The sequence below is a fragment of the Suillus paluster genome (assembly GCF_016628075.1).
Source record: "Suillus paluster strain FC165 chromosome Unknown EDB91scaffold_69, whole genome shotgun sequence".
In the NCBI taxonomy this organism is placed as follows: Eukaryota; Fungi; Basidiomycota; class Agaricomycetes; order Boletales; family Suillaceae; genus Suillus; species Suillus paluster.
The window spans coordinates 1-131,848 of NW_024537629.1; the positions used below are offsets into that span (position 1 = coordinate 1).

Genomic DNA, 131,848 nt, shown 5'->3' on the forward strand with positions numbered 1-131,848 from the left:
ACTTAAGCGCTCGGTGGCACCGGTGATGTTGGACATGATTGGATATTTGGAATATGATGATTGGCGAATGGGAATTTATATTGTTTGCTGTAATCGGAACATACCGAAGTGAATGGCGGATCATGCCAAAATTGTGATTTGCAGATTTCCATTGTGCATTAGCCCGATATGGAAATTTATTGCATGTGTGACATAATCAGCCACCACATTAGTTCACGTTGGACTTGTATTTCTTCATCATCGCAGTTCATTGCCACCCCTCATCTTAACACCATTACCACCATTATCACCATGACCGCCATAGTTAACTGGGCCGCTAACAAAGCCAATGCTGGTTTCCTCAATGCAGCCAACAAGGTTGAACATCTTCTGGGGCAGGCTCTCCAATTGAAGCCTGCCGATCCCAAACACATCGCAATTGCGATGGAGATGGCCGCATCTCTTGTAAGTCTTGTTACTTTTAAGTTTCAAATTCTCTAATCTTCGTAGAGTTTTACCTTCAGCAGCTACACCTATTCGGCAACCTCTGTGCCACCCATGGTGCTCTCTGCTGCCGCAGAGATTCATGAGCACCTGGACAACTCCTCCTGCAATGTTGTCAGTGCCCCGGTCTGGTCCAACATTCGCCCAGACGATCCGCGGAGCCAGCATAGCCCGCTTTACCCCCTCACTCTTGCCTATGGCAAACCCCCACCACCCACCAATCCTCCTGTTGCCGGTCCATCTGGATCCAACACTGCAGTCACCCAGGATGCCAATGTCCTTGCAGGCAAGGGCAAAGGCAAGGCAAGGGAAGATCCTGAGGCTGAACCAACAGAACAGCGCGGCCGCGGTATGGAACACAAGCGACTCCGGTGCATGAGTGGCCCCCGCAGTCAGAGTCGCGCGCCAAAGGCAAAACGGCCACGTGCCACCTCCAAGGCCATGATCACCAGCGAGGACGAACAGGAGTTGGACATGGTCGACATTCCCCAACAGCAACCGGCACCAGAGGCCAGGAAGAAGGTAAGTATTCCTTGTTGACTTTGTATATGTGATTTAACCTCCCTGGCAGGCATCCTTGCCCACCAGACTTCCTCCCGCCCTCAAGAAGACCCGGTCGCAAAGCAAGTCGTTCACTGTCACCAGCAACAATGAGGAGGATGCCGAGCCGACGCCCAAACCTCCACCGAAGAAGAAGAAGACGTATGTGGAGATTGATGATGAGATGACGGCGAACATTGGCCCAGTGCCAAAGATGGGCATGCCATATGTTCAGGTTCCGGTAAGTGTTTCCTCCCATCTGGCATTCACCTTCTAATGATATGAAATGTAGCCTGCACCATCAGCTATCGCTGGCAATGACACCGCCGATCCCAACACATGGTCGCCAGGTTGCGGCCCCTGCGTCCTCTGAGGGCTTATATGCCTCCAAGGCTACAACAACTCCGGTGTGGCACTGACCATATGTGAAGCCTGCCACTGCCTCAAGCATAAGTGCAGTGGTAATGGTTCCGCCGTTCCTACCACCAAAGCAAAGAAACTGGCGGTGACCACAACTCGGCGGGGGCGTTCAAAATCTCGCCGCCGAGCATCACTGGTGCATGTCTCTCCAGAGACAGGTGAGTACTCAGTTTTATTTTTATTTTTATCTAAAACTAGATGATTCAGCCACTCCAGCAGCAGCATCTACATCTGGTGCACCTGCACCGGTTGTTGCTACCACCGCCGCTCCCGCTCCCACTCCTGCTTCCGCTCCCATTCCCATTCCCATTCCTACTCCCACTCCCACCACCACACCCATCACCGCTCCTGCCACTGCTGCCGCCCCCACTGCCGCCTCCACTCCTGATGGGCCAGCAGATGCATCTGTTATTGCCCTGAAGGAGCAAATCGAGGCGTTACAATCCACTGTCGCCTCATTGGAGGCAAAGGCCAGCATCAGGGAGAAGCATCTCCTGGAAGCCAATCAGAGATTGGCCGACCAGGAGGCAACTTCAAAACTCCTTGCCGAGCAATTCGAAGAACTTCGCTGGCAGTTGCTCCCTCCCCCAGTCCCTGCATCTCCTGTCGCAGCATGCCTGCCAGTTATTATCGGCAACCTCAGCGGCAACAACAAGAATATTGGCGCAGCAGAAGATGGAGCTGAGCCCATGTCTGGAGCTATTGCCGAGGCTGAAGAAGTAGCTGAGTCCACGTCCGGTGTTGTTGCCCAACCCCATTTCCCAGTGTACTGCCGCTGATACATATCGATCCAGCCAATGCAAACAGACCATCACCGGCAATCATTCCCGATATCTATATGAGCATCTTAATTCCTGGAATACAATCGCCGATGGTAATGGACCATTTGCCAGACCTCATACCTGACATCCATTCCCCGATACTACTTTCCAGCATCCCCTCGCCGAAGCTAATGGGCCGCATTCCAAATGCCCATTTTTTTCGCTGACCCCATTTCCCGGCGTGCTGCTGCTGATACTTATGGACCATGGGCCCACCCGACGGTCATGAGGACTCAATTATGTAGGCCCACCCCTCAATACACATACATTAATTCTGATACCCATGGGCCCACTCCAAAGCATCGAGCACATTCTACTATGGGCCCAGCCCTAACAGTCGGTGGTACTTATGGACCGTGGGCCCACCTGAGGGTGATGAGGACTCAATATTGTAGGCCCACCCCTCAATACACATCTATTAATTCTGACACCCATGGGCCCACTCCAAAGCATCAAGCCCATTCTACTGTGGGCCCACCCCTAACGGTTGGTAACAATGCAACCGTGGGCCCACCCATCAACATCGGATGACAATCTAATGTGGGCCCATGGTGGGCTGGCCCTACACCTATGGAGAAATGTCAACTTGGGCTGGCCGAGTCTATAGGGTCAAGTCACTGAAGGGGCTCCCTGTGCATCCACCAGGTACATAGTCCAGAATTATTGTTGGATGGTGTATTTTCATCCAATTTCGAAACTTCGCTGAGCAGTGCACTGACCACAGGTCTATCTGCCAGATTGCTTTTTGTGAGGGAGGCAGGCCAAGGGCAACCTTCTCTTGCTTGAAGTAGGGTGCGATAATATTGTTCACAAGTGACTCCATGGTCTCGTGAGTTGACCAGTAAGTGTCGGTCTTCGAGAATTCGAAACAAAACCCTTCACTAATGCAATCATCATAGTGCGATGCTGTTGGGCGTGGACAAGATTTTGTAGTGGCACCCTCATAGACCATCTGTAGTGGTAGCATCTTCCCTGAGCATGCAATAGACACAACGGCTGTGAAGGCACATTTTTCGTCCTCACCAATGGTTGACACCTGCATAGCACCACGTTTCGTCCATGTTAAGCTAGATCCCTGTGCGTAGATGACTTGAGTTTGGTCTGTGTTCACATAAAGTGAGGCTGGTATGTCTTCCTCTTTGATTGCATATGCAATATGAAACAACACTTTTTCACACAGGTCTTCCCAATGATCTGGCAATTTATGAGCTGCGCGCATGGACTTCCGCTCTGACCAGTTGAGTGTTGTATGTAGCCACTGTCGGATGAATGAATCTGAACATCGGAATTCAGAGCCGTCGGCTGCCTTGATGTCGAAGATTTTTGGTGCGAGCTGCATGATCAGGGCAACAACAATTCCCCTGATGGTAACAAGGGTCAGTGGGACTGATGCATCTCGCAGTTGATTAAGGTGGGTGATGATGGCCTTCTCAACTGTTGGAAACTGTGTCTGTGAATAATCAGACACAGCAATGTTAATTATAATTGGAAGAGACATACAAAGATTCCTTTCCGGCCGCCTTTGTTACCCTGACCTTGATTGTGCCCATATTCAGCCATTTTCACAGCTTGTTCTGACCATTTTGGCTCATCACCACTTCAGTTGATCCAGCCATTGACAGTGGAATGAGCAAGGCCTGCAAAGCTTTGTGGGTCTTGTCTCTTAAGTAGAGCAATAATCTTGGTCAAGCTCATCTTCCACCCTACCCCAGGATGTTTTGCAGCATTGACAATCTGTGACCACAAGAAGGGTGTGTGCCAATTATGGTACACAGCATCCTTTGGTTCATTTTTCTTCTTTCATCCTTGTAGGTGGGTTTTCTTTCATTGTTGACGCTCCTGTTCTCATGCAGCACGATATGGCCGACTAAGCTCCGCTATAGATGATTTTGACCATTTTCGTGGGCTGTTATCCTCAAGATGGACCATTGTGCGCTCATGACACAGTAAAGTGAGTCCTATGTGAGTCTATGTGAGCTATGTTATCATACCTTCAAATTCAGTTTTGTCCCTCCAGGAGATCTCTCCCCACGAGCCTTCTGTGCCTCGTAAATTACTTGGCAATGCTTTTGTTGCCGTAAGTTGTTGTTCTTTCTCGTTTCAAGCCTGCGATGCTGAGTTTTAAGGCTAGCCATTGCCTCAGCTTCTTGTCTCCCCTCCTCCAACATCAAATCCACTTTCTTCATCTGATGGCAAAGTTCCTCAGGTGTGCATTTTGTGAGAAACCTCATTAACCCTCGTGGTCGTCCCTCTGCCTGTTTACAGGAGTGCAATATGGATTGCAGAATCTTGATGGATCTTCTGTGGCTTGTTTTGGTCTGGGCTTGGATGCAGAGTCAAAGGAGCCCTCATATGAGAGGTTCATTTCATGGACTTGATTGGCATGCTCAAAGTTAATGGTTGTTGAAGGAGATCATCATTGGAGTCTGAGTCAAAGGAGCTCTTCTCTTTGGTAGTTTCATCCTCTTTGCTGGTAGCTTCTTCTGATGATGTGAATGAAGGTAGTGATTCCATATCAAAATTCTTTGGCATTGCAAAGGTAAAGTTGTAGCCAGGTTTGATGTTGAAGCTCTACACAACATAGATTTAGCTCAACAATCAGAAATCAAGGGCTTGTAGAATGATCTGACCTGGTTGAGGTGTCGTCTTCCGACCTTGAGTAAGATTTTTAGCCTCTCATCATCCACCTTTTTCATGTCCATTAGTGGATATTCACTTGGCAAGAAGAAGTGTGCAAGTGCATTAACAGACAGGAGCCCACATGAGAATGAGTCCACTTGGTGGACTATCTCTAGACTCCTGACGGTAAAGTGATGTCCAGTATGATGATTAGACCACCACTGAAGGACATCAATTGGCATCAGTAAAACCACCAATTCCTTTTCTAGCCTTATGTTCCTTAATGTGCTTTCAAATTTTGTCACGACGAGTCTAAACCAGCTTACTCCTTGCTTTTTGTACTTTATTTCCTTACTACTGAAAGCAAATCAAGACAAACAAGTGAAAATCGACTGACAATCAAATTTAGAATAATAAGTAGTACAGTGTAAATATAATTTAAGAGTCTATGACGCAATTTCAAAGGAGTGATGGTCGGCGTATTTGTTGATGTAGAATCTGCAGAAGGAATCATATGTCTGATAATGCTGGAGGTTGGGGGAAATGAATCAACTGCTGTAGACGGGAATAAGGTGAGCAGTGCGGTATATTGAGTCAACATGAATGATGGCAATATGGGGAGCATTGTTGGCATGGTGAGCGGGCTGCACCATCCACATACCGGTGTCGTCGTCAGGCAACTCTCCAAGAGTATTGAACCACCACACAATTGCACATGGATATGTTTCAGTCCTGTAAGTGAAAGAGAAAAATGTCAGTACTCGAGCGACATCCATCCCCCTCATTCCCTCAAGGTCCGGATTTGTGTTGACAAAGATGCAGTCATAGCGCGGGTGCTCCTTCCTCCATGCTGGACATGCACGGATGTGCTCGCGGTGCATGCCGCCGATGCCACTGAGATTGCTGGGGGCAACAAACCTCGAACATGCTGAATTAAAAACATTAATTCTTTCGTCATATTGTGGACAATTCACAGGAGGAATGTGCAATGGATCACAGGGGTCGTTCGGATTGAGTTGCACAAAAAGGAAGCGGCACACCATGTTCGGGAGCTGGGGAATCGACAGTTCCAACGCTAATGCAGACACCGTGCGGGTGCGGTTGCGTTCTAGTGCACGATGTGACATTTGTTAGCAAAGATAAACAAGGGTTATAATGAGAGAACTTATGAGGCGTCTTCACCAATTCCACGTGTGCTTGGATAATGGTCGGGCCAGTGTCTATTTCAACATCCCCGACATCCTCATCCTCCTGCACATTCACCTCAGGCTCGGCGTCCTCTCGCAAAGGATTTCCAGGCTCATCATTTGCAATTCAGATCAGTTCTGTTGTAGAGTTAGTTGTAGCACATTGAATGTAGTAGTTTTAGACTCACCTAATGCGTTAATAGCTGCTGAAAGGCACGTCCTGTCAAGCATCCCACGGGTTGTAAAGTCAGTTTGTGCTGCTGCTAGTTTGTCCAGGTGCTGGTTAGTGACCAGCATCTGACTGAGTGCCTTATATTGACTTGAGTGCCACCACGGTTCTTTAATGGCTTTGATGTGTTTTGATTCGGTAATTGAGGAACACAGACCATTAAAAGCACCAAAAAGGTGTATGAGGTGAATATAGTGTTGAAGGGAGTGTTGACAGGGGAGCAAGAACATTTCAATGACTTCGGTAGTCTTGAAAATTTCTCAGTACTGGTGGAAACGGTCAAGAGTGTCTTGGATTTCATCAATGTTATGACCAATGTTCACCAATAATGATGAAGGTGAGCACACAACCACTAGGACTCAGTCAGAGAGGATAACGAACAAGATGGTATTGAGCGTGAACGTCTAAGGAGTACTTACGCTAACTAACCTACTTATATACATAACATTGAATAGGAGTCTGAAAGAAATCAGCCAATGAGAAAAGAATCGTACGATACTGCGGATGACTAAGTATGACATCATGATATATAAGCGAATGAGTAATACGGCAACTAAGTAGAAAACCAAGCTCCGACTGGTTCTTCTTTGGGAAGCAAGATTGTTCTAGCCCATGGAGTAGGAGAGCCAATCAGAGAAACCACGGGTGAGATGTGAAGAGGTGAAGGTGTGACAGGGTGAGAAGTCATGTGACCGATTTGGGTATTGGAAGTAGCCGAAGGAAAACCGAGAAATGAAAAATGGTTCGTATTTGGGATTCGTGACATTACCCCCTTTCTAGGATGAGCGTCCTCGTGAATGTAAGATGGTCGTATATTTTTCTGTCTCCATTTGAGGAAATCAGGGGTTGTCAGAATTGAAGCGGAGATCTGTGCCGATTTAACCGCATTAGGGGTTTCTGCATAAAAGTCGGCTACTATGAGCGGCGCATTCTTCACATCTTCCTCTGACTGCCATGTTGCTTCTTCTACTGCATATCCTTTCCATTTTACTAAATACTGCAACTTGCGTCTGTATAGGCGGCTTTGCAATATTTGCTCTGCTTCATATTCTGGGACTTGGTCAACAATCTCCGGAGGCGGACGTGTTTGTGGCGGGCGGTCAACAAGTTGTGAGGTTTGATGCGGGGTGAGTAGCGATACGTGGAAGACAGGATGAACGCGATATTTACTAGGGAGCTTTAACTTGTAGTTTAGCTCGCCAGTCTTCTCTTCGATTTCAAATGGTCCCAGATGGCAGTTGGACAACTTTTGGCTCGGACGGCATTGTTTGATATTTGTCATGTCTAACCATACCTTGTCGCCTGGTTTGAATTGTGGTGCGTCTTTTACCTTCTGGTCATAAAAGCGCTTCATTTGATCATTCGCTATTTCTAGCATCGCCTTCATCTCTTCTTGTGCCTCCTTCATCTCAGCTAGTCTCTGATCGGCTTGGGGAATTGTATTGGAAGAATTAGGGGAAATTGTGAATTCAGGATAATAGCCGTAGACACATTTGAATGGGGAATGTCCAGTGACTGTTACAGAATTATTATGCGTGAATTCAGCAATTGGAAGCCAAGAAACCCAATCATTCTGACAGTAGGATGTGAAGAGTCGTAGGTACTGTTTGACTTCTTGATTGACTCGTTCCGTTTGTCTGTTGGTCTGTGGGTGATATGCTGTTGACATGGACCACTGGGTTCCTGGTCATTTCGAGACTTCCTGCATGAACTTGGACACAAACTGTGTTCCCCTATCCGAGATCACCTTCTTCGGTGTTCCGTGTAACTTCCATATTTGATTGAGAAATAAGTCCGCGACTCCCTTAGAATCAACATCTTTGGTGGTTGGAGCAAGATGTGCTTGCTTTGTGAAATGATCAATGACTACCAAAATACTGTCTTTGCCCTGGGAGATGGGTAGATTGGTGATGAGGTCGCAGCTAATGGTTTGCCATGGCCCTTCTGGAACCTCGTTTGGCTTCAATGGTCCGTGGGGTTTTGATGGTAGCACCTTCGTTTGCTTGCATCGATCACATCCATCTACATAGTCATTGACCCACTTCTGCATCTGAGGCCACCAATAGTTTCGCGAGACAAGTTCAAGAGTCTTGGCACGTCCCATGTGTCCTGCTGCAGGCGAGTTGTGGAAGATCTCTAGCACTGAGCGACGAATTTCCTTATTATTGGGAACGTAGACCAATCCTCTCAACAGAATAAGTCCATCCTCTGTATTCCACTCTTCCAATCCTTTTCTCAACTGTACGGGGCCTTCTTCAGAGTTTTGATAGCATTTCGGACTTCCGGATCTAAATCGGTACAGTTTCTGATACACTTCAACAGCGAATGCTCTCCTTCTATCAGAATCTGACCTCTTTTTGCGACTTTGATATGAAAAAACTCGGGTTTCAGAAGCACGCGATCGGAATTGTCGTTTTCTACCCCCCCTCTGTGGTCTGGCCTCCTGGACAGAGCGTCGGCAGTGTCATTAACCTTTCCCGGTTTGTGTTGCAGAGTGAAATTGTACTCTGCAAGGAACAAGGACCACCTTGCCTGTCTACAAGTTAACTTCTGGCTTGTCATGAAGTACTCAAGGTTTTTATGGTCCATCCAGATCTCTACCGGATGAGGTGTGCCCTGCACATAATGTCTCCACTCCTCCAATGCGCGGATGATGGCTAAAAGTTCTTTGTCGTGAATGTCGTAATTATGCTCTGCATCCTGCATTGTTTTGCTAAAAAAGGCCACTGGGTGCCATAGTCCATCTTCTTCCAACTGAGAAAGTACACCACCAGTAGCGTAGTCAGATGCGTCACTTTCTATCCTTTGTTTTTTATTCGCATCTGGCATGACTAGCACTGGCGCGGAAGTGAAACTGTCCTTCAGAGCTTTGAAAGCCTTCTCTTGTTTGTCCGTCCATTCCCATGGTACATCCTTTCTGATGAGTTCATTCATGGGTCTGGCAATGTTTGAGAAACCGAGAATGAATTGACGATAAAAGTTCGCAAATCCCATGAATCATTGAATGTCCCCGACACAGGTAGGAGTGGGCCATTCCTGAACTCCTTTAACCTTGACCAGATCCATAGAGATGTGTCCATCTTTGACGATCAAACCAAGAAACTCCACTTCCTTCTTCTCAAAAGAACACTTTTCCGGTTTGAGATAGAGATCATTGTCCTGTAGTCTCTGTAGTACCTCGCGCACTACCTTCCGATGTTTCTCTACATCACCATTGGTGAAAACCAAGATGTCATCAATGTAGACTACAACGACCTTTCCTTCCTTAAGATCTTGGAAGATCTGGTCCATCATAGTTTGGAAGGTAGCTGGGGAGTTCATCATGCCGAAGTACATTACGACTGGTTCATGATGTCCGAAAGGAGTTTTGAAGGCAGCCATCCATTGGTCTCCTTCTCTCATTCTGATATTATTATAGCCCCATCGAACGTCCATTTTCGAAAAAACCTTTGCACCAGAGAGTCGATCAATAAGGTCCTGAGAGCGAGGGAGAGGGTATGCATTTCGGATGGTTTTCTCATTCAACCTCCGATAGTCCATGACAGGTCCAAGCTTTCCATCCTTCTTAGCAACAAAGAAGAAAGGAGCTGCTACTGGAGATTCGCTATCTCTCAGTTGTCCCAAGTCATATTCCTGCTTCAACCACTTCTCACATGCGTCATTTTCAGCGGGGGACAGAGGATATGCCTTTGCATTGGGAGGAAGATCATTAGGGTCCTTGAGGTCTACCTTGTGATCCCACTTCTTAGACTCGGGGAATCGAGTAGACTCTTCTTCGGAAGAAGACCTTAAGATAATCATGGAGCCAGTCCGGCACCATTTCTTCTACGGGCTTCTTTTCCTTCTTCTTCTCCTCCTGCTGCGCCAACTCTGATGCCACCGAACTCTTGTACCTGATCCACACATTCTGTGATGAATCCTCATCCTCGACTTCCTCGATCTGCACCTTCTGACCAACAGTAGTAGCAAGGTCCAATTGTTCTTCATCCTCAAGCCTGACAGGTATAGTACCCACATGTCCGTACATTTTAGAGCTGAGGCTGTTAGACTGAACCCAATGATGGATAGAGGCTTCCTCGATATCCTCATCTTCGTCATCTTCTGCCGGTATCAAATTGGGCAACACCGAAAGGATCGAAGAGTTCATAGCTTTTCTCTTCTTCGCCTTAGTCTTTTTGACCTTGACCTTGGCTTCTTGACATTTAACCAGGCAACGGTCTAATGCCACCTTCCCTGCATTCTAATTGATACTGGGATTGTGAAATTGTAGCCAATCTATTCCAATGATAACATCATCGGATCCTAGGTCTGTGACCAGAAAGGCTACTTCTTCCTCATGATCCCCTATCATAAGCTTCAAATCTGCATAATGTGTAATTGGTCCAGCGGAATTGTCTGTTTCATCAATATTATGGATTGACATTGCTCTCAGCAACTGTTTGGTTTGAACTTGATTTTTTTCTATGAATTTTTTGCTGAGGAAAAGGTTCGTTGCTCCACAATCCACTAGAGCATTGACAGCTGCTTTTTTGTGTTTCCCTTCCAACGTAACTGGCAAGTAGAAATGGTCTTGTTTATTCCCAGAACAAACTTCTGATACTTCTGCAAACATAATTGCCGAGTCACCGAGAATGGAAAAACGATTTCTCTGATCTAAGTCTGCAGTTGACTTTGATCTCCCTAAAAACCCTTTTGTTCCTCTTTCTTCGCTGGATTATACATGGTGGAGAGGCAGATGCACTCGTTCACGATGCGGTTAATATCTTTCAGGGTGAGTGCTTTCACTGCTGGAACTTCTTCGGTTTTACTGGCACGGACAGCTGGTCCTTTGCCCTTTGGGTCAAGTGGCTTTCCCGTGCAGTTACGGGCCATATGCCCTTCTTCTCTGCAGTGATAGCAAATGAACTTTGCTCCCTGTTGTCCTTGAGGCCGGGGTCTGCCTCCTGCTCTGGTTGCATCTACGTCCATGGCATTTCCTCCCTGTGACGTGGTCTTGGGTGCTCCAGCTGGTGCGGGTGGAACAGCGGAGCCTCGCCAAGGTTGTCATGGAGTGAAGTTCATCTTCCTCTCGTCATCAAGCTCCTCGAGGTTCTGCCCGACTAGGAGCGCCTCCCTGATCAATCCTTCCAGGGTATCTTTCCTGTTAGGGTGGATATTGGCCAGGTAGTTTTTGACTCGCTGGTCCAATCCATGACGGAGTTTGCGCATTAACTCGTAGTGGGAGAAATGACAGAAGGCAAGCTTCTGACGGAAGAGGGAGATATACTCTCCGACGGTACGATTGCCTTGTCAGAGAGCTTCCAACTCTCTTGCTGCCTTCTCCTCCTTGTTGACGACGGTCCACATGACCTTCATGTCCTTGACAATGTTGTCGTAGGACCTGGGATGGCCGCTGAGCGCCATGGGGGTGACACTCTCTGCCCACTTGGCTGCAGCTCCTCGGCAGAAGGAAACGAGACATGTGCACTTCTGCTGCTCTGTTGCTCCAGGGTAACCTGTAAAATAGATTGCGAGCTGGGTGAGGAAGGTGTTGATGTCAATGGAGTTCTTATCCCCTGTGAAGTCCATCGGTTTCGCCATCTTGATATCAGAGCCTGAAGTCCCAGATGTAGCACCTGGGATCTTCGTTGTAGGCAAGTTCTGCAAAACTGTGATGTGGCTCTCTGTGACCGTCAACGAGTTCTCCAAATCCCTTGTCCTGATCTTCAGGTAGTTGATCTCGTCGTTCGCGTGTACCAGACCTGCTTGCAGCTCGTCGATCTCCTTCTGTAGACTGTCTATGAACTGCCTGGTTTACCTTCTTTCTTGTTTGACGACGACTTGGATTGCATCCGAAATGCTCTTGTGGGTGATGGTAGTCTCCCCGGGCCCTAAGATGCCGAAGGGTACAGAAGGGCCTGCGGTTGGGGTGGTGGATGGTTCTGCAGATCCCAATGGGTGGTGCCACGCCAACGGTGTTGGAGAGTGGATGGTCGCTCTGTCTGGAGCATCTACTGGCGGCACGACTGCCTGTGCCATTGCTACTTCCGTATCTTCTGAAGTGACGATCCCATGCTCTTCTAGATTCTCGGACATGGAAGAAGGAGCAATTGGAATCCAAACAGGAAACATTGCTGTGGAGTGCGAGGGCTCTAGCCGCGACTAGGCGAGATCTGTATGGCGGAGCCGTGATAACAAGGGTGCGAATACAGCGCATGTAGCGGTTCGTCAACCTAAAATAACTCGAGAGGAGTTCGCGAAAGATGCGGTGAACTTTCGGTCTACTTTTAGCACCCTAGGTTCCTATCGTAAGGTATTTAGACAGTGAGAGGACTGTCGCGAGTGCCGTTCTGTTACGTAGAAAGCAGATATTGTAGCGTACAGTTGGCAGGGTTTGGGGCCTAACTGTAGACGTGTGGAAACAGGACCTAAAGTCACTGATCCTTATGAACTGGCGGCTCGTAGTAAGACGAGGGCCTGGTTCACTTCTACTAAAGACTAACGTAAAGAGATTGAGATACTGAAACGCGTCGAGGAAATGATGATTGAACAAAAAACGTAATCCGCGAGAATATTCTCAAGCAGAATAGCATGGTGAAGTTCGTTGAGAATGTTGACGTCCAAGACAAAGTTCGAGTCGGAGTGGTAAGATAGACTTAACCTAATGTTATGACCAACGTTCACCAATAATGATGAAGGTGAGTTCACAACCACTAGGACTTGGTCAAAGATGATGAGGAACAGGATAGTATTGAGCGTGAACGTCTAAGTCACTACAACAGTAGGAAACGAAGAGGTTAAGTCTAAGGAGTACTTACACTAACTAACCTACTTATATACATAACATTGAATAGGAGTCTGAAAGAAATCAGCCAATGAGAAAAGAGTCGTACGATACTGCAGATGACTAAGTATGACATCATGATATATAAGCGAATGAGTAAGATGGTTACTAAATAGAAACCCAAGATCCGACCGGTTCTTCTTTAGGAAGCGAGATTGTTCTAGCCCGTGGAGTAGGGGAGCCAATCGGCGAAGCAATGGGTGATATGTGATGAGGAGTCACGTGACCAGCTCAGGTACTGGAAGTAGCCAAAGGAAAACTGAGAAATGAAAAATGGTTCGTATTTGGGATTCGTGACAGCTGCCAGTTCATAAGGATCAGTGACACTTAGGTCCTGTTTCCGCACGTCTGCAGTTAGGCCCAAAACCCTGCCAACTGTACACTACATATCTGCTTTCTATGTAACAGAACGGCACTTGCGACTGTCCTCTCACAGTCTAAATACTTTATGATAGGAACCTAGGGTGCTAAAAGTAGACCCAAAAGTTCACCGCATCTTTCGCGAACTCCTCTCGAGTTCTACATAGGTTGATGAACCGCTACACGCGCTGCATTCGCACCTTTGTCATCATTGCCCCGCCATACAGATCCCGCCTAGTCGAGGCTAGGGCTTTCGCGCTGCACAACAATGTTTCCTGTCTGGATTCCCATTGTTCCTTCTTCCATGTCAGAGAATCTAGGAGAAACCGGGATTGTCGCTTCAGAGGATATAGAAGTGACAATGGCTCCAGCAGTGATACAGCCAGTAGCCACTCCATCAAGGAGTGTAATTCACTCACCCCAGCTGCAAGGATGGCTCCCGCCATTCCCATCTGTAGAACAATCCACCACCCCAACCGAAGGCCCTTCTGTACCGCATGCCATCTCCAGGCCTGGGTCAACTACCATCACCCACAAGGGCATTTCGGATGCAATCAATGCTGTCATCACAGAAGAAAGGGTTTACACCAGACAGTTGATAGATCGCATGCAGGAGCAGATCAACACTCTCAATGACGGCTTAGTAACAGCCAACGACAAGAACACAGACCTGAGGATCAGGGTAACATTCCTGGAGAACTCCCTGGGAATCACAGAGGACAACATCACGGCTTTGCAGAACTCATCTACAACGAAGATCCCAGGCTCTACATCTGGGACTTCAGGCTCTGATATCAAAATGTCGAAACCAATGGACTTCATGGGCGAGAAGAACTCCATTGATGTCGACACCTTCCTCACCCAGCTCACCATCTACTTCACTGGTTACCCTGGAGTGACAGAACAGCAGAAATGCACCTGTCTTGTTTCCTTTTGCCGGGGCACTGCAGCCAAGTGGGCAGAAAGCATTACCCCCATGGCACTCAGCGGCAAGCCCGGGTCCTATGCTAGCATCGTCAGCAACATGAAGGTCATGTGGACTGTCGTCAACAAAGAGGAGAAGGCAGCAAGAGAGTTGGAAGCTCTCTGACAAGGCAATCGTACAGTCGGGGAGTATATCTCCATTTTCTGTCAGAAGCTCGCCTTCTGCCACTTCTCTGATTACAAGTTAATGTGCAAACTCCACTCTGGATTGGACCAATGAGTTAAAAACTACTTGGCCAATATCCACCCTAACAGGAAAGACACCCTGGAGGGATTGATCAGGGAGGCGCTCCTAGTCGGGCAGAACCTCAAGGAACTTGACGACGAGAGGAAAATGAACTTCACTCCACGACGACCTTGGCAAGGTGCTGCTGTACCACCCGCACCAGCTGGAGCACCCAAGACCACGTCGCAGGGAGGAAACACCATGGATGTTGATGCAACCAGGACAGGTGGTAGACCCCGACCTCAAGGACAACTGGGAGGTGTTTTCAAGTGCTACCGCTGTGGAGAAGACGGGCATATGGCTCGTAACTGCACAGGAAAGCCCCTTGACAAAGGCAAAGGACCAGCTGTCCGCGCCGGCAAGGTGGAAGAAGTTCCAGCAGTGAAGGCACTCACAGTGGAAGATATTAACCGCATCGTTAACAAGAGGATCTGCCTCTCCAGTATGTATAACCCAGCGAAGAAAGAGGAACAAAAGGGTTTTTAGGAGGATCAAAGTTGACTGTGAACTTAGATCAGAATAATTGTTTTTCCATTCTCTGTGACTCGGCAATTATGTTCACAGAAGTATCAGAAGTTTGTTCCGGGAATAAACGAGACCATTTCTACTTGCCAGTTACGTTGGAAGGGAAACACAAAAAAGCAGCCGTCAATGCTCTAGTAGACTGCGGAGCGACAAATCTCTTCATTAGTGAAAAGTTTGTCAAGAAAAATCAAGTCCAAACCAAGCAGTTGTTGCGAGCAATGTTGATTCATAATATAGATGAAACAGACAATTCCACCAGACCAATTACAAGTTATGCAGATTTGAAGCTCACAATAGGGGATCATGAGGAAGAAGTGGCCTTTCTGATCACAGATCTAGGAACCGATGATGTCATCATTGGAATAGATTGGCTACGATACCACAACCCTAGTATCAATTGGAATGCAGGAAAGGTGGCATTAGACCGTTGCCCAGTTAAATGTCAAGAAGCCAAGGTCAAGGACAAAAAGACTAAGGCAAAGGAGCGAAGAGCCATGAACTCTTCAATCCTTTCGGTGTTGCCCAAGTTGATACCGGCAGAAGATGACGAAGATGAGGATATTGAGGAAGCCTCTATCCATCATCAGAGCTCGTCTAAACCTCTTGAGAGTTCCATTGCTGCCAGACTTGAGGAAGAAGAACAATCGGACCTTGCTACTACTGTTGGACACAGAGCTACCAAGAATGTGCCTACAATCGAGAAGGTTGAGGATGAAGATTCATCACAGAACGTGTGGATCAGGTACAAGAGCTCTGTAGCATCAGAGTTAGCGCAGCAGGAGGAGAAGAAGAAGAAGAAGAAGAAGAAGAAGAAGAAGGAAAAGAAGCCTGTAGAGGAAATGGTGCCAGACTGGCTCCATGACTATCTTAAGGTCTTCTCTGAAGAAGAGTCTACTCAATTCCCCGAGTCTAAGAAGTGGGATCATAAAGTAGATCTCAAGGATCCTAATGACCTTCCTCCCAATGCGAAAGCATATCCCCTGTCCCCTGCTGAAAATGACACATGTGAGAAGTGGTTGAAGCAGGAATACGATTTGGGACGACTGAGAGATTCTGAATCTCCAGTAGCAGCTCCTTTCTTCTTTGTTGCTAAGAAGGACGGAAAGCTTGGACCTGTCATGGACTATCGGAGGTTGAATGAGAAAACCATCCGAAATGCATACCCTCTCCCTCATTCTCAAGATCTCATCGATCGTCTCTCCGGTGCAAAACTCTTTTCGAAAATGGACATTTGATGGGGTTATAATAATATTAGAATGAAAGAAGGAGACCAGTGGAAGGCCGCCTTCAAAACTCCTTTTGGACATCATGAACCAGTCGTAATGTACTTTGGCATGATGAACTCCCCAGCTACTTTCCAAACTATGATGGACCAAATCTTCCAAGATCTTAAGGAAGGAAAGGTCATTGTAGTCTACATTGACGACATCTTGGTATTCACCAACAGTGATGTAGAGAAACATCGGAAGGTGGTACGTGAGGTACTACAAAGGTTGCAGGACAATGACCTTTATCTCAAACCGGAGAAGTGTTCCTTTGAGAAGAAAGAAGTGGAGTTTCTCGGTTTGATCATCAAAGATGGACACATCTCTATGGATCCAGTCAAGATTAAATGAGTTCAGGAATGACCCACTCCTACCTGTGTCAAAGATATCCAAAGATTCATGGGATTTGCGAACTTTTATCGTCAATTCATTCTTGGTTTCTCGAACATTGCCAGACCCATGAATGAGCTTATCAGGAAGAATGTACCATGGGAATGGATGGACAAGCAGGAGAAGGCTTTTAGAACCCTCAAAGACAATTTTACGTCTGCACCCATACTAGTCATGCCAGATGCAAATAAGAAACAGAAGATCGAGAGCAATGCATCTGACTATGCCACTGGTGGTGTACTTTCTCAGTTGGAAGAAGACGGACTATGGCACCCAGTGGCCTTTTTTAGCAAATCAATGCAGGATGCAGAGCGTAATTACGACATTCACAACAAAGAACTTTTAGCTATCATCTGTGCATTGGAGGAGTGGAGGCATTATGTGCATGGCACACCTCATCCGGTAGAGATCTGGATGGACCATAAAAACCTCGAGTACTTCATGACAAGCCAGAAGCTAACTCGTAGACAGGCGAGATGGTCCTTGTTCCATGCAGAGTACAACTTCACTCCGCAACACAAACCAGGAAAGGTTAATGACACTGCTGATGCTCTGTCCAGGAGGCCAGACCACAGAGGGGGGGTAGAAAATGACAATTCCGATCACGTGCTTTTGAAACCTGAGTTTTTCCATATCAAAGCTGCAAAAAGAGGTCAGATTCTGATAGAAGGAGAGCATTCGCTGTTGAAGTGTATCAGACACTGCACCGATTTGGATCCGGAAATCTGAAATGCTATCGAAACTCTGAAGAAGGCCCCTGTGCAGTTGAGAAACTCTGAAGAAGGCCCCGTACAGTTGAGAAAAGGATTGGAAGAGTGGAATACAGAGGATGGACTTATTCTGTTGAGAGGATTGGTCTACGTTCCCAATAATAAGGAAATTCGTCGCTCAGTGCTAGAGATCTTCCACAACTCGCCTGCAGCAGGACACATGGGACGTGCCAAGACTCTTGAACTTGTCTCGCGAAACTATTGGTGGCCTCAGATGCAGAAGTGGGTCAATGACTATGTAGATGGATGTGATCGATGCAAGCAAACGAAGGTGCTACCATCAAAACCCCACGGACCATTGAAGCCAAACGAGGTTCCAGAAGGGCCATGGCAAACCATTAGCTGCGACCTCATCACCAATCTACCCATCTCCCAGGGCAAAGACAGTATTTTGGTAGTCGTTGATCATTTCACAAAGCAAGCACATCTTGCTCCAACCACCAAAGATGTTGATTCTAAGGGAGTCGCGGACTTATTTCTCAATCAAATATGGAAGTTACACGGAACACCAAAGAAGGTGATCTCGGATAGGGGAACACAGTTTGTGTCCAAGTTCATGCAGGAAGTCTTGAAATGACTAGGAACCAAGTGGTCCATGTCAACAGCATATCACCCACAGACTGACAGACAGACGGAACGAGTCAATCAAGAAGTCGAACAGTACCTCCGACTCTTCACATCCTACCATCAGAATGATTGGGTTTCTTGGCTTCCAATTGCTGAATTCACGCATAACAACTCAGTAACTGTCACTGGACATTCCCCATTCAAATGTGTCTACAGATATAATCCCGAGTTTACGATTTCCCCTAATTCTTCCAACACGATTCCCCATGCCGACCAGAGAGTAGCTGAGATGAGGGAGGCACAAGAAGAGACGAAGGCAATGCTGGAAATAGCGAACGATCGAATGAAGCGCTTTTATGATCATAAGGTAAAGGACGCACCAGAATTCAAACCAGGCGACAAGGTATGGTTAGATGCGACAAACATCAAACAACGCTGTCCGAGCCAAAAATTGTCCGACCGCCGTCTGGGACCATTCAAAATTGAAGAGAAGACTGGTGAGCTAAACTACAAGTTGAAACTCCCTGTTAAATATCGCATCCACCCAGTTTTCCATGTGTCCTTACTCACCCCACATCAAACCTCTCGACTCGTTGATCGCCCACCTCTAACGCGTCCGCCGCCGAAGATTGTTGACCAAGTCCCAGAATATGAAGCAGAGCAAATATTGCAAAGCCGCCTATACAGGCGCAAGTTGCAGTATTTAGTAAAATGGAAAGGATATGCAGAATCAGATGCAACATGGCAGTCAGAAGAAGATGTGAAGAATGCGCCACTCATTGTAGCCAATTTTTATGCAGAAAACCCCAATGCGGTTAAATCAGCGCGGATCTCTACTTCAATTCTGACTACCCCTGATTTCCTCGAATGGAGACAAAAAAATATACGACCATCTTACATTCGCAAGGACGCTCATCCTAGAAAGGGGGTAATGTCACGAATCCCAAATATGAACCATTTTTCATTTCTCAGTTTTCCTTCAGCTACTTCCAGTACCTGAGCCGGTCACGTGACTCCTCATCATATATCACCCATTGCTTCGCCGATTGGCTCCCCTACTTCACGGGCTAGAACAATCTCGCTTCCTAAAGAAGAACCGGTCGGATCTTGGGTTTCTATTTAGTAACCATCTTACTCATTTGCTTATATATCATGATGTCATACTTAGTCATCCGCAGTATCGTACGACTCTTTTCTCATTGGCTGATTTCTTTCAGACTCCTATTCAATGTTATGTATAAAAGTAGGTTAGTTAGTGTAAGTACTCCTTAGACTTAACCTCTTCGTTTCCTACTGTTGTAGTGACTTAGATGTTCACACTCAATACTATCCTGTTCCTCATCATCTTTGACCAAATCCTAGTGGTTGTGAACTTGCCTTCATCATTATTGGTGAACATTGGTCATAACAGCGGCTCATAGTAAGACGAGGGCCTGGTTCACTTCTACTAAAGAGTAACATAAAGAGATTGATATAGCAAAACGCGTCGGGGAATGATGATTGATTTTAAACATAATTCGCGAGATAAATCTCAGCAGAATAGCACAGTGAAGTTTATCGAGAACGGCGACGTCCAAGATAAAGTTTGAGTCGGAGTGGTAAGAAGACTTAACCTAATGTTATGACCAACGTTCACCAATAATGATGAAGGCGAGCACACAACCACTAGGACTCAGTCAGAGAGGATAACAAACAAGATGGTATTGAGCGTGAACGTCTAAGTCACTACAACAGTAGGAAATGAAGAGGTTAAGTCCAAGGAGTACTTACACTAACTAACCTACTTATATACATAACATTGAATAGGAGTCTGAAAGAAATCAGCCAATGAGAAAAGAATCGTACGATACTGTGGATGACTAAGTATGACATCATGATATTTGAGCGAATGAGTAATATGGTTACTAAATAGAAAACCAAGCTCCGACTGGTTCTTCTTTGGGAAGCAAGATTGTTCTAGCCCATGGAGTAGGAGAGCCAATCGGAGAAACCATGGGTGAGATGTGAAGAGGTGAAGGTGTGACAGGGTGAGAAGTCATGTGACCGATTTGGGTATTGGAAGTAGCCAAAGGAAAACCAAGAAGTGAAAAATGGTTCATATTTGGGATTCGTGACAATCAAGCGTCTTCTCCGTGATAATGTTTTGGCGGACGAGGTAGCAAAACTCAAGGAAAGTGCGGAATGTTCGAACTACCTCTATGGGGACATGTCCCTCAATAGCAGGTAAATATACCTAAAATATCTACTGTAAAATAATAAATTTAAAATAGAAACAAACGCCACGGCTTACCTTCATTAATGCCTTGGAATTGTCGCCTGTCCACTGCTTGAATCCGTGTCCTTGAGGGAAGCGTCAAAGTCCAGCAAATGATGGGGTGGCCACAATTCTAAATCAAAGTTAGATAGTGGTATGTAATATTTATGTGAATCTCATACCTTCTATCAATGTCGTCCATGATACACTTGGCCGCCGTTTTTCCATGTGTCTGATCCAAGTACTTCTTGACCCAATCTACAATATGATCTTTGAATGTACCTTTTATCAACTGGTGCAAAAGGTCAGGGGCGATGAGCTCGTGAATGTCCGTTCGAGGGAAATTGTTTGTGAATGGCTAAAAGGTATCGTTAGTATATTAAAATGAATTATAAAGTTTGAACTTATGATGAGATCACCAACAATGCCATACTCATCCCATAAGTCACCAAGGGTTGCTTCTTCGACGAGTGCTTCTGTGTGTTCACAGCAGCGCTCACTGGCTGGTTTATCTAAATTGGTGCATGGTCCTAGACATCTGTTCAATCATTAGCATAGGTAATCAGTTGAGAGGTGTCATAACACCTACCTAGCACACCAGCCTCGAACAATACAGGCTCACAATACCTGTTCCTCGTAATCAGCAATGTAAGGTCCTAGACCATAGATGACACGCCGGAAATGACCATCACCGAAGCGCACAACTTCAGGCTTTGTCATGCCAGGCCAAAGCCTCTCAAGAATTCTGGTGAGGGACGACTGGAATAATTGGCGGTGAAACTTGCGGAACTTCAGATCAGAAGCATGTTCTTTTGTTGCTGTTGAAAGGATTAGTTAGCGATATGGAAGAAAGACACAAAAATAAGGATAGCGGGAAGAACAAGGTGAGAACGCGGTTTTATAGGACAAAGTTTAAGAAGAAACTAATGAGGTGTGGTGTGTTGATGAGGTGAGAACGCAGTTCTACAAGACAAAGTTTAAGAAGAAACTAATGAGGTGTGGCGTGTTGATGAGGTGAGAATGCAGTTCTACAGGACAAAGTTTAAGAAGAAACTGATGAGGTGTAGTAATCAAACGTACTTTTAGGTATAGCGAGAAATCCAACAATAGCGAGTGCCTCATGGTGTGCACACCGGACATTGTTGTGAACATTGCCTATTGAGGCGTAGAGAGGGTAATACTCATTATTTCCAGTTGCAACGGACACCATGGTTTTGTCACTGCCCAGGAAAACTGGCACAAATGTTGATCCATGTGTCTGTGGGTCAGTTGCAATTAAATCCTGAAGAATTTGTCAGAGGTTGTTCTGAGATAAACAGTAGTACAGTGGCTCAAAAAACTGTCCGCATGTTTTCACATTTTTCACTATCTATGATATTGTGTGAGAATGTACAAACACATCAAGGACATGCTGGTACCATATTGTAGTACTACTTCAGGGCTTCCAATTGAGCCCTATGGCGTGGGAATTGGTCGAGATATGGTGGAGATATGAGGCTTACAAAATGATGACTCATGCGGACAGTTTTTTGACTCAAGTATTTTACAGTGATAATCAGGTATTCTAGTACATTGTGTGACCTCCCTTGGCTTTAATTACTGCCTCTATCCTTCTAGGCATACTCTCAATCAATTTCTGGCAATATTCTGCTGTAATCCTTGCCCATTCCACTGCTACTCTCTCCCATAGCTCCTATACTCCTTTAGGGGGGGGGTTTCATAGGCTTGAAGCATCTTCTTGAGTATTCCCCAGAGATGTTCAATGACATTGACATCAGGGGACTGTGCTGGTCAGTCAAGAACATTGATATTATGTTCTTTAAACCATTGTCTGGCTCTCCTAGATGTGTGCTTGGGATCATTATCCTGTTGGAAAATGATGTCTTCTTCATCAATCCCTGAGTCAGCTATGCTAGGCAGCAAGTGGTCATTTAGAATGTTCACATACTGCTCAGCATCCATCCTCCCCTCAACTTCAGTGGGCATACCCACACCATTCCATCTCATACAGCCCCATACCATTAGAGAACCTCCTCCAAATCTGACATCCTCACTAACCTCTCTGTCTGTTAAAAAATCTCTCTTCTTTTTCCATACATATACCTTCCCATCTGACCCAATCCTATTGATTTTGGTCTCATCTGAACATATAACATGCTTCCAGTCCTCTACAGTCCAGTTTTGATGGGCCAAGCCAAAGGTAGTCTTTTCAGCCTATGTTTAATAGAGATAAGAGGCATTTCTTCTTTGTTACTGCCTTGAGATGAGCTGCCTTGAGAACATTCCTCACAGTTTGTGAAGAGACAGTGGTGGTGATGGTGGAATTGGTATAATGGGTGGCTTGGAGGGCATTATTAGCCTTTCCTGTAGTGATATGTTGGATGATAGCCCCCTTATTAGCAGAGGTGGACATCCTCCACAAGAGTTTTCCTTGTCCAGGTGGCTTTCTTTGATACACTTGGCTGCAGTAGACTTGCATACTTCAGTTCTAGAGGAAATTTGATGAGCAGAGAGGCCAGCATAGGACAAAGAGAAGATATTATCCCTTTGAGTAGAGGAGACGGCTTTCATGGTAATTATGACCATGACACATGAGACATTCTGGTTTATATAGTTAGATATAGTTTTAAGAGTATGCCTAGAAGGATAGAGGCAGTAATTAAAGCCAAGGGAGGTCACACAATGTACTAGAATACCTGATTATCACTGTAAAATACTTGAGTCAAAAAACTGTCCGCATGAGTCATCATTTTGTAAGCCTCATATCTCCACCATATCTCGACCAATTCCCACGCCATAGGGCTCAATTGGAAGCCCTGACGTAGTACTACAATATGGTACCAGCATGTCCTTGATGTGTTTGTATATTCTCACACAATATCATAGATAGTGAAAAATGTGAAAACATGTGGACAGTTTTTTGAGCCACTGTACCTATGGCTTGATTCCAGGCCCAATCACCAGACATAAAGTCCTTCCATTGGCAGACATCGCCATCAGTTGAAAACTTGCGATATGGGCGGTAATCAAACTCTTGTATGTAGTCGGGGTTCCCAAGCATGTTCCAAACAATCTGATGCAGGTCTCGGTACCAAACATCAAATGTTTGATCCATCCAGGATGGTGCAATGTCCGGTTGTGCACCAGTGTATTGCACAGAAAAAGACTGCCATTTCACATTGCCAACTGGAATGTTGTCAATGGTCTTGTAGAGATTGTGATAGTCAGCAAACAGAGGTCTATCATTGTGCTTGGTGAGAGTTGATGCCCACAGATCAAGCAATCTGTTAATTTGAGTTGCTGGCATCTGATTTTCGATGAAAAAGAACTCAGCTGTCTTGAATTCAGTGCGATTACAGAATGGGGTATAGTCATTGGGAGTTTTTTCAGACAGAGGCTCCGGCACACTTCCAGGTGGAAGGAATGTACCATGTGCATCACAAGGACGAGCTAGAAATTTTAAATAAATGAATGTAGTGCAAGCAAAGCGGAACATAATTACCATCAAGTGCCTTATGAAAGTTTCGATACATGGGGTCTCCCGGACCCCAAAACTCAGTGTCGACATTGGGAGGTGGTGGCAGGTGATGGGTCTTGTCTTCGATGTATTGATCTTGATGCTCAGGCTCTTGATAATGGCCTGCCGGCACAATGTGATTTTCAGGAGCCGGGTCTTCAGCAATATTGCGAGGTAAATTTAGAATTATAGGGTGGGCTGAGTTCCAATGTTTTGTGTGTCCTGCGTGAGTTTTGAAAAAACACCAACAACTTCCATGCCTGCAAGGTAATTGCAGAGTGTTGTGTTCTCACCAAGAGTCTTGGTTCCTCAGGATGATCTGAGGCATCAAAGGCAAAGGAAATATAAAAAAGATAGCGGTGCGATAGACAAGAATTCATAGTAAAAAGCGAGCCTGGCGCCGCCATCCGAAAACACATTGGTTGTGTTTGGAGTCAGGGTGAGGACCGTGAGGTACTTCAGAAAATTTCAATGTGAAATCCCTAGTCCCTGCTCATTCCCAACAACCACCAGCCCTACCCTCTTCCCTATCAGCCATGTCTGCAGAACCCACTGCTCTGCGTCGCACTCATCCATCTAACGCCAACAAACATCCTGGTGAGATCGTCCTTCAAGCAAAAGGTCATCAACGTACCGCAGAGGAGATGGCTGTTGCCAAAGCCACAGAAGCCGAAAAGGCTACAGCCACTCAGGTAGGCATCCAGCGCTTGGCTAGGATAGAGCTTGACATGGAGGAGAAACAGGCTGGCACACTGACCAAGAAGGCCAAACCAGTGCGCCCTCCTCCAAAAGGAAAGGCTAAGGGTAATAAGGCTATCTCTGAAAAAGAGAAAAGCCTTCCAGCAGTTGCCAATGGCAAGGCTCAGAATGCAGCATTGGAGAATAACGCTGATATTGAAGGTCTCAACAATGGTCCTGATAAGAGGAAGAAGAAGAAGGGGATCAGAGGATCCATCAATCACGCACCATGATGGCGGCAGTGATAACAAGGGGCCAACACATGCTGATAAGGGCAGTGAGAACACACTTGCATGAGTCTCTCACAGCTTCTGGTCATACTCTTACTGACAGAATCAACACTTTTCTTCCTAAATCTAACTTCTGACTGCACTGGCAGAAACCCTAACTTCACACTCAGCGGGAAGATCCAGAACTGGATCTCTGGTGTTGACAAACCCTTGAAGCCTCACACACCAGCAACTCAGACTTCCAACTCAGTTCCCCCTTCCACTATCTTCACGCACCTCACAGAGACTTCCCAAGTCACTATCGAAAGCGCTACCTCGGCCGGGACTGGTGGGAAATCTGGTGGTGTCCTTGTTGGAGGCTTTGATGATGAAGAGCCAGAGGATGATTCTTTGGAATGCCAGGTTGCTCAATCAACGGTCAAGAAAGGCAGGGAGGCTGCGGTGATTTTTCCTTTCTTTTAAAAAATATTTTATGCTACTGATTTATGTTTACAGACTACCATCGCACTCATGCTCAATGACTCAGATGATAGTCTATACGATGATGGGCCTAGGGCTCCATTCACTCAGAGTAGCAAGGCACGGCCAGTACCTCACCTCAGGCCCATCCCCAAAAGGAAGGCAGAGGAAATCCTGGAGGTTTCGTCTGCTAGCGAATTCAAAGACATCAACGCTGCTCAAAGTGACGACAACCTACTATCGGATATCGACCATGACAACTATTTGATGGATGTTGATCCACCCCAATCAGACCTCAAGCTGACGACATCCCAACCTGTGGTCAAGCAAGGTCCTGCTGACACAGGAGTACTCATGAGAATGCTGTTGAAGCTGCAGAATGCTTGCCACACTACAAATTCGGTGAGCACTTGACCCTTTGTACGAATCCCCACTGACTCATGTATTTGTAGGTATCCGTCAAAACTGTAGACACGAATGCTCCAGCAGCCAAGAGGGTGAAGACTGAACCGATCACAGGGCCAATCAGTGTTACTCCCGCACAGGCCCAGCCTGGAGTTCAATTCGACATGCCTATGGAATCAGCAAAACCCCGAGCACAATACTGGATCACCGACCTACCTGCGCCAGTCCAGGCAGACCACCGCTGGGCCAAGAAATTCTGCCCGACCATGATCTTGTGGATGGGGAGTCTCGAAGACGACCTCATTTGGACCATCACAGATGTGAAGTTACTCAAGCACATTCAAATTATATTTGATGTGGTGTACCCAGAGCTCAGCCTTAAAGTGGCTCAGAATGGTGTTATATTCTCGCTCGTAAGTTTTTTTCCTTCTTTCACGGCTTACTTGTATTTTTGACTGCACTTTAACTAGACAATTCAACGCCTCTCTGAATGGCGTAGCACCTTCGGCTCAACAGCCATTGCACTCATCATTGATTTCTTGCTAACCAACGCAGACTGTGACTTGCAGGTTCTCTCACACCTCCTCTTGAAGGATTACGCCTTCCTCTTCGGAGACATGGACCTACGTGATCCCCTTGGAGTGTACCACTCTGCCTTCATGCTTCAACTCTTCGGAAAGGCACACCTTGCCTGCATTGGTGGCCACATCAACATCCCCACACTAAAGACTCACACCTTAGCAACCAGTGGAATGGTAGGCACCTTCTCACTTTGTGCTGCAGCTGTAAGACTTCTGTTTTTCTGCTGTGGATGACTGTTGACTTTGGCCTCTGCAGCTCGAGTGCGCCGTTGAAATGATCGCCAATGGTGATATCAAGGCTGAGGATATTTTAGCCACAACATCATCCACCAAGACCAGCATTAAGCTGCTGAAAGTCCTCAACAAGGTCACTGGAAAGGAGATGAGCATCCCCTTTCTGTTCTTGTGTGATAGGTGTGCCAAGAAGACGAAGAATTACGCCAGGTCCATCAAGAAGAAGGGAGTGGCCTTCGTAGTGTCTTTGACGGAGATCGCACGTTCAGCATGGAAGGAAAATGTCTGGCCCGCGGACTCAACTGTCACAGATGATGAGTCCAAAGATGAATGTGCCTTGCTGTGTATCTATGCACTACCTATTTTCATTTGTATTTTTATTGAATTGTGGGTGCTTTTGACAGAAATCTTCGACAACATCACATCCACGCACTGCTTTAGCTGGTAACCATTCTACTATACTCCTTTTCTCTGCTCTGAACCCCGTCCAGATTTCGCCTCAAGTGTCTTCAAGGCTGTCTTCATCACTCTTGTGCACTGCTGTCATCATTTGCGTCTTGCCACTCGTTTTTTAGCCGCATCAAGTTTTGCATTATTTCAGGTCTATAGTAGTACCTCCTCCTGCTCTCTAACTGCTTTTTACTACGCTATATTTCTGCATGTTGCCCCCTTAATTTCCACACTTTTCACTCAGACGGTCCCTTTTCATTTGCTTTTCCACTAGTTTCAGCACGCTTGTTATTAAATAAAAATTTGCTTTGCATGCTGAAAAGGAAGACAAGTGAAAGGAAAGTAGAATTCCAGACAACAAGTGGCCTTTTTCAAATGGCTATCTACTTATTTTCACTCTTGCTTTTTTGTGCTTTTTGGACGAGAAAAGTAGAATATAAGGAAGGTAAGGAACCGGGTGTTTTACTGATGTGAATGCTTTATCAGGATGTGACCCCAGAGAGTCACCGTAAAGGATCTGTGAGCTTGAAAAGTTGATGACTGTTGCCACCCAGTGATTTCCATTTATGTTGGTGACAAAACCAACACTTGACTGTCTTCTGAACCCAGAGGCAAGTGTGTGGCCTAATCCATGAGCTCGAGCAAAACAGTTTCGTCCAAGTGTGTATGCCCCGGACTCTCTCTCCTTGTATGCTGACTTTAAGTAGGCATGAAAGTACAGACTCTCGATCTCGACATTGGTATCAGGTAGATGTTGTTTGATGCCAGTTCGGAGGAGATCCAACATCTGATTCTCGTGCACATCAAATAGCCAATCATGTGTTATATATATGGTGAGATGGTGCATGGCTACCTGATTTTCGAAGCCTAGGACATTTCCTGACCAGGGTAAGCTTCCAAGCAAGTTATAAACTTGTTTGATCAGGTCATGAGTGTCCTGCCTATAGGCTGCTTTCCATGAGCAGCTCCGGCTCTCCAGGATGTGCTCTGCTTCAATCCAGTGCTGACAGCAGTTTCTTCGAAGGTGAAGGACCTCTGCCCAATAGGTAATCACCCACAATGGCAGGCAAGTTTTACTGTCTATTGGGGTATGTGGGCATTGAACTGAGACCTTTTGTTGCTCAAGGGCAGCTCGAAGGCCTTGATCAAGGAGTTTCTCAAGAAGTGAGGAAGGTGGCAGAGGTATAGATTTGATTTTGTTGAGATCTTCAACATTTGGCTGATCATGGCTGAAGTAGGCTTCCACAGAGATATTGCAGTCGATTTTTGAAATCACTGGAAGTGGGAATTTCAAGAAGGCAATGATGGATAGGGATGGATCTGGAAGGAGCTCAGTGATAGCAGTTGAAGGAAGCTGTAGTTGGTGAGGGATTTTGGTGGGGGGCATGTTGTATCTGAGTGCTACGAAATTTTCAACTTGAAGTTGATCAGACTCGGACAGTGGCAAAATTGTTGCTCATTCACAACTCGGATATTGCTCAGGCATCTCTACTTTACTTACTACATGGGTGGCAATAGAAGATGTGCTTAGAGCTGCGGAATTCATGATCTGGTAGTCAAAATTAACATGGTTGAAATTAACTTCTGCCAAAAATTTCTGCACTGTCATGTGTCACCCTCAAATGCCGAGGTGACGAAATGCACCTGGCTTTCCCAATAAGTAAGCCTTATTAAGCTTGGTGATCACGCACCTCACCAAGCCTAGTTAGGCTTGAATGTGCTAAATTCTCAACACCTTTTACTACATACTATCATTGCCTTTCAGTGCTTTCACTGCTTCGCTACGATGTTTCACTGCTTTGGCTGACTCTGTACATTCCACACTCACTGCCTACTACTTAGTAGCATACTACTGGGTGTCCTAGGAGGGTGGAAGATGCCTATAAACATTCGCATAGCAAGTTTTAAGACATACCCTTGAGTAGTGGTTGAGGTAGATTGAAAATGAGTGGTTATTTGCAGAGTTGCACTTCGGACACATATGGTAATTGGATGCACAATGCATATATACACCTCAAACCACCATTTTCCCTGCAACTCAACTACAACTCAAGGGTATGTCTTAAAACTTGCTATGCGAATGTTTATAGGCATCTTCCACCCTCCTAGGACACCTCTGGGTCAATATACATACCCCAGGGCCCCTCTAGGAGCAAGGTGAGTGATATTCCCCCTCTTCAACATTTTTCTTGATAACTCACCCTACATTTATCCACAGCCATTCCCCTTTTATATACTAATTATATAGAACCACCTTCATTATTTTATAATGTCTCAGCCCTTGGTACTCTTGCTGGACACCTCCCTTGACTTGGTGAGTCTCATAGTTCGCTTTTTTGGTGTTTTTTTTTTTGTTTCTAACTTGCCCTCCTCTCAATCCCTACACTTACAGCTATTTACAGTCACTTATATACATGTTTTGCACCATCTAGTGCACTAGTACTTCGCTCTAGATCCCCTGGTAAGTCTCCCCTTTATTTTTCATGTTTTTGTAGTCTCCCCCCCTGTGTCCCTGCTAATCAATTTATCGCCCACCACAGTATCTCATATGGCTCTAATAGAGTCATAATACACTCTCTGAACACCGCTTGAGTACCCCTTTTATTTTGGAGGGGCTATCTTAGGTTCTATAACACCTACAGTAGTCCCCCTGGTTTGGGGCGCATTTTTACTATCCTGGTGCCCCCATTCACTTTCCCCTTGCTAATATATGATTATAGGACACCTATAACTGATTCTCTTATGCACAGAACCATATAGTCCGCCTCCTGCCCTCTCCTACCCCCATTTCCCCCTTCAGAACACCTTCCCCAGCATCCAGGTGATTTTATTTCGCATTTTTTACTATATAGGGTGACACTCTGGGTCCTCTAGATGAAGGTGGAGGAGCTGTAGTACCTTAGTTTCCCTCATACATACACACACACTTATTTTATTGTTAATTAATGTTTAAAAATGCGAAATCATTGTTATTAAATGCATTATAATATAGTACAGCGAAAAAATTACAAGAAAAGGTGTTGAAATCATGTTATACTTGAGCTCACTGTTGCCCACAGCGAGCACGAAGGTTTCGGCAACGTGCAGGAATGGCCGAAAAGTGTTGCTTACCCGATTTGGTTTTACAGCTGAAAAACAAAAAACACTCAAGGCAATTGCGTGATTTAGGGCAATATTTAACGCTGGTGTTGAGAATTTAGCACATTCAAGCCTAACTAGGCTTGGTGAGGTGCGTGATCACCAAGCTTAATAAGGCTTACTTATGTCGAGAAATTTACAGTGGTGCTCAGCCAAAACACCAAGCGAGAGCACATGACCACAATCAATTCCCTTTTCAAGGTGGGATTTGCTGACCTCACTGGCACATGACCAGGTTTGTGTGACAGGCGTGAGTTTTGGTTGAAAAAAACAGAGTGTTTCAACAAATGCGCTGGCGGGACGGAACAAACACGAGTGGGGTGCGGGCATGATTAGCAATGGCAAGTGGTAAGGTAGAGTATCAGTAGTATGCTACTAAGTAGTAGGCAGTGAGTGTGGAATGTACAGAGTCAGCCAAAGCAGTGAAACATCGTAGCGAAGCAGTGAAAGCACTGAAAGGCAATGATAGTATGTAGTAAAAACAGGACCGGTATCACTTGTTGCGAGAGATACGGTCCCCTCGTGCAGCGTGTGCCTTGTTCACAGCCTTCAGAAGTTGTGTGTGCCCTAGCTCAGCCTCTGGATAGGCTGCGAGGAAGTGTGCCTCATTCGACTCGTACCTGGAGCTGAAACAGAGGGTTAGCAGTGCTGGCAGAGTAGATACCAGCGCAGGGACTTACTGATTAATGAACTCCAGCGTGATTGTTGCACATTGGTGGTACTTTGATGCGAACCGTCTATTTGCACCTTGGTACCAGTGCCTTGGCCAGTCCTTCAGTGGCATTGTCAGTCCTTGGTCTCGATCGCCAACAAGCCAGTGTTCGACAATCTCCTTCCAGGAGTTGTGCTTCGGGCTGGTGGTTCTGTTGGGATGAGAGACTGGGACCTGAGGGATCACAAGGCCAGGTGTTGGGAGTTTCTGGGTACTTGAAGCCTGAGTGATGCTGATGGGCAGCGTGGTGCAGAGTTGTTGTGACGAGGTGTGGATGGATGGCTCGGTGGTAGGGAGAGTGTGGCTGACGACGGGCCTGGGTAAAACTGGCTGTTCGGCTCTCGCACATATGTCTCTGACAGGTGGAGTTGGTGTGTGGGAGGCACACTCAGAGACGTTGGTGAAGTGGGGGCCTGAATCGAGACACTGGAGAGCGATTACTGTGGCACAGGCAGCCTGTGCTACAACACTCGTTAGGGAGCGCATGTCATTGCGAAGGGAGTTGACATCTGCTGAAACGGATGTGTGCACCATGCGAAGCTCTTCTGTCGATGCTGGTCTGGTGAGAGCATGTTTGCCAGCAAGGGAGGCATCAGCACCGTGGGAGATGGGGGCAAGGGCATCACTGTAGTCAGTCTCATATGCATGTAGTTCATCAAGGAGGTAGCGAACGAGTGTATCACGCTGAAAATAGACACAATGAGAAAAAAAATGCTGCATCAGTCAAGTGTCAGTCATAAGAACATGAGACATACCTGCTCGCCATCAGCCCATCCACCCCACCAACGAACTTTAGCAAGTGTCCACCGCTGGCCCACTGGAGCAAACATGAACCAATATTGCGCACCTCCCCGATGAAAGCAGTGAGTTGAGAAGTTACCACGGATGCCAGCGCCAGCGGTTGACTCATTGATCCATTTTTGTACGGTATCGTGAGAGATTGGCTGTCCAGGATGCACGACACCATTTGCACTCATCGCAGGAAAAATGAAGTCGTTCGGCTGGAGAGTTCACCCATAGTGAAATGATTCAAGCCACTTGATCCAAACTAACATCCAGAAGAAATTGTCGCAGGCTGGCATGTTGGGGCGTGGATAAATCTTGTAGTGATTTGCTGCCAGTGGTGAGGTCATTTAGTCATCCAGCTTCAATTTAATGTGAGCAACTCACATCTCAGATCTGCTTCCCATTGGCCCTTGTCCACCTTCTTTTGCCATCCTTTCCGGTGAGTGAGAAAGATCTCGAAGTACGATGTGCATTTACTGTTATGACCCACGTCCAACAATAATGTTGAAGGAGAGCTCACGACCACTAGGACTCGGTCAGAGATGACAATGAGTAACAGGATTGGATTGAGCGTTGAACGTCTAGGTTACTACAACAGTAGAAACAAAGAGGTTAAGTCTAAGGAGTACCTATGCTAACTAGCCTACTCTTATACATAACATTGAATAGGAGTCTGAAAGAAATCAGCCAATAAGAAAAGAGTCGTATGACTACTGCAGATGACTAAAGATGACTCATGATATATAAGCGAATGTATAAGCGAATGAGTAAGATGGCAATTAAACAGAAACCCAAGTTCCAACCAGTTCTTCTTTGGGAAGCGAGATTGTTCTAGCCCGTGGAGTAGGGGAGCCAATCGGAGAAGCAACGGGTGACCTATGACGTGGAGTCACATAACCGGCTCGGGTACTGGAAGTAGCCGAAGGAAAACCGAGAAATGAAAAATGGTTCGTTTTAGGAATTCGTGACATTACCCCCTTTCTAGGATGAGTGTCCTTGCGAATGTAAGATGGTCGTATATTTTTCTGTCTCCATTCGAGGAAGTCAGGGGTCGTTAGAATTGAAGCGGAGATTCGCGCCGATTTAACCGCATTTGGGTTTTCTGCATAAAAGTTGGCTACAATGAGTGGTGCATTCTTCACATCTTCTTCTGATTTCCATGTTGCTTCTGCTTCTGCATATCCTTTCCATTTTACTAAATACTGCAACTTGCACCTGTATAGGCGGCTTTGCAATATTTGCTCTGCTTCATATTCTGGGACTTGATCAACAATATCCGGCAGCGGACGCGTTAGAGGTGGGCGATCAACAAGTTGAGAGGTTTGACATGGGGTGAGTAACGACACATGGAAAACTGGATGAATGCGATATTTAACCGGGAGCTTCAACTTGTAGTTTAGCTCACCAGTCTTCTCTTCAATTTTGAATGGTCCCAGACGGCGGTCGGACAATTTTTGGCTCGGACGGCGTTGTTTGATGTTTGTCGCATCTAACCATACCTTGTCGCCTGGTTTGAATTCTGGTGCGTCCTTTACCTTATGATCATAAAAGCGCTTCATTCGATCGTTCGCTATTTCCAGCATTGCCTTCGTCTCTTCTTGTGCCTCCCTCATCTCAGCTACTCTCTGGTCGGCATGGGGAATCGTGTTGGAAGAATTAGGGGAAATCATAAACTCAGGATTATATCTGTAGACACATTTGAATGGGGAATGTCCAGTGATGGTTACTGAGTTGTTATGCGTGAATTCAGCAATTGGAAGCCAAGAAACCCAATCATTCTGATGGTAGGATGTGAAGAGTCAGAGGTACTGTTCGACTTCTTGATTGACTCGTTCCGTCTGTCTGTCAGTCTGTGGGTGATATGCTGTTGACATGGACCACTTGGTTCCTAGTCATTTCGAGACTTCCTGCATGAACTTGGACACAAACTGTGTTCCCCTATCTGAGATTACTTTCTTCGGCGTCCCATGTAACTTCCATACATGATTGAGGAATAAGTCCGCGACTCCCTTAGAATCAACATCCTTGGTGGTCGGAGCAAGATGTGCTTGCTTTGTGAAACGATCAACGACTACCAAAATACTGTCTTTGCCCTGGGAGATGGGTGGATCGGTGATGAGGTCACAGCTAATGGTTTGCCATGGCCCTTCTGGAACCTCGTTTGGCTTCAAAGGTCCGTGGGGTTTTGATGGTAGCACCTTCGTTTGCTTGCATCGATCACATCCATCTACGTAGTCATTGACCCATTTCTGCATCTGGGGCCACCAATAGTTCCGCGAGACAAGTTCAAGAGTCTTGGCACGTCCCATATGTCCTGCTGCAGGCGAGTCATGGAAGATCTCTAGCACTGAGTGACAAATGTCCTTATTCTTGGGAACGTAAACCAATCCTCGGAACAAAATGAGTCCATCCTCTGTGTTCCACTCTTCCAATCCTCTTCTCAACTGCACAGGGGCTTTCTTCAGAGTTTCGATAGCATTTCGGACTTCCGGATCTAAATCAGTGCAGTTTCTGATACGCTTCAACAGCGAATGCTCTCCTTCTATCAGAATCTGACCTCTTTTTGTGGCTTTGATATGAAAAAACTCAGGTTTCAAAAGCACGCGATCGGAATTGTCATTTTCTACCCCCCCTCTGTGGTCTGGCCTCCTGGACAGAGCATCAGCAGTGTCATTAACCTTTCCTGGTTTGTGTTGCGGAGTGAAGTTGTACTCTGCATGGAACAAGGACCATCTTGCCTGTCTGTGAGTTAACTTTTGGCTCGTCATGAAGTACTCGAGGTTTTTATGGTCCATCCAGATCTCTACCGGATGAGGTGCGCCCTGAACATAATGCCTCCACTCTTCCAATGCGCGGATGATGGCTAAAAGTTCTTTGTCATGAATGTCGTAATTACGCTCTGGATCTTGCATCAATTTGCTGAAAAAGGCCACCGGGTGCCAAAGTCCATCTTCTTCCAACTGAGAAAGTACACCACCAGTAGCGTAGTCAGATGCGTCGCTCTCTATCTTTTGTTTTTTATTCGCATCTGGCATGACTAGCACTGGTGCGGAAGTGAACCTGTCCTTCAGAGTTTTGAAAGCCTTCTCTTGCTTGTCCGTCCATTCCCATGGTACATCCTTTCTGATGAGTTCATTCATGGGTCTGGCAATGTTCGAGAAACCGAGAATGAATTGACGATAAAAGTTCGCAAATCCCATGAATCGCTGAATGTCTTTGACACAGGTGGGAGTGGGCCATTCCTGAACTCCTTTAACCTTGACTGGATCCATAGAGATGTGTCCATCTTTGACGATCAAACCAAGAAACTCCACTTCCTTCTTCTCAAAAGAACACTTTTCCGGTTTGAGATAGAGATCATTGTCCTGTAGTCTCTGTAGTACCTCGCGCACTACCTTCCGATGTTTCTCTACATCACCATTGGTGAAGACCAAGATGTCGTCGATGTAGACTACAACAACCTTGCCTTCCTTTAGATCTTGGAAGATTTGGTCCATCATAGTTTGGAAGGTAGCTGGGAAGTTCGTCATACCGAAGTACATTACAACTGGTTCGTGGTGTCCGAAAGGAGTTTTGAAGGCGGCCTTCCACTGGTCTCCTTCTCTCATTCTGATATTATTATAGCCCCATCGAACATCCATTTTCGAAAAGAGCTTTGCACCAGAGAGTCGATCAATAAGGTCCTGAGAGCGAGGGAGAGGGTATGCATTTCGGATGGTTTTCTCATTCAACCTCTGATAGTCCATGACAGGTCTGAGCTTTCCGTCCTTCTTAGCAACAAAGAAGAAAGGAGCTGCTACTGGGGATTCGCTATCCCTCAGTCGTCCCAAATCATATTCCTGCTTCAACCACTTCTCACATGCGTCATTTTTGGCGGGGGACAGGGGATATGCCTTCGCATTGGGGGGAAGGTCAGTAGGATCCTTGAGGTCTACCTTGTGATCCCACTTCTTAGACTCGGGGAATCAAGTAGACTCTTCTTCGGAGAAGACCTTAAGATAATCATGGAGCCAGTCCGGCACCATTTCTTCTACGGGCTTCTTTTCCTTCTTCTTCTCCTCCTGCTGCGCCAACTCTGATGCCACCGAACTCTTGTACCTGATCCACACATTCCGTGATGAATCCTCATCCTCGACTTCCTCGATCTGCACCTTCTGACCAACAGTAGTAGCAAGGTCCAATTGTTCTTCATCCTCAAGCCTGGCAGGTATGGTACCCACATGTCCTTGCATTTTAGAGCTGAGGCTGTTCGACTGAACCTGATGATGGATAGAGGCTTCCTTGATATCCTCATCTTCGTCATCTTCTGTCGGTATCAATTTAGGCAACACAGAAGGGATCAAAGAGTTCGTGGTCTTTCTCTTCTTCACCTTGGTCTTCTTGTTCTTGACCTTGGCTTCTTGACATTTAACCGGGCAACGGTCTAATGTCACCTTCCCTCTGTTCCAATCGATACTGGGATTATGGAATTGTAACCAATCTATTCCAATGATAACATCATCGGAACCTAGGTCTGTGACCAGAAAGGCTACTTCTTCCTTATGATCCCCTATGGTAAGCTTCAAGTCTGCGTAATGCGTAATTGGCCCGGTGGAATTGTCTGTTTCGTCAATGTTACGGATCGACATTGGTCGCAACAACTGCTTAATCTGAACTTGATTTTTTTCTACGAATTTTTTGCTGAGGAAAAGGTTTCTGGCTCCACAATCCACTAGAGCATTGACAGCTGCTTTTTTGTGTTTCCCTTCCAACATAACTGGCAAGTAGAAATGGTCTTGTTTATTCCCAGAACAAACTTCTGATACTTCTGCAAACATAATTGCCGAGTCACCGAGAATGGAAAAATGATTTCTCTGATCTAAGTCCGCAGTCGACTTCGATCTTCCTAAAAACCCTTCTGCTCTTCTTTCTTCGCGGGGTTATACATGGTGGAGAGGCAAATCCTCTCGTTAATGATGCGGTTAATATCTTCCAGGGTGAGTGCTTTCACCGCTGGAACTTCTTCCACCTTGCCGGTGTGGACAGCTGGTCCTTTGCCCTTGGTGTTGAGTGGCTTTCCTGTGCAATTACGGGCCATATGCCCTTCTTCTCCGCAGTGATAGCATTTGAATGGCTGCCCCTGCGCGCGGGGTCTGCCTCCTGCTCTGGTTGCATCTACATCCATCGTGTTTCCTCCCTGCGACGTGGTCTTGGGTGCTCCAGCTGGTGCAGGTGGAACAGCGGGGCCTCACCAAGGTTGTCGCTGAGAGAAACTCATCTTCCTCTCGTCGTCAAGCTCTTTGAGGTTCTGCCCGACTAAGAGCGCCTCCCTGATCAATCCCTCCAGGGTGTCCTTCCTGTTGGGGTGGATGTTAGCCAAGTAGTTTTTGACCCATTGGTCTAAACCATGGCGGAGTTTGCGCATTAATTCGTAGTCGGAGAATTGACAGAAGGCGAGCTTCTGACGGAAAAGGGAGATATATTCTCCAACTGTACGATTTCCTTGTCGGAGGGATTCCAACTCTCTTGCAGCCTTCTCTTCTTTGTTGACGACGCTCCACATGACCTTCATGTCCTTGACGATGCTGTTATAGGACCCGGGCTGACCGCTGAGTGCCATAGGGGTGATACTTTCTGCCCACTTAGCTGCGGCTCCTCGGCAGAAGGACACGAGACATGTGCATTTCTGCTGTTCGGTTGCTCCAGGGTAACCCATAAAGTAGCTTTCGAGCTGGGTAAGGAAGGTGTCAACATCAATGGAGTTTTTATCTCCTGTAAAGTCCATGGGTTTCACCATCTTCAAATCAGAGCCTGAAGTCCCAGATATGGCGCCTGGGATCTTCGTTGTAGGCGAGGTCTCCAAAAGCGTGACCCTGTCTTCCGCATTCCTCAAGGAGTCCTCCAGATCCCTCACTCTGTTCTTCAGAAAGTCGATCTCGTCGTCTGCATGCACCAGGCCTGCTTGCAGTTCGTCGACCTCCTTCTGCAGACCAGTTATGAACTGCCTGGTGTACTCTCTTTCTGTTACGACGACGGTGTTGATTGCGTGCGAAATGTCCTGATGGGTGATGGTAGTCGACCCGGGCCCGGAGATGCCGAAGGGTGCAGAAGGGCCTGCGGTTGGGGTGGTGGATGATCCTGCAGGTGCTAATGGGCCTAACGGGTTTCTCCATCCTTGCGGGGCCGGAGAGTGGATCACTCCCCTTGGTGGAGTCACTACTCTTGGTACAGCTGGGGGAGCGTCTGTCACTTCCGTATCCTCGGAAACGTGCATCCCAGGCTCTCCTAGATTCTCAGACATGGAAGAATCTACAAGAAGAATCTGAACAGGAAATAGTGTGGAGGAGTGCTTCTCTGGCCGCAACTAGGCGGGATCTGTATGGCAGAGACGTGATGACGGAGGTGCGAACACATGTAGCGATTCGTCGACCTAAAAGAACTCGAGAGGAGTTCGCAAAAGACGCGGTGAACTTTGGGTCTGCTTTCAGCACCCTAGGTTTCTATCGTAATGTATTTTTAGGGTTGTAAGACCCGCGAGTGCCATTCTATTACGTAGAAAGCAAGTATTGTAGTGTACAGTTGGCAGGGTTTTGGGCCTGACTGTAGACGTGCGGAAACAGGACCTAAAGTCACTGATCCTTATGAACTGGCGGCTCGTGTAAGACGAGGGCCTGGTCCACTTCTACTTAAAGGCTAACATAAAGAAACTGAGATACTAAAACGCGTCGGGGAAATAATGAGTTGACAAAAAACGTGATCCGCGAGAATATTCTCAAGCAGAACAGCACAGCGAAGTTCATCGAGAATGGTGACATCCAAGACAAAGTTCGAGTCAGAGTGGTAAAGTAGACTTAACCTAATGTTATGACCCACGTCCAACAATAATGTTGAAGGAGAGCTCACGACCACTAGGACTCGGTCAGAGATGACAATGAGTAACAGGATTGGATTGAGCGTTGAACGTCTAGGTTACTACAACAGTAGAAATGAAGAGGTTAAGTCTAAGGAGTACCTACGCTAACTAGCCTACTCTTATACATAACATTGAATAGGAGTCTGAAAGAAATCAGCCAATAAGAAAAGAGTCATACGACTACTGCAGATGACTAAAGATGACTCATGATATATAAGCGAATGTATAAGCGAATGAGTAAGATGGCAATTAAACAGAAACCCAAGTTCCAACCGGTTCTTCTTTGGGAAGCGAGATTGTTCTAGCCCGTGGAGTAGGGGAGCCAATTGGAGAAGCAATGGGTGACCTATGACGTGGAGTCACATGACTGGCTCGGGTACTGGAAGTAGCCGAAGGAAAACCGAGAAATGAAAAATGGTTCATTTTAGGAATTCGTGACATTTACTCAGTGTGAGTGTCTCATTTGCAAGGTACACGCCGAGCACCCCATCCAAAATAGTGGTATCAAGTGAGATATCCTTTCTTTGCAACTTTACGAGCTCAAAACACCTGCGTGCAAGTTAGATCATGCACGTGCTGCGGAAAAGCTAATCAGATCTCACCTTGTCCATAACGTCCATCCATTCGATGTGAACGTGACTTGTTCAAGATGATGAGTAAGTTTTGTCCTCATTTCCAAGTCCAGGTGCATATCCGAAGGCCGAGCACCACTCATCACCTTCTGAATCATCTGTAGTGCAATCTCGAGTGGACACACAGCCTAGTGCCATCAGAATGCCCGATCCATGTAGTCCTTTGTCATTGCCATTGAGTGAGTGCGATCTCCTCCCTCGGCACTTGCCTTATGCTTGATGGATGACAGCACGTCGTAAATGTCTGCAGAATCAGCAGGGTTTCCTTCTCAGTGCTGCTTCGCCTCATTGAAGTGCCATTTGCCACGATAGGTATCACCATCTCTAAAATGTAAGTCAGTGCTCATATGCTCTAATTCATGTATGATAATACTCATGATAGCTCCCACAGCTTCTTAAATGCCGAACGGATGCTCTTGACAGTAGTTTTGCTGAGGTTCTCATGGAACCCTTTCAGGGACATGAAGAGCGCCAGTGCTTTGTTGGAGCATCTGTTCAGGATGCTCTCAAATGCATATTTGAAGGCCAGGTCCTCATACACGTCATTGTCGGCATGTATTTTGGCAGTCGCAGGCAACAGAACAAGTGAGTTTTCATACATGTCATCCCTCCAAGTCTTGCTGACAGCAGAACAACTCAGGGTTTCGAAATGGCTTGCCAACCATTCCCATCCACGCCGAACATGCCCAGCATAGTTCGTCCTTGTGTCATTTGCCTGAAGGTGAGTTTTTATCCCATGTTCCTTACACTTTTGGACGTCTGCTAAAGCTGTCTTCGCAGCAGCTGATCTCATCTTTCGCCCAGCTTTCTTCTGAGCAGTGTCTGGCAGCTGGGGGGCTTTCGTGGAATCCTTCTTGAGTTGTGCCATACTTTGCGAACACGAACAAGTGAGTGTGGCACAAAGGTAGTTCAAAATTTCGGGACGGAGATCATTGTCAGGGGCCTCTAACTAGTTAATGACAATTTCACATTTCACATTTCACACTATTTAGATTAGGAGACGACAATTGATTGCACTAGGCACTAATATACTGCTGCACTACTTGGGGAGCCATATGATCCAGTATCATTTCCGGAAGATGCATGTATGAGGGAGAGAATTTCCCTTGAGCTGAGTTGCCTAGGGTGTTGTGTGCCAACCACCAACCATCAACTTTGATATTATAAATAGCGATATCACGCCGCAATGCCATCAATGTTCCATGAGCAATTATTTTGAACACCAGCCAGTGGTCTGTGTGGTCCACATGCTGACGGGGCAACTAAAACACGAGTTAGAGTCTATAAAAATTGAACCACATGTGCCACCTACCTTGCATATGGTGCGGAGACATGCACCCTCCCACACACTCCCACGCATCTTGTCAATGATGGCATCATCGTCCCAGCCCAGCTGCAGCCTGCAGAAGTCTGCAAGGTCTGCGAGATGTGGCTGGGAGGACGACACGTCCAGTAGCACATTCTCTGCAGCTGAAAAAGATGTTGGAGGATGGATATATTTGTTGATCACTGCACGATGTGGAAAATTGCATGGGATACAATCTGCAACGGCCTTATACCGACGCTTGAGGTCATGATAGGGGTCGTTGGTGAACATAGTGTGTAGTTCATTGACGAGGTCCTCTGCACGCTCAGAGAACTCTTCCAGCGGCATAGACAGGAATGTGCAGAGCATATTCTCGCCAATTCTGCTGCACATAGCAACCTTGTGAGCAATCTCGATTCCACAACCAGGCACTCCTCTATCATAGTCTCCGCCTGCCAGGAGGGCAATGAGCAGTTGATCTCCTCAGGTCAAGGAAGCATCATGCTCGAGACCATCCTCCGTATACACTTGAACATTGAGATAGTCCTTGTCGTTCTTTGCACTGCGACAAATCAATGGCAAAAGCATGAGAAAAACATGATGGCATACGTTCTAATTATGCACACGGCTCCGAAGATCAGAACATCACTGTCCTCGGTCATCACGGCGTTGATAACACCGTGGGTGTTCATGGCAGCCAATTCGGCTTTGGCTTCACTCGGGGCCTGGGGAGTGGTGAGACAACAGTCTCATTTGAGGTGAGCAAAACTTACCTTGGTCCACTGAAAGCCAAACAACTCCAGCATGCGCTGGAAGTCATGGGTGAGCCAGTGGGGGCTGTGTCTGATTGTTCGACCCTTGTCTGGCAGGTGGCTCAGGCTATCGAAGACAAAGACCACATGCAGGGGAAGCTTTAGTAGTGCGCCCAGCCGAAAAATCAGTCGAACCCCATATCCATAAATCCTTGTTCACTGGTGCATAGTATATTCTTCTTTGGTTTATTTGACAGATACAGTACTTTTACCTTTCAAACTCCCTATTACGTTGCCTTAAGCGGCTCGGACCGATTTACTCTCACATATCCCCATACATATCACGGACGATCGACCGCATGTCCTGCGTACATTTCTAGCGAACCACGAGGTAGCTCGGACATCCCAAGCGATGATTATCTCCATTATTTACCTAGTAGCCGATTTTTTACTTAAGGGATGTTCTCCGGGATCTTCACAGTCGCAGCATACTGCAGATCGTAAGCGCTCAGCTTTGCCTGGGCAATCTACACAAACTCAGTCCTCTCGCGATCCCAATGCTTCGAATCATTACCTGGGTTTTCAGGATGGCGCACATGGACAGCTCTCTCCCACTGTGTGCGCCATTTGTTTGGGGAGTCACACCCACAGCTTCATCGACTGCACCGCCGAGTGTCTCTGGAGCAAGTCCCACCCTGTGCTCACCAACAGAGTCAACAAACAGCTACTATTATGTTCCAACAACCAGCCACTCTGCCTCGACTGGCAGAGGAGTCGTGGATGCAGCAATCGCTCACACAATGAACGACACATTTGCACCGGTTGTCCTTCCACCACACACGGATCTCAGCATTGTTCTCAAGCACAGAAAGTTGCGGCCGATCACACCTTATAATTCTTCCTCCTGGGAACATTTGCTTCACTCTCATGATCTACTCGATCGCTACCCGGATATCCCGCTTGGTTTACGTGCAGGTTTCAATCTGCACCTGCCTTTGCTGCACTCCACTCAAACCCCACCTAATAGTACTTCAGTTCATCAATATCAGGATGTGTTCTCAGCCATTTGTCTCGCGAGCTGCAAACCGGTCAGTACATCGGTCCTTTCACTCGCCTGCAACTTGTGGACGCCCTGGGACCCTTCCAATCCTCACCCATATCAATCATTCCCAAAGCTGGCAAAGCTGGAAAATATTGTGTCATTCAAAACTTCTCTTTCCCTGATATTCTGTCCCTGGCTCATCCATTACCATCCATTAATTCCATGGTTAACTCCGATGATTTCCCGTGTACATGGGGGACATTCGACACAGTCTGTACCATCATCCGTGGTCTACCACCAGGCTCTCAAGGTGCCACACGGGACATGGCTGAAGCTTATCGCACTGTTCCGTTACACCCTTTGCAGTGGCCAGCAACAGTGGTCCGTTTGTCGGAGGATGCCTTCTGCATTGACACCTGTACCGCCTTTGGCATGGGGCCATCAGCCGGGGCTTATGGTCACGTTGCTGATGCTGGGGTCGACTTATTGCGAGCACAAGGTCTTGGACTGATTGTCAAATGGGTCGATGACCACCTGTTTTTCCGCATCCGCAAAGAGCATCTCATTACTTACAATCATCAGCGTTTGTTGGTTCATACTTGCCTGGCCCGAACAGGCCAGCTTCAGAATGGTGGTCGTCTATGGTACAAAGGTGACGAATTTAGTGACAGTTCATTTGATGAGTTTGCTGAAGACTGCGGTTTCCCGCTCCGCGACTTATCTGAATCTTCAGTTCGCTCGCATGAAAGTGATAGTGAATTCACTTTTGACTTCTGCGACATTAACCGCACGTCCTCCGATCTCGATATACCTTGGGAACCGACAAAGGACACCTTGTTCAGCTTTCAAGTTGTGTACATCGGTTTACTGTGGTGCCTCACGTCGCTCACAGTGGCGCTGGTGGAAGGAAAAAAGGAGAAGTACTCTGCCACCATCACAGCATGGTCTTTGGACGTCACCCATGTACTACTCAATGTTCAGAAGCTGCATGGGAAACTTCTTCATGCCTGCCTCGTGCTTCCCGCTGGACGAGCGTACATCACCTCACTCGAAAGTATGCTTGGAGTCTGTAGTGCGAGTCCATTCATGCCACATCACTCTGTCCGTCATCTCAACGAAGACCTCAAGTGGTGGTCTAAACAACTCTCTCTACCTTTCGTCGGTCGGTCAATCCCACACCCAGTTCAACTCGTCGATGCTCGGGCCTTCTTAGACGCCAGCACCACTGTCAGAGTTGGAATTGTTATCGATGGGCATTGGCGTGCCTGGTACCTATGGCCAGGATGGCAGACACTCAATGGAGAATGGGACATTGGCTGGGCAGAGGCCACCGGTTTCGAACTTCTCATCCATGCCCTCCTGCGGGCCTATTCCAGAAGTTCAGTCTCACTTCAGGGTCTATTGTGACAATAAGGGCGTCGTTGATGGTTGGCGCAATGGACGGAGTCGCAATAGGGCCACCAACATTGTTTTCAGAAGGGTCCAACATCTCCTCGATTCCCAAGACAATTTCTCCTCTTTCCATCTCCGCTATGTCCCCAGCCAAGACAATCCAGCAGACGGGCCTTCCAGAGGTGTCTTCCCCCCGAGGCATTTCTTGCTCCCACCCATTCCTCTCCCTGGGGATCTCGAAAAATTCCTCATCCCCGCCGTCTAACCCAGGCACTTCACAAATGGACACAGTGGCTAGTCATTTGCAAGCTTGGTTGACCGGAGAAGAAGTGAGACTTCCCGCAGTCACACTGCTCTCAGCTATGAGGCCACGCGCTGTCGGCGCTCCATGTTTTGCTAATTCCACTCCCTTACTGTTGCCCGCACCCACAGGTCCACCGCATCCATATGCCGCCAGTTTGACACCTTTGCTATCACCTCTTCGTCCGCATTGCCTAGCACGCGATCGCTTGCGATTATGGGTACCTGCAACCAAGCACTCAGGCACGGATCGTGCTGGAGCGCCAGTTCCAGTCTCCAAGGCCGACCTTGATAGAATTCTCCTCATCATCTCTCATTCTCATGCTTCCAGCACACATGAAACTTACGGATCAGGGCCCTTAGCATACCACGTATTTTGCGATACTCGGGGCATTTCTGAAGATCAGCACTGTCCAGTGCCACCCGTTCTACTTCTAGCCTTTGTTGCGGCCTGTGCAGGAGTGTATGCAGGTGCCACGCTCGAGAATTACTTTTACGCAGTTCGCGCCTGGCATCTCCTTCATGGAGCACCTTGGCTACCAAATCATGCCGAATCATCCCTCGCACTGACTGGCGCTGCAAAGTTGGCCCCTCCATCCTCCAAGCGTCCAAAGTGCACTCCTTTCACAGTGGAGCTCATCATCAAATCCGGAGTGTCCTGGATCTGTCAAAGCCGCTACACGCTGCCGTTTTCGCATGTCTGACCACTTCATTTTTTACCATTGCTTGCACAGGGGAGTTTACGGTACCTTCTCTTGTCAGCTTCCACACCGACCCCAGTGCCTACATCAAATTCCGTGACATTCATTACAACCAAGATCAGAACAGTTTCAGAGTAGTAGTCTTTGGCTTGCTGTGGACCAAGACATCCGCAACTGGGGAGGACGTTTATTGGGCCGCGCAGTCTGGACTAGTTGATCCCCAAGTAGCTCTCCAACAGCACCTCACCATTAATCAACCTCCCCCTTCTGCCGCTGTCTTCAGTTGGTGTCATGTGGGAGGTCTGCAGCCTTTGACGAAGTCCACATTTCTCACCTGTCTGCAATCCGCCAGAGATCAACTAGGGACTGGAGCGCTAAAAGGGCATGGAATTAGAATTGGTGGCACTTTGGAGTACCTTCTCCGTGGCGTACCTTTCGACAGCGACAAAATGATGGGGTGCTGGAGTAGCGATGCTTTCATACTCTATCTTTGACAACATGCTGTGGTGCTTGCACCCTATCTTCAAGATACGCCAATCTTAGAACCATTCATGTGCTATGCCATACCTCCGCCACGTTAACTTTCGGTAAGTTTTCTACATCGCCTTTCTCCTTTTGGTTGGGGGACAAGCATGTGCTTGCTGCGTTGACGGGCTCCTTAATTTTCGGGATACACAGCTCATACTTGTCCTTTCTGCTAGGTCCTTACAGTCTGTTTCAGCCTAAAACCCCTGTGGGGTTTTTACCCAAATAAGCCTTTGTTTGTTGCCGCCGTCATTATAGTATTTGTTTGTCATCGTCGTTATAGAATTTACTTTGCCTTATCTTGTGCTCGTCCCTTTGAGTCTAAGTGCATAGACGTGAATTTTTCCAGATATCCTGACTTATTGGGAAAGCCAGGTGATGAAATGGTGTAGTGTGTCACACGTCACAGGGGGTGCTGAATCGAGTGAAATACTACAGTAATCGCGACAGAATGTAGTTACAAAGCTAAACATAAGATAACGTGTTGAAGCATGATGACTTCAACTCCAGCGGAAAAGAAAAGTTTCAAAATGAAAGAATGATACAAATGAAGCACGTATGAAGTCCAGCAGACGTCCTTGCACTAAGAATCCTCTTAGTGTCAAAAGGGGTGACAGATATCATTGAAGAACTGGTACCAGCAACCTTTGTTTTCCGAATTTTCATCACCAACTACAACATGTCCCTGTTATTTTCATCTCTTGTAAGAATGAAAGCGTGTTAGAAGATAGAGCTGAACTCACCAGGGGATTGCGCAAGGCATCTGCCTCCCTGGCAGAATCCTTCCGCTGACCACACATTTACTGTTTTGAGAGGTTTCCTTCACTGTCGAGGTTAGCGGATGATGCAGGGTCATCAGGCAATGAGGTGCACGCATCGGTAGGAGGTTCATCTTGCTGCTTTCCTTTACCCTTGTCTTCTTTGCTAGTGCTGAGCGGATCATTTCCAGTGGGTTTCTTTCATCGAACACGCATTGCCCGTCCCATGTGCTTTCCTTTACTGTTGAGGCCGGCGGAGGATGCTGCATTATCGGGCAATAGCGTGTGCACGTCGGCAGGAGTATCATCTCGGTGTTTTCCTTCATCCTTCTTTGTTTGCCAGTGCCGGGCTGGTCATCCACGAATGAATGGCCCATGATGAGGTGATTGTATATGACATCCTGATTGATTTCCTCATCTTCCTTTCTTTCTTGGCATTTCCCATCCAGCATTGGTGGGTTGCCTGTGGTTGTCACAGGTGTGTTTGGGCGAGCACAACGGAAAAAGGACCTGCATTTGGGGTGCCCGGGGGGGGTGCACAATCCTAAAAAGTGTCAAAACCTGGACAAATGGGGGGAACTAGATGATTCCGGCTGGCAATATTACAAGTGCTAATCATCAGTACTGGCTATGCCACTGCATGATGAATCATGAGTTTCACCTTGACAGAATTGTTGCATGCATTATTGGGCACATCATCAGCAATGTTATTAGTACGTGGAGGCTTTGTAGTTTCTATCTATCATTGTCCTGTGAGCAAGACGAGGCAAACAGTCAAGTGTGAGAGTACTGACGTCGACGAGTTCAATTTCCTGCTGTGCATCGACATCAGTACTAGTGCCATTGCATGACGAACCACGAGATTCACATTGTAATTTTTATATGGATCATCCGAATCGCCGGTGTTACCAGGCGTAGTATCCGCCTGTGTTGGTCCTGTGAGCAAGACAAGGCAGACAGTCAAGTGTGAGAGTAACGGGCGAGTACTTTATCGATGAGGTCTCATTGGTTGACTTCCACTGGCCTGATCTGTTAAACCAAGAGGTGAGCCCCGAAAGAGTCCAGGTGTTGGGGGCCAAAACAACTAGCTAACCTTACACATTTCAAGATAGTCTCGATGGATTCTGTCGACTAAACATGTGATCAGCGCCACATCCTATAGCTAGATCATGACAACGGCCTCACCATCGTAACCACGGCGCCTCAGGATGTTGATGTCTGTGTCAAGGATGGTCACAAGCGACATCACATTGTTCTTTTTATACATAGAAAAAAGCAGACAGCACAAAGCTGCTGCAATACTAAAACTGATGAGCATGCATCTTGAGCGGAACAGAGCACCACATACTCGTAACTGTCAGCCTTCAGCTCCTTGATCCACAACACATTTACACCATCTTTGATTTGGATCTCAGCAGAGAGATCGGTGGGGTGCGCCTCCCATTCCCGAGATCCAGTTGCATGTATGAAATCCAATCTCTTCGTGACATCAAGTTTGCAACAAGCTTGTACAAAGAATTGAGTCTCATCATGCCAGTGTAGAAGGCGCATCCCCTCTCTAAAGCACTGTTCATTGAACTCGTGGAGGAAGATAGGTATCTTGTCGATGATAGAAGATCGAAGGGCCTGAGCCCTTGATGTGTGCAGCATCTCCTTGTCCGGATCTACGGTGTGTTTGATGCAAGAGCTCAAAGATTTGACACCCATATCCAAGTAGAACTCTGCTCGGGATATGTAAGACAGTTCCAGGAAGAATGGAATAACTTACTTTCTAGTAGCTCCTCCCAAGGAGCAATATAGATACAATCACCAAAAGTCAAAAGGTCTTCCATGTCATCCGCTGTAGGGAGTATCCCTACGCTAGGCTCGTATCCACCACTTTTCCAATGCATCAGGCATCCATCCGACGTCCATCTGACACCTATCCATTCCATCCGATACACATCTGCTTTTCGGATGACATGCGGATACCTTCAGATCTCCCCCTATAGCTTGTGCATCCGCCGCATCCGTCCTGTCCACATCCATTCTATCTCATTGGTACGTACTCACATGCATTTTCTTGTTACTGACAGAACACAGACATATCCTCTCACACTCCAGTATTTTTCGGATAGCTTATGGCACGGTCTAGACTCGCTACCTATATATCTATGTTCCTTGAACATACTGTACCCTATAAGCATGGAGGGTTTCGGAAAATACTTACTGGATGTAACTTCCTCCCACTTTTCCTGCACCTTACAAAAAGATCGCTTTGACTTATACCCACTATCCATCCAACCTTTAATGAACTTCCTTCGATTTTGATTTGCATCCCGTCCGATCCGCAAGTATCATCTGCTCTATCCGACGAATCTGTATGTTTCACATCCTATCCGTTTCATCCACTTTTGCGGATCTTTCATCCTATAGGGTCGCTTTAGACAGAGACTAGTATTTTCCCCAGTAGCAATCCCCTTAAGGGTCGAATGCACTTGTTCCCAAGCAAGGCAGCAGGCAGCAAAGACCCAACTGTGTAGTAGATTGACTTCACTCCGCTGCACTTGTTGTACCCACACCGCGACCAATACTTCTTCGGCCTTGCAAAGTTTAAACGTGTCTGCCTCTTGGCTACGCCCATCATTGCTCTTCCCCCATCAATATCCCAAGAAAATTTGGGCATCACGCAGTTCCCCCTCGATGTTTGAAGGAAGTGACTTATGACCCTTCGCGATCAGACGCAGCTCGGCCAAGTAGCTGCAGCATGTTAGTACTATGAATCAAGGTTCCAAAAGCGATATGCACCTCTCCTCGTCCCCAGCCATCTCACGGAACTTTTGTGGACACTTGAGGAGACCTTCAACAATGTCAATGCATCCAGGGTCTTTCTTGACACGACAATATTCCAAGAAAGCATTGGCACTGAGCCCAAAGTCAACAAACTTGAATAACCGCCGGTAGAGGTGGCCTGATGGGTATGATGTTGACTCCAGACAGCACTCGCGGGGTGGCACATGTTCATAAGAGACGCCGTTGGATTGTGGCTTCTCGTACGATACCTCTATAGGAACAATCTTGAGGTCTGCAATCTTTTCAAATGTTTCTGTTGAGAAAACTGGACATCTTATCAGCATGAATGAAAGCTCCGGTATCACAAAATTGATTGCTCACCTTTTTCAGCAAGAAACTTGAACCACTTCTTTGCTCTCTCTGGGTTACCTGGCGGCTTCGATTCAAGAACTTGAAGTAGTGTTTCAGCGGTAGGGCCTTCTTGAATCTGCAGCTTTGCAATGATCCTCTTGTCGTCCAGATGGCCAAAGCCAAAAATTGCCCAATTTGCATCCGAAAATACCTTTCAAATCATGGAATCAGCTACGCGTGCCCAGTGTCTTTATGAAACAGTGGTTAACAGACCTCATGGTGGAAGAACTGACAAGGCTGTCCATCTCTGACACCGGGGATGAATGCGTGCGAAGGGAACCTTGACGGATCGAAATGCTCTTCAAGCTCTGTTTCATATGATGGTCCACAAAGAGACGACCACGCAGCTTGTCTAGCAGAACAATTGGATTCGGATGATGTGATGGTGATGAGTTTCTCTATTGTAGGGTATTCGCGCAGCCCTTGTCTAGTGAGGAATAGTGCTTTGCGATGTTTGGTTAGTGTGACATAAAACATCAAATAGTTCACGACATACCTTCCTCACTGTTTGAATTCCAGGAGTCACATTTGACTACAGGCAATCTGAGTGCCCGGTTGATCTCTGTAGATGCAAAGATCTCTTTGATATGATGTCTTTCACCATTACTGCAAGGGAAGAATTTCATATCCATCACATGAGTCACATCTTCCTGGGGAGATGTTCTAATGTATCTCGCTAGGTCCATGACATTCCATCTATCATCACTGTTCAATCTGTGAGGGGTCTTAGCAAAGATGGTAAGGTCATATCCCTAGTGACTGACTGTGTTATGAGTGAGTCGATGTCGCACCGTTTCTGCACTCCCGAATACTGCAACACCCGCACTGTGCGGGATTCCACGAGAAGTTCTTGTTTAACGATGGGAAGGTCATGAAAAATGTCGGCATAAGGGAAGTACGTATCCCGGGGCCGCTTCATGGAAGGTACATTCGAGATAGTCATAGGTATGCAAGCAACATCCTTCAAAATCTCTCGAACTTCGGAATGACTTTCTTTGTCTTGGAGTGTGTCCCAAAGGTTACTGAGAACACTGAGGACGTGTTGCGCAAATGTTGGCGCTTTCGTGATGTCGTGTGCCGGATCTGGTGTCCCATCCATAAGGTGTCGAAGCCAATGTGCAATTGTCATCTTTTTCCATCCAAAAGTGTCTGAAATCTTCGAGAGATCCAGGCCTTGAATAAGGGCTGGGGGAATTGTGTCTTCTGGGAGAGGGTCATCTTGACAGCGAACGGCCAGCATTGGTTCATCAATAAATTTACTGATGGAGCTAAATTTGATCTCCTTCCCCTGCCAATGTGTTCTGCCTACTCTGAGGAATTTGTTGCACCACATTGTCCGCTGTTCATGCGAGATATCCAGGCTTCCAAATGAGGTGCTCCACCAACACAAGAAAGCAACCATTTTAACGTCAGGCAACGACCGAGATTTCAATTCTTTCACAATGTCTGTGAGCGTGTACGGCCCGACTCGGAGATGACCAGGAAACTCCGTGGATTTTAATAAAGGACGCAGATCCACTGGAACCACTGGGGTTCTCATGAAGAGATCAAAGTCCTTATGGGAGTGACAGATGTTTTTCGTGGGCCAAATGCCTTGATCCGAGATAAACAGGAATTCGTCTGTTTTCGAACAAACAAAGAACACATTCTTGATCATATGGGACACCTTCGGATCAGGTGTGGTAGGATGAAACATGAAGGACTTCATCGTGTACAATCCCAGCACTTCCGCATCTGTCTTGCCCAACTTCGACCACACATCGCATACTTTGCTCATCTCAGAGTCATAGACCATTCTCGCCAAAAAACCTCCAACGTAAAGGAGTTCCTCATTCCATTCTGCACGACATGGCGTCAATGGACAAACAATAGTGAATTGCGAGTCCACCACTTACTAGAAACATGAACATTGCTACGAGGTAACCAATCAGAAACATCCTCATACAGGATTGCACGATACTCACGCAAGATCAATCGAGTCTGGCTCCACAGTTGGAATGAAACGACCGGTGTGGGTACAACAAGTGCAGCGGAGTGAAGTCAATCTACTACACAGTTGGGTCTTTGCTGCCTGCTTCCTCACTTGGGAACAAGTGCATTCGACCCTTAAGGGGATTGCTACTGGGGAAACACTAGTCTCTGTCTAAAGCAACCCTATAGGATGAAGGATCCGCAAAAGCGGATGAAACGGATAGGATGCGAAACGTATGGATTCGTCGGATGGAGCGGATGGCACTTGCGGATCGGACAGGATGCGAATCAAGGTCAAAGGAAGTTCATTAAAGGTTGGATGGATAGTGGGTATAAGTCAAAGCGACCTTCTGGTAAGGTGCAGGAAAAGTGGGAGGAAGTTACATCCAGTAAGTATCTTTCGAAAACCTCCATGCTTATAGGGTACAGTATGTTCAAGGAACATAGATATATAGGTAGCGAGTCTAGACTGTGCCATAAGCTATCCGAAAAATACTGGAGTGTGAGAGGATATGTCTGTGTTCAGTCAGTAACAAGAAAATGCGTGTGAGTACGTACCAATGAGGTAGAATGGACGTGGACAGGACGGATGCGTCGGATGCGCGAGCTATAGGGGGAGATCCGAAGGTATCCGCATGTCATCCGAAAAGCGGATGGGTATCGGATGGAATGGATAGGTGTCGGATGGACGTCGGATGGATGCCTGATGCATCGGAAAAGTGGTGGATACGAGCCTAGCATAGGGATACTCCCTACAACGGCTTAACACAATCAGAGATAATTATTAAGGGAGTGCAGACCAACCTCAATATCTGCAAAAACGAAGGGCACACGTTTTTGGTTGTTGACTTTGCGTGGCAAGTAGTCATGAACAAATTTGATATGGGCATCAACATCGTGGCAAAACTCGGGACATTTGAATTGGCATTTGAGAATCTTGAGAGCGTCCTTTCCAAAGGTGCTGCGCCATTCATTCAGACGATTGGTTGCCTGTATAAGAACATTACATGCTGAGTCAATAAATAAGAAGAGTAGTGTTAATGGACTTACTAATTTTTTGATAGCGGGGTGCTCATTGATGTCCAGTGCATTATGGTGGAAAAATATGTTCCAAAGTTCTTGCAATTTCGGTGACAAATCAGGATGCTCATTCGTGCCAAAAGGGTCAGTGGTGGTACTACCAGCCCAGTCTATCACCGCACAGACCAAGCGGTTCCAAACATCACAGTCACTTTTGTCCTGCAAAGGAAGGTCTTTGAGCTTGAGCTTCTGGAGTGGCTTTTGCGGCTTTAACATTTTCACCGCTCTCACTTCTTCCTTCACAGCATCGTCTGCACCCTTTCTATTGATCTTGAGGCCCATCTATGTATCAAGTGTTTCAGTATAACGTGAAGACTCCAAGGTGAAAAAACCTACTCCTGCAGTTGTGCGATATATAGCTGACACTGATCCACTTGTCTTTGTGTCTTTGACCTTAGTGCTCTTGTGCTCTCGTGCAGCAGCCACCATCTCCTCAGGCTCATCAACATCAAACTCTCCGACCACCAGGTCACTGCTAGTCTCTGGGGTCAAAAGGCTACCAGTACGGCTTGATGCTCGTGAAGATGCTCATGAAGATGGCCGAGATCGCTCCACCTCTGGAATAAGGCTTGTCTCAACTTTGTCTGTGTCGAGTGATTTCCTGCTTGCTGATCCCTTCACTAGCAGTCCAACTGTTTTCCGCCAGTCTGGATTTAAATTACTGGCCGACTGAGTGCCCTTCGCACGCTTAGATTGCGGTACCCTGTGGAAACAATCAGCATATGTCTCGACATAAAATCTTGGCGTACCGTTCACTGGCATCGACATCTATTTCACTGTTAACATTCTCGTTCTTACGCTTTCTTGCTAAAGTGCCAGCACTTGCAACAGTCTTTCTATTAGACACCACTTCCTGCCTTAACGCCCTGTCTTTTGTCTACACCCGCAATTTGTAAACACCTTCATCAATCTAATATTGCCGTCACAAGTGACCTTATTCCCCTTTTTCTTGGGTGATTTCGCTTTATGAGACTTTCTGCGAGCTTCTGATTCTGAACCGGCACTTTGAACGCTTTGATCATCACTGGCAAACTTGGAACTAGCACTTTCAGAGTGTGCGCTCGACAATTCATACTCCAAGTTGCCATCAGTGTCTTCGTCTTCGTCTTCTTCCTCTGATGGTGATGTTAACCTTTGGATTATCTGTGTAGGGTTCGCGCTCACCCTGGATCATTTTTTTCTCGGGCATTCCTCTTGATACATTTGTGCCATAAGCATGATCCTGTCTTCTTAGTGAGTCTTCCATGGCGGCGATTTTACGTACACCTTCTTGACGAATCTCCGATGCCTTCTCTTTCATTTCGGCTTTTTTTGCTGCAGCTTTTGCGTCATCTGCCTGCTTTTGAGCCGAAGTGCGATGCAGGGGGCAGCATCCTTCAGGATCTGAGCAGGATGCCTGTTAGCATTGTTGCGCACGGGGCGAGTCATGATTGTGGTGGTGATTGCGGTTTTTCTGGCAATGTGTTTCTGAGTTTTCCGTGAAAAATTTGTTGTGGTCTGTTTCATACAAATTCAAAATGGTCTGTGCGCAGCCTTTTTAAACTTATGTTCTTCCTATTTCGTCCGCTCTGAAGACTCCCAGGAAATGCTCAATCGTCTACCATGCACGTATCCTGGCTGTCCACGCACTTTTCAGGGACAACGGGGGCGCACGAAACACATTCGCACTGTGCATGGGACCATATTGTCAGCCAACGCCGCATCAGATCAGGGATCGCCACCTGAAGAAGCGTCAGATCAGGGATCACCACCTGAAGAAGCATCAGATCAGGGATCACCACCTGAAGAATTGTTTGCCGATGACGGTTTTGAAGCAGGTTTCGCCGATTTTGAACCGATCAATCCAGAGCATCAGCCTCGCCAGCCCAATATCATCACTCACCCCCATTTACGAGGTATGTTAACTATGTTGAGACGTGCAAGTCTGACACTATAATCCAGGTGACCCTTGTGATGCCAATGGCAATTATCTACCCGCATCGGGAGAGTTTGCCATAGTCGGTGGTGAGTCCCAGTAGAAGTCAACTGTTCCCAGAATGGCTGAGATTGTGCGAGGTTGTGCGGAATTTTGAGACAAGGCTGAGATTGTGTGAGAATGGCTGGCAAAGTTAGTACTAATAATAGCACCTGTCTGAATTTGTGCGAAATCGATTATCTGCTGTTGTCGTCACTGCATGTTGCATCCAGCATGCAACAGCCTGCAATAATAGTCTGGGATTGTGCGAAATCTACTGCATCTTGCACCTTGCGTCTTGCATCCAGCACATAACAGTGTGCCGCTGCCCTACAACATTCACACCCACTACTATGCCACCAGCAAAAGAGTATCAAGTTATGCGCAAAGGCCGCCTGCAGACTGTCTCGAAAGCCCAATATTACCATTTAAAAGCACAAGACGATGGCGCAAGTACGCGAACCGCAGAGCTTCAGGCACTATTAGTCTCTCCAGCACACAACACCGCAGCTACTATCACTAGCGTTGCTCCAATTGCTTCATCAAGCGCCTCTGCTGGCACCAGTGGTACGGGTAAACTAAGAACTTATGTCTAGTATACTATTGTGCTAATTGGTGTAAAGATATGTCAGTCGAGCCAACAAGAGAGCAATCTCAGTCGATTCAAAGGGATGCTATGGGCATGGATCTTGATCAGAGCGCACCGGAAGACGAGGTAAAGTCATTTATTTCAATTACCTACCAAGCACATTTAATTTATCGAGAGTCTCCCATACAGTTATATAACAACAATGACCTCTATTGGCAGGGTGACTATGCAGATGATATTCCAGACCCTCCTGCTGGTTACGAGAACCAGCCTGCCGCACCTGCACTACCTGATCCCCTCCAACATGAAGACCCACCTATACCTCCACCAGAGCCTCACCCTGGTGATGAGGACCAGCCCGCACCTGAACCAAACCTTCCTGCTGCTCACGAGGACTGGCGCACAATAGAAGATATCGACCTTGATGAAATCCAACGTCTGGCCAATGTCGGCGGTCATGAAGACATACTACGATCCATCTCATTCATTCAAGCCCTTCGACACTCAACTTTAGATGATGACCTTTCACCATTAGATCCCGATGCCTTGGAACGTCTCCGAAACCCTCCTCAGCTTCAACTCAAAATTGAAGATCCCCATCTTCGTTTAGCTATCGACACCTACCTTGCACTGGAACACTCTGCAGTGGAGGCTTATGGTAATGTCCGCAAAGCCGTCCTGCGATGTTATCCAGATACAGCATTCCCGTCCTACTATGAAGTCAAGTGCATTGTCGCGCAGATGAGTGGGATCGAGTCTATCGTGGACGACATGTGTGTAGAGGGCTGCACAGCTTTCACGGGAGAATACGCACTCCTTGACCATTGTCCTACCTGCAATTTGCACCGCTATGATCAGATCAAGTTTGATGCCTCTAACGGCAAAGTCAAGTCACCCATCAAAGTGTTTCACACTATCCCCCTCGGTCCGCAACTCCAGACGCTCTACCGAGACCCTAGTGGAGCAGCTAACATGCGCTATCATGACGAATGCACCAGAAATATCCTCGAAAAACTTGAACTTGGCGATGGCAAGCTTTCCGCCTATGATGACATCATCACTGGTACGGAATATTTGAAAGCTGTTCACGACGGGAAAATTGAGGAGGGCGATATTGTTCTTATGTTATCCATCGATGGGGCCCAACTCTACGAGAGCAAGGAGTCGGATTGTTGGATATATATATGGATCCTCGTCAATATTTCCCCTGACCTACGCTACAAGAAGAAGTATATTCTCCCGGGCGGAATCATACCTGGTCCTAAGAAGCCAAAATTCATCGAATCATTTCTTTTTCCTGGTCTACACCATCTTGTTGGCCTGCAGAAGGAAGGGCTTCGTATATGGGATGCATCAACAGATGAAGTCTTTACCTCGAATCTTTTTTTCGCATTTGGAACCGCAGATGGCCCTGGCTTACTTTGTTTGAGCTCAATGGTTGGGCATACTGGGAAGAACGGGTGTAGAATGTATTGTGGTCTCAAAGGACGTCACAAGCACAGGCAGCCACAATATTATCCCGTACTGCTGAAGCCTCTCGACTACACTGTTTCCGGATGCGACCACGATGATATTGACATCAACAAACTGTCATTATCGCCATGCTCCGACTACATCGACAACCTTTACCGTGTCGTATCGGCTACAACCATGGCCCAGTACATTCAACAGCGTCTTGAAACAGGTATCGTCAGGCCAAGCATATTGCTTGGCCTCTTGCCCAACCGCATGTTCGGTATTCCGGAATGCTTTACCCCTGATATCATGCACTTTGAGGGTTCCAATATGGGTTCCCTCTTCACCGATTTGTGGCGTGGCATGATGAAGTGCGATGCCTCAGATGATAAGGAGTCGTGGGACTGGGCAGTGTTCCGCGACAAAGCCATTTGGACGGATCACGGTGCCACTGTAGCTGCATGTGCGCAATATCTCCCTGGCTCATTCGATCGGCCCCCTCGTAATCCCACCGAGAAGATTAATACTTACTACAAAGCCTGGGAGTTTATCCTGTGGCTGTGGGGCCTTGGTCCAGGTCTTCTCTATGGTATCTTGCCCGACAAGTACTGGCAAAATTACTGCAAGTTCGTTCGAGGTGTCCGAATCATGAGTCAGCATAGTCTTATGTTTGATGACATTCAAACAGCTCACAGGTACTTTTGCGAGTGGGAGTATGAGTTCGAGTGTATATATTATCAGCGTCGAGCTGACAGGATTCATTTTGTCCGGCCATGTGCACACCAGGGCAATCATTTAGCAGCCGAAGGCTTTTGATCTGGTCCGTCTGTGTGTTATGCACAGTGGACTATGGAACGCGTCATTGGTATGCTCAGGATGGAAATTCGGCAACCTTCCAATCCATTTTCGAATCTCACCTTCCTTGCCATTCGCCGCTGCCAGATCAATGCACTTAAAGTTATGATTCCGGACTTAGAACCACCCGACAATCCACTTCCTAGTTATTCTGTCGATCTCAGGGGTGGTTATGTTCTCCTCAGGGCTCGTGACAGATACAATTATCGTCCAGGTGAGACTGAGACACGATTGATTCATGAATTCCTTGATGGGCCCATTCCAAAGTTCAAGCGCTGGGCAAGATTGCGACTTCCCAATGGGCAGATCGCTCACTGTGCATGGAAGGAAAAACTCAAGCTTGCAGAGAATGTCCGCATGTCACGCAATGTAAAGGTGATCGTCCTCGCTCACACTATTCAGCAGAAACTAATTGTAAATTTAGGTCTCCATCAATAACAAGAGCGAAATTGCGGAAGTTTTATACTTTGCACAGCTGGCCATTATGGTCCATGCAGACGACATCAATGAGGACGACAATGACGAGGAGTTCGAGTACCTTGACAATCAAATTTACCGCTTTGTCACAGTTGCAATGGTCTCTGTCTATTCTCGCCCAGACCCAGAACTACTGCAGAAGTCAGCACAGACCGTTTGGTCGTGCACATATCATGGCAACGAGGCACTGCAGCTAGTCAGTGTGAAATCAATACATTCTGTAGTCGCTATGGTACCTCATCGTCCCCAACTCCCATCAGGATTGGTAGAGGATCGCTTTTTTCTGGTTGAGAAGCCTGGGCTTGGTTTGGTGCCTGTTGATGAGGAGATGGGAGACGACGCCGATGAGGATGAATAGATACTTCTGCTGGCCTCACCCAGCTCTTTCCCTGCAACTTCTTCTTCTTCCTTGTACACTTTCTCTGGCGAAGACGCTACCTCTACCTCTAACTCTTCGATGCATGAATCCTCTTACGAAAAATTTGTCACATCTTACAAAACACTTCATTTCCCTTCTGCGCACGCACATTTAGTAGTTCTATTGATATGTTTCAAGAACTGCATTGCAATATCAATGCTACATGACAAGAAATATACCAGTGAGAGTACAGTAAGAGTGGCGATGCAAGGGGGGAATTGAACTTGAGTCTATCTTATGCTAAGTTTTCATCAAATGCCGGATCTTCTTGTTTTTTCTGAGGCCGAACAAGTCAGCAAATGGTGGATAGGACGTAGAAAAGAATCCTGTAAATACCGCATTGTACCAGCGGGTGAATTCGGCTGGTGTTGCAGGCTCTGGAGACTCAGGTATGTCAGACTCCGGTTCAGTCTCACTGTTGTCGACCAGTGGTGCACTTGTCATAGTAGTCACGGCTTCCGCAGTGTGTTCCTTCAACAAAATGTTATATCCTGCAAAACGAACGAGTAAAACTTGGGGAAAACTTACATGGTGTCCAACAGTAATGTTTTCCTTTGATATGGCTTCAACTACTAATGCTTCAGTATTTGCAAGTTGCTGGGCAGTAGATACTTGATACTAGGATGCCACTGAATACATCTAGAAGAACTCACCACCTTCTGGGCCTCTAGCCAGCGGTTAACAATTGCCGGCTTCTGCGTTTCCGTTGACCTAGGCCGTTTCAGAGATCCTCGAAGAGCAATTTCGACAGTCTATACAGAAGAATCAGTTATTCACTTATAGAACGTGCTCTCACAGTAGTAAATATAACTAGTAAACATGCTCACAACCCATCCTGGTCGTGTTTTTTCAAAGGTAAATTTGAAGTCCTGGATGTGGGCCGGTAACTCGAGTCTGATGCTATCTGCCATAATGCCGGAGTTAAGTTAGCGATAAATAGAGTTAAGTTAACGATACCAACATCGAGGACTTGACGAAATATCCCCAGACTTCAGAACTTTCCAGCGGAGGCATAATAGCACTGCATGATCATGTGAGCGCGTTTTTGAGTGCGTTTAACATATTTCTCTTATACCACCACAACCATGTCTTATTCTTTTCCCCAGTATAATAGCTTTACACCGTCTGATGATTATGGAACACCATACCCTAATATCCCAGGTAGTTTACCTCCTCTTTGTGGCCAGCGGGATATGATGTCTCCATCCCCTGAATCAAGTGGGCTAGGGCTGTCGCATTCTCCCCCCATGGATCTTTTTCAACAGAGACCCGATAACGCGCCACAACAAGGTCTTGAGACTATGGTAAGTTGTGTCTTTGATACAAACTGGCTACTATTAACAACTAACATGCTATTATTAGGGAGCAAATGGACTTTTGAGCGCATATATGCGCCTTGAAGAGCAGGTTAAAGCCTCACTGAGTGATTTTTTTTGAAATAAATGTACTAACTTTCAGCGCATATACGCGTCTTAATGTGCAGATTAAATTCCTACAGAACGATATTTTACAGCTGCAGATGGACAAACAAATGCTGGCACGTGAGCGAGATTTACACCAGCACGTCTTTCAGTTGTATCACTGGCTTTCTCGGGTTTCTAACTATTGTTTTCATAGGGCCGCTTATAATAAGCTTGCGGAATCTCTCTCACTAACTCTAGACCCTGCCAGCCTCAGTACCCTCTCCCCTCAGAGTCTGCCTGTGATGCTAAAGGCGAAGGAAATCGCAGTCCCGTCCTACAATTGTGCTGACTTTCCCAGCGAGTTCATATGGACAAAGGAAGACTGGAAGAAGTGCCAGGAGAAACCATCGACGCAGCTTGAAAAGTTGCATCCACTGCGCTACATTGTCGACAAGAATAACAAGCCTATTCCCTTGGAGCATGTCACGACAATCCGTACCACATCCCGACGGGTGTTCGTGGACATCTGGAACATCAAGGAGGCGCCCAAAAGCTGGGGAGCTGCATCGGGGTCTGCCAGTAAGCTGTACTACCGAGAAATGGTGACATTCTTCCCTGAGCTTGGCTACTGTGACGGTAACTGGAAATGCGACGCCATCGCGACTGCTAGCTATACCTCTTGGCACAAGAATCATATCAGCCGCTTGGTTCGTGAAGGGACTTACAAGCCAACGGCAGAAGATGTCCTCGACTTCGATAATCTCGAGACGCTGGACTCTGACAATACCGATGGTGCCACTGGCAATGTGAAGCCCAAAAAACGGACCCATGACTCTGACCCACCTAGCATCGCATCAACTTCGAGCAAGAAGCGGAAGCCATCGGAAATATCAGTCCCTGAACACAAATTGCCATTGCCATCACCATCACCAACACCAATGCCAATGCCACCGCTACCAGACTCAGACGAGTCACAGCCCACTGACCTTGGCCATTCTGACAACGTGAACAAGACGTGTGCATCCAGGCCCCCCGCCAAAGTATACACCTTTCTTTGTACTGTCATGTCATCCTCAGCTCATTGTTTGTAGTTTCGTGCACGGCCACTCAAATTCGCAAACCTGCTGTAAGTCTACTTGTTACATTCCGTTATTCAAAAATACTCACCGATATTAGTACCACTCTTGAACTGACTGCTAGTGCGGATCAACTGCCCTTGATTCCACCCTCCCCCTCTGAAGATATCCTGACTCCGTCTACAGCCCCAGCGGAGGAACCAATATCCACACAGCCGACCGGTGAACACACACCTTCCATTGCACTGACCCCAGAACGCTCCCTGGATCACTCTGACATAGTACCTGACACCAATCCACCAATGGCTGTTGTCGCCGACCTGGTACCAACTAGTAGTAAGTACCACCACATAACTGGACAACGAGCTCACCTTAAATATCCTTCCAACAGCAACCACGGTACCTCTACTAGTGTTAGATGCCTCCGCTACCAGCAAACCTCATCCTAGTGCGCAAGCAAAGAAGTCAAGGAAGATGCAGATCGGGAAAGCACAGAATGGACGGTATGTCTGCGTCAGCGGTGTTCCTTTCCATTGTACATATTCACATACTCCATGACAGTAACCTATGCGCACGTGAATGGCTCGCTCGCAACAAGACTGGATCAGCAGCCGAGTTCAAGACCTACTACGATGGACTGTCGGAAGTGCAGAAAAAAGTGCGTCTTTTGTATCGTTTGTCCTCGGGTTGGACTAACATCTTTAATCAGTCATACGACGAGCTCGCTGCCAAGAAGGTATGTAGCGACTACGACTAGAACATGTTGCACCTACTGACAAGTACTCTTTCTACTAGGTTGCAGCTGGCGAATGGCTCCGTTAGCGACACCACTCTCCTTCCGACTTCTTACGACCTAGAACGAGCACGGGGTAGAACGGACGGTGGCAGGAACGAGCGCGGGCTAGAACGGACGGTGGTGGGATGCATCGAGTTTTATTATATCCGGCGTCTACCTGTAATAATGTATATACCACACAATACCAGCAGATCTGGCACAATCTAGAGTGACGCAACGAGCATTGCAGTCAAGCAATACCAGCAGATCTGGCACAATATAGGGTGACATGCAAATATTGCATCTAAACAATCTGCGACAATCACGCACAATCACACACATTTGCACATGTGCTATTAGTCTCATTTTTCTCTCGAGATTGTGTCGCTTAGTTCAGACTATTTCAAGCAACCTCAGCCATTCTGGGAACAGTCGACTTCTACTGGGGGTGAGTCTCAACCCATGTTTCACCATACTTAGTATAGAAGGGCAGCTATCTTCATTCGTCTATGGTCTGTCTAGAGGAGGCTAACTTGCGGTTAACTTCAACTTGTACGGGGAATGCCCAACGTCCCAAGGCCAAACTCTATTATATACTTGCCTGCCTGTCTGCGTCACTGATCTCTTCGTGGCGCCGGTGCCCCCAGAATCATTCTTGGAGTCAACACTGCGGCAAATCTTGCCTCGCGATTTGTGGTCAAGGGTGTGGCCTGTTCTCGTTTAAACGACATGGGACCCACCCTTTCTCCAACTACTTATCACACCCTACTTCGCTCAGACTGATCTATAATGATGAAGACTCGGTACGTGGCTCATGGGTTGAGATCGTACAAAAAGCGATGCTGTTCTGCCGAATGCCGGTCATGAAGGTGCTTCATCGACACCGATTATCGAGGTAGGTGCTGACAGCCGTCGCTCAGCTTCGTGCCCATCTCGGAGGCGTCAGAACTCGTGAAGCTACTCGGGAGGATACATGATATGGCATCCGCCGCCCAGAATGCCCAGACGGAGCTCAATACTCTAGACAATTTACGGATCGCGTATCTCCCTTCAGAATTTTGGATATTGTCATTGGGAAGATCGCGAATGTATGGGCCATTCTCCTTGATCGGAAGCGATCTGACCACTTACTTCCCTATGATAATTGTATAAGATTTTCAATGTGCGAAGTGCGATAGCTGGACGACTCACAAGAGCTCTGTCTCCGAGCAATCCCTGTGAAACGGGCGCACTCCTGAGTTTGCTGAGCGATCTCGACGATACTGTGCATAGATGCAATCTGGGCAAGAGCGCCATCTTGCATCATGTTCACCTGATTTCTTGGGAAGACAATGTATTGATTGGTCGCAATCTGTCTGAGCGAGAATAATCTACACAGGATAATTGCTGAGTAGAAGGTGAAAGCTCGGGGCGAAACCACACGTACCTCGGATGCTGCAGACAGCACAGCGCCATCTGTGCGTAAGGACGTATGCAAATGCATGAAGTCCAGCCGACACCCCCGCACTGAGAATCCTCGTACTTAGTTGTGTCCACGAGGGAAACATATTTTGTCGAGGAACTTGTAGCATGAACTCAAACCCAAGCCAAGCACAACGACACGTATATTCGACGCCACTCGTAGACGGGCTCATGATCAAGCTTCAAGCCCAAGCCTTGCGTTTGATATAGTCCTACTTACTAAGTATGAAGTAGTGCGTCACTGGGCTCGTTAAAGATGTTTTAGTCTGAGCTCTCTGAAGAGGATTCATCCTAAAATATGTCATTGGAGAGCAATATCCGTTGTTTAAAAAGCGACATACCTCACTATCCTGAATCTCCGTGCCGCACGGACACTGGGAGTTCGTCTCTATGCAATTCAGGCACAATGGGACCCCACAACCCGTACACCGCTCATCGCCCCCGCAATCCTGGCAATGAATATTTTCACAGGCTCCACAAGTTAAGTCAAAAACATATTCTGTAGCGCAGTCCGAGCAGATGCCGAGCCGGCATTTTTCGCACGTCTCCACAAGAACTACACCCTTGTTTGCCCGTGAAGATCCTTCCTCGTGCGTGGTCAGCGAAGACCCTTCCTCGCCGGACATATCTTCTTCCATGCAATCGCTGCATAGCGTCGCCTTTTGACACATGGCGCAAATGTTCATGTACTCGCACCAATAGAAGCAATAAAACGTTTGACATCTCGGACAGCGTCGGCCACTCTTCTGTTCCTTCTTCTGAGCACATACGCCACAAACCCACGTCCGTCCGCAAGGACAAGCTACATGACCGTGAATGGATTCAATGCAATGAAGACAAACGCCTTGGTCATCGTGCTCGTGAGGCTCCCAGCTGCGCTCATCACACTTCTTCCATACGGCAGTAGTGAATCTGTTGGAAAAGGAGGACACGAGATAAATCTGCGAGCATGTTCTCGGACAAATTGATGGAAGGGGAGGGGCCCACGCACTTCGTCATGAGCCTTGAGCAATAGTTGGCTTCGCAGAGTACACACTCGCTAAGTAAACCTGAGTAGTTCTCCGTGACGCAGTCCGTGCAGAACATCATTTTATCGTAGGAGCAACAGGACAACATGGGGACGAGGTCACCACCCGCACATCGAGGATTAGCACCGCAGGTGACGACAGAACAACTACTGCACGCCATCAGACGGTGCGAGCAGATTGGGCAACGAGGACGCAGGGAAATCGGGCTAGGATCTTGGCTTGTTTGTGAGCCGGGTATCAAATGACGATCGATGAGTCGCTGGTAGTAGTCCTATAAAATTTTGTCATTGAAAAGACATCATTTGGATGTGAAGTGCCTCGGATGCAAAGTTGTGCATACTTGTGCATACCTGGACATTGACCTCGGGAAGACCCATCATTGACCATCGCTTGTCAGGCCCAGCGCGAGCGAAATTCGTCCTCCTCGATGATGATGACACGTAATATGTGACGGTTTTCATGTACAGCTCAGGTATTAATATACAATAACTCGATGAAAGAATGAAAGTTGAACGATCAACCTTGGAAGGACTTGAAATGATGGTTCTATCGGCTCTGCCTAGGGGAGACGCCTACCTCAACGAACACTCACGTGTGCTGTCACGTGTTACACGATACCACCGCGACAGATCTGAACTTCGTTGAACGTTCTGAACGACCACACCAATAGGGCTGCTCAATTCTAAAAGTTCGAGTTCACTTGGATTCAAGCACCGCTAAGCGTCACCAAACCTTGTCCTAAACAGGACTTGTACCTAAACCTTACGGCGCGCAGCGCCAACACTTGGTGTATACAAGCAGTCTTAAAGCACATCCCAAACCTCACTAAACCTTGTCATTTACATTTCTAACCCTCGTCAGGCCTAACCCTGACATTCCTAAACCTTTTTCTAACTCTTTTCATAGAGTACATCATATGTAGTATGTTCGTGAATATAATATAATCATTTCTCACTCAAAAATGGGCACTTGATTGTACATTGCTACTTAACAAGGCTGAGATAAGGGTCAGGTCTGCTGAGGGTTAGGAATGACGACGTTTAGGAGTCTTGCTGAGGTTTAGGATGTACTTTCAGACTGCTTGCAGATAATTTACTACACCAAGTGTTGGCGCTACGCACCGTAAGGTTTAGGTACAAGTCCTGTTTAGGACAAGGTTTGGCGACGGTTAGTGGTGCTCGGATCCCAACTGAACGCGAACTTTTAGAATTGAGCAGCCCTAATGACCTCACACACAGACCAACTCTGTTGTTGGATGGGGCCAACGACGAGCTTGCCTGTCTTTGCGTCCCAAATGCAAATCTTGTACCCGCCTGATGTAATTCTGAATATGCAGGAATATTCACCTAGCCGTGCTTCGTCTGTGTTGGGCCCAAGTTGCAACTCGACTTCTCCGCTATTTGCATTTCGAATGAGGACATGTACAACCTTTATATGATCTGGGCAATATGTTCTCCGCTGGGTGACCACGAGAGCCACCACACCCTCTCACCCGTCCAAGCACCTTCAATTATCCTTTCATCCACGTCCCACCGCTGCACGCTTCCGTTCTCCCTCCCGCATGCAATTGTCTTACCGTCCGTTGATAACGCCAGTGCCCATATTCATCCCACTTCGCCCTTCCATGGTTCCCTGACGAGAAATCCTTTGTCGCAGTCCCACTTGCGCATCATGCCATCCAGTGAACCACTCACGATGTGGACGCTGTCGTTCAAGAAGACAAAACTCCACGTAGTTTTCTCATGTCCCTCTAATTTGTGCTTCAATGTTGGTTTTTCAGATTGCGCTGGAGTTGAAGCTTCCTCGGGGGAGAAGATTCAGGAGCCATAACTCGTTACGGTAAGGCCCCTGATAGATTTGATTGTTTGTGTATCGCATGCATGGGTGCCCGAGGGTGGTATAGGTAAATGTACAGATAGCACTCACTAAGAATAAGACAATGAATACAACAGCAGAAAGCGACAGAAAGCAACAACCAAGTACTAAGAGGGACCAATAATTACCGTCCAGAATCCCCCCTAGCAAAACAGCAAAATAATCAATAGGAAGCGCATTTGAACAACTCGCGCACAGCTGGCAAATTATGGAGCTCAGTCAAATATTTTGTCGTCAGCGCTTGAAACAAGAGTTCATGATGCTCGTCGTGGTATGGGGTGTGCACGTGTGCCATCTCGTGCGCCATGATATAGTACCTGCGGGAAATCAATAAATATTGATGATCGGGTTTGGGGCGAGTACTTGCCAATCGATGTAGGCCTTGCCAACAGCAGCATCCTTATCTAAGTATTAGGCATGCATGAGCGTTGGCAATGAAAGGATTAATCACTAAGGTCACGCACGGTTCTGTATATAGTGTTCCAGGCCGAAGAATATCTGATCATTGCGGTTAAAACCCATCAGATGTGAGTCCTCGCCATGAAAAAATACGTGACATCGGGTCTGGTTGATTCCAAAGACTTTTGCGAGGTCACTGATAATCTTCCCAAAGGCTTCGCGTTCCTTTGAGGGAACGCCCAAGGCTGTCCCCTCTAAAACAAACGCATCAGTCTGAGAGCCACAAACGAGAGGCATTTCAACTCACTTCTCTTCCAGACTTTGACCTGCCCGACGTGCTGGTCCTCTTCGTCGATTCAATCATAGGCTGCCTGACTTCAAGACGGACAACGTACCGCATTCTTCGAGGTCTGTCTCCGAAACCTTCTTTTCATCGCAGTAACCGACATTTTTCTGCTTTTTTCCTCCGCCAACTTGCTCCCTATTACTGATGTGCTTGTCGTCCTTGCCACCTTCTTCGTTCATGACATTCTTCACCTTCTCGATGGAGTTTTCTGAACATCAATGTTCAGCGCATATCTTCATCGCGGAAAATAAACTTGACCTATTTCACTGAGCTTGATCTCACCCAACTTGGGGTCTTTGCGGAGCCAATGCAGCCACTTCGTGAATTTGCTCAGGACCACCGGTTTAGAACTGGTTGGTTCCTCTCCCGGAGGGGGGGCTGGAGATTGTGCTCGAACAGGTGGCGTCCCATTGGTAATATCACCTCCTGCTTTCATTGAGCATCTCCCCTGGCATGAAAGGTAATCGTAAACCTACCATTTTCAGCCTTCTCAAGATTCTCATGATACTCCGAGAGGATTCTGTCGACTAAACATGCGATCAGCACCGCGTCCTATAGCTAGATCACGACGACAGCCCTCACCATCGTAACCACGGCGCCTCAGGACGTTGATGTCTGTGTCTAAGATAGTCATAAGCGACAGCACATCGTTCTTTTTATACGTAGAAAAAAGCAGACGGCACAAAGCTGCTGCGATACTAAAACGGATGAGCATGCATCTTGAGCGGAACAGAGCACCACATACTCATAACTGTCAGCCTTCGGCTCCTTGATCCACAGCACATTTACGCCATCTTTGATTTGGGTCTCAGCAGAGAGTTCGGTGGGGTGCGCCTCCCGTTCCCGAGATCCGGTCGCATGTACGAAATCCAATCTCTTCGTAACATCAAGTTTTCGACAAGCTCGTACAAAGAATTGAGTCTCGTCATGCCACCGTAGAAGGCGCATCCCCTTTCTAAAGCGCTGTTTGTCGAACTCGTGGAGGAAGATAGGTATCTTGTCGATGATAGAAGATCGAAGGGCCTGAGCCCTTGATGCGTGCAGCAGCTCCTTGTCCGGATCTACGGTGTATTTTATGCAAGAGCTCAACGACTTGACGTGCATTTCCGAGTAGAACTCTGCTCGGGATATGTGAGAGGGTTCCAAAAAGAATGGAAGAACTGACTTTCTAGCAGCTCCTCCTGGGGAGCGATGTAAATACAATCGCCAAAGGTGCGACGGCTTTCCATATCGTCGGCGACCAATACTTCTTCGGCCTTGCAAAGTTCAAACATGTCTGCCTCTTGGCTATACCCATCATTGCTCTTGCCTCGTCGATATCCCAAGAAAATGGAGGCATTGCGCATTTCTTCGTGGATCTTTCGAGGAAGAGACTTGTGACCTACCGCAATCAGACGCAGCTCGGTCAAGTATCTACAGCATGTTAGCACTATGAATTAAAGTTCCAAAAACGATACGTACCTTTCATGGTCCCCGGCCATCTTGAGGAATAATTTTGGACATTTCAGGAGGGCTTTGAGGACGTCAATGCATTCTGGGCGTTCCTTGACACCGCATGCTTTCAAGAAAGCGTTGGCGCTACGCCCAAAGTCGACAAACTTGAATAGCCGCTGGTAAAAATGGTCCTCAGGGTATGATTCCGACTTCAGAAAGCACTCGCGAGGCGACACATGTTCATAGGAGACGCCGTTGGATTGTGGTTGCTCGCAAGACACCTCTACAGGAACGACCTTGAGGTCTGCGATCCTTTCAAATTCTCCTGCTGAGAAAACTGAACATCTTATCAGCATAAATAAATAGCTCCAGTGTCACAAAACTGCTCGCCTCCTTTCTCAGCAAGGAACTTGAACCACTTCTCTGCAGTCTCTGGGTTCTCTGGCGGATTCGATTCAAGAACCTGGAATAGCTTTTCGGAGGTGGGGCGGTCTCGAATCTTCAGCTTTGCGATGATTTTCTTATCGAACTGTCTGGGTAGAGAACCAAAGCCAAGCAAATTCCAATTTGCATCCGAAAACACCTTTTCAATTGTGGCATCAGCTGCGCGTGTCCAGTGCCCATACGAAATCGTCAACAGACCTCGCCGTGCGGGATATGACAAGTTTTCCCGTGTCTGAGACCGGGGATGAAGGCGAACGAAGAAAACTTTGACGGGTCGAAGTGTTTTTCAAGCGTTGTGTCATAGTATGATCCGCACAGAAGCGACCACGCAGCTTGTCTAACGAAGCGATCGGACTCGGATGATGCGATAGGGATGAGTTCGTCTATTGTAGGGTAAACGCGTAACCCTTGATTCATAAGGAATAGTGCTTTGGGATGTTTGGTGAGTGGTGCATTGTACGCCAAACCAGTTCACGACGTACCTTCCTGGGTGTTTGAATCCCAGTAGTCACAGTTGACTACAGGCAATCTGAGTTGCCGGTTGGTCTCTGTGGATGCGAAGAGCTCTTTGATATGACGTCTTTCACCGTCGCTGCAAGGGAACAGATTCATATCCATCACACGAGTCACATGTTCCTGAGCAGATGTCATAAGGTATCTCGCGAGGTCCATGGCATTCCATCTATCACCATTCTGAGCCCTGTGAGGTATGTCAGAATAGAAGATAAGGTCTTATTCCTAGTGACTGACTTTGTTATGAATGTGTCGATGTCGCACCGTTTCTGTACTCCCAGATACTGCAACACCTGCTCCGTGCGGTAATCTATGAGAAGGTCTTGTCTAACGACGGGAAGGTCGCGAAAAACGTCGGCGTCAGGGAGATACGCCTCCCAGGGCCGCTTCATGGAAGGTATGTTCGAGATGGTCGTAGGTATGCAAGGAACGTCCTTCAAAATCTCCCGAACTTCGGAATGACTGTCTTCATCTAGAGTGTGCCAAAGGGCGCTGAGGACGCTGAGGACGTGTTGCGCGAAAATTGGCGCTCGCATGATATCGTGCGATGAATCTGGCGGAGTATCCGTGAGGTATCGAAGCCAGTGTGTGATTGGCATTTCTTTCCATCCAAAAGCGTCCGGAATCGTATAGGAACTGAGGCTTTGAATGAGGGCTGGGGGTATTGTATCTTCTGGGAGAGGGTCGTCGGGACGGCGAACGCCCAGCATTCGTCCATCGATAAATTTGCTGATCGAGCTGAGTCTGACTTCCTTCCCCCCTGTGCGTGTTCTGCCTGCTTTGAGCAGTTCGTCTCGACGCCTTTTCTGCTGTTCATCCAAGGGACCCTGGCATCCGAACGAGTTGGTCCACCAACGCAAGCAAGCAGCCATCTCCGTCTCAGTCAGCCACCGAGAATCAAGTTCCTTCACGACATCTTTGAAGGTGTACGGGCCGACCCGGAGATAATCAGGAAGCATCATGGGTGTTAATATGGGACGCAGTTCGACCGGCAACACTGGAGTGCTCATGAAGGGATCGAAATGATTATGGTAAAGACGGATGTCCTTTGTGTGTCGAATGCCTCGATTCGAGATAAACGGAAATTTATCTGTGTTCGAGCAAGCGAAGAATGCATCCTTGATGATACGGGACACCTTCGAATCGGGTGTGGTGGGATGAAAGATGAAGGACTTCATCGTGTACAATGCCAGCGCTTCCGCCTCTGCTTTGCTCAACTTCGACCACGCATCGCTTACTTTGTTCATCTCAGAATCATAGACCATTCTTGCCAGAAAACCCCCAAGGTAAAGGAGCTCTTCATTCCATTCTGCACGACATGGCGTCAATGGACAAGCGATAGTCTATCGGGAAGTTCACCACTTACTAGAAACATGAACATTGCTACGAGGTAACCGATCAGAAATATCCTCACACAAGGTCGCATGATACTCACACAAGATCGATCGAGCCTCGCTCCACAGTTGAAATGAAACGACCGGACATGTGGCATGCCATGCCGGTCGTTTGAGACGTGCTTTGCCCCTGTCGTGCACATAAGACAACGTGAAATAGCCAACACTATGAGGGTACTGACGATGAAAATTCGAGCGGCATGTTCTCTGTCAGAGCTGAACGTAAGAATGGGAGCTCCGGAAGAACGCCATGACCTACCCTTCCAATCGCGGACAAAGACCTTGAGGACCACGAAATATACTTCCGAACCCTGCATTATCGGCTTCATCTTGCGTCTGCTTATCGTGCTCTTCCTTGCTGAACTGTAGATGTTGAATATAAGACTATGTCGAAATCTCCAAGGCATCTTCTTACGAAAACCATCTCAAATGGAAAGCTACTGGGAGGCTTTTTCTTCGTTGCGGATTCCAACCCCTTCTTCAAACTTGATTTCGCTGCGACGGTAATATTTGCAGAGTAAATCGAACATTTTGCCGAGAATTTGGCACCAGATTTGACGCTCGGGGTGTCAGAAACAGCGCCTGCTAATTTTGGAGCTGCAATTCTTCCATTTTCTTTCGACGTCATTTTCTCCGTCGAGAAGAAGCTCTTGGATTTCGTCGGATTTCGTTCGCTTTCTTCCAGATCCGTTCGTGTGATGAGCGTTTTCGGACCTCCAACGAGTGCATCTTCAGGGAATATAACCTCAACCTCTTGGGCTGCCATGACCATCAGAGCTGCGTGGACTTGGAAAGGCGTGAGAGATACCAACAGATGAGTTTGACAGAGGCGACGGTCATGGTATCCCCCGGACTTCTTCTGACCATATGCTCTGGAATGACTATTGACTGACCCTTGTTCCGAGTTTTTGTCAAACGAGAGAGCTCAGTGTCGTCCAGCGAGATCGTAATGCATTGAATACGAGCCAGGAATGTCATGGACGTTACTAGAAATCGCGTAAGTTCAAAGATCCGCGGGATGGTCGACGTCTGCTTCAGCTCCATCTCGATCACGGTGCAATTGTTGCTGTCACGAATGATTTCCTCTTTCTTCACATAGAGCTACATGAACGTTAGAAGTGTTGAACGGGAACGTTCGTCAAAGCAATAACGTGCCTTGTCTCCTTCGTAATAGATGGATACCATTTTTCCTGCAGCATCTGGTGAGTGGCATGTGCTGGCAGGCTTGATTGAAGGACCGCGTACCATTCGACTTGACAATCGGCTTGTCGGTGACACTGAATACACTAAAGAAACCTGCACATCATTGCTCTTAAGACTCCGGATGCCTGAGGAATGGATGAATGCATACCGACTCCGAATGCACCAATCTTTCGTTCGTCCGGATTGCCTTCGGCTAGATCAAATGTTCAGCACCCAGGAGGCTGACCAATATCTTCACAAACCAATTTTCGTCAGACGCCCCCAGTCAGGGTCTTGAAACGGGGCACCGTCATTCCTCACAAGCCATTTGCAGACCTTGTTAGACCAAAACGTGAGCACTCCATAGCTAGTACTTTGCCTCATCGCACACCTTAACTGAACTGAGATCTGGCTTCGTCCCATTGCTCGCATATCTATGTGAAGCTTGAAATACAATAGTGAAGTTCTCAGCTCCAGCATCGTCCGCATTCTGTAACAGTTCTCGGAAAACTTCACTGTGATTAGTGGTACTTTCTGACCTGATGTAGTGTTCAACATACCTGTGAACTCCTCCGGGTAACGGGCGAGTACTTTATCGACGAGGTCTCGTTGATTGACTTCCACTGGCCTGATCTGTTAAACCAAAAGGTGAGCCCCGAAAGAGTCCAGGTATTGGGCGCCAAAACAACTAGCTGACCTCACACATTCCAAGACAGTCTCAAGCGATTCGTCGAAACACAATAGTAAGGACCTGAGGGAATTGAGGCTCTAAAGTAGCGGGAAGCCAAATAACGTCTCGTGGACCGTGAAAGCAGCTGGCCTCGCGTTCAACATGTGCAGCTACGTTACACAAGGGACCCACAACTTAATATGATCGTCAGGCGCTTATTGCTATATTAAATTGCTGTGCGTTTCTGTGCATTCCACAGCCTGGCAGGATCATTCTGCAACTTGCAATGCGTCAGTTGAGGGCAAGCTCACCAACACCGGATTGAACGTAATACGATTGGAGTAAGTTAACTTTTCGAGTCGCCCTCACTCGGAGGTCATGCATGTACACAGTATACGTCAAGCCCTAGCGCCAGGGGCCCGGTATCCCAGATATGCAGTACACGATAACCACGATTCTACACAGGGAACTGCAATGTATCGTTATGTATTGCCTCATGTTGAATCGAGCGCTACACAATTGTATTACATCGCTGAGGGCCTTCATGAAAGGCTGAGCGCTCGGCCACACATGTTGTCCAGCCTCTGCTGCGCTGAGTCCGTACGTCACGGTGGAGCGTTGCACGGACTTCTTCAAATCGAAGATGCGGCAAGAGTTCGAATTCGAAGGTTCAGATCCGACTTATAAGTTATGGCATGTACAGGAAGCTATAACATATGTGGCCTTCATATGATATTCCTGTACACTTACTCTACAGTTATTTATAAATCCATGGTCCTTGCCCCCCCCCCAAAAAAAAAAAATAAATACAAAGAAATGCAAATGATTAGATAGTTGAGCTCGCTGTTGCCCACAGCGAGCACGAAGGTTTTGGCAAAGTGTGGAGTGACAGCACGTCGTGGGAATGGCCGACAAGCGCTGCTTACCCGTTTCGGTTGTAGGTGTAGTCCGGTGAACTCGAGTTCCCATACAGCATGCTCAATATGAATTTCAAGACTGTGACTTCCGTGAGCTTCTGAATCACCCACGATCGAACTTCTTTGCAGTCGAGCAGGATGCCGTCACCGAGTGCAGCATCCCGGACTCCCGTTGGCACCACCTACTATTACAAGTAAGTATCTTCCGTCGTACCACGAAGACGGCGCAGTCACTACCATCAGGAGCTCGCTTGTTACTTCCAAGTTCCTACAGGCCACTCTGCATCCATGTCAGCCAATCTACAAACGTCAGGCCTAACAGTGCCTGACACTGTATGCAAAAGCGCTCGCGAGAACTTGGTTTCGTGATAGGACAAGTACTTGGCACAGCCTCTCTTTATATTCCTGAATTCTGTGCGGCGCCATTTGCAGACGAACGCGACCGCTGCGAGGTGGTCAAATGCATGGGTCCGCTCTTCAGCAGCAGCACCAAGCCATCTACCTTGATCTGACTCCTTCACCCATCCTTCTGCGAATTCCTGACAGACCAATGACACAGTAGAACAGTTTTCTTCGAGGTGTCGAAGGCGCAACACGACCTTACCTTTAAATTGTGAACTTCGCTTCAGCTGTGATTTAAAGCCTCCGCGCATCTCTAACCGCCGAGACCCCAAGCTGCGAGAACGAGTTGGAAGATGCATTCATCACTGATCAGTCCTATTTCCGCCAATTCTGGCTGTGCATGCACGCGCCTTCGAGATGGAGGTCGCAAGGCAAGTGAGGTTATCCCTTGACTACTCTTCTGGCTTAAAATACCTCGCCTTATCAGCACAGCCTACGGGGTAGTCACCCCTAGACGCAGAACACAACTTGAACACGATATAGTTGATTAGATGGTATAGATAAGACGAGGTAGATAATACAGTTCATAAAATACACCTAATGTCCCAAAGAGTCCCGTGTCTGGCAAACCAGCCAAATATCCACTATGAAGGGCACCCTGTCGCACAACTGAAAAACTCGCGGACCTCTCCCACGTCGTGCAGTTGCGGCAAGAAATGAGAGCTTAGCGCCGAGAGTAACAATTCGTGGTGTTCGTCGTGGAAAGGCGTTTTGTTATGGGCGATTTCGTGCATGATGATGTAGTACCTGCGGGAGCAACGTTGTATGAGCATATCGTGGCCAGCGATGCTCCACATTCACATACCAGTCAATATATGCCTTCCCGGGCGGTGATCCTACGTCTGTGTAACATAACATGTAAGGACTTTTGATAGGTAGCAATGAAGGTTGACCTACGTTTCGTAGTGTAGTGTGCAAGGTTCAAGAAAATGAGCCGGTTGCGATTGAACCCCATCAGGTCAGGATCCTCGGGATGCCAGAAGATGTTGAATATGGACTCAGTATTATTCAGGTCCAAAACACCGCTGAGTCCATGGACCATGGTTGCAAAGTCCGCTAATTCATTCATTGGAAGCCCCTCTTGTGTAGTGACTACGACCATGTCATTTAGTGCTGACGCCAACAACGAAGGAACTTACTTTGTTGCCAAACTTTCAAGAGACCGGCAGTGCCACCCACGTCTGGGAGTTTATTAATTATCAAGACATGGTCGACAACAAAGACCCACGTACCGACTTGTTGCAGAGTGTTGCTCTTTAGCTCAGCACAGTATTCGACGTCTTTCAGCTTCTTGCCTGCGCCGCCGTGTTCTCGATTTCTGATCTCCTGTTCTGCTGGACTCGACTCTCCGTTCTTACACTGTTCCATTATTTCGTCGATCGCACGATCTACATGAAATGAACTTGCGGGGATACTTGATGTATGATATGACACGTACCAGTTTCTGCAGCTTTGACTTTACCGGCAGTCTTGGATCCTCTCGACTGCCATCTGAAGAAGTCGAAGAATCGGGACCGGATGTGAATATTGCCACCACGATGTCGCCCGCCAGATTCCCCTGAATGCATCTTCCGTGCTTGCCTTTCGCGCTCTGGGGAGTGATGAGTTAATAGTGCTACGCATATAACTCAAATATTTATTCAATACCTTCTTCCTTCTTCTTGTCTTCAAGAATAGCGGCTTTGTGAGCTTGGTCAATCCTGTCCACTACCAGAGATGAGATAATCGTAGCAAGAAGGTCGCGAGAAATTACCATCATAGCCTCGTTTCCTCAAGATTTCCTTGTCCGTCTCCAATATGGTCATCAGACTCAGAACGTCGTGCTTCTTGTGAGTCTTGAAAAGCAGACGGCACAGTGCGACAGCGACGCTAACGAAAGTCAGTCAGTTTTATGTGGGTGAGGGAACACGAATCTCCTTACTCATACATGTCAACCAGTTCCGCTTTCTTGAGCCATAGGGTGACAGGAGCGTTCTTTTCTGTGGTGATCTCGGCGGATACGAAATATTCGTTGCTCTCTCTGTGAGGCTCGACAGAGACACGGTATTTAGAATCAAGTCTCTTGTCCACTTTGAGATCTTTGCAACCTCTCACGACAAAGGTTGATTTATGATCCCACTTTAGATGCATCGTACCGTGCTTAAGACGTTGTGCATCAAACTCGTGCATAAAAATGGGCAACTTCTCCAAAATCGCTCTTCGAACTTCCTCGCAGCGAGGCCATTTAGCTTGTTCGTTGATTGGTTTTACGTTGTATTTGATGTGATTGCTCAAATACGCAGATCCCACTTGTTCGTAGAGTTCTGTGACTGGGTTAGCGAGGTCCATATTCAAAGTAAAGAGAGCTCACTTTCGAGCAGCTCATCCTGGGGAGCCAACCAGACAAACTCTCCGAAGATCCGGCGGTTCTCCATGTCATCAGCAAGCAGGACCTCAGACGCTCGAACAAGTTGGAACTCGTCCCGGGAGACAGTAGCAGACTTCGAGGTGCGATACCCGACAAATATCGGGGCAACCTTCATCCTTTTCTTATCGTCTTCGGAAAGCCCCTCGTACCCAACCGCAAGTCCACGAAGCTCGACAAGATATCTACATTGATGATGAGCACAGCCGTGATTCTGCAGGACATTCACATACTTCTCAGGATCTGCTTCTGCACCGGCTTTTTTGAGGAAATCCTTAGGGTCCTTTATTAGAATGTTGACTATGTCCGAACAATCTGGCTTGGCTTTGACACCGCAAGCTTTCAGAAACCGATTTGCACGTTCATCAAAGTTAACGAAGGTAAATAGTCGCCGGTAAAGGTGGTCTTCTGGGTATTGGCTACCACCGATGAAGCACTCCCGAGGAGGCACCAAGCGAATGACAGGCTCGACGGAATCCAATTCGCCTTGAGATGTGGGTTCCTCGACGGGGACGATAGGAATCTTGGCAATCTCCTGAAGATCCCCAGGAGAGAGGACTGCACGAATAGCGCACGATTTAGAGATAGGAGATAGCCAACGGAGTAGTGTGTCTAACCTTGCTTGGTTGCCAGAAAGGCGAACCATTTCGCCGCTAAGTTGACATTACTGGGCGGTCTTTCTCTGAAAACCCCGATCACTTGTTTTGCCGATGGCGCTTCCCGCATCCTGAGTCTGCCGATGACCTTCCTGTCGATGGAATGATGGACTTTCTGGAACCCCATCATTGCCCATGAAGGATCAGAATAAACCTTGATGATCGTTGTCCACTTCAGCTAAAAAATTCCCGATGAAATAGCAACAAGACTTGACCTCTTCGTAAGTGCCAACACATTCCTGACCATCTTTGAGAGCTGGGATAAACGGCATGTTATCGTATTGCGAAGGATCATACTCCGTATCATAGAGCTCATCGAACTTGCTCGTAAGGTACTTGAAGGCAGCACGTCGAACTCCTTGGTCGGTGTCTCCAGCAATCTCGATGAGCTTCTCCAAAGGTGGGTGTCGAAGAAATCCCATATCGGTCAAAATTTGCTCTGGAGCAGGGTCAGGTGAAAGTGAGAGAAATAATGCAGAAAGAAAAAGTACCATCCTCGGAATCTCTATCAATCCTGCGCGGCCAATTAAGAATTGGTAGGCCCAGCGGGCGAATCTCCCCGTGCGGAAGGTACAGCTCGGTGACACGGTATTTCCCGCCTTTATCGCAAGGGAATACAGGGTATGTCCGGATATCCTCCAGCCTCTCCATAGCGTTTGGGTCACTCTTGAGATATGTGATCATCTCTGATGCCGACCACGTACTCAATTTGTCCGCCCTGAAAAGTGATTAACAATATTACATCAAGGACTTGAAAGTTAAACGTACTTGGCAAAGAGCTCTTCAAAGTCAAGATGCCGCTTGACCCCGAACTCGTCGAGTACAGTAACAACCTGGGGATCAAACAGACTAACAGTGACAACAGGCAAATCGCGGAAGACATCTGCTTCCGGGAAGTACGCTCCACCAGATGGTCGGAATCCCTGATTCGTCGCAATCCACGGGACGTCCTGCATGAGATCCTTTGCCTGAGATTTCACGTCAGTTGACAGCGTACCCCAAATATTCCCCAGGATCCCAAGGACACGATTGGAGTACGAAGGGTTTTTTTGGATGTCACGGGCCGCGTCTACCTGAGGGCTTATCAAATGACTCAACCAGTCCACAACAGTCATTGGCTGCCACGAAAGTGCTACGGAAATGTATCGTCGATCGAGACTCCTGGTAAACGAAAATGGGATGGTGTCTGGAGGAAGAGCATCGTCCGACTGAAGCCAAGGGAGCCAAACACTGGAATCGACGAACTTAGTGATGTTGCGAAGTTCCACAATACGCGTGGAATTTCCAATTCGCGATTTGGCCTCCACCGTTAGATTCGACCAGCGTGGGAGGATTTTTTCACGGTTATCTTCGTCCTCCAGACCGATGAGGCTGACCCACCACCTCAGACAAGCGACCATCTCTTCCTCTTGCAAAGTCCTTCCCCTCAGTTCTTCCACCACATCTGAGAAGTAGTACGGCAAGACCTGGTATTTCTCAGGGAGGGAGTCGATTAAATTAGGTGGGTCGCCAGGTTCTTTCTGAGGATGTATAGGCATCGATTTCATGAACGGTGCAAAGTCAGCATTGAAATTCCGAACGTCCTTGGTGTAATGAATACCGGAGTCCGACAAGATGGGAAAACAATCGTTGAGGGAATAGTTAAAACAGTCGAAAAACGCCTCATGCAAGATTTTCGCGACTTTGGCATCCGGAGTGGATGGTTGGAATGTGAAGCAGCGCATGGCATATGATGCCTTGTCTCTTGCCGAAGCGTCGGTCGGGACAACGGCACCGTTGACTGTAGGCCAAGCATCCTGGACCTTGCGAATCTCCCGCTCATACACGAGCCTCGCAAGGAACCCACCTACATACAGGAGTTCTTCATTCCACTCTGAAAAATATATCAGTATACTCCAAAGGAAAACGACTAAGAGGCACGAACTTGCGATATGGCCGTTTCTGGGCAATTATGAGATAACATCATTCCGTGCGAAAATATGTACTCACGTTAGATCAATGGATCCTCGTTCGACAGTGGGAATAAATCGGCCAGACATGTGCCCACCGATACCAGTCGTTTGCGCTGTACTTTGACCCTGTGACTTATCAGCACGTTTCTCATCAAACACGATGTGAAGCCTACGATGAAGATCCGTGACATATGTTCCCTAAAAAGATAACAACGATATGACGACATGCACAGGAAAGAAACAAGTTGCATACCCGTCCAGTTGGGGAAATAGGCCTTGCGGTCCTCTAAATATGCTGCCCATGATCGGATCGTTCTTCTCCTCTTCTGCTCTTGCATCCTGCTCTTCTTTGGAGAACTATACTCGTCATGAGCATAAAGTTAACAACGAGATCGCTGGGAAGGCTTACGTAGACCATCTCAAAATCGAAGTGAGAAGGAGGATCCTTCTTCGTCATCGCTTTTAAGCCCTTGTGAAGGTCCTTACTGGGATTAGTCGTCACTTGAGCCGAATATACCGCGTATTTGGCGCTATATCTCCACCATTGTGGGTGGTCATGCGTCGACGCTCGAGATACGACTTTCGGCCCTTTGGGGGCTTCGCCCTTCACGATATCCCAAAAGCCTTTGCGTTTGACGGGATTCTTTGGTATGTTTTCGCCACCGGAGCGTGGTACAAATGGCTTCTTCGTTCCAGCGGCGCGTGCCCAGTCCGTGAGTTCGACAGTAATCTCTTGGGCTGTAAGTACGATTCAGTATGCGGAACGTACTGAAAATGCAAGGTGCCACCCACTAGTTACTGAGACTGTGTTGATATTCATCGTGCCTTCATTGCTTCTCGGCAACATATCGTTGGGGACACGAGTCTGGGTGGGTGCCTGTCTGGACTTAGCGATCTTCATGAAGACTTTGTTGTTGAATGAAACATGGGCGTTCTCCACCCACGACATGAATGTCATAGTGGCTGCCAAGAATCGGGCCAAGTCAAATGGTTTCGGGACGGGAAGCTGCATATCTTCCTTCAACACCATCTCGATGGAGGTCCACTTGTTCGGGGCACAAGTATCTTCCAGTGTATATAGCTGGAGGAAGACGTGAGTAAAGCAGAGCTGATACCGAGCTTCATGGCATACCTGATCGCCCTCGAAGAATATCTCCAGACTTTTGCCTTTCAGGCGTACCGATTGGTATGGTGGATATAGTCAAGGAAAGTGCTTGGCGCTTACCTCCAGACAAGACTAGCGGGCTGTCGGTGACAGCGAAAACACTGTAGAACCCTTCCCAGAATCAATCCATCAGCTCAATTGAAGGCGATGCAGAGCTCTACTAACCAACACCAAAGGCTCCGATTTTCTGTTCATCGGTGTTGCCATCCGCTGGTGACAACAATGAGCACAAATCATTTGACGGAGTAGTATGCAGATAGATCCATCATACCAATCTTCGTCAGCCGTCCCCAGTCCTTCTCTTCAAAGCAATCGCCATTGTTGCGAACAATCCATTTGAACAACTGTCGGGATGCTAAGCGCCAATTTCAATGGCAGTACCACCCCAAACTCACCTTCGTAGTGTTCAAGTCTGGGATCGTGCCATTGATTCCGTTTGCCTTGCCATTCGCTCCCGCAGAATGTGTAGCATAGTCTCTCGTCTGAAACTCTATCAGAACCTTCGTGGCTCTGGCGTCATCAGCATTCTGTAATAGCTCTCGAAACACTGGGGGTTCTTCAGTTCAACGGCGCTGCACAGGACATAGTAATGTGGCTTAACGAACCTGTAAAGTCTTCGGGGTATCGAGCAAGCACTTTATCAACCAGTGCACGCTGGTTTACTTCTACTCTCTTCGGCGTCCTGCCAGTGGTCGAAGTCTATACAGGCTCGTTAGCCTATCGCGAGAGCCTAACCCGGAAAAATCTACTACCCACCTTATTCGCCATAGCGCTGGTGGCCTTCTGGTATTGAAACTGCTTTTGTCCTGTAGTGGAATGGGTATATATATGCGAAGGATGCTGTGGTATATGAAGCCGTTAAATTGGCTGTGAATATGGAAGAAAATAGGCGTCCTCTCGCATGTCGAGAACAACGTTTCAAGGAACCCACAGCCATCGACATGCGGCTGTACATAGACGCTCAACAAAGTTTCTTTCAGAACTTGTATGTAGCAACCGGGTAAATGGAAGCCAATCCCATCACCACTCCTTGGTAAGGAACTTCAACGCACTGGAATGCAGTACTTGCTACTGTCACAGCCCGTGACTTCGTCTTGCTCTCGCCTCAAAGTAGGCTATATAGTAGATTCTAGAAGTAAGACTGTCTTTCCTTCTTTGTTACACTTTATCGCCTTGCTGCTAAAGGTCTTACAATGAGTTCGTACAATTCTCCGTTTGTGAACAGCTCGTGTATCAAAGATTAATCTCTGTTGCGATAGGTCACCTTTGAAGCCTTGTGGCCTCATGATTCTCCTCGATGGCATCTCTATACGTGCAAGGAATGTGAGAGAGACGAAGTTGCAATCGGATTGACCAATCCCAAGCATTAATGGGGCACATCCCACTAGTACCCGAGCTTGCATAGCGGCTTGGCCGGACGACGCTTCCGGCCTTCGGAACTGCAGATCCCTAAGGCGTTGCTCCTGTGCTGCTCGTCATCCTGGAGTTTCCGACTTGGATTACTCCTTGATCACTCCCTTGCTTTTCAAAATGAAATCGCGCATGACAACCTGCTCCGGGCGTTGAGACATGAAACACCTTCAGAGTCTCCCGAAGCTACCTCAACAGAAGGGCTTGGCCCACCGACCCGTCATATTCGCAAGCCACCTCTACCATTTCATTGAGCTGGCCTCCTCAGACGTCCCGGGTGAGAATCGGATCGAGCGAGCGACCCCTAGAAAGAATATCCCCCGACTGTACTTATTCTCTTCAGAAGTTATATGCCTCATCAAGCGCGGAGGTGTGTGGAAGTGTGTTGGGAAATAATTGGGGGGAAGGGCAGTCATTGTCGGAGTGATGAATCGTTTACATAGATTTTAATTGTCTGAACACGGAGCAAAACATGCCTGATATAATGTTGATAGTTATTCCAATCGACAGCGATAACGTAGTCAGTCAATGAAATCCTTTACTCGTTCCTGCAAACCTCCATCCCACCCCATTCCAACACACTGAACAAAGTCGTATCACTGGTTCTCGCAAGATCAACTCCGACTACATCCGCCCACCAACCAATGTCTTTCTCTGCTTGCATTTGTGCGTTAGACCAATTTGCTAACTATTCTTTACGGATACCTCTGAAAACCCGAGTCACAACGTCAGGTTGCGGAGAAATGGATAAAGAAGCGGCGCATTCACACGCCGATTGGGGGCCGAATCGGAGCGCAATGTACTCTGCCTAAGGATAGATGGTAGCCAGTAGCTATCACAGAAATGTTAGTTGTGCATTTATGATAATGCGGGAAGTGCATATATATGTACGCACGTGATGAAAAATGTTCTGGCTTCGGTGTGAAGTCCCAAAATAAGGAGGGACTTGTCAAGGTGAGCAGGTACTTTGTCCACTGGGATGACAATCGAATTTGTATCGCCGAGATCGCTGAACATAGGACTGAATACATCCACTGGTTGCGGTTTGGATGCTGGTGGGCGGGGAAATGCATCCGATTTTGTCCTGCGACGAGTAATACAAAGTTAGAAGAGTGATTTCTTTATTATGAGGAACTTACTTTGCCTCCCAGAACAAGTACGACACGTCCAAACCAGAGATATTTTCAATCAGATTCCCATCTTGATGGGTGCGGACATTCTATTCTATATGCTGCCGATCATTGGTGGTAACAACGGGATAGATGGCGGAGAAGCTCCACTCGGGACTAGGGAAAGTTTGACAGAGGCGTCGATATCAGAGGGAGAGTATAGATAAATGATCGGCTTTCCGCCGACCTGTCTCACCAAAAGAACGATGGAATCTCCATCCTCGATGTCGTACGATTCGATACTCCTGTTGTGATCCATTCTGGACCCATCCCAAATCACATCCAGAGTGGTAGAGGATTTGCCCAAATGGCGAGCAGCACGATCGACAAGTTTCTGCACCTCAAACGCTCGGGATCTTAACAGAACGAATCTCGCCGGATGGAAAGACCAATCGGATCGTGACTTCGTCATCTTCGCTGCTGCGTGGTCTGAACTTCAGTAAAAGCACTAGTAGATTGGGTGTTCGTAGTACGTACGAGCTGTCATGTCCGTTAACCTCAGGCGCCAACCCATCGCCAGGTAATGAAATGGCCTGAGCACTAAGCGGCAGTGGGTCGGGTGATGGTATTTCCGCGCGAATCACTTCAATGAGGGTAATCGAATCAATGACATCTTCCCATGTTTCAGTCGTGATGTCCGCGTAGTGACCCTCGCAAACATCGAGTTGATTGGTCTGCAACGTGACAGCGTCTCTTGGAATCCTTGGGAAACATTTACGTGCGGTGTCAATCATGAGCTTCAAATACCTATAAGCCAATCCATAAAGATTTGAATAGTTGTTGCACTCACGTCATACAACCGATATCGTTTAACCATAGCTCATTTCTGACTATGTTTCAAAACAAGGAGTTTATTTTTCTTCGCCTGCGTTGTTGCTTCTGAAACTTTAGGCATGCTATCCAGCCTGAGAGGTACGAAGTTCTAGCGCTTAGCGTTAACGTTGAAGCAGAACGAGGTTGGTTAGCTATCCGGGAACTTCCGGGGGCCTCTCCAGACGTTCCAACAGTCCTTCAATCAAGAACATCATTTGTATTAGTGAATTCGCAGACGAAGCTCTCGTTCTCCGAGTGAGTATCTTGCTCCTTGCATGCTCATCCTGTAACGTTGACGGTTAAGGTAGATGGTCGCACGTTTCTGTTCTGCAGCCTGCTCTGTCCATTCACATGTTTCTGATTCATGTATCATAGTAATACAGATGCATGACCGTTTGGCTTTCAATCCTTGCTGTCATGAAATCAACAAACTACCGAAAAGTCATCGACCTCATTGGCGACCAGAGGAATCAAGTGCTGGCCTGCCGAAGGTAGGCTGAGAGGGAATTGACGATCAGAATCCTCAAATTAATCAAGATTTCAACACCATCACTCACAATTGGTGCAGGTTTGTTTTGGAGTATCGTCTCAATTTTGTCTAGGATCTCAGGCGTCAGCTTGGGAATAACATCCAGTGCCTTCAAGTTATCGACCACCTGCTCGGGCTTAGAGGCACCGAGGATGACAGTGCTTGTGTTCGGGTTCTTTGCAATCCATGCCAATGCCAAGTGCGTGACGCTGCAGCCCAATTCCGTCTCGGCGAGCTTGGTGAGCGCTTGGACTTTGCGAATCTTAGCGAGGCCCTCCTCTTCGTTGAGGCTCTTCAGAGTGTCCTTGAAGAAATCGGAATGTGCGGCGAACCGCGAATCTGCTGGGACACCATTGTTGTACTGAACATCACAGATCGTTAGTGGTTGAATCTGAAATATATGTTGAGTGTTGTTTACCTTTCCAGTAAGGAGCCCACTGGCCAATGCAGACCAAACGGTAGTTCCGATGGAATATTTCTTGTAAAGAGGTGCGTACTCCTTTTCTGGGCGCTCACGGTGAAGCATGCTAGATCCGGTTTATCAGGACGCTGGATCCTGCGCAGTATCGTTGTCAACTCACTGGTGCTGGCACTGCTCAGCGATAGGAGGGATCAGGTTAAGTTTGTCAGCGACGTCTGGATGGAATTATCAAAGTGAGCATCGAGGTCATTTAAGAGACAGGTGAAACGCACGGTAAGCCTCCTCAATGTCCCTGGCAGACCACTCTGATGTAGCCCAGTAGAATGCCTGCGAAGTACTTGAGAGAACTAATAAACACGGAAGACTTGAGACTCACCCAGCCTTTCTCAATGACATAGTTGAAGGCGCGGACGACCTCCTCCATCGGAGCTGCAAGTGATGTCTTTAATGTCTATGTTTGTGTTCGCAACTTGAATACTTACTGGAGTAATCAGGGCGGTGTGCGAAGATGACATCAACGTAGTCGAGGCCAAGACGGCTCAGCGACTCCTGGGTACCTTCGATAATGCTAGGGTGATGGTAAGTTCGCACATCCTGATTCAACTTTATCCGTACGCACTGTTTTCGAGAGAGACCGGTGTCATTCGGACCGGTACGGGTACCAAAGAACAATTTCGTGGTGATGACCAAGTCAGAGCGACGGTAGCCGAGTTCTTTGATAACTCGACCCCTGTCGAGATACTAGGTCAGAACCTATTCGACGAGGCTGCCTCGACTACGCACATTTCAACTTCCGAGTGACCCTTTGCGTAGCCCTCAGCCGTGTCGAACATGTTGATGCCATTCTCGAAGGCAACTTTGATGATTTCCTGTATGTAAGACCATATTAAGGCTCCCCATTGATGTGCGCGAGCTAGGCTCCCTCACCTTGACAGGGTCACCGACAACGGTTCCTCCTAGCGTCAACCCTATGAAGTGTTCAGCACTGACACATTCACACGTAAGCGTGCTGCTCACATCCACCAAGCGAGAACACAGGGACCCGTAGGCCGCTGGGGCCCAAACGGCGGAAGGGCATATTCTTTGGGTCAAACTCAGTCTTGACGGCGGACATGGCTGGTACAGTGGTGGTGTGCAGTAAAGTGGTTATTGTGAAGGAGAATGATACATTGCGATCGTATTAACTCTAGCTATATATGCATGCGAAAGCTAGATGCATTTCTAAGCATGTCAACGTGCAATGCATCGGAGTCATCAAAAATGTCGTCAAAAACCAGTGATAGGGGTCTATTTATAATGTGTATGACAATTATATTTTTCCGATGATGATCCATTTCAACCCCATCCACGCTCTATCCCTTCCATCCCATCAGATTTCAGACTCCATTCAATAAACGCAAGCCCAAAGACGAAAATTTTCGACATGCAAGCAGTGAAATGCATTCAAGAACGATCTAATTCGACTTGTTGATAGACACATGTGGGTCGTGCACTGCAAGTTCCCACTCATGCTTCTCGGTCCGTGAGCGACCTTCAGGATCACGATGTCATTACCCTCGGAAGATGATACGACATCTATCGAACAGCGGAACTCCATATTCCCTATTTCATGACAAGACAAGACGAACTCAAATTTTCGATTTCCACATGGGCCAATCACATGCACTCCTATAACACCTCTACACTATTGGTACTGGGAATGCATTTTCCGAACACGAGGAGCATTCAATCTTTTCTTCTCACAAACGACCATAAGGATCAAGTGCCGGGCGACCAAATGTTGCCTATCAGTATAACGTTTCAGCTTGGTGAGTTTACTCATTAAAGACAAGCACGCACCGGGGCAGCCGGCTGGTTCTCCAGGATCGCCTCAATCTTGTCCATGATCTCAGGAGTGAGTTTGGGAATGACCTCGAGAGCCTTTAAGTTATCAAGGACCTGCTCAGGTTTCGAGGCACCGAGGATGACGGTGCTGGTGTTCGGGTTCTTTGCGACCCATGCAAGTGCCAGGTGCGTGACAGTGCAACCAAATTCTATAAGGTACGGGTCGGCTTGTGAGACAAGAAAGTCATGAAATACGGACCTTTTTCTGCGAGTGCGCTCAAGTCATCGACCTTGCGGATCTTCGTGAGACCCTCCTCCTTCTGCAAACTATCCACCGTGCCCTTGAAAAAGTTGGAGTGCGTCGAGAAACGGGTCCCCTCTGGGATACCGGCGTTGTACTACTCTCTTTATGAGAAAGTGACTTTGGATTTTTGGATGTGGCACACCTTTCCAGTAAGAAGACCGCTAGCAAGAGCGGAGAAGACAGTGGTGCCCAGCTGGTACTTCTTGTACAAAGGACTGTGGCGATTTCTCAACCGATGATCATAACTAAAATGATGGTGACTCACCGGTATTCCTTCTCGGGGCGCTCACGATGGAACATGCTAATCAAGGACTCAGAGAAACACATCACGATAGTGTGGGACACATACTTGTGTTGACATTGCTCAGCAATAGGTCCATTGAGTCCAAGCTTCGTAGCGATGTCTACACCAGTCACTCAGCAGAAGTGTCCATGACTCCCTAACGCAAAAGGGGAACTCACGCTGCGCCTCCTCAATTTCGTATGCGGACCATTCTGACGTCGCCCAGTAGAATGCCTTGAACGCCGTGAGTACTCCACTATTATTCTCCTACCCAGGGACATACCCAGCCCTTCTCGATTACCCAGTTGAATGCGCGCACTGTCTCTTCCATTGGGACTGAATAATTGAGTTGAGCTAATGTTGTCCCTTCGTCATGTATGATCAACCATACCTGAGACATCTGGGCGGTGCGCAAAGATAACATCAACATAATCAAGACCAAGACGCTCGAGACACTCCTTTGTTCCCTCGATAATACTGCAACTAAGTCAGCACACCCAGGCGCGACCGTGAACGAGACTAACTGTTTCCTCGAGAGACCACCATCATTGGGACCAGTGCGCAGACCCCAGAATAGTTTGGTAGTGACGATAAGATCTGTCCGACGGAGGCCGAGCTCCTTAATCACACGACCCCTTCCCTCGCAGTCAGCTTCGGTCCTCGCTAAAGTGTCGACGAATCTCACATTTCCACCTCGGACTTGCCCTTTGCATAAGCCTCCGCGGTATCGAACATGTTGATACCATTGTCGAAGGCAATTTTTATTATGTCCTTTTGGTAAAGGTTGGGTGATCTAGTAATTTGAAGACTGAGGAGCTGATACTCACCTTCACTGGGTCGCCGATCACAGTTCCACCAAGAGTCAGCCCTAGATAAGTTCTTATTCAGCACCGTGAACGCGGGACCCTGTGTAATACATACATCCACCAAGCGAGAAGACAGGGACTCGGAGACCACTAGGGCCGAGCCTGCGGAAAGGCATGTTCTTGGGGTCGAACTCGACCTTGACATCAGATCCAGAAGCCATTGTTCGAAAGCAGCTGAGCAGAACGAACCTTGAGTGTAGCGACGATATTTAAAGGATTCAATCACTGCTGCTCCGGGCCGCTGTCAACAAGTGGCCAATCAGTTTGGCGCCGAGAAGCGTTCAAGCGCTGCCGTCAGATGACCTGCAAGTATTCGAGCGTGGCATAAATCTCAGGCTTAGGAAAACGAGCACATGTGGAGGGGACGGCATGGGGTTCTCGTAAAAATACCGGAGAAATAGCAAGTCTTTGGTGGGTGACTGACCGTCTGGCTCGTCCACATCTACATTCTATACAGGCAGCCTTTCTTTGACCCCTTGCGTTTTTGCATCTCAACGAACGTAAATGTCATCATGTGTGCACACACGTGATGACAATATCACGGTTCACCGCATTTGGAAGGCGAATGATCAGCAAATCGCTACCAAATAAATGCTCGCGATTGCGAAACATAGAACCCCGAAGAACGAAGAACTTACAACGGCTCGAAAAACGATTGTTCGTGGGTCACGGCTGGGCGCAAATTGAAGGTAAGACTTACTTTTCGAAGCCCGTGGTGGCTTTACATAACGATGACACTAGGCCTGGTAGTTACTTCATTGTGATCCGGAGAAAGCCAGTACATCTACGAGGAAAACATAAGGGTATGTTTACAATTGAAAGATACACCCCGAGACCGGTTGGTTGTTCTTTCCACCCATCATGTCAGATTGATCGATCTCCGTCTCCTGTGTGATGTGTACAGCCATCGGTTCCATGCTGAAGCCCACGTCCCGTGTAACTCGCCCTCGAAAGAGGCTGGTGATCATGCCCCTTGGTTCACTAGACTGTTCGGTTGGAGAGTTGCCGCCCACATGGAAATGTACTTGCAGAATGATGAGGCAGAATGTGATCCCCTGGTAAAGAAAGCACCTAAGAACAGCTTATGTACATACAAGCCAATTGGACTCACCACAATCGGAGGGATAACGTCCAGCATGATGTATTCGCCATTAGATCCGATCAAGAACGTTATTAGGAGTGCAAGAACACTCGTGGCATATAAAGCGCCGCTCTCAATGACAACAATGAAAACGGGTAAAAGAGCGGCAAGGCCTCCTGGCATGAAACGGCGAGTGGTATAAATGCGCCATGCAATGGAAACTGAATTTTCTGGTCATCAGGGGCCTGCAGATCAAATGCAATAGACGTACTGGTACAGGTAACACTGATAAACATGGTCACTGTATAGAATGTTGTAATACACGCAGAAGCAGCGTCAGAAACATTGGATAGCGGACCGGTCCGAGAGAGGGACCAAACAACATAGTACCCGATGGCTGCAAATTGATGAGACGATGGTCGAGTAATAGCTTTTGAAATACTCACCCCCATTGACTAATAGTACGATACAACCAGGGATGGTGAGTAAGAGGTTTTTTCCGTTAAGCACATAACATCGCCAAACCTACTACCCTATTCAGAGGGGAGAACAACATGTGAAGTAGAGAAACTTACAACTACACCATCAGCGAGAGTGGTTTGCGTGATGTAAAGTGCCTTTGACGCGAGATCCAGCGGCGAAGCAAGGTTGGAATAGTAGGTATCTGCACCAATAGTATCCACCTTGACAACGAATGCCTCTAACCCTCGAACAAAATCGATAACTAGATGCTGAAAGTAATCGTGTTGAGCTATTTTCCCGAGAGGGTTGATTACACTCACAGCTGTTGCAATACAGAGTAGCAAGGTTGCTACCGGGGTAAGGACTTGCCGTTGAATGTCAGTTTTCTTGGATAGGACGAATAGTGTTAGCCAGTACAAAGTGAGGAATACGCCTGTTCGATATAATTAAATTCAATACCATAAGTTAAACCCTGCTGCACAGTCGGGAACGCACCATAAAACAAAGTCTCGAGAAACAAAGCTAAGAATGAAGCTTTGTCCAAAGGTATGCCCATGAATACGGTAATGTTATTGGACCAGCTGAGCCAAATTCAGACAGGAGGGAATAGAATTTCGGGGTGGGTCCAGCACAGGCGGTCACCTTGTGAATAAGAAGGTATCGCAGTGTGGAGTTGTTGGGTGCGTGCGCCCATAAGTAAGGGCGTCATGCTGTAGTGCCCGAAGAAAAATCCTATCTACCGTAAGGTTGATAAAGGCAGCCGAATATTAAAATTACTCACTGCAGTGACTATCTAACCATTCCCAGCGTGGCCTGGATCCTCTGGTTCAGCTCTTTTTCAGGTTCGTAACCGTCTGATGGGGCTAGCCGTGTACATACATGAAGAATAATACGTTATCGATGACGGACTCTCGATCGAGCACCTTCTCGGGTGATAAACTGCTGGTCTATGGGCGTAAGTAGGAACTTGTTCATATTGAATCGGGATTGAACAAAGTATAGGTGATCGGATCAGATCGCGGGATACGTGACGACCGTGAAAGGACAAAGTAGTACGCCCGACGCCGCTCACAAAATTAAGTTAACTGGTCACTGACTCCCCCAGCCGTAAGTTAATTTTCCCATGCTGTAGAAGCAACATACGATTTAAGTTAGCCTCGATAGAGGCTCGTCGGACTTAGCCGACATCCTCGCACACCCCTCTATCGATCGTTTCTTTGCCAGGGCTGCAGACGAAGTTCGAGAAAGCTCTCTCACCGCGGCAGCTCGTGCGATCCCGCCCGAGCCTGATCTGGTACTTAGGAGCCGATCGTAAGGCTTAGAGACACGCTGTGATTCTAGTTTTGATGAGAAAAGAAGAGTGAACTCGGTGATATGGAACTGCCAGTATAATAGTGGCAATTTTGGTAGTTGGTTTACGAAGACCCTGCATACATGAGGGCCATCTATTCGGTCTTCCGGTCTTAGGGTACGTTGTGTTTCCCTCTATAGTGGCAATCTCAGGAGTCACTGGCAGCTCAAGCATACCAACTTCTTTAGAGGATGGTGGGGTGATGTGTTATTGTTATTTCTACAGTGACGGTATCTTTCCAAATCTTCGTCTACGTTGTCGTCTACTCGATCTATTTCTTCAGTAACGAGCGCCCAGTCATTTCTAACGGAAAACGTTAATGAGAGGCATCATATCAATTGCATGCAAGACTTACCTTCAGGCTGCGGTAGGCCCATGATCGCCAACACAGTGGGTGCAACATCAGCAAGTGCACCTCCCTCTTGTTCTTCACTGTCTTCATCACTCACAAACTCGAGGCCCTCGCCTGTCATGATGAAAGGCACCTTATTGGTAGTGTGTGCGGTGTGAGGGGCGCCCGTCTCCAAGTTGATCATTTGCTCCGCATTTCCGTGGTCGGCAGTGATAAGTAAAACGTATCCAGCTTCAACACACGCGTCGTAGACCGTTCCGACGGCCTTATCAGTAGCAGTGATAGCCTCCACTGCAGCCTCGTACACACCCGTGTGGCCAACCATGTCGGGCGGTGCGAAGTTGCACATGACGAACTCGTACTTCTTGCTCTTGACCACCTCGGCAACTTTGTCGGCAACACCTTGGGCGCTCATCTCTGGCTGCTTGTCGTATGTAGCGACTTTGGGAGACGCGATCATGTAGCGCTCCTCTGCAGGGAACTGCTTCTCGACCCCACCGTTGAAGAAGAATGTAACATGGGCGTATTTTTCGGTCTCTGCGATATGCGCTTGGGATACGCCTTGTTTGGAAAGCCACTCGGCCAGGACGTTGGTCATGGCTTGCGGGGGAAAGGCTACCGGGAATGGGAACTCAGCATTGTAACGGGACATGGTGGTAATGTGCTACACCATGCAATCAGTTCAAGATAAGTTGGTCGGTCGAGACACGGACTTACCAGGTCTTTAGGGACATCTATTTCCATGGGCTTGTCTGGGAGTCCGATGACGGTTGCGATCTCACGCATCCGATCTGAGCGGTAGTTGAAGAAAAAGAGGGTATCGCCATCCTTGATGCGTCCCTCGTCCCCATTGACGATAATGGGTTTCAGGAACTCATCAGTCTCATCCTTTTTGTACCTCTCCTCGATCTTTTCGAGGACGTCTTTACCTTCTTCGCCCTCGCCGCGGACGAGGCCATCAATAGCGATCTTGATGCGCTCCCAACGCTTGTCGCGGTCCATGGCGTAGTATCTGCCAACAACTGTGGCAAGTGTACCGTACTCTATTTCTTTCATGAAGTCCAGTAACTCTTGTGCATAACCCTTCGCTGAGCGAGGAGCGGTGTCACGACCGTCAGCGAAAAAGTGGACGTAAGTGTGGGGGACGCCAGATTCTTTCGCAGTCTCCAAGAGTGCCTTGAGATGTCTGATGTGAGAATGCACACCGCCATCCGAAACCTACGGGGTGAAGTTGAGAAAAGAGGTGCACGGCAATATCCGTAATATACTGACCAGACCAAGGAGATGAAGACGGCCATTTCCATCCTTGGCATGCTTCATGCTCGCAAGGATCGTCTCATTCTTGTGGAACTGCTTTTTGGCAATGGATACATCGATCTTGACGATATCTTGCCACACAATGCGGCCTGCACCGATGTTGAGATGTCTGCAATATCAGTGTCGATCAGTCGTACTTGAGTAATGTGGTACTTCGGGGAAGCATATCGCACGCACCCGACTTCAGAGTTGCCCATGAGCCCATCGTTCAAACCGACAGCGTTTCCGTGCGCAAAGAGGGTGCGATAGGAATGATTTTTGGCGATGGTATCCATGTTGGTGGTGTCTGCTGCATCGATGGCATCACCTTTCATGCCTTTCTCTGGAGCGATTCCCCACCCATCATGAACGCTGTAGTGATGATCGTCAATGAAGTAAACCCTTTCCATTCAGGTGTCACTGCACTACTCACATCAGACAGACCTTGTTATTGACTTCGGGCATGGTGGTCACAGTATAAAATGAATGATGGCTACTAGTGACGTCTTGAATGGTGCACGAGGTACTTGCAGTGCAAGGAGCAGAGACTAGTCCGAAGAGGCTAGGTGCCGACAAGCAGGGCCTTGGCGATAAAGCGATCTTAGTATTCGAATGATGAGAAGGTCAATAATAATCTTATCAGTCGGGTCACGGAGTGTGATTCGAACTCAGCGACTCCTAGCTAGTAGTCATTTGAACGAGTATCGATACTACTACATCCTTATGTCGAGAAATTTACGCTGGGCTATACTTTTTCCCACTAGGTATTGCTTTATCGTATGGAAAAGAAGATTCCGTCGCGACCCCACGATGAACCATTAAACGAGGTACATTGAAAAAGACAACGAAACAAGCTAGATTCGGGGAGCAAAAGTGACAATAATAGCAGGAATATATCAAAAAAGGAACCGAGTACTTCGCAGTAGACATGAATAGGTATTTTGTTGACGCGCTGGGGTGGGGGGCCCCTATGCAGAGGGTCGAGCAGCAGGCGGTGTTTGCCGGTGTTTAGCAGTGTTTACAGCGTAGGCATAGATCCTTGTGCAGCTCATTGATATTGCACTTCTCCGAACACAGCACAACAAACCTCCCAAGCCCTCCCTTTCGTCCTGCGAACATACACACAGTCGGCGGTCGCTCTGCACGGAAATAGTACATCGTCGATGAATACGTGTCGATGAGCGTGTAAATGGGTCTCGTACCATAGTCTTCTCGTTTCGCAGTTTCGTATTGTGTGCCTGAGCCTCCCCGTACCGTATTTTGTGCCGGCGTCGAGAACTCCGACCCGCTCGGCGTGTAATACATCCTTGGACGGTGTCCCTTGGTACCCCACAAAGGTGCCTCTCTACCTCTTGGATGCCAATCATTCCTTTGACCCCAATTAACCACGGTTGCGTGGTGACAATACGCCCAGATTGACTGAAAAGGAACAGTTGAGGAGAAGGGAACAGTATCACGGTTCCGATTACGATGAGCGCAATGCTTCCCGCTCGACTAGTCAGCCCACATCTGCAAAACCACTGAAATGAACGCTTACGACTTCAGTAGCGCACTCATGCGATTGGTGGAAATGCTGAACATATAACCAAAAATGTGTGCTTACGAACGCAGACTTGAACTAAACCAAAAAGAATATACACATGAGCGTTTTGTGAGTGCTTTCGAACAAAGTCGCATTTGCTGATGCCACTTCTTTTCTTTTCTTTTCTTTTCACTAGTAATGTAATAAAAAATAAAAATAAAATAAAAAACATATATTAAAACATGTTTTATTTTCGTACGTGATAGTACATTTTTTAGTTTCAACCTATAACAACGTCAAAATGCATAGCCCAGAAATGAGGCACGGCCAGGAGATATATAAAATGTAACTGACGACCGTCCTCCTCAGCGAATCTATTTTGTCAAATGCAACCTCTGAGAAATCCTTCCATCTGATAGCTACCGCCTTGCATCCATCAATCACAAGAGCTCCATTCTTCGTCACGCCAGCGACTTGAATCTCCGGGAGAATATCCCAGAGAGAATATCCCAGAGATTCACATGGTGGATATCCTCGTCGGCATACCAGCACGCAGTCTTGGGGATGGTCCCAGGCAACATGGATACCATGTGCTCAGCGATACGATCATTGTTGTTGGCCATGGAAAGCCTAGCGAGAGCGCGCAACTCGTCCTCTGCATAGTTCGGTTTGATGCGGTGTTCAAAAAGCCCATGAGCGCATACACCTGCTGGTGACAGATGGAGCTGCCGCATGGGCTGCCATATACCTGATTTCAACAGTGTCAAGCATTCCAACCTCTCAAGTGGATCCTTCCCGCTGTACGCATTGATGATCGCCTGTTCTGTGTCGTAGTTCTTATAAGCCAGGTTAGCCAGCTCGAACAACGACAACGGCGTAACTTCGTCCCGATCCCTGAACTTGTAGTAAAGACGGAAGCTCAGGAGGGCTTCAGGCAGTGTCCACACGCGTTCACCCCAACCCCTCCAGCACTTGTTCTCACCAGCCGCAGGGAGCCCCCATAGCAACCTCCTCAGGATGAAACACATGGCGCAGCATCTCCAAGTCATGCACCACCTTAATCTCATTCCCGTCACGCGCATCAAAAGGACGATGGATGCCCTTGCAATTGACGTGCATAGGATAATGGGTGTTGCCAATCCTACCTGACCAGTCAAAGTCAAGGAGCATGAAGTTGTCACCTAATAGGAAGAGGTTGGTGCCACGGAGGTCGCCGTGAATGAAGTCCTTCTTGTGAAACTGATGGATGAAATCAGTGACTGCTTTTTCCAGCGGTCCGCATTCAGCAGCAGGTATCTGACTGAACTGTTGGTATGCACTGGTTGATCGCGAGGACAGATCATTATGAATCGGAAGGACATTCATCACCACCATATTCCATCCACCGGGTAACGACTCATATGCAATGAGTCTTGGGGCATGTCCCTCCTTGGCACAGAACTGGTGAGCCTCAGGCAAGTACCGTTTGACGTATTTGATACAAATCTTCTCACCAATGGAAGTTTCCTCGAAGAAGATACGGTGATGTCGGAGGGGCTGACTGTGATAATATGAGAAGTATTGAGTGCCATTGTCGTAGTCCTGTGGATATGGACAATCAAGAGGCGAATCTTGGGGTGTAAGAAGTGGAATCTGGGCAGAGTACAGTTTTGCGAGTTTGGTGATGGCAAGATTTAAAGCGGCGAACATACGAGCTGCCGTGGATTGCATAGAGTCGTCCATTGAATGCCAAAATAATGGAATGATTGGCCCCAGGATATTGCACTGAACCTTTCGAGTAAGAACAGAGCCCACAATACTGATGCAAGTGCCTAGTTCTGGTCAATAACATACTGTAGGAATAACACATCAACTTACCAAATACAATGATGTGAAAACACGGGAAGACAGATCGACGCTCCGCGATGTCAAATTCTGTATTGTTCAGGATTTTCATGAACTGGCGCTGATACCACATGGCTTCCACAAATGGTTCAGCACCACTGCCTCCGATCTCTTTCTTCCCTTCCACTATCACTGCCACAAACTTGCCACCAATTATCAAATGACAATCTGTCCTATATGATTTTGCGCCAACCGCAGCAGCATAGAGGGTTACATGCGGATAGAAATAAGCGAGCTGTGTCCTGAATACATCCATACGGGCATTCTCGTCCGGAGGGAAAATGCACATCTTCTCCGAAAGTTCCCGAACAAAGCGATAATCGTGATGAGTCGGTTTTAAGTCTCGACAATCATCCACGAACTCGGCAAAGATAGGGTGAAGAAGAGTAACTGGGACCGGATCCTCTGCTTTGCGGGGACGAGAGCATAGAAACTCAGGCTTATCCTGATCTTGAGCTTTAGAGATCGCGGATGGCATTGCTGCAGACGACGGAGATTCTGAGGGCTTCTCGAGGTACGCCTGTCGTTGACTAACAATCGGAACGTCTGGTGCCACCGCAACTAATTGATAGTTAGCATGGAGGAAGAGTTTCAATACTGATAGACAACTCACCGGCATCTCGCTGTTTGATAACAATATGTAGGTGATCTTCCTCGCGAAGATCAATGAAAATCTTGCACAATTTATCCCAAACTGTTAGAGGTGGTACGGAGTCAAGTGCGAGATGTCTAATATTGTGCTCAAATGTGTCGTTAAAAGGCAGGGAAACTTTCCAGAGTTGTAGGTCGGCGGGGTCTGCATCGCGGATTGCAGGATACATCGTCTGGATTATTTGTTTGAGAAGAATGACAGTGCTCGTTCTTTTAATGTGGACCTGTACAATACCATCACGGCCTCGGCCGAACAACAAGCAATTGAGATAAAAGTTGGGGGAGACGGACATGATGAATTCCGTTCGCAGCGAGGTGAATAGGAGCAAGAGCAAACAATCCTTTGATGACGTGTATTTGGCCGCAGGCAACATTACATAATTGATTCTGGATTTGAGTGAGTAGTCACTTGCCACTGCGGATTTCATAACTCTCGATACTGGCTGAAACTTATGGTGGAGCAGCCAGACTATACAGTGTATTGGGACTCTTTGGGAGTAATTTCAGAAGCGAAAAGCTGCACGAGCAGCCAGATGACGAACTGGATGAGGGACCAGAGGAAGGAGCAGAGGAGCCTCGACATAAACCACACCGACAGGCGGATCCATTTGAAAATGATACGGGGGTAGCTACCAGCCATATGGCGAGTTTGCTCGCCTGGCTGGTGTGGTTGCTGATGGCGACTTCGGACGACGCGGAGGGATTGACTGTTTGTAGGACGAGTTTTCGACAGACCCCAGTGGTAGGGCTGACGTATCTCTGCTCTGGATCGTGTTTTTTGGGTTTGCCCAAGTTATCTTTGCAAGTGATGGTTTCACTTTGCGCGACTGGGAGCTGCCAGAGCGGCATCCTAGCAGACCGGAGAACGTCAGTTGGACAATGAGAAAACCACGGGGCTTTTGCACTAACTGGACTTACTGTGAGCAGAGACACAAGCGAGGTGTTACTTCCCACATCGACACCCCAATATTACCTTTATATTCGCGTGCCCTGAATGTTGGAGCTTCAGACGCCCAGGCTTAATTATATGCCTGAATGTCGGGTCCTAAGGTGGTTCACGTCTGTTCTTCTTTTCCCTCTTTGCCCGCAGAGATAGTTACTGAACTTTGTGCTCAGTCATACCCATCAGATCCAGTATGTGAGTTATAACCCTGACAGCGTATCGTCGGATCAATGCTAAGGAAAATGGGGCCCCCGGCACGGACTGGATCTACCAGTCTTGTTTGTATGGTGTGTCATGGCGCACATATATATTCTGAATACCAGCGATGACAATGCATAGCAAGTGAGTTTGGCAACTCAGATGCAGAAGACAAGCGAGAGTCGCAGAGCGAGAAGGACTCTGAGGTACTAGGTTGTTTTTTCAACTGTAGCAGCATGATTAATTGACGTACTTACCGATACTATAGGGTCACAGTAGAAGTTGGCGTCCTCATATGCGGTCGCAATCGGAAGATTGTACTGATTTGACGTGGTATATTTCGTCTGCGGGAGAGGGGCTTTCTCATATTCATATTTTTGGTTCAGCATCGACACACCAAGAGGCGATTCCCACTGCGGAGTGCAATGGCATGCTGAGTAGTGACTCTGCAGCATCGTCATTAGAAGGCGGTCACGATATGAACGAAGTCATTACCTCGAGGAACACCCTAAACATTTCACCCACCGTCGAGTTATCCGTTCAAAAGGCCACAGTACTCTGTTAAGCCTTTATGATGCAGCTCGTTCGTGTGATATTAAGCAACAGCTTGAGTCACCGCTGCTTTGCTGGATCAAGTGCGGGAAAAATCAGTAAGCGCTAGACGCCGCGCGCGCTTGTGACGCCACAGCACCCCGCCGGATATGGCGCGCCAAGCGGTAAATTTTCCCGAGATCCGCGCGCGGGTGGCGTTTGGCAGTGTCTGTTTATCTGTCTTCCTTCACATACATCTAAAAAGCCGACTTGGTCGAAGTTCCTCTCTCAAACTGCTTTTGAGCAGTTCGCTTTTGGCTTAGTTCAGGTTTGCATTCGTAAGCACACATTTTTGGTTATGTGTTCAGCATCTCCACCAATCGCATAAGTGCGCTACTGAAGTCGTAAGCGTCCATTTCAGTGGTTTTGGCATCTGACTACTTCAAGTAGAAAAGTTCTCGACAAGGCTCTCCTTCTTGGAATCAGGGTTGATTAATTATGGCTAACTATTATTCTGGAATCGTACGACTTTGTATTAATATTATACCGCGCAACTTTCTACAATACTCATTCTCCAAACTGACAGTCACACCCGGCGGAATAACCACAGTGCGGCCGTCGAGCGACATCCCCGCTTTGGTACTGTGCCCACGGATGATCCAACCGGCTACTGTCATGCGCTACGGTTGCATCGTGCATCTGGACAAACCATTGGGGGCCCTGTACTGTGGGCATAGTTACGTTTCCAGACGGCATTGCAGCATCCAGCACGCGGTAGCGCGCCATGTCTGACCGAGTGATGTCTGCCATCTTGGTTCTATCATGTGACCACCATTGCATAGGGTCCTCGTAAATCACTCTGCCTAGACGAAGCTCAAGTAGTCACTTTAGTGGATCATTGGCAAGTTTTCCCTTACCTGAGGGCGATTGAGAATGTTCATCTTTATAAATCTCTTTAGAAGTGCTCCAAGCTTCGATCCGTGCCTTCTGTTCTAGCAACAGATCTTTTTCATCTGCCAGGCGTCTAAGTTCGCAGGAAGCTTTGGTTTGCCATCAAATTAAGAAAAAAAAATCACAAAGAGCGGACAGACCTGTCGTCAAGATGTCCTGTCTTGTTCGTGGATCATCCTTGACCACCTCCTTGAGGGCCTCTCGCAGCAGCAAGAATGCTTCCTCTTCCTTCTTCCTGTAACGCCGCTGAGCAGCAGATTTGTTCCGTCTCACAGACTGCGGACTCTGCGGGATCTGAGTGTCGTTCATATGCAAGAGTAGGGGAGTTGACCTGATGCGGAAGACGAGGTCTCGATGCGGGTGATCATTGACTGGGATTGTCATTCGAGAAGTGCTATGTTTTATACTTTCCTCGCTTTATGCCTACGCGTTGATCGGCCAACCACTTCAGTCATTCAGGGTGAGTAGTACAACAACTTTTCTGTCAACTTCGTTCTGCTAACGAGAGTTTCGGCCGATATGACTTGATCCTCGGCGTGCACCAAGCATGTATCGCAATTCTTAGAGCCCTGGTCGTCTCCATATGGCTGATGTTAATCCGCCACTGACGGATCAATTCATTTGGGTGCTGTATCTGGCACATGCGACAAATTCCTTCGTCGAGGCCACTCAATGAAATAATCTGTGTGGATGTCGCCTGGGTTCCACAGAGTGCTTGCGAGGCAGACAGCCTGGTAGAGGACAGCCTGAGGACCGACTCTGCAGACTTAATGTGGCCCATGATGCTCGTCCCCGACATCGTCTTATCTGATTGTGCATAGCCATTGACATCTGTAATCGCCCGGAAACGTGCGCACTGCATGGCCGTTACCTACATCCGGGATCGGCACCGCAGGAGACTGAAATTAGCATCTCAACTTGACATCAATTCCCTGAATCCTGACAGGCCCGAGCGCCGAGCGCTGGATGGGACAAGTGCAGCAAGAAGTATGACTTATTACCATCTCTGAAATAAACCGCTCAACTTCAGCTACAAAATTACGCTGAATGTGTACACCAAAGGATGTTGCGAGCCACTCGCGTCTTCGCGACCTTCTTGCGCCACACCGAATGTAAAGCCGCCTTTGACAATGGGCGCCTGTCATGCTCCACTCGGTTCGCATCCCATTTTTAGCAATGATAAGTTTACATTTAAAACGCACCCGTGGGGTGTATCTTGGCTTTGGCATAGCACACCGAACTGTATTTCCCATCAAGTGTTACACTTTGATGGTACCTGTGACCTTGACATGAGGTCCTTCTACGATATGGTTAGCGACACCATCGTGAAGCGCTCAACGATTGAGAAGCCGATAACTATGTCCTCCATCACGCTACCCCCTTGAGGCTCCTCAGATGATGATGGCAGATTTTGTTGCTTGTGATGAGGGGAGCAATGATATGTGAGTCCCCCTCGTCACCATTCTCGCTAACCCAGGGCTCATGGTTTTGAACTTTTTCGAGTGCAATCTTGGCTATATTCGTGGAATGCCATGGAGACGAAACAAATGTAGCCTTTTCATCGACAAGTGCCCAGTTTATCCAACAAATCCATAAGTTGATGAAGGAGGCATCGCTACCGCTGACAACGCGACATTCAGGGCTCGCTAGTCTTGTGCGTAATCGCCAGGGCTACAGCTTAATGAAGAGCTTTTGGTTACGTTCGTAGCGCCCCAAAGACCCTTCCCTCTAGGCACGATAAGTATTTCTGGTTTGACCGTAGGTTTCATATGTGGTTTCTTGTCCACAATTGATCGACCGCTGTGCATTTAGAACTTTGTGAAGTACAGGTGATATTTCTAAATGCCCTCGTTATCCACTTCTGATATCGCTACGTGGGTATTGACACTGCTTCCACTCCTCTTCTAGGGGTGTTTATACACCCTCCCACTCAGGCTCCACCTCCATGTGGTCCTCCGGCGTCGCCCGGTTGCTTACCAGGATGTTCGAACTGAGCGAAATAATTTTGAAGCCACTCGACATCTTCATCGGACAACATTATATCTGCTGTATGCACCTACTCAGTCCAGAGTACACGCGACTGCAAAGAGTTTTACCTTCTGGCTGAGGGATCTCATTGTTGCCAGGGACTATGCCGAGCTGCTGTTGTAGTTCGGCTTGTTCTTGTTCTAGGCGTCGAAGACATTCGGCCGCTTTTTTTATCGTTAGTTTTTACCTCAATGAGTGGACTTCGGAATATTTACCTCTTCTCAAAATTTCGCTTCGGGAGCGAACGTTGGTGCGCTCGACTTCGTTCAGGGCCCCCAACAGATTGCGAAAGGCGAGTCTCTCCCGCTGGCGATAGTCTCGCTGTAAGTCGGCCTTGTTTGGCAGTCCACGGTGAGGACCTTGTGGCGGTCTCTGGTTGTCCATGCTGTATTGTATTGAAGGTGATGGTTTTGAGGACGAAAGCCTCTCATTCCATGGCTTTATATCTTCACCACAGTGCCGAAAGCCGCAGGAAAGATGCGAAATGGAAGACAACCCGCTTTCCCGGTCATCGACATCTACAACTTCGAATGGACGGCTCAGATATGACTTTCATGAAGAACACAGCCCGGAACTAGCAATTATTACAGATCTAGTATCTCCTCCACACCCTATCTGCAGAGAAATAAGCGCTTACTCTAGTCGTGGGCGCTTCAATCCGAGCCGGCATCATGGTCTTTTCCGACCGTATTGTCGAAGCGGGCATTTATGGTCTCCGTTACTTCTCACTCCTTGACAATTTCCGCAGGACCAGCACTTCTGCACCGGGGTCGGCGGGGCCTCGGTCTACTAATTGGCACTCTTCCCTATACAGATAGCCAGCGCTACCAAACATGTTCAGCTTGCTAAGCAACTGTACTGCTGCGCTGCATCGAGGCCATGAAAGGTTTCATTTCATCGAGTAATTTATACGGCAGGTGTGGCGATGACGAGGTAAGTAGCTATCCTGCCACCTGTATAACTTGCGTGCATTGTATGAATGAATGGCAGGCTCTAGATGCCCTTCTAAAGCCATCCCAATCTCCCTGCCCTTAGCCTTGATCCCACTCACCTGTAATCTCCGCGCGTCACTGATTCATGAGGCAAACCCAGCGCATACATCACTATCCCATCTGGTGCAGTCGGCATCTCAGCAAGTCGGCAGTCACGCTTTCCCGGCACACAAAACCCAACCCTGCTGACGGAAGTATCACATTTTCCCGCCAAAATGTATGACTTGCCAACTTCTGTGGGGTGCCGATTGCACCGGATCGCAGCTCATGTCGGACTTGACGTTTCTGATTCATTTCACTTATCAAACTTTGAACACAGGAAGGTCGAGATTTGAAACTCGGCCACAGGGGTGAGTAAGTGGATTTACCGCGAGTCAGTATCGAGCAGAATCATTCATTCCGCCACCCATCCCGCCACAATCCATACCGGATTCAGTAGCCGCATCTACATCCATCTCCTGTGTGCGCTGCTCGATAATGGCGTTTAGAGAAGCCTTCAAAAGTCCACATAATGAATGAATTTGCGAACACCGGAACATGCAAAACATCTTACTATCCGCTGGCTTCCCACCAGAGAAGAAAATTCTGCCACACGCTTGTCGGGAGACATGTCGAGAATCTCTTGCAACGAGCTCTGATACAGCATGACGAAGGCTGCGAAAGGGTTCATGCCTTCCACACTTCCAAGATCCGCTTCGTCCTGAAAGGAAATGGACATCACAATGTACACCCTGACGGATCAAATGAGGAGCACTGCGAGTGGACACACCTCATGCTCGTCGACCTGTAGCCACCCTCGATCTTCCCAAAGTGCATTCTCGCTTCCGTGGAAAGCCCGTTCCTGAGCCATGTTCCCAAACATTCTCACAAATAGGGCTGCCTCGTCCACATCGTTGGCGAACGCCCATTGAACCTCGCACCCTGCATTCTTCGTCCCACAGCCCTCAGCAATGCTCAAGAGCCGGCGGAGCTTCTTAACAGCTTTGAGCATGGGTGGCGAGAATGCATAGGGCGTTAGTTTGGAGCTGTTAGTATTGTTTTCTGCTGTAAATGCATTTGCGCTCGGAAATGCCTCCAGAATGACAAGTATATGTGTATACCGCCAGGACGCCTCCGAGATGCGATCGGCAAGTCCTTCGACCTGGGAAGGAAGCGCCAGCAGCGGCGCAACCAGTACGGCTGTGTCTGGATCCATCACAATATCCACTCCACCCAACACATATCTCTCCACGAGGTGCACCCAGTACTCCGGGTCTTGCAAGACCCGGACAAGTGCGCGTTTCTGGATGAGAGCCATGCTTGCGAGATAGCAGTGGCCTGTGGTCGGCGGGTTCCAGATATCGGGGAGACGGATGGTGTGGGTGTCGAGGATCTCTGGAGGCGCAGCTCGGGGTGGCGAGGTGCTGCTAAGCTGCAAAGCCTGAGGTTGAGGAAACATAGTCGCGGGGGTTGTTGGCGGTGGGGGGTCGTACGTCACGGGCTTATTGCGCAGTGCCAGGTGGTCATCTAAATCTCGTGTGGCGATGGTGGTAGCGCTGGGGTCGTCCAGGCGTCTGCGTTTGGATGCAGGGGCAGTTGCGCTAAGATCCGATAGTACAAAATACTGTAAGAATGATGATACGTTCGCCAGGTTGTCCTTGTCCGAGATGTCTTGGATGTTGTTTGGGCGTTCGTTATCCGGTAACATACCACTTCGTTCCTCATCGCCATCCAACAATGCACTTGACCCAGTTGGATACCTTGACGCCCGTTCCATTTGGGAGCCGAATGAGAGTGGAAAAAACCCGATTTCTGTGTTGTTTTGAGGGTGGAAAGTGACCGCAGGGTCTTGGTCATGTTCTCGGGGACGACGGTGCCTGACCGAATATGAGCTTGGGCTGTGCTGGTGCCGGGTCGATAAAAGGAGGGATGGTCCTTGATCGTGGCGCTGATCCCTCTCTTGCTGCTGGCCCTGAAGTTGGACATAGTGGAAGTCGTCCCCGTTGTCCTCGTCGGAGTAATCAACGTCTTCAGGTGAGTAGGCAGCTCCCAAGTATCTCAGGACACCTTGATCTTGATAATCCGCTTCGTTGTTGTGGAGGATGGGGGTCGTAACACCAGAATCATTGAACACAACGCCTGGATCGTCGAACGTAGCACCACCAGAAACGCCATTATCCACAACATCGGAGTGGTTGACACCGGGATCATCATCTAGAACGTCATAATCACGAAAGACTAGGACAGGGTGATCGGTGGGTTGATTGTCCTTTGTTACAAGGGACGCTTCATCTCCGTCTTTGAGTTCATCTTGTCGTTCCTGACGATCCTCGCCATATCCAGTACGATTTTCCTGCGGATCCTCGAATTCAGGAAGTCCGGCGAGAAGTCTTCGTTCTCGCTTCGTCAACACCAATTCGAAGCCCTCTTCTTGTAGAAAGGACTTGGGCGGGCGTGGAGGTGAGAGACCGAAGTTTCCAGCGCCGTCTCTGTCGTCTAAGTTCTTGCATCCCGCTACGTTGGCCGAATGACTAGAAGCAGCCTCAAGGTCTTCGAGCAGTCCGCGAATCTTTGCCACGCTTGCTTTGTCAGTATAGCCCAGCTTCTCGAGGTCATCCAGAGCAAGTCCGTCGACAACAGACACGCTTTCATCGGTTGGGACCGGAGGCGTGAACTTGAAGGGCCTAAGTGCGTCGGTACATATCAGAGGTTCAAGACAACAACCAGAATGTGCTCCGAGCGCATTGTAACTGGCCTGGAGAGTAGATTAAGGTATACCACATACCTCCAGGATAACTCGAGGTTGAGCGGCTTAATGCCCTTTACGGATTCCAGTGTAGTGTGCCGGGGAACGTTTGCATTCGTGACCGTGTTCACCTTGCCTCCACGTATGAGGGCTCTCATACTTGTAGGCCGGATAGATGGCCCCGGGTGCACAGTGGGCGGGGGAAGGTGTGGCACTGCCGGGTGAAGTGGCGTAAGAACTGAGGGAAAACTCGAGGGAAAACGTCGAGGAAATAAGACGAAAATTTAAGAGTGAAATGCAAAGATTGTCACAGTCAACAAAATGGGGGAGACGCGCGCACCATCCATCAGTGCAACATCCTTCTCATCCAGCCTCTCCTCCAGAACGCACCTCTCGATGTTCTCCTCCTGCACCTCTCGGTACATGTGCCTGAGAGACATGTCGAGATCCCGTTCCCCGTCGATTTCGATGTCATCCAAGTCCAAATCTTGGTCCGACTCTTTTCCTCTGTCTCTTGTCGCACACGAGGTCAGGGGTGAAACAGCACAAACAGAAGGCGGCTGCCCGAGCATAGAGTCTTCTGCATCAAGACTCCTCCCATCCTCTGCATTTAGGGAAGAGAGTAAAAGCGCAATTTTGGGATTCTTTTTCGTTGGCGTTGTAGAGCTGTCTTGCTTTGGCTTTGCGGAAGCCACAGGCTTCAGGTGCTCGAGGAGCGACTTGAGCCTGAAGAGAGCGGGTGAGTGCGCGCGCGTATATGGACTGCGGTACGCACCTTTTAGGATCCTTTAGTTTGGAGGTGTACGGAAGCGCGTTTCCTGGTTTGTGAATACGCGGAATCTCCACTTCGTCTGCCAGCCCACAACGAAGTCAAAAAGAGCCAAAAAAATGATATAGAGCGAAGCCGGAGGTAAATGGTCTGGATAGGTGGATGTATGCGCACCCATTCTAGCGTTGAAAAGGCTTGTAGCAGGCGTGCCAGATGGAGTGGGTGAGGCCTCCCATAGCTCATCTATTTCTGTGTCTTGTGAGGAGAGAGGCGAAGCGGAAGGCGGAGAAGAGATGGGAAGGATAGCTATGCATCCAGGAGTCAGTTCTCTCTCACATGCCAAGAATGGAGAAAGGGAAATGACACACGTACCCCATCCATCAACAATCGTCATATTGACTTCGTCAATATCGTCTTCTAGCTCTTCTAGCACGGGTACGGGGTCAGTATTCAGCCTATCCACGATGTCCTTTGCATTCGCGATACCTGTCCCTAACGAGCCCGAGCTCGCTCTAGACCGGGGGAAGAGAGGGGGAGAAAACGGACGTCGAATCTGAAGCGGTGGAGAATTGGCGCGCAGGAAAGCATTGACATGCACGTTGGTCTCGGTTGATTGTGCAGGTGGATTCGCTGATTTAAATAGCGAAAGCATGTAGCTGCGAGTAGTGGTGTCGATCGTGGGACGAAGGTTTCTGCTCCACCTTTATCAGTGGCAATCTAAGCAAGAGCAAAAACTCGCGCACAAAACCTCCTCGAGATTAGGTACATCTGGTTCCTCGATTTTTTCTACTATGATAGATTTAACGCCAATGTGCTCGAATAGCGCAGGCTGTGAACGAGGGAGAGATGCGCGGAGAACGTTGGAACCTGGTTTTGGGGTCTGCTTTCGCGCACGGTTGGTAAGGATGGGCGTCATAGGTCTGTATATATCTGCGAGGTGTGTATCTACAACAAATTATGTCAAGGTGGTGAGAGCGACAAAAAGGACCATGACGGACACATATAATCGTCCTCCTGCCAGCATGTCTCGCTGCGGAGTTCCCTGCCTTCGCCCACAATAGTCTTAAGCGTCAATTTAAGCTTTCTTACGGTTTCTCCATCTGTCGTATAGCGCTCGTCAACGGAGAGGTCAAGATCCTCCAGATACTTAGCGAGGGCATCGAGTGGATCTGGGGGTAGCACGAGCGCATGAGGGTCCGCAAGTGGGACAAAATCTAGGGATTCTGTAAATATCTTCACCGTATATTAGGATGCACCATGGATAATCGATCTGAAAGAATTGAACGGACCTGCTCGATCTTAAACTCAGTATATGCGACATGGTCTCTAGTAATGTGCTTCCTAACGTAAGGAAGGAAGGTCTGGCGAATATGGTTGCGGACTGTGAGTTCGTACTCGGGTGATATTTCAGATGGATCCATGTAGGATGTCCTAATGATACTTAAACGTCAGTTAGTAGTAGTAAACAAACAAAGGGGTGTTGTTGTGTCACGTCACACTCATTTGGGTCACACTCAGCCGCATCAACAAACCAATGATTTCTTGCCATGATGAGGTCCTGTGACTGCTATTAATGAGATTAACACTTCGACCTGAATTTTCCAATGATCTGTATTTGGCTTTGTGCCGTTTTGCCTAGCTTCTTGTGTACGTCCCCGCTACCGACGGGTGCGCATAATAGATTCGTGATATGAAGACTAACGGGTTGCGGAATAGGCAGCACCGTGGCTGTGGTGTTGAAACTCGAAGTTTGACTTTGCAGACTCGGAGGTAGCGGCTGCATCTCGCGAACGAGTTGATCGATATTTACACGCTACGATACTTAGGTGCGCCATATTATCACGAACTCTTGATCCGTTACGTAGTTCCTTGAAATTCCCTAGATCATCTGTCATCGATTGACATCAGGCTTGATGTACACGACCTCCCAGTGATCCGTATCCATGTTAATCGACTTGAAATGGCAGGTGATCTGGGGTGATCCCCTGGCACCAACCTTGATCCAGGTAATCCTGATACGTGCATTAGGACCCTCAATAAAGCATGTAGTTGCTTGTCACGCTTGTCACCTGGGTCCAACGCATATCACACTACACACCTGCACCTGTGTGGATCTCGACATCCATGTGTAAGTAGATTCATTCTTGCGATGACTGACGAAGCTATACCAATCTTCACAAATTTGCCATCGCTCACGTACCAGTTCAATTCCCTCTAATTCCAAGACTATCGCGAGTCTCTTTTGGGACATGCTGAGACCGAGCATGTCTCAAGGCGGAGTTGTGACGAGTGCGATGACCGCGCTTCACACTTATCACTACACCGCCTTCAGGAGACATGGAGCTGCCCGCCGACTGGAATGTTTCGGGATCTGTTTTATCAAAATCAAATGTGAGACCAACAGCTGTCTTGTTGTCGTCATGTTGTTTACGTGTCACACCCCGTTCAGCTCAGCCTTCAGTCCCGAAGGTGTCAATCATTGCCACTTAAGAGCTCGATTTCACGAAGTAGGTCATCGCTCGTTTTGCACTTATCTTGTTTTCATGACTCCGCTCTACACAAGATCTCGGATGCTAACATCAAACATTTTATTTTCTGAAGCGTGGGGAGACTTCCTCCTCCTGACGGACTGGGCCGTTGATCAGTCCACTATATACCACCTGTCACAGATGCCAGAGTCCTGTGTGGCAGTCGGACTTCGTGAGTGATGCAGGTCATTCTTCTCCAGGACCCATCATTACTTTTTTTCACTATTGGGATGTACCTATGATCAGGGGGGATATAGAACGACTGACATGAGAACCACTAGTCCGTCATTTTTTAAGGTGCGATTGCGAAGAAACAGTTGAATGAGGTCAAGCTTGAAGTTATATCTTCAACATCATCTGAATTCCTCCGTGATTCACCGAAGACGATAACAACAAAGCGAGCCAAAAGTAATAAAACAGACCATAGAAACTATCCGCATGGAATCGACGTCATAGAAGGAACCTTCGCGCCGGTACAGACAATTCGCACCTTAGGCTGCAGTTGGAGTGTGCTCGGTGCCACGACTCGCAGCCCACGTCTCTGGTCCCTGTAACATTTCAATAAGCATGTCCACCACAGCACACTGGAGGAAATTCTTACCCTTCTGTTATTAATTCTCTGATTCCTAACTCTTCTCGCGAGCCACTCGGCAGCAGTGGAACCACTCTCAAAGTTTTTGTCAGGTTGCTTCTTCACAGCCTCTGCGATAATAGGACTGCATTCAACAAGAGCCCGAAGGACTTTCGAGCTCGTCGGACGGGTAAAGAAAACTAGGGACCACCGCTCGTATTCAGCCTGTGCACCGGGAGGTGGACTGTCCGCCATTATTCGGAAATTAGTAGGTTTGCACTTCTAAGTCCTCATGCACGTACACGACGCGGTGGATGTTGGATTGCAGGATGCCTCCGCTGAAAAGAGACAGTGCATCCGCAATATTGCAAATTGCATGTCCAGGGATGGGCTGTGCGTCGGTGAGTGTCTACCACACGCGGGTAAGAGACTCATGCATACTCGAAGGTAGGACCACTCGTCGTGACCAGGGGGCATTACTTGGAGACCACCAAGCCGATTGTGCAAAAAGGTCTAGTAATATAAATATTTCCGTCACTAAAATACCAGCCGCATGTCTCGAGTGACCCACCAGACTTCCGAAATCAGTATGGGCAGCTAGCATAGCCCTGTCCATCGCTTCCTTAGCATGCGTAGGAGGGCTGCGAGTGCATCTGGCCTCGCAAGCACTTTGTTCCTCCATGGCATGTAGGCTCTCCAAAGTCCCTTCCGGCAGTCCAAGCTTATCATTGAATATATTCAACATAACATATGTCACATCAAGAGACTTGCGGACAAATGGTGCAATCGTGTTTTCCATGCGAGCATTTACGGTCGATGGATAGGTCAGGTGAACGACCCGTGGATAGGCGAGTGCATCATCTTTCGAGACGTTTATGAATTCGATATTGTCCACGTATTTGCCTAGATCTGTGTAAGTCTATTTCGTCGATAACCCGGTCTGGAAGTACGTGCCCGTTCCATCAATCGCCTGAGCCCCTGCTTTCTTGTATCTGATGAAGAACCCCAATAAGGCGAAATACGCTTGTGAGCGATTATTACGGACCCGAAAGATTGTCCGTTATCTCCTTGCTCGAATTTCATACGTTCTCCGAGGGGCAAGGCCAATGTTTCGGCTCCCATATCAAACATGTCATCGACTTCTTGATCTGCGCCATGGTTCTTTAAACTATCAGAGAATCCAGTAGGTGCAATTCATAATCCGCAAAGATCCAATATGACGTACTACCAGAATCCAAGAGTCGTCGCAGCCTCCCACAATCGATCGACTTCCTCCATGTCTCCAGCCTTGATAAGGTCATAATCAATAATCAAGAGCGGATGTATTCGAACATCATCTGGGAAAGGGGGAAGAGTAGTTCCAGGCATACTGATCTGGTCAAGGAACCTCAATCATTTCAAACCAATCATAAGTCAAAGTGGGTAAACGTACTTCGAGAATGAGGACGCGGAGCAGACAATGCTTATGAGAGTAAGTGCGTGGAATTTCGAAATGGGACGTTCATAGTTATATTATCTGATGCGCAGATGGCCATCACCTGACCTCAAAGAGACTATTTCGTCATGCGAAGAGAGCACCTGACCTCCAGAGTAACAAGTTTTCGTGGTGCAATGGCTTCTACGGAATCATTCTGACCGCGGCACATCGGCCTATAATATGTTCCGACTTGCAAATGTATAGAAGCCCAGAGCGCGGGGGTTGCACGTGTATGCACGCGAAGAAGGTTGAATTACCTAAGTACCCAAGCACCAGCTGAAGGACTGACACTGCATCTAGTTCAATTAGTACTACAGTGCTGAACTGGATAGTCTTCAAACGAAACATAGTGCTGTGTGTTAAGTACGGACAACGAGTTACTAGAACAAAACGCATCAGCCTTAGGCAGAGCTCAGGCGTACCAGGTGAGATAATTACTTACGAACCAATAAGAACTTGCGACTCAACATGGGCGCCACAAGAAGAAACGAAAGCAAAGCGAAATGGGAGCGATGCGGGATAAGCATTATGAATGATTGGATGAGAGTGTAGATTCCTCTGTCATTTGAAATCGCATACTGATGCACTTGTTCTTTTTTTTTTCTGTCAGCGTACGCTCTTGTGATGATCTCCGCCGCACTGATCACCGAACGGGGAGCAGCTCTGGGAAAGAACCTGTTCTATCAGACCGCGCGCATATATTCCATAGAGTAGAAACAATACATGAACATATAGAATCCTCGAATACATGAAGAAGTCGTTAACTGCGAGAAGAGATGGGAAAGAGGATGGATGATAGCAAAAGGGCCCGATGGTTTGTGAGGATGATGCTCGCCGAATGAATTAAAACTAAATAAATAATGTTCTTTGCCGAGTTTCAGGCTGATCAATTAATATTTGTACATTAAACTTGATGTTTGAGTCGGTGCCGCTGGCGTCGCAGGGGCACTCAGTGGGCACTGTCATTAACATGACTGTCAGTCGACGTCAACCTGGCATACTTACTTAAATGTTCATCCAACGATCTCCAACAATCCGATATTATTACATGCATATCATGATTGACTGCCGCTGTGTCAGAGCAGCGTGCGAAGCAAGCACGGAGCGCTATTATGTAATACTTAAGCACCACTGGCAGCTGGTGATTGACCGGCGCCGCGCCGTAAATCAAGTTATGTAACAAGAGGTGTTAAATGATTGTTCAAGTGGACGACTCTCAAGACCTCTCTGAGTCTCTTGGAAGCTCTGAGACTCAATTCTTGATATATACCTTCTGAGTACAAAATGGTTGTATAACAGCTTGCCTCCTACTGTTCCATTGTCTAGTCTTGACACCAGACGTCTCAGGAACGTCGGCCCTAGCAGGTTCGCGCTAGAGAAGTTTGAATCTGTTCCTAATCGGGACCACCGTTAGGATGGAGAGTTGTAATACTTACACACGACTTACATGCAATGCCGTTCACTCGAGCTCCAGCGCCATGAGGTATGCAGACTTACGAGCGTAAAATCCGCAGTTCTGCGAACTTTATCAGCGCGCTGATATGTAGAACCTGATTTTTTCAAATCAATCATTCCAAAGGGCCGGTTCTTGATAAGACCAATTGTCTCCAATCGTCAGTATATCGGACCGAATCAGTAGACATGCGCAGAACATGCGCTCGAACACAGATCAGATTCAATGCGCATCATTACCCACGATCTGAGTCCGCCCGAATCTTCCAACGTCAAGGGCATTCCTGATCGTGACGGAGACTCATCCCACTCGAATTCAGTGAGGAATTTAAACGCGCATGTTATCAGGTTCAACTTTCCTTCACGCGCTGAACTTGATTTGAAATTGCTTCGTAGGCGCTCCAGTCATGTGTAGACCGCTACGCTTCATTTTGGTCCTCAGCTGCAAGTGCTCAAAAAAAACTGAGTGTGACGAGTCGGACAAGGGTGCTGTCTGATCCGGGCCTGCCAGTATTTCTTATATTTGAAAATTTCAGATTTCCTGTTCGCCCTAGAGTCCGAAGCAAACGGCAACAGTTGAATTATGCCATGAATTTATTACGCTCTTGACTCAGTGGGCGATATTGTTTTTTTTTCCATTGTCTTGCCGCGAGCGGCGCCAAAGATATGCTCTCTTTTGCAAAAAAAAAGTTTTACCTCCCCATGGTCGTTCTTCCGCACAATCCACACTACACAATATGGTCAGGAGGAATCAAGTGCAAGCCGAAGAAGCAAAACTTGGTGTTTGTGGAGTGCTGAAACTACTTCTGGAGAATATCATGGAGGATGATGACATCATGAAGGTGGGAATTCATTTGGACATTGGCTCCGGAGGGCGCTTGGTGACTTTCCGCTGCACAATTTTCAGCTCTAACCCCCCGATCGAACTGTCAAAGACTGTCGACCTGTCTAGTCGCGCTTAAAAGATTGCTAACACCTAACTAAAAAGAGGTCAGCACCCTGCTTTAAATTCTCATTTGCACTCCGCCATAGACAAGTTTGAAGATAAATGATAAATTCAGATTTTATGGGATTCAGTCCAGGTGCCGATAGCCGAGAGAACGAGGAAGAAGCGTGACCCTGCTTAGTGGCTGTGACTATAGTAAATTCTTCAGACTAGAAGGGCCGAAGGATTCTATTGATCGCGGTAACGAGATGAGTGAAACCCGCTCAAACACGCATGTTTGGATCTCGACCAGCATTCCGACATTTATTAATTCGAATCCCATAACGTACCTAGCTACATAAAGGTCGTTGGTCCACCCGAACCTTTTTGTTTTGTGGTTGTTTTTCTGCGTCCACTTCCTGTCTTTACTCTCCTCATCTCTCCACACTGAATCAACATGACGGGTGGTGATGTAAACACCGTTGCGACGGTCTATGGCGCGATACTCCTGGGCACATGCATTGGATGCGGGTAAATAATGCTTTATATGTTACCTGAACGCGTCTCACGTTGCATCAAAGCCTCACCGGAATTGTGTTCGTGCAAAGCGTTCTGTATTTCAAATTTTACCCTTCCGATGCTATTGGGAATAAACTGCTGGTGAGTTATATGTTGTTCTCTAAGATTATTTCTTACCCGAAACTCGAGGTCTTGGCCGTCTGGTTCGTGTATAAGCGCGACATGATCCGTGATGTTTCTTATTTCCGTGCAGGGGATTGGACTTGATGCACACAATTCTGATCATGATCTCCGTCTGGGAATCTGTGATCGTGAATTTCAACAAGCCAGAACTGATGGACCTCATTCCAAAGTGAGTTAGCTGAAACGCTCTTGTTTTCATCATGATTTATAGCACATCTGCACTTCAGGGCCTTAGGTGTTCGTCGCTACCGTGATTGTCGAGTGACCTAGCTAAGGACGTTTTCAACAGCTTTCTGTAGCCATAACTGCCGCAGTCACTTTCCTCGTTCACTGGTTGGTCGCTTCTGCACTTTGATTTGCCATCACGATGACTTATTCATTTTGCAGTTTCTTCGCGAACAGAGTCCGTAAATGTCAGTAATTGAAATCGGTTTTTGTGTGCCCAGCTAATCCTCTTCCAGTGACAAAGAAGTGGTATTATGCTGCTCCTCTTGTATGTGATTCAGCCATACCAGTTTATTACCTCTAAAATATTTGATGGTCAGGTGGTCTTGGCATTTATGCGTCTCCGTGAGTCATCACGCTCCTGATCTTTAATCATCTATACTAATAATCATAAACCGCAGTTGCTGCATGTGGTATGTTGTGTCATCCCCGTCGACATGTTTTTATTTACTGAATGATGAATTCTTGTCAGTCTCGACAACCGAGATGTGAGTTTACTTAATGTGCTTGATATGATTATTCCTGACACGAGTCTCCGTAGCATGAGACTCCGTCACTACTCCCTGTTCATCAAGCCATTCCCATCTGTAAGTTGACGGAAACGCCAGAGACACCATTCATGACCTCACTCTGCAATGTAGTGGGTTTTCACCCTTGGCGTTACCCTCTCTGCGTCTGTGGAATTTATCATAACCATTGTCATGGTTATTTTCCTCGGGCGGAGTCGTACTGGTTTTGCAACGTAGGACTCTTTTCTGCCCCATGTCCATCCGATCTAATGTGTCTTTAGCATGAACCACATCATTAACTCGTTGATCTTGTACACACTCGAGACTGGAAGTTTCACTTGGTAAGGACTTGAGACTGTAGTCCTGGGGTGTCATTGACATCGTGTCCCCTTTTTCAGCTGCTGTCACAATTGCATCGCTTATCTGCGTAAGAAGAATTTATTTTGAGAAGAATTTCCTCTGATGCATGATACAGTGGATGGTTATGCGGCATAATTTGATCTTCCTTGGAATGCACTTCGCGATCGCAAAACGTACGTGCGATTCATGGCCTTGGTCTGAAGATGACTGATGAATGTGACCAGTGTATGCTAACTCCCTCCTTGCCACGTACGTCGGATTCTGCATTATGTCCTCCCATTCACCAACTGACACTTATCAGACTGAACACACGGAAGCGCTTGCGTGAAGACCGTTCCTACTCGAGTCAGCGCGAAGCCGATGTGTACCCTGCCTCGCTGAACATCCACAAATCACGAGTGTCGGTTCGTATTTAATATTTCATATATCATGTTATTATGCTCACTAGTCTTGTTGATTCGCGATAGCAGCAGCGTATTCTGGGCCCTCTCTCACCGACTAAGGCCGTGCGTATATAGTACTTTTCGCCTTCTGAAACCCACTAAAGATAATATTTAGACCCATTTGAACGTCAATGTAGAGACTACCGTTGTTTCTGTCATTGACGAGCCATGCGATGACTACGATATGGCAGATATGGGAGATATCGAGTCCAAAGGTTGCGATACCGCATGTGGAACGGAAAAGGGCAGTTTGAGTAAGGAGTTCTTACCCTGATCGATGTTTTACATCGTACTACATCAATTCATCCATGAGCCCCATGCTCAGGCTCTTCACTCGGCAACCCCAGCCACAATGGGAATTTGCAAGATACTATGGCGCGTAATTGTTGCGCTTTGCTACTTTCAACTTTAGCTTTCTGTAACATATACAGCTTTATAGCCCTACCACACTCCTTGCACGTCCCATTCGCTTTCCTCCCTTGCACGTGTACCTGACACGTACTTGCACATCTCACCCATCCATAGTCATCCACTTGCCCGTACACACATCCTATCTATTGTACATTCGAGCTCACTGCTTACATTTTCATACATGGACTCCACCAGCACTTGTATCCTTCGGCTTGAATTTGCATTTTCGCTTTCGAAGTCGTTTTTGATGGTGTATAGTTGAGTCGGTGTTTGTCGTGGTTGATTGAATTCAAATTCGTTGGTATCAATAAGTGACTTGGTTGCTAGTTTCATACCATTAGAGGTCAACATGGAGGTGGATGGAAGGGGGCGAACCTACACTTAGACAGGTCTATGAAGCAAGCTGTCGCGTCCTAGACTGGCGACCAACCGGCCGTGAAAACAGGCGAGCTGCTCTTTAGTTTATTAGGAGATATCTCATAAACTTGAAGAAATTGGAGCAAATTGATTTTTTTTTCATGACAAACGAAGAATAAAGTGTTTTTATTCGCTTTGCACATGTGCCACACGTTGCAAAGGGCGATAGTACATAGGGACGTCTCGCATCGTCAGATAGGTTTTGCCGATCGAACATGACAACACAAATAAACACTTCCCCCCAGCACCCAACTGCAGTGCACCTACGAATCCGTCGCATCACCCATGACAGCATCCTCCTGACCTGTCTCCTCAAACACCAAGCTGCCTTGTTGTTCCTTCAGCCACTGCACACTCCGTTTTTCGTCCATGAAATATGTATATGCTCGACGGAGGTCCTCGACGTCCACTGAGTCGGACTTCCGCTTCCGTGCGATCACTTGTGCGCAGGAAATCAGGTTGAGGGCGTACCGCAGAGTCGTGGACGTTGCCATCGAGGTGAGAACGCTTTGTGCTTCTGGGGTTAGAGTCACATCTTCTTCCTCGCAGCTGTGTTCATAGTTGTAGTGAGACTAAAAGTGTATATGGGGTGGGAGATCAAGATTTACCGGATTTGAATGATCTGCTGGATGTCTTCCTCGGCATAAGGTTTGGTACTGACGATGAGGACACGATCGAGCAGGTCCACAGGAAGCCCGTGTGGGCTTCGGAACTTTGTTCCTCGTATACGTGACATTCCTCGATTTGAAGCCATGATCACCAAAGGCGACAGCTCGTTCTCGAGTGCGCGGTTCAAGAATGAAAAGCACTCAATATCAAGCATGTGTACTTCATCGATGAAAAGGACCTATATCGATCGACGTTAGTCACGATGCGCTATCATCAAGAAGTGACATACCCCTGGTACGATTTCGGCTTTGCCTTCTTCCCTCCATTCAGCAACCTTGGTGTTGATTTGGTCACGAAGTTCGGGTTTGATCTCTCCTGTATCACCTGCGAAGAGAGCAAGGAAGCCTTGTGTCCGACTGTTGATCACATCAATCTCATGTAACGATACTGTATGCACAACTTCTTTTCGTTTCTGGATTTCGCCCTCGGGACATTGCACAAATTTTGTCTTCAATTTCGATCAGCACCCCTTGTATTTGAACACAAAAAATTGTGGACGTACGTCTGCACCCATGGCGTCATAGTCTCTTGAACGTGCGTATGAGCGCCCAAGTTTTGAGACCCTCCCTGATGTTTTGTCGATCACTACAACATCACCTGCAAGAACCTTTTCTTTAGAAAGCGCATCTATCATCTTGGTACCCAAGTCGTAAATAGTCTCCATATCTGTTGTTTTTATCGTGAGTTTACCGGTTTTAGTGGCCTGCGGGAAGGTAGTTCAGCACCCGCAAAATGAATGACTGAGATATGGCACACATACACCAGTTAGGCTGCGGTCGATCTGAATTTCGACGACTTCTCCTTCAATTATTTCGCTTTCCTCTTTGATGCGCACGCCAATACTCCGTCGTATTGCTTGTGTCAGTGCTTCAGTCTTGGACATCGATAGCGAAAACACCTCGCTGGCAGCGATCATTGTGAACGGCACATCCGAGCCCAGGGTCTGTGCCATGCCTGCGAGAGCCTGTTAGCCTGTCATACGTCGAGTACAATACTAAACCTACCTAGTGCGATAGCTGTCTTCCCCGTCGAAGGCGGCCCCGCGAACAATATAGCGCGTCCCGCTATCCGTCCCTCTTGCACCATCTTGATGACCATACCCGCAGCTTTTCGTGCTTTGGCTTGTCCGACCATACCCTGCGAGTTCGCTCGCGGTTCGAGTCGGTCATCGAGCCCTAGACCTCGGATATGCGAATGTGCGCCTAGCAGTCATTTAGTGACCACTGTCATACATATGGATCTTTCGCGTACCTATGCGCTCCATTTTAGTGATCTCCCGTAGCTCGGACATTCCTGTAGATATTTGAGCGGCCTGGTCATCATATCAATATATTCAATATGGTAGACGAGCTTGAATCTAGAAGTTCTCCTACCATTGTTTTGTGATGTCGATGAACGAGCAAAGAGCGCGTCTGTTTGTTCCGAGCAAACAACCTCTTCCTCGACCTGCTAATTTTAATTTTAATTCTGCAGTTTCCGTTTCAGTACTTGAAATTACTGTCCCGTCGAGAGGCTGCGGCATGTTTGGTGTCCGTGCACTGCGCACTTTTTCATCATTAGCTACTCATTCCAGTTCTCGTGCGTCGACTCATGTACTCCGAACTACCACCAACTCGATAGCTCGCACCTACGCTACACATTTTGCACCGACCTCCAAAGACGAGCCTAAAGCTACGTCTCTAGATGTCGACACCACCGTCTTCAAAACCTACAAACCCGTTTCTCCCGGTATTCGCCACCTTCGTCGACCCATCAATGACCACATCTACCAGGGGAAACCCGTTCGCCTGCTAACGGCTTGCCTCCGCAAACATGGTGGTCGTAACGCTCACGGTCGCATCACCGTCCGCTTCCGCGGTGGTGGCCACAAGCGCCGCGTGCGTCTCATCGACTTCGTGCGCACCGAGCCTGGAGAGTACGATGTCATCCGCATTGAATACGACCCTGGACGCTCAGCGCATATTGCTCTCATTAAAGCGCGCGACCCCAATGCGGAGGGGAAGACGAAGTGGAAATATATCCTTGCTACTGAGGGGATGAGGCCGGGAGATGTGGTGCAGAGTTATAAGACGGGTATGCCTGAAGTTACGGGCATACAACGTGCACGAACGGTTAGGCCTGGCAATGTCCTCCCCGTTCGCTTCATTCCTACAGGCACCGTCATCCACTGTGTCTCGCTCTCACCCACCGGCAAGGCACTTCTTGTGCGCTCTGCTGGCTCCTTTGCTCAAGTTGTGCACCACGAAGAGTCTGGACGGTACAGTCACGTGCGCCTCCAGAGCGGTGAAATCCGTCAAGTCCTCCAAGATTGCTGCGCTACCATCGGACGCGTAAGCAATCTTAATTGGAAGGGGCGTAAGATAGGAAAGGCAGGGAGAAATCGGTGGCTGGGGTGGAGACCACGAGTCCGAGGTGTTGCCATGAATGCGTCAGTGCTTTTCTGTCAGTTGATTGTGTGCGATATACTTAGTTGCGCTTTTGCATTTGGATTTTTAGCAAGGACCACCCTCACGGTGGTGGACGTGGTAAATCCAAGTCCAACAAGCATCCCGTTTCTGTTTGGGGCTGGGCCACGAAAGGAAAGCGTACGCGTAAACCTGGACCCAAGGGCCCCAAGAACAGCAATAAGATGGTCATTCGGGAGCGTCCCAGGGGCAAGGAGAAGCGTGCGGGCGGTTCATAGAACTTTTGTTGTATCTATCCTAGTGATTTGATTTGGGTCCTTGCTCTGAAAACTAACTGGCTACGAAACACACGCGTTCATTAACTCGTACCCGAGATTGTGATACGCTTCTCTGTTTCACTTGAGTATCTCTACACAGCGGTTCGCCCACGCACGGTCCTTATGATATGATTATCACACACTGTCACATTACTTTTTTGGAGGAGTTGATCTCGGGTCGACAAAGGCGACGTGTCGGTCATAGAAAAGGAACCACCGAATTTACAAATTGTAAGGTCAGACGACAACGTAGAAAGGCATTGACTTGACAAGTTGACTGTTAATCTGCTGAAACTTGACTGGCAGTCGTTCTGCGATCGCCTAATGGAGATAGATCATACACAGAACGCGGTCACGTGGAAGGCGCGTATTTGATCTCCGCTACCGCGTTTCTTGTTTGCTGGAGGCGGCGTGTTGGCATGTACTTAAATACACGTGCACCCGACTCCCGTCCTTCCTTCCCAACATCCTTCATCCACCGTCATCACTATAGAGCATGCAATCGGCTACTCTCTCCCGGACGTCCTCGACGGCCAGCATATCTTCCACGGAAGATGCAGCGCGTCGTACGCGCAAACGCTTTTCCACCGTTCAACTCATAATGTTGGAGCAGCTCTTCCACCGGACATCCCACCCGACGCGAGAAGAACGCGAAGCACTTGCGAATAGTGCAGGAATGTACGTCACTCCGAGCCCAACGTGATTTGCTCCATACTGACGCGTCCTCCACAGGGAAATTAAGTCTGTCACCATATGGTTCCAAAACAAACGCCAGACAGAGCGAAAAGTGGCCCTCCACAATGCCACCAACGTCTCCAATGGAGATGGGTCTTCTTCACCACTCACACATGGTCATCACCATGCACATGCTTCTTCGTCACGTCCTGCCCACTCCCGATCAGGTTCTTTCTCAAGCTTGCATACTCCGCGGAGACGGGTAACGCCTCCTCGCCCGCGTCCCTCCCTTGACCGTGTCGCGGCACGTTCCGAATCACGTCTCCCCCCACCCCGCACACCTACCAAGCCTCATAATCCGCACGCGTCGCTCTGGGACAACATGCCCTCCTCCCCACTGGCACCTGCCAGCCCTCCTACACGGGACTTGGTAGACTTCGTGGGCAGTGGACGTACCCTTGAATGGGCGTGTGCTGCGGCACGACTATCCGGAAGGCGCAAAGAAGACGATGAAGCTGAAACGGAAGAGGAAGAAATGGAAGCTCTTACACCGGAAGGGAGCTTAGGAGCTGGAGATTACGCCTGGAATAGGGGATCTGCGTTTCCCGTCCAGAAGCGCAGGCACGTGTCTCGGAACTTGAAAATTGCGCCCATGGCAGTAAACAGGAAAGGTGCGATTCAAGACGACGATATGATGCGAGCAGCGCTGGTCCTGTGTGGACTGGGAAAGCGCAGCTGAAGAATCATCAATCACTAATCAAGACGTGCATAATCAGATTAGAGGACTTTCGGCACGCACAGCACTACCATTATCATTTGCACATACCCTGCATTTTCAAAGCACGTCTTTGGATATTTATTATCATGTTGTATATATCATACTTCGTGCGTCTTCGAGCATTTTTCGAAAGGCCTCTGTGATCTATTTGAAATGAAGCGCCAGCCTGAGGAAGTAAATGACTTGACAGTCCTGATATCTTACCGAGCATTGAACCTCTGTAATGATCCGTGGCTGACGCAAAGCCATTTGAAATCGTATCGAACTTCAGATCATGAACTTCCAGGGTGTGGAAGGAGTCGCGAGGGTATAAGGGTTGCCCTGCGGATCATCCGAAGGCCAATGAAGCTAGCCTAGACGTTCTAGGGCACTACAAAGACACTTGAAATGAGCTTCAGAGTTCTTGGACCCGGATAAGAAGTCAACAAGTCTTAACTATGTACTAGTACTTAGGATGATGATGATAAGATAAGTCGAGACTCGTTATATCGGCATCGCCCGAACAGCTTTGGATGAGATGCGACCATTTGCACTATATACAGCTCACTGGCAGGCATTCGAAATATAGGTGTGCATGTGAGCCTGAGGCGGCTCTCCTTTATTTCCCTGGTGTTCGCATCTGTTCCGTCCTCAAAGGCATAGTTAGGTTCCTTGTCCTCTCTCCATCATGCCAAATCCCGTCGTCGTCATCACAGGCGCATCCAGGTTCGTCCGACTAGTCCCTATTTCTGAAAACTTATGCTGACCATACAATACCTCAGAGGCATTGGCCTTGCCGTTACCCAGTCCTTACTCAAGGAACTCAACGCCAATGTCGTCACTATATCGCGGACTCGAACACCAGAACTCAGCCAACTGATTGAAGAACACAAGCAATCATTGCTGACCATTGAGTGCGACATGTGAGTACCGGATTTTCCAGTCTATACTAGAAACCACGGTCCTATAACAAACAGCACAGACGAACCCGCGCTCCAAAGCGCTATAACTCGCGGGAAAGACCACTTCGGGCAGATCGACGGGTTAATTCTCAATGCCGCGACTCTAGACTCCATGGGACGCATCGACAATCCTGATATTAGCCTAGACGACTGGAAGCGTCATTTTGACGTCAATTTTTTCTCGCTCATTACTACTATTAGGGCTTCTTTGCCCGCCTTGCGAGAATCGAAAGGCAGGATCGTGTTTGTAAGTTCTGGAGCGGCTACCGGGGGCATACATGGATGGGGCGCGTACAATGCTAGTAAAGCTGCGATGAACAGCTTGAGCAGGTGACCAGCAAGAAAGATCTCTCGGAGGCTTCGGAACTAATATCATGGAATTGGATAGAACCCTCGCAAACGAAGAACCTTCGATCGTTTCATTGGCAATAGCGCCTGGAAGAGTCGACACTGTCGTAAGTTTGTGATCACAGCACGCCGAACATATGTCTGAAATACCGTACAGATGCAGACTATATTGCGTGACTCTGGAGCGGCGCACATGACGGCGACAGATCATAAGAATTTTGTCGACGCTTTCAACGAGGGCATTCTGGTCAATCCGCATGATGTTGGATATGTCATCGCTGGGCTCTCGTTGCGCGCTCCTCTTTCGCTTAGTGGGCAGTTTGTGCGGTGGGATAATGAGGAGTGTAAAGATTTTAGGAGAAAATGAACCGGATCGGGGAGGATTGTCCTAAATGTTTTTTTCATCGCTGTACGCTGCTTCAATTGAAGCCATTGGCGACGGAAAATAAGGCAGCCCATACCTTGATTTTTCTGTCTGCAGAGGCCACCCATGAGTCATGACCAGTGTTTCAATAGCAGACTCGGGCCCTTCCTTTCCTAACACGAAGATAATCATCTCCTTCGAACCCTTGAGGACGGTCGATTCCCTAGTGACACAGCATAGGGGCCCTAGCCGGATTCACCTCTGATCCGTGGACCGCAGACCACAAGCATGTGTGCCGTTTGCGTATACGGCACAATATATCACCCACAAAAAAACCCGTCAAGTCAGGGAATATATACGTTGCGCCGCATCATTCAATAACCGTAGCACCTCGTGCAGTGGCAGAGCCCGCTAAGTACCATCCATACGTCACTATACTTAACCTTTATCGGCTCTTCAGGTTATAGTGCTGCCACAGTTCGGTTTTGAACCTAGCGAACTTCTAACGTGAACTTACCTAAGTCGTAGCTTGAGAATTGCCGTCCCAAACCTTGCCCAAACCAATCCCAAACTCAAAGTCTAGTCGGTTGGTGTACGCTCCGCGTCCTATGCGAACACACTGGCAGTGTGATCCCTTCAGAGGGGATCCATGTGCAAAATATGTCGAGTGAGGGAGTTTCCATTCGTGCGTGGCTAGGAATGACTTCCGAGTTGACCAATGCTCGGGGTAGTGACGCTGAAACCGTTCTGCTGCGGAATTTACCTCAACAAGTTAAGTGCCGGACTCTGTCAGCGTCTGGAATGGAGCCTTGGTGAAGCATGACACCAGTCGGACGCGAAAAGAGGTTGACCATTCAACCTGTTGACTAGCTCTGTCATGGTGAAGCGAAGAGAACGTCATGGATAATGCAGGGAACGCACCAAGGAAAAATATAAATACTGGGGCTGCAAGTCGGAACAACCCATCTCTCTCGACCTTCACAACTCTGCTCTCATATCCACTATGCGTCTTTTGACATTGATCGCTGTTTGTGTTGCGCTTGCTGTGTCTGTTAGCGCTGGACAAGAATGTTACGAAGGCGCTGACGAATGTGGGCCTGGCTATAGATGTCAGGTAAATGATTATTCTGTTTCGCCACGCAGCGAAGCTAGTGGACACATCTGACTGGCTTGTTACAGAATGGGAAATGCAGAAAACTTCCCGACAACTGATGGTACCGCGGGATGCTGTACAGCTGTCAGTAGAACACAGGTTAGACATCACCCACTGACTGGAGTGGAATAAACTTAACTCTCACTTGTAGGTGATTCTGAAAGACCCATGATTATTGAGATCGGCGAAGTTGATAAATAAATATATCTGTATCACACTGGTGTGACTTGAGATGAGGACCGAAATACAAGCGTGCTGAGGCACATCGACAATCCCGATAGCAGTCTTGACGACTAGAAGCGCCGTTACTTTTTCTCGCTCGTTTCTGCTATCAGGGCTTCTCTGCAAGCCTTGAGAGAATCGCTTCAAGGGTAGAATTAAATTCTGGAGCGGCTGCCGGAGCATACGTGGATGGGCCACGTATAATGCTAGTAAAGCTGTGATGTACAGTTTGAGCAGGTGACCACTGGCAGCAGGAATGATCTGAGGGGGCTTCGAAACTACAATTACGGTGTTGTATAGAACGCTCGCAAACGAGGGACATTCATCCTGTCATTGGCACTGGCGACTGGAAGAGTCGACATTGAGGTAGGTTGGGACCATCTTGTTCCGATCACGTATCTGAAGTTGCGTATAGATCATGGCGCAGGGTAAGTATATTGCGGGACACGGGGGCGCAACACATGGAGCTGACAGATCACAAGGGCTTTTTCGACACATTCAATGAAGGAATACTAGTCAATCCACATGATATGGCATATGTTATCGGTGGGCTCTGGCTCGTTGTGGGCTCCTCTTTCGCTCAGCAGGCGGTTTGTGTGGTGGGTTAATGAGGAGTGTAGAGAAAACTAGAGCTGGATTAATATTGGGGACAATATTGTCCCGAGATGTGTTTTTGTCAATGTATACTGCTTCGAAGAGTTCAATGAAGCATCTGGGGAGGGGAAAATTCTTTGACATACTTTCCATCTGCGAAAAACGAGATAACTCGCCGATCTTGTTTTCGGAAGACGAGAGTCACGAGACGGACGATGGTCGCAGACTAAGTTGGCACATATGGGTTCAGCGTTGGTTCAGCGGATTGTTTGGCGGACTGCTTTATCCTTTCACTACGTCACGTACCATAGTTGGTTACTTGATCCCATCCAATCAAACAGCGCCGCAGCGCCAGCTGCGGAGGCTTGGCAAGGGCTCACTCGCAGGTCTGCACAGGTACTGTGGTTGTGCGAGCCGTTCGGAGACGCGTGATGCGGGAGCTAGTAAGAATAATCTCAGTTGCTTCAAGATAGGAACTCGGTAACAGTAACTCTAGTACCTAGTAACATCAGCAAAAACACTTTTTTTTCCCACCATCAAAAAATGGCTGGCCACAGTTTGGTCCCTTCTGTACAGAGCTGTACAGAGCCCACAGAGGCAAAGTGATTTGCTGATGAAGAATACTACGGGTATGTTAGATCGAGTATAGTAGAAAGAAAAAAATAACGTACATCTCAGTTGCTTGATAGTAGGAACTGAGATGTTCGAACGCGAAGGTTCGTCGCTTTATAGTAGCTAGCATAGTGATATAAAGATGTATCGTAGTTAGGATGGACAGCAGTTAGTAAGTCATTTCATTTGGCCTCATTCTACCTTACTACGGGTATAAATATACATACTGATAGGGTCAAGATAGGGATAGGATTTCAGTTGGATGCCGATCGCAGCACGGACACCATCACGAATCCCTTCGCCTACGCCGTGAGGGACACAGCTTCGCACCGATACATCTATGGCATCTTATTCACTTCTTGCGCTCGACCCCACCCATTTCGTTGACTTGTGTCTCCTGTCCGAAATTGGCTCAGTGGTCGAGTGACACAACCGACCGTAATCATGAGCATATCGTTGGTCAAAGTTGAATTCTTAGGTTTGTTTCTTGAGACCCTGTGTTACGGTGCGTTACCCACTGATGGAAGAGTTATGGTGTCGAATCTCACCATATCAATCAAGCGTGTTCTTCACTTTGTACTGGTTAACGCTGGTCATCCTACTGAAGAAAAGTGGCATTCAACGGCAACTTCTTATCTCAGTGGCAACCTTGCTGCTCTGCATTGCAACTGCCGTGAGCGTAATCAATCTTCTCTGGGGAATAAGCTTAACACGATTGTTTTCAGCATCTAATTGTCGATTTTGTTCGAGGGTTAGAGGCATTCGTATTCCAGGCCAATACTCTTGGTACAGATGCTTACTATTCCAATCCTGGTCTGCCGGCATCGATGGCACTTTACGTCGTGCAAACCACTCTTGCTGATGGTGTACTTGTGAGTTTCTTCACCCGACACGTTCGCTCTCCTCTGAGTAGGGCATTAGGTTTGGCGATGTTATGTGCTTCACAAGAAAAGCCTCTTCGTTGCTATCCCTGGTTGTATCGTGCTGTTAGCCAGTAGTGGTGAGTGTCTCGAGAGGTATTATTTGATCACCGTCTTAGCCCATGACAATTTGCAGCCGTTGCGTGCTATGCTGTCTGGTCCATTTCTCAGCTTTCTCAGCTTGCCGAAACTTCCGCCGCTGATTCTGCATGCCTCATCACATTCTATATATTGACCATGTTTATCAGCATGACTTGTACCAGTACGTATATTATACTCGATATGAAGGCTCCTGTTGACCAGAATAAAGCCTTGATTTCCTGGCGCATCTATCGCACTCGCCGTTTCATGCCAGGAGGCCTTGGAACTCTTTTACCCGTTGTCATCGTTGTCATCGAGAGTGGTGCTTTATATGCCATGAGTGTCCTTGCCCTCCTTCTAGCATTCTGGACCGGATCCAGAGGTCAATCCGTCATGCTTGACATCATCACTCCTATTGTGGTAAGTAGCGAGTTGAATTGCCTTGGACATAAGCTGTCCATAACTTCGTATAACTTTTCTTTAGGGGATCACATTCTGCCTTGTGGTCCTACAAGTGCATTTCCACGTAGGTGGCAGGCCCCCCAGCGAACAGCTCACTGATCCAAGGAACATTATGACCAACCTCTTACGAGGGCGAGGTGACCGGGACGTGGGTTTCAGTGTTGAACCGATTGCTGTACTCATCACGGAGGAGGCGGAGATCGTCCAGTCTGACATGACGGGCGGAAAGAATGACCAATCGGTCTCAAAGGGTATTTTCCAGTTGTAAAATGGACTATCTTCTGTTTTCCCACAGACTCAAATCACGAGCGTTTGTACCATTTGCGTATATGACATGTTGTACATCGTTCAAGAAACCCATCGAGCGGGATATAAATGTTGCGCCGCCATCATCAAATAATTGTAGTGCTCCCATGCGGTGATAGAACTCGCTACCATCTACACGATATATCTCTACGTCCTACCGCGTCAAGGGGGACATATACGATGTGCCATCATTGAGTGAGACTTATGGGAAGGGTCCGGCTAGGACTCACCCTCGATGCCCTCAGGGCACATCACGCAGGTTTCAAGCCTTGAGGAAATCCACATCCACAAGATATAGGCGTATCTTGATCTTCTCGAGCGTGTCCACCTGTGCCATTGTGCGAGGTTGTTGTCTAAGTCCAAGAGCCCTCCTTCGAGGTTTTAAAGTTTAAACGTGTACGTGGCTTCTACAGCATGGAACAAATGACTCACGGCTGCATGGATTCAGGAGATTACTTGGCATACTATTTATCCTTTTACCATCGTCACGTACTTGAATAATCAGAGCCGATCAGCGCCCCAGGCTCCTAGCGCCAGCTACGAGGCACTTAACTACATATATCTACTACAGATCAGCTACTGGAGAGCATGCTGGGCACATTTTCAAGTCGTCCATATATATAACTAACTCCATCAAACGGTTACCGACGAAGAAGGGCTAAACCAGACCACCTTGGGAACAATTGGACAGCAGTAACTTAAGTAAGTAATTTCATCCAGCCTTACTATACTAACCTTACGATATGTACTAATAGGAGTCTCTGGATGGATTGCAGCACGGACGCCCATCATGAATGCGCCATGCAGGCCTAACACAGCTAGCTTCGCACTGCGACTCGGACACATATATAGTTTACATCTTATTTACTACAAGATGACTGCCTGCGCTTCAAGGACCAACCCAGAAACTTCATTGGTGTGACTCTCCTGTTCGAAAGTGGCCCAGTTGGTCCAGTGGCACTACCACAATCATGGGCATCCCTTTGGTCAAAGCTGCCTTCTTACGTTTGTTTCTCGAGACTTTGTTTTACGGTGCGTTACCGACTACTGGAACAGGCTATGGTGTCGAATTTCACTATCTCAAATAGGCGTGTTCTTCACTTTGTACTGGTTAGCGCTGCTTATCCTACTCAAGAAAACTGGCATTCAACGGCAACTTCTTATCCCAGTGGCAACCTTGCTGCTCTGCATTGCAACAGCCGTGAGTGTAATTAAACCTCTTGGGAATAAGCTCAAACACGTTCACTTTTAGCATCTAATCATCAATTTTGTTCGAGGGTTAGAGGCATTCGTATTCCAGGTGGATACGATTGATGCCTACTACTTCAACCTTGCTTCGCCATTGGATGTCGCATCGAAGACACTTTACGTGACGCAAACCATTCTCGCGGATAGTCTACTTGTGAGTTTCTCTACTTCACATGTTCGCTCTCCCGTCTGAGCTGAGGGCATTAGGTTTGGCGATGTTATATGGTCAACAGCAGAAGCGTCTTAGTTGCTATTCCTGGTTGTATCGTGCTGTCAGCCAGTGTAGGTGAGTATTTCGAAAGGTAGTATTCGACCAACGTCTTATCCCATGACATTTTGTAGCTACTGCATGCTATGCTGTTTGGTCCATCTCTCGGACGTCTCCACAGACCAACTTTTCCACCGCTGGTTCTGGGTGTATCACCACTTTCTATATATTAACCATGCTTATCAGCGTTATCTGTACCAGTATGTCTGTCGCACCTGATCTGCAGGTCACTGATGACCAGAACGATGCAGTTTTAATTGCCTGGCGTATCCATCGTACCCGCCATTTCATGCCAGGAGGCCTTGGCGCTCTTTTACCCATTTTCATCGTCGTCATTGAGAGCGGCGTTTTATATGCTACGAGTGTCCTTGCACTCCTTATAACATTCGCCCGCCGATCCAGTGGTGGCGAATCCATTATGCTGGACATTATCACTCCTATCGTGGTGAGTCACATTGGCGTGGACATAAACTGTCGTAAGACTTTTCTTCAGGGGATCACATTCTGCCTCATCGTTCTGCAAGTGCATTTCCACGTAGGTGGCAGTCCCCCCACAGAACAGCATGTTGACCCAGGAGACATTATCGAGGGCGAGGCGTTCAGGACGTTCGCTTCAGCATTGGACCAATGACTTTGCATGCTGTAACGAAGGAGACAGAGATCATTCAGTCTGACATGACGGGCGGAAAGAATGGTGAACCAGTCTCGGAAGGTATCTTTCAATTGTAAATAGGTTACGTTCAATTCTATGCAGCTTTTCCGTCTGGCGGCAGCGAGATAGCTCGCCGATCTTGTTTTCCGAGGACGAGACAGATAATAGGCTCACTATCGAACATCATTGTACCAGGCTACGTCTCCCGATATTTACATTACACACATACGACTGGCTCGCTGAAGTCGTTTATCGCATTTTGGAACAAGCTACGAGATCTACAAATACATTGTGACATTACCATGATAAACCTGGCACCACGGTGACCAGTATAACAACTTGAACTCGCCTGTAAATCCTCTTCCACAAGACGAGGGATTCGTTCCGCACTTTCAAGTTTATTAGTGGGACCCGACTACAACGAACTGACTGCCATCCATTCCAGTTGCCATTCAAAGAAAGCTATTGCATCTACGGGAAACCCGAAGATGATCCATTCACAATTGAAAGATATCCCCCGAGACCCGTTGGTCATTCTTTCTTCCCATGGAGTCAGGCTGACCGATCTGCGTCTCCTCCGTGATCTGCACAGTCATTGGTTCAAGGCTGGAGCCCACGTCCAGGACACCTCGCCCTCTAAAGAGGTTGGTGATAATGTTGCTTGTTTCAGCAGATTGTTCGGTGGTGGAGCTGCTTCCTACGTGGAAATGCACTTGCAGGATGATGAGGCAGAATGTGATCCCCTGAAGAAAAATCTTATGAGGGGTTTTTGTGCAAGCTAATTCAACTCACCACAGTAGGAGGGATAAAGGCCAGCACGACGTATTCGCCATTGGATGGGATCAAGTATGTTACAAGGATTGCAACGACACTCGTGGTATATAAAGCACCGCTCTCAATGATGACGATGAAAACGGGTAAAAAAGGACCAAGGCCATCCGGCATGAAACGGCGAGTACGATAGATGCGCCAGGCAATCAAAGCTGCAATACTCTAGTCGTCAGAATCCTGTAGGTCAGGTGCAATAGACGTACTGGTACAAGTGACACTGACAGACATGCTCAATACATAGATTGTGGTGATGCACGCAGAAGCAATAGCGGTGGAAAAGTTGACCTGCGGACCAACCCGAGAAATGTCCCAGACAACATAGTACGCAATGGCTGCAAATCGTGGGCTAAGACGATAATCAGATAATACCTCCAGAGATCTCACCCCCAATGGCTAACAGCACGATACAACCAGGAATGGCAATGAAGAGGCTTCTGCTGTAGAGCATACAACATCGCCAAATCTAATGCCCTACTCAGAAGAGAGCGACCGTGTCAAGTGGAGAAACTCACAAGTACACCATCAGCAAGAATGGTTTGTATGACGTAAAGTGACATCGATGCGATATTCAGCGGCGAAGCAAGGTTGGAATAATAGGCATTTGCACCAATCGTATCCGCATGGAATACGAATGCCTCTAACCCTCGAACAAAATCGACGATTAGACGCTGAAAGTGATCGTGTTAAGCTATTCCCCCAAGAGGGCTGATTACACTCACGCCCGTTGCGATGCAGAGCAGCAAGGTTCCCGCTGGGATAAGGACTCGCCGTTGAATGACAGTTTTCTTGAATAGGATGAACAGCGTGAACCAGTACAAAGCAAAGAACACGCCTGTTTGTGGTAGTGAAAATCGACCTCGTAGCTATTCTACCAGTGGGTAACGCACCGTAAAACAAGGTCTCGAGAAATAAACCTAAGAATTCAGCCTTGACCAAAGGTATGTCCATAATTACGGTCGATTATTATCGACCGAACAGCTGAGCCAGTCTCAGACGAGAGAGATAAGCCAATGACTTTCTGGATGGGTGAAGCGCAAGGTTGTGGTCACCTTGTGAATAAGATGAAGCCAGTGGCTGAGGGAGTAGGTTAGAGTTGTCGGGAACAATACTTAGGAGAGTCAGTAGGCCATATTAAAGCAATTATCGTCGATCATCGATCATGTCAAAAACAAAGCCCAGTCTGAGCGACAAGTCCCCGAGGAGGGCTTTGTTTTGATAATCGGCCCGGGAGATCACCCAGCCAAGGACTGTGGGCGTGAATATTTTTTCGGAGGCGGAATGTCTGCTTTGGTGATCGTGAAGCACAAAGACGCGAGAGGCAAAACCTTCAATCTAGATCTCGATTTGGAATAGCATCACCAACTTAGACATTCCGATTCCGCAAATTTACACACAGTGTGACCGTCGATCATTCAAAACAAAAGCACTCCTGAGTCCTCTACTATATACGGAATTCTAATGGGCGCTTGCGCTACCAGTCCACTGTCCTCCTGCACCTTGTATCATTCTCACGCGTCGCCTGCCAGCAGCCTCTCGCACCTTTCTGCTACCCTTCTGCACATCCAGTCACCCTCCCGAACCTCCCGTTCACCTTCCTGCACTTCCCGTTCGCACCTTCCGCACCTCCCACCACCTTCTGCATCTCCCGCTACCTCAGCTGTCAATATCCCACACCTGCTGCCATCATCACGCACCTGCCATCATAAGTATAGTGATTTGTCTGTAAGCCAATTATTGGCTTGCTTCTAATCAAGCTGATGTATTCATTGATAAACGCGTCTAACCGCGACATCTGAGAGCTGCACTATCTAGATAGTCAAGTTCATCCTGCAGATAGACGGATCTTCAGGAGGCAACACAGCTTCAGTGGAAGCATTCACATCAGTCTGCCCTCACCGCCCTCGACGATTAGGAGACTGATTAGAGGAGATGCGTAATCATCCACTAGGCTAGATGACTGCGTTACCGGCGGTTCGTCCTCTTGACCGGCGCCTTGATGGTATCGATATCGAGAGACGGATGCTACGAAGGTTGATGACTTCGGCGTTGACACCCTCCTTACCAAGAAGTCGGAAGCCTCTATACTGTGAGTGACCATTTTACTGTGTGCGACAATCGTGAAATCGGTTCCTTCGCGCTCGACCTTGGCCTTGCTGGTAGGAAGGACAAAGTTGTCTGACATGGCTTCTGAAGACATCGGGAAGGTGACACCGTACATCATCTCATTCTCGAGAAATATCACTGGGTTGAGACCCCGGATGGCTGCCTGTACTGAAATCCTTAGACATGATGACATCAGGCCGAGGGCAATATAACCTTGAGCAGACCCTTGCAATCCTCGGCACTCCAAGGGCTGACAACCTTCAGACCAAGGACTGAGCCATACCAAGCAGTAACACTAGTGGCTGCACTGCTAAGGCCTTGACGAGGCACGTTTCCACCAGACATAAAGTCAGTCTTTCCAGCGGCGAAACCCATCTCAGTGATGGGAGTGTCAACAATGCGCTTCTCACCGAATTTGTCCAGAAGGCCTTTGGTAATCTAGACGTGACGAACTTAAGTCAAAAACACGACGAGCATGAGGATCGAATAACCTTGTATGCACCGTTGTGTCGAGCTACCTCTTCACCAAGGATGAAAACTCATCACGTAGGAGTTCTTCCTCCATGACAATATTGAGTGCATCACGGATCGAATACTTTCAAAATAAAATGTTTGGTGAGACCCCCGTGCGGTCCTTACTAGGTTCTCACTGTAGGTCGCATACCCGAGGGCCAGGGCAACAGCTGTTATAAGTGGTAATGAACGTGCACAGCCATTGACGATTGCGGGAGTAACGCGAGAGAAAGCAGCACGGGCGCAAGTCCTTGTGTATTTGGAAAAGAGGGGAAGCGGAGGAGCAAAATGGTATGAAATTGAGACAACTTTACACCAGCATACTAGTCTTCCCGAGGCAGACCAACTTGATAGAATGAAGATAAGTAGTCCGAGTCGTCTACACATTCAAGTGAACCGATGAACAATGAACATTGAGCGGGGTGGTCACCTGAAGTCTGAAGTCAACCCCTCCATCCAATTTAGCCCAGCAACTGGGCTGCTGTTGTAGTACCAGCTCTAGATCTCTCCAAAATTGTCT

General features: G+C 47.7%; 39 protein-coding genes across 39 annotated transcripts in view; 11 read left to right on the plus strand and 28 right to left on the minus strand.

Moving 5' to 3' along the window:
- Positions 1-291: 291 nt before the first annotated feature.
- Positions 292-2,222, plus strand: EDB91DRAFT_1252501 (uncharacterized protein; the record flags this gene model as incomplete). The annotated part of the gene is made up of 6 exons (XM_041323511.1): positions 292-444; positions 490-1,005; positions 1,055-1,264; positions 1,316-1,373; positions 1,416-1,601; positions 1,651-2,222. 6 exons carry the CDS (start codon positions 292-294, stop codon positions 2,220-2,222), a joined length of 1,695 nt encoding a protein of 564 aa, XP_041173102.1.
- Positions 2,223-2,865: 643 nt separating this feature from the next.
- On the minus strand, positions 2,866-3,483 carry EDB91DRAFT_1239048 (uncharacterized protein; the record flags this gene model as incomplete). The annotated part of the gene is made up of 1 exon (XM_041321802.1): positions 2,866-3,483. The coding sequence occupies one exon, from the start codon at positions 3,481-3,483 to the stop codon at positions 2,866-2,868; it is 618 nt and encodes a 205-aa protein (XP_041173103.1).
- A 1,846-nt stretch (positions 3,484-5,329) lies between these two features.
- EDB91DRAFT_1239049 (uncharacterized protein) lies at positions 5,330-6,529 on the minus strand (the record flags this gene model as incomplete). Its single annotated transcript, XM_041321803.1, has 5 exons — positions 5,330-5,410; positions 5,447-5,563; positions 5,645-5,831; positions 5,881-6,163; positions 6,259-6,529. The coding sequence occupies 5 exons, from the start codon at positions 6,527-6,529 to the stop codon at positions 5,330-5,332; spliced, it is 939 nt and encodes a 312-aa protein (XP_041173104.1).
- A 14,033-nt stretch (positions 6,530-20,562) lies between these two features.
- EDB91DRAFT_1252511 (uncharacterized protein) lies at positions 20,563-22,876 on the minus strand (the record flags this gene model as incomplete). Its single annotated transcript, XM_041323512.1, has 7 exons — positions 20,563-20,596; positions 20,646-20,821; positions 20,887-21,001; positions 21,086-21,281; positions 21,544-21,745; positions 22,567-22,677; positions 22,718-22,876. 7 exons carry the CDS (start codon positions 22,874-22,876, stop codon positions 20,563-20,565), a joined length of 993 nt encoding a protein of 330 aa, XP_041173105.1.
- Positions 22,877-24,516: 1,640 nt separating this feature from the next.
- Positions 24,517-24,951, plus strand: EDB91DRAFT_1252512 (uncharacterized protein; the record flags this gene model as incomplete). Its single annotated transcript, XM_041323513.1, has 1 exon — positions 24,517-24,951. The coding sequence occupies one exon, from the start codon at positions 24,517-24,519 to the stop codon at positions 24,949-24,951; it is 435 nt and encodes a 144-aa protein (XP_041173106.1).
- A 60-nt stretch (positions 24,952-25,011) lies between these two features.
- On the plus strand, positions 25,012-27,075 carry EDB91DRAFT_1252513 (uncharacterized protein; the record flags this gene model as incomplete). Its single annotated transcript, XM_041323514.1, has 5 exons — positions 25,012-25,389; positions 25,444-25,809; positions 25,860-26,225; positions 26,283-26,597; positions 26,650-27,075. 5 exons carry the CDS (start codon positions 25,012-25,014, stop codon positions 27,073-27,075), a joined length of 1,851 nt encoding a protein of 616 aa, XP_041173107.1.
- Positions 27,076-27,837: 762 nt separating this feature from the next.
- Positions 27,838-28,437, minus strand: EDB91DRAFT_1006336 (uncharacterized protein; the record flags this gene model as incomplete). The annotated part of the gene is made up of 1 exon (XM_041312321.1): positions 27,838-28,437. A coding segment is annotated over one exon (600 nt), but the record flags the coding sequence as incomplete, so codon positions are not given.
- A 2,454-nt stretch (positions 28,438-30,891) lies between these two features.
- EDB91DRAFT_1059292 (uncharacterized protein) lies at positions 30,892-31,937 on the minus strand (the record flags this gene model as incomplete). Its single annotated transcript, XM_041314231.1, has 3 exons — positions 30,892-31,062; positions 31,102-31,611; positions 31,683-31,937. Coding segments are annotated over 3 exons (936 nt in total), but the record flags the coding sequence as incomplete, so codon positions are not given.
- Positions 31,938-48,652: 16,715 nt separating this feature from the next.
- On the minus strand, positions 48,653-53,675 carry EDB91DRAFT_1252521 (uncharacterized protein; the record flags this gene model as incomplete). The annotated part of the gene is made up of 17 exons (XM_041323515.1): positions 48,653-48,752; positions 48,801-49,110; positions 49,167-49,347; positions 49,410-49,639; positions 49,693-49,910; positions 49,961-51,035; positions 51,092-51,155; positions 51,726-51,919; positions 51,968-52,157; positions 52,218-52,529; positions 52,584-52,727; positions 52,803-52,950; positions 52,997-53,124; positions 53,181-53,362; positions 53,412-53,469; positions 53,512-53,586; positions 53,664-53,675. 17 exons carry the CDS (start codon positions 53,673-53,675, stop codon positions 48,653-48,655), a joined length of 3,621 nt encoding a protein of 1,206 aa, XP_041173110.1.
- A 157-nt stretch (positions 53,676-53,832) lies between these two features.
- Positions 53,833-54,265, plus strand: EDB91DRAFT_1252522 (uncharacterized protein; the record flags this gene model as incomplete). The annotated part of the gene is made up of 2 exons (XM_041323516.1): positions 53,833-54,142; positions 54,189-54,265. 2 exons carry the CDS (start codon positions 53,833-53,835, stop codon positions 54,263-54,265), a joined length of 387 nt encoding a protein of 128 aa, XP_041173111.1.
- A 4,022-nt stretch (positions 54,266-58,287) lies between these two features.
- Positions 58,288-58,906, minus strand: EDB91DRAFT_1085338 (uncharacterized protein; the record flags this gene model as incomplete). The annotated part of the gene is made up of 5 exons (XM_041315884.1): positions 58,288-58,321; positions 58,342-58,466; positions 58,524-58,613; positions 58,649-58,747; positions 58,823-58,906. The coding sequence occupies 5 exons, from the start codon at positions 58,904-58,906 to the stop codon at positions 58,288-58,290; spliced, it is 432 nt and encodes a 143-aa protein (XP_041173112.1).
- A 352-nt stretch (positions 58,907-59,258) lies between these two features.
- Positions 59,259-60,756, plus strand: EDB91DRAFT_747884 (uncharacterized protein). The gene is made up of 5 exons (XM_041328267.1): positions 59,259-59,299; positions 59,358-59,402; positions 59,479-59,555; positions 59,613-60,524; positions 60,575-60,756. The coding sequence occupies exons 1-4, from the start codon at positions 59,297-59,299 to the stop codon at positions 60,487-60,489; spliced, it is 1,002 nt and encodes a 333-aa protein (XP_041173113.1). The 5' UTR covers positions 59,259-59,296; the 3' UTR covers positions 60,490-60,524; positions 60,575-60,756.
- A 1,991-nt stretch (positions 60,757-62,747) lies between these two features.
- EDB91DRAFT_1156416 (uncharacterized protein) lies at positions 62,748-64,287 on the minus strand. Its single transcript, XM_041319632.1, has 4 exons — positions 64,089-64,287; positions 63,702-64,009; positions 63,052-63,622; positions 62,748-63,001 (listed from the first exon to the last, which is right to left on the minus strand). Exons 1-4 carry the CDS (start codon positions 64,197-64,199, stop codon positions 62,972-62,974), a joined length of 1,020 nt encoding a protein of 339 aa, XP_041173114.1. The 5' UTR covers positions 64,200-64,287; the 3' UTR covers positions 62,748-62,971.
- Positions 64,288-65,741: 1,454 nt separating this feature from the next.
- Positions 65,742-66,794, minus strand: EDB91DRAFT_1307510 (uncharacterized protein; the record flags this gene model as incomplete). The annotated part of the gene is made up of 5 exons (XM_041325057.1): positions 65,742-66,017; positions 66,078-66,266; positions 66,320-66,358; positions 66,408-66,566; positions 66,641-66,794. The coding sequence occupies 5 exons, from the start codon at positions 66,792-66,794 to the stop codon at positions 65,941-65,943; spliced, it is 618 nt and encodes a 205-aa protein (XP_041173115.1). The 3' UTR covers positions 65,742-65,940.
- A 2,797-nt stretch (positions 66,795-69,591) lies between these two features.
- On the minus strand, positions 69,592-70,047 carry EDB91DRAFT_1007564 (uncharacterized protein; the record flags this gene model as incomplete). The annotated part of the gene is made up of 1 exon (XM_041312350.1): positions 69,592-70,047. A coding segment is annotated over one exon (456 nt), but the record flags the coding sequence as incomplete, so codon positions are not given.
- A 658-nt stretch (positions 70,048-70,705) lies between these two features.
- Positions 70,706-72,210, minus strand: EDB91DRAFT_1156423 (histidine kinase-like ATPase). Its single transcript, XM_041319633.1, has 8 exons — positions 72,023-72,210; positions 71,886-71,958; positions 71,717-71,835; positions 71,589-71,661; positions 71,495-71,539; positions 71,389-71,439; positions 71,299-71,333; positions 70,706-71,244 (listed from the first exon to the last, which is right to left on the minus strand). Exons 1-8 carry the CDS (start codon positions 72,029-72,031, stop codon positions 70,915-70,917), a joined length of 735 nt encoding a protein of 244 aa, XP_041173117.1. The 5' UTR covers positions 72,032-72,210; the 3' UTR covers positions 70,706-70,914.
- Positions 72,211-73,898: 1,688 nt separating this feature from the next.
- Positions 73,899-80,166, minus strand: EDB91DRAFT_1059251 (uncharacterized protein; the record flags this gene model as incomplete). The annotated part of the gene is made up of 22 exons (XM_041314228.1): positions 73,899-74,061; positions 74,181-74,427; positions 74,547-74,702; positions 74,777-74,905; positions 75,026-75,183; positions 75,236-75,617; positions 75,665-75,903; positions 75,952-76,276; positions 76,336-76,528; positions 76,590-76,813; positions 76,866-77,092; positions 77,143-78,267; positions 78,364-78,452; positions 78,558-78,683; positions 78,736-79,064; positions 79,119-79,407; positions 79,459-79,493; positions 79,552-79,602; positions 79,657-79,701; positions 79,763-79,835; positions 79,887-80,038; positions 80,097-80,166. Coding segments are annotated over 22 exons (4,827 nt in total), but the record flags the coding sequence as incomplete, so codon positions are not given.
- Positions 80,167-81,621: 1,455 nt separating this feature from the next.
- Positions 81,622-83,027, minus strand: EDB91DRAFT_1307537 (uncharacterized protein; the record flags this gene model as incomplete). The annotated part of the gene is made up of 8 exons (XM_041325058.1): positions 82,861-83,027; positions 82,548-82,807; positions 82,460-82,490; positions 82,258-82,404; positions 82,157-82,187; positions 82,041-82,101; positions 81,797-81,985; positions 81,622-81,733 (listed from the first exon to the last, which is right to left on the minus strand). The coding sequence occupies exons 1-8, from the start codon at positions 82,885-82,887 to the stop codon at positions 81,622-81,624; spliced, it is 858 nt and encodes a 285-aa protein (XP_041173119.1). The 5' UTR covers positions 82,888-83,027.
- Positions 83,028-83,036: 9 nt separating this feature from the next.
- EDB91DRAFT_1156444 (NADP-dependent oxidoreductase domain-containing protein) lies at positions 83,037-85,119 on the minus strand. Its single transcript, XM_041319634.1, has 12 exons — positions 84,851-85,119; positions 84,761-84,801; positions 84,617-84,702; positions 84,453-84,563; positions 84,316-84,401; positions 84,210-84,262; positions 84,106-84,160; positions 83,994-84,048; positions 83,831-83,939; positions 83,441-83,773; positions 83,192-83,379; positions 83,037-83,138 (listed from the first exon to the last, which is right to left on the minus strand). Exons 1-11 carry the CDS (start codon positions 84,945-84,947, stop codon positions 83,335-83,337), a joined length of 1,071 nt encoding a protein of 356 aa, XP_041173120.1. The 5' UTR covers positions 84,948-85,119; the 3' UTR covers positions 83,037-83,138; positions 83,192-83,334.
- Positions 85,120-85,180: 61 nt separating this feature from the next.
- Positions 85,181-87,741, minus strand: EDB91DRAFT_1307557 (NADP-dependent oxidoreductase domain-containing protein). Its single transcript, XM_041325059.1, has 13 exons — positions 87,166-87,741; positions 87,072-87,112; positions 86,930-87,015; positions 86,769-86,879; positions 86,636-86,721; positions 86,528-86,580; positions 86,424-86,478; positions 86,311-86,365; positions 86,227-86,262; positions 86,104-86,176; positions 85,917-86,055; positions 85,673-85,866; positions 85,181-85,617 (listed from the first exon to the last, which is right to left on the minus strand). The coding sequence occupies exons 1-13, from the start codon at positions 87,269-87,271 to the stop codon at positions 85,573-85,575; spliced, it is 1,080 nt and encodes a 359-aa protein (XP_041173121.1). The 5' UTR covers positions 87,272-87,741; the 3' UTR covers positions 85,181-85,572.
- A 178-nt stretch (positions 87,742-87,919) lies between these two features.
- On the minus strand, positions 87,920-89,209 carry EDB91DRAFT_1252529 (uncharacterized protein; the record flags this gene model as incomplete). The annotated part of the gene is made up of 7 exons (XM_041323517.1): positions 87,920-88,165; positions 88,222-88,412; positions 88,463-88,588; positions 88,638-88,716; positions 88,767-88,922; positions 88,974-89,086; positions 89,149-89,209. The coding sequence occupies 7 exons, from the start codon at positions 89,207-89,209 to the stop codon at positions 87,920-87,922; spliced, it is 972 nt and encodes a 323-aa protein (XP_041173122.1).
- Positions 89,210-90,114: 905 nt separating this feature from the next.
- EDB91DRAFT_1156450 (cofactor-independent phosphoglycerate mutase) lies at positions 90,115-92,328 on the minus strand. The gene is made up of 6 exons (XM_041319635.1): positions 92,086-92,328; positions 91,851-92,024; positions 91,629-91,782; positions 91,074-91,574; positions 90,360-91,020; positions 90,115-90,307 (listed from the first exon to the last, which is right to left on the minus strand). The coding sequence occupies exons 1-6, from the start codon at positions 92,115-92,117 to the stop codon at positions 90,276-90,278; spliced, it is 1,554 nt and encodes a 517-aa protein (XP_041173123.1). The 5' UTR covers positions 92,118-92,328; the 3' UTR covers positions 90,115-90,275.
- A 19-nt stretch (positions 92,329-92,347) lies between these two features.
- Positions 92,348-93,311, minus strand: EDB91DRAFT_1156454 (uncharacterized protein). The gene is made up of 2 exons (XM_041319636.1): positions 93,190-93,311; positions 92,348-93,134 (listed from the first exon to the last, which is right to left on the minus strand). The coding sequence occupies exons 1-2, from the start codon at positions 93,231-93,233 to the stop codon at positions 92,621-92,623; spliced, it is 558 nt and encodes a 185-aa protein (XP_041173124.1). The 5' UTR covers positions 93,234-93,311; the 3' UTR covers positions 92,348-92,620.
- Positions 93,312-94,152: 841 nt separating this feature from the next.
- EDB91DRAFT_1059330 (uncharacterized protein) lies at positions 94,153-95,677 on the minus strand (the record flags this gene model as incomplete). The annotated part of the gene is made up of 2 exons (XM_041314234.1): positions 94,153-94,985; positions 95,032-95,677. 2 exons carry the CDS (start codon positions 95,675-95,677, stop codon positions 94,153-94,155), a joined length of 1,479 nt encoding a protein of 492 aa, XP_041173125.1.
- Positions 95,678-95,684: 7 nt separating this feature from the next.
- Positions 95,685-96,008, minus strand: EDB91DRAFT_1040168 (uncharacterized protein; the record flags this gene model as incomplete). The annotated part of the gene is made up of 1 exon (XM_041312868.1): positions 95,685-96,008. A coding segment is annotated over one exon (324 nt), but the record flags the coding sequence as incomplete, so codon positions are not given.
- Positions 96,009-96,805: 797 nt separating this feature from the next.
- Positions 96,806-98,641, minus strand: EDB91DRAFT_1085348 (uncharacterized protein; the record flags this gene model as incomplete). The annotated part of the gene is made up of 6 exons (XM_041315885.1): positions 96,806-96,919; positions 97,108-97,296; positions 97,966-98,023; positions 98,091-98,244; positions 98,299-98,421; positions 98,473-98,641. 6 exons carry the CDS (start codon positions 98,639-98,641, stop codon positions 96,806-96,808), a joined length of 807 nt encoding a protein of 268 aa, XP_041173127.1.
- Positions 98,642-100,262: 1,621 nt separating this feature from the next.
- EDB91DRAFT_1252533 (uncharacterized protein) lies at positions 100,263-100,744 on the minus strand (the record flags this gene model as incomplete). Its single annotated transcript, XM_041323518.1, has 3 exons — positions 100,263-100,378; positions 100,429-100,524; positions 100,576-100,744. 3 exons carry the CDS (start codon positions 100,742-100,744, stop codon positions 100,263-100,265), a joined length of 381 nt encoding a protein of 126 aa, XP_041173128.1.
- Positions 100,745-101,726: 982 nt separating this feature from the next.
- EDB91DRAFT_1252534 (uncharacterized protein) lies at positions 101,727-106,267 on the minus strand (the record flags this gene model as incomplete). The annotated part of the gene is made up of 11 exons (XM_041323519.1): positions 101,727-101,846; positions 101,906-102,052; positions 102,122-104,015; positions 104,117-104,315; positions 104,418-104,803; positions 104,853-104,928; positions 105,021-105,152; positions 105,219-105,538; positions 105,590-105,791; positions 105,845-106,079; positions 106,136-106,267. 11 exons carry the CDS (start codon positions 106,265-106,267, stop codon positions 101,727-101,729), a joined length of 3,843 nt encoding a protein of 1,280 aa, XP_041173129.1.
- Positions 106,268-107,865: 1,598 nt separating this feature from the next.
- EDB91DRAFT_1239055 (uncharacterized protein) lies at positions 107,866-109,313 on the minus strand (the record flags this gene model as incomplete). The annotated part of the gene is made up of 8 exons (XM_041321804.1): positions 107,866-107,922; positions 107,976-108,189; positions 108,248-108,336; positions 108,387-108,458; positions 108,517-108,848; positions 108,900-108,937; positions 108,991-109,113; positions 109,171-109,313. 8 exons carry the CDS (start codon positions 109,311-109,313, stop codon positions 107,866-107,868), a joined length of 1,068 nt encoding a protein of 355 aa, XP_041173130.1.
- Positions 109,314-112,256: 2,943 nt separating this feature from the next.
- EDB91DRAFT_1252536 (uncharacterized protein) lies at positions 112,257-114,312 on the plus strand (the record flags this gene model as incomplete). The annotated part of the gene is made up of 19 exons (XM_041323520.1): positions 112,257-112,330; positions 112,381-112,521; positions 112,572-112,670; positions 112,729-112,738; positions 112,791-112,834; positions 112,889-112,914; positions 112,963-112,994; positions 113,047-113,071; positions 113,128-113,139; positions 113,199-113,214; positions 113,268-113,313; positions 113,368-113,468; positions 113,517-113,566; positions 113,634-113,662; positions 113,711-113,768; positions 113,820-113,844; positions 113,897-113,999; positions 114,063-114,101; positions 114,154-114,312. The coding sequence occupies 19 exons, from the start codon at positions 112,257-112,259 to the stop codon at positions 114,310-114,312; spliced, it is 1,089 nt and encodes a 362-aa protein (XP_041173131.1).
- A 635-nt stretch (positions 114,313-114,947) lies between these two features.
- On the minus strand, positions 114,948-116,959 carry EDB91DRAFT_1156537 (TIP49-domain-containing protein). Its single transcript, XM_041319637.1, has 8 exons — positions 116,909-116,959; positions 116,787-116,847; positions 116,540-116,737; positions 116,296-116,489; positions 116,038-116,238; positions 115,765-115,983; positions 115,475-115,713; positions 114,948-115,415 (listed from the first exon to the last, which is right to left on the minus strand). The coding sequence occupies exons 1-8, from the start codon at positions 116,909-116,911 to the stop codon at positions 115,130-115,132; spliced, it is 1,401 nt and encodes a 466-aa protein (XP_041173132.1). The 5' UTR covers positions 116,912-116,959; the 3' UTR covers positions 114,948-115,129.
- On the plus strand, positions 116,938-118,478 carry EDB91DRAFT_1156538 (translation protein SH3-like domain-containing protein). The gene is made up of 2 exons (XM_041319638.1): positions 116,938-117,963; positions 118,032-118,478. Exons 1-2 carry the CDS (start codon positions 117,056-117,058, stop codon positions 118,216-118,218), a joined length of 1,095 nt encoding a protein of 364 aa, XP_041173133.1. The 5' UTR covers positions 116,938-117,055; the 3' UTR covers positions 118,219-118,478.
- On the plus strand, positions 118,458-120,205 carry EDB91DRAFT_1156543 (homeobox-domain-containing protein). The gene is made up of 4 exons (XM_041319639.1): positions 118,458-118,935; positions 118,990-119,667; positions 119,732-119,854; positions 119,915-120,205. Exons 1-4 carry the CDS (start codon positions 118,754-118,756, stop codon positions 119,922-119,924), a joined length of 993 nt encoding a protein of 330 aa, XP_041173134.1. The 5' UTR covers positions 118,458-118,753; the 3' UTR covers positions 119,925-120,205.
- A 172-nt stretch (positions 120,206-120,377) lies between these two features.
- On the plus strand, positions 120,378-121,366 carry EDB91DRAFT_1059275 (uncharacterized protein; the record flags this gene model as incomplete). Its single annotated transcript, XM_041314230.1, has 5 exons — positions 120,378-120,415; positions 120,472-120,612; positions 120,667-120,981; positions 121,040-121,106; positions 121,157-121,366. 5 exons carry the CDS (start codon positions 120,378-120,380, stop codon positions 121,364-121,366), a joined length of 771 nt encoding a protein of 256 aa, XP_041173135.1.
- Positions 121,367-124,464: 3,098 nt separating this feature from the next.
- EDB91DRAFT_1252541 (uncharacterized protein) lies at positions 124,465-125,675 on the plus strand (the record flags this gene model as incomplete). Its single annotated transcript, XM_041323521.1, has 6 exons — positions 124,465-124,617; positions 124,670-124,816; positions 124,866-124,944; positions 125,001-125,126; positions 125,175-125,365; positions 125,430-125,675. The coding sequence occupies 6 exons, from the start codon at positions 124,465-124,467 to the stop codon at positions 125,673-125,675; spliced, it is 942 nt and encodes a 313-aa protein (XP_041173136.1).
- An 801-nt stretch (positions 125,676-126,476) lies between these two features.
- EDB91DRAFT_749501 (uncharacterized protein) lies at positions 126,477-128,115 on the plus strand. The gene is made up of 7 exons (XM_041328269.1): positions 126,477-126,745; positions 126,802-126,914; positions 126,966-127,115; positions 127,169-127,247; positions 127,304-127,429; positions 127,481-127,674; positions 127,723-128,115. Exons 1-7 carry the CDS (start codon positions 126,685-126,687, stop codon positions 127,858-127,860), a joined length of 861 nt encoding a protein of 286 aa, XP_041173137.1. The 5' UTR covers positions 126,477-126,684; the 3' UTR covers positions 127,861-128,115.
- A 263-nt stretch (positions 128,116-128,378) lies between these two features.
- Positions 128,379-129,660, minus strand: EDB91DRAFT_1059294 (uncharacterized protein; the record flags this gene model as incomplete). The annotated part of the gene is made up of 7 exons (XM_041314232.1): positions 128,379-128,624; positions 128,674-128,864; positions 128,916-129,044; positions 129,097-129,175; positions 129,225-129,380; positions 129,432-129,544; positions 129,600-129,660. 7 exons carry the CDS (start codon positions 129,658-129,660, stop codon positions 128,379-128,381), a joined length of 975 nt encoding a protein of 324 aa, XP_041173138.1.
- An 864-nt stretch (positions 129,661-130,524) lies between these two features.
- EDB91DRAFT_749640 (uncharacterized protein) lies at positions 130,525-131,551 on the minus strand. Its single transcript, XM_041328271.1, has 3 exons — positions 131,307-131,551; positions 131,029-131,253; positions 130,525-130,978 (listed from the first exon to the last, which is right to left on the minus strand). The coding sequence occupies exons 2-3, from the start codon at positions 131,188-131,190 to the stop codon at positions 130,589-130,591; spliced, it is 552 nt and encodes a 183-aa protein (XP_041173139.1). The 5' UTR covers positions 131,191-131,253; positions 131,307-131,551; the 3' UTR covers positions 130,525-130,588.
- EDB91DRAFT_749637 (uncharacterized protein) overlaps positions 131,303-131,848 on the minus strand; it is a 624-nt gene continuing 78 nt past the window's right edge. The window contains exon 1 of the mRNA XM_041328270.1: positions 131,303-131,848. This exon is cut by the window's right edge and continues 78 nt beyond it. Coding sequence (XP_041173140.1) covers positions 131,338-131,715 — 378 coding nt within the window. The 5' untranslated portion in view covers positions 131,716-131,848 and the 3' untranslated portion in view covers positions 131,303-131,337.

What these genes read in the sequence shown, in the direction of transcription:
- EDB91DRAFT_747884 (XM_041328267.1), top strand. An exon ending in ATATGCGCCTTGAAGAGCAG is followed by an intron (nt 59,403 to 59,478) that starts GTTAAAGCCTCA and finishes CTTAATGTGCAG; the next exon opens with ATTAAATTCCTACAGAACGA. An exon ending in CGTGAGCGAGATTTACACCA is followed by an intron (nt 59,556 to 59,612) that starts GCACGTCTTTCA and finishes TTGTTTTCATAG; the next exon opens with GGCCGCTTATAATAAGCTTG.
- EDB91DRAFT_1156416 (XM_041319632.1), bottom strand. Translation starts at nt 64,199, where the DNA reads ATGAAAACCGTCACATATTACGTGTCATCATCATCGAGGAGGACGAAT. An exon ending in TTCCCGAGGTCAATGTCCAG is followed by an intron (nt 64,010 to 64,088) that starts GTATGCACAAGT and finishes AAAATTTTATAG; the next exon opens with GACTACTACCAGCGACTCAT. An exon ending in CGGAGATTCAGGATAGTGAG is followed by an intron (nt 63,002 to 63,051) that starts GTATGTCGCTTT and finishes GACATATTTTAG; the next exon opens with GATGAATCCTCTTCAGAGAG.
- EDB91DRAFT_1156423 (XM_041319633.1), bottom strand. An exon ending in CAGATCTCAGTTCAGTTAAG is followed by an intron (nt 71,662 to 71,716) that starts GTGTGCGATGAG and finishes TGGTCTAACAAG; the next exon opens with GTCTGCAAATGGCTTGTGAG. An exon ending in TCTATTACGAAGGAGACAAG is followed by an intron (nt 71,245 to 71,298) that starts GCACGTTATTGC and finishes ACGTTCATGTAG; the next exon opens with CTCTATGTGAAGAAAGAGGA.
- EDB91DRAFT_1156444 (XM_041319634.1), bottom strand. Translation starts at nt 84,947, where the DNA reads ATGTCCGCCGTCAAGACTGAGTTTGACCCAAAGAATATGCCCTTCCGC. An exon ending in TGTGTTCTCGCTTGGTGGAT is followed by an intron (nt 84,802 to 84,850) that starts GTGAGCAGCACG and finishes AACACTTCATAG; the next exon opens with GGTTGACGCTAGGAGGAACC. An exon ending in TTGTCGGTGACCCTGTCAAG is followed by an intron (nt 84,703 to 84,760) that starts GTGAGGGAGCCT and finishes TCTTACATACAG; the next exon opens with GAAATCATCAAAGTTGCCTT.
- EDB91DRAFT_1307557 (XM_041325059.1), bottom strand. Translation starts at nt 87,271, where the DNA reads ATGGCTTCTGGATCTGATGTCAAGGTCGAGTTCGACCCCAAGAACATG. An exon ending in GGTGGTCTCTCGAGGAAACA is followed by an intron (nt 86,722 to 86,768) that starts GTTAGTCTCGTT and finishes ACTTAGTTGCAG; the next exon opens with TATTATCGAGGGAACAAAGG. An exon ending in GCGGTCTTCTTACTGGAAAG is followed by an intron (nt 86,056 to 86,103) that starts GTGTGCCACATC and finishes TAAAGAGAGTAG; the next exon opens with TACAACGCCGGTATCCCAGA.
- EDB91DRAFT_1156450 (XM_041319635.1), bottom strand. Translation starts at nt 92,117, where the DNA reads ATGCCCGAAGTCAATAACAAGGTCTGTCTGAT. An exon ending in AATAACAAGGTCTGTCTGAT is followed by an intron (nt 92,025 to 92,085) that starts GTGAGTAGTGCA and finishes TCATCACTACAG; the next exon opens with CGTTCATGATGGGTGGGGAA. An exon ending in GTCTTCATCTCCTTGGTCTG is followed by an intron (nt 91,575 to 91,628) that starts GTCAGTATATTA and finishes TTCACCCCGTAG; the next exon opens with GTTTCGGATGGCGGTGTGCA.
- EDB91DRAFT_1156454 (XM_041319636.1), bottom strand. Translation starts at nt 93,233, where the DNA reads ATGTTCAGCATTTCCACCAATCGCATGAGTGCGCTACTGAAGTC. An exon ending in ATGAGTGCGCTACTGAAGTC is followed by an intron (nt 93,135 to 93,189) that starts GTAAGCGTTCAT and finishes TCGAGCGGGAAG; the next exon opens with CATTGCGCTCATCGTAATCG.
- EDB91DRAFT_1156537 (XM_041319637.1), bottom strand. An exon ending in TCGACCGCAGCCTAACTGGT is followed by an intron (nt 116,239 to 116,295) that starts GTATGTGTGCCA and finishes ACCTTCCCGCAG; the next exon opens with GCCACTAAAACCGGTAAACT. An exon ending in CAGCAGATCATTCAAATCCG is followed by an intron (nt 115,416 to 115,474) that starts GTAAATCTTGAT and finishes CTATGAACACAG; the next exon opens with CTGCGAGGAAGAAGATGTGA.
- EDB91DRAFT_1156538 (XM_041319638.1), top strand. Translation starts at nt 117,056, where the DNA reads ATGTTTGGTGTCCGTGCACTGCGCACTTTTTCATCATTAGCTACTCAT. An exon ending in CGAGGTGTTGCCATGAATGC is followed by an intron (nt 117,964 to 118,031) that starts GTCAGTGCTTTT and finishes TTGGATTTTTAG; the next exon opens with CAAGGACCACCCTCACGGTG.
- EDB91DRAFT_1156543 (XM_041319639.1), top strand. Translation starts at nt 118,754, where the DNA reads ATGCAATCGGCTACTCTCTCCCGGACGTCCTCGACGGCCAGCATATCT. An exon ending in CTTGCGAATAGTGCAGGAAT is followed by an intron (nt 118,936 to 118,989) that starts GTACGTCACTCC and finishes CGTCCTCCACAG; the next exon opens with GGAAATTAAGTCTGTCACCA. An exon ending in TGTGGACTGGGAAAGCGCAG is followed by an intron (nt 119,668 to 119,731) that starts CTGAAGAATCAT and finishes TTCGGCACGCAC; the next exon opens with AGCACTACCATTATCATTTG.
- EDB91DRAFT_749501 (XM_041328269.1), top strand. Translation starts at nt 126,685, where the DNA reads ATGGGCATCCCTTTGGTCAAAGCTGCCTTCTTACGTTTGTTTCTCGAG. An exon ending in TGCTCTGCATTGCAACAGCC is followed by an intron (nt 126,915 to 126,965) that starts GTGAGTGTAATT and finishes GTTCACTTTTAG; the next exon opens with CATCTAATCATCAATTTTGT. An exon ending in ACATTATCACTCCTATCGTG is followed by an intron (nt 127,675 to 127,722) that starts GTGAGTCACATT and finishes ACTTTTCTTCAG; the next exon opens with GGGATCACATTCTGCCTCAT.
- EDB91DRAFT_749640 (XM_041328271.1), bottom strand. Translation starts at nt 131,190, where the DNA reads ATGGGTTTCGCCGCTGGAAAGACTGACTTTATGTCTGGTGGAAACGTG. An exon ending in ATTGCAAGGGTCTGCTCAAG is followed by an intron (nt 130,979 to 131,028) that starts GTTATATTGCCC and finishes ATTTCAGTACAG; the next exon opens with GCAGCCATCCGGGGTCTCAA.